This window comes from Polyodon spathula, chromosome 5, assembly GCF_017654505.1.
Source record: "Polyodon spathula isolate WHYD16114869_AA chromosome 5, ASM1765450v1, whole genome shotgun sequence".
Taxonomy (NCBI): Eukaryota; Metazoa; Chordata; class Actinopteri; order Acipenseriformes; family Polyodontidae; genus Polyodon; species Polyodon spathula.
This window is the reverse complement of record NC_054538.1, coordinates 48727624-48871802: the sequence shown is the minus strand read 5'-3', so window position 1 is coordinate 48871802 and position 144179 is coordinate 48727624. Positions and strand designations below refer to the sequence as shown.

Sequence of the window (144179 nt, the reverse complement as noted above, 5' to 3'; positions counted from 1 at the left end):
AAAAATAAATTGGAGCACCACGCATCTCTTGCTGCAACTCCAGTACCTGTGTGTGCTTCCTCATTCTGGCCTGACGTCACCGCAAAGCCATTTCCTGCCACACGTGGTGTCCAGCGTAGGAACACCAGCAGCTCCAGGCCAGAAGAGCTACTTCGAAAAATGTATTGCAGAAGAGGTACTGCAGTTTTTATAGAATACTTGCTGGTTCCACCTCCATGGGAGGACTACGTGTCACTCCCACCTCCAAGCAGAGGGAGAATACCTGCTGGTCCCACTTCCACCGCCATGGGAGGACTGCCTGCCACCTCCACCAGCAGAGGGAGAGTACCTGCTGGTTCCGCCTCCACCACCGTGGGAGGACTATGTGCCACTTCCACCTCCAGCAGCAGAGGGAGTTTCCCCACTGCAACCAGAAGAGGAGGAGCCCCTGCCGCCTTCGCTGCAAGAAGGGGAGGAGCTCCTACTCCTTTGCTGCGAGAAGAGGAGAAGCCCCTGTCGCCTTCGCCAGGAGCAGAGCAGCAGGAGCTGCCTCTGTCTCCACCACCATCACCACCTGGAGAAGAAGAGCAGGAGCTGCCTCTGTCTCCACCACCACCAAGAGCAGAGCAGCAGGAGCTGCCTCTGTCTCCAACCCTGCTTGAGGGAGAGAAGCAGGAGCTGCCTCTCCCTTCATCATTGGAGGGACCAGGGCAGGATGATGCTGGTCCTCAGCAGCCCCTGCATAGGTTGCTGAGGGGAGCATGGGGGAAAATCTCATCAGGTCTCAGCAGCTGTGGAAAAGGGCCAACCCTAGCACCACACCTAGTCCTGGCTCCCCTCCTGCCATCGCCTCCCGAGGGTCCGCTGCTGCTGTCACCTCATGAGGGTCCGCTGCTGCCGTCGCCTTCCGAGGGACCGCTGCTGGCCTGCCTCGCACCGCCCAAGGATGCCTGCCTCGCACCGCCCAAGGATGCCTGCCTCGCACTACCCAAGGATGCCTGCCTCGCACCGTCCAAGGATGCTACATCTTCATCGCCCAAGGATGCCTGGAGCTCCGCATTGCCTGGGGCTGCTTGTGTTTCTCTTGTATCCCCTAGGGTCCCACTTCGCATGGGGGAGCTGAAGGTCCTGCATCTCTTGGGGCTGCCTATGTCTCCTTTGCCTCTCCTAAGGTCGCTGAGGGCTCTGCTTCGCCTGGGGTCGCTGCCAGTTCTGCTTTGCCTGGGGCTGCTGCCTAGCTTGCATCTCCTGGGGCTGTTGCCTGGCTTGAGTCCCTATGAGTCGCTGCCGGTCTTGCTTCGCCCAGGGTCACTGCCAGTCTTGCTTTGCCCGGGGTCGCTGCTAGTCCTGTAGGACTGCAAGAAGCAGCGGGGCCAGTGCCTCAGAAAAGGGGGCTGCCGGCTACAAAGAATGGGGGAGAGGTCAGGAGACCAGCTCCCCCAGCTACAGTTCGGGGAGGAGGACCTCCCACCATGGCCACCCCCATGGATTATTCCAGACCCCTCTTCAGGGACTTTGAAACTGAGGGGGGAGGAGGCCGTTGCGGCCATGTGTGCATTGCACAAGGTGGGGGATATGTAACAGGGCGAGCAACCCTGTTCAATTATTTTTAGAACGGGTCTCCCCCTCCGCCCCTTTGTTATTTTGTGTTTGTTTATTTATTATTTATATATGTAAATGACGACGAAAGCTGTGTGGTTTGTTTATTATGATTTATTTTAGTTGTTTAAAATGACGACGTGGCTGCATGTGTGTGGGTGTGTGTGTTCTGGCAGAGACAAGGTTTGGCAGCTTGTCTCTGCCAATGAACGAAAACACATGCAGAATGCAGCCGGGGGATAATCAGCTAATTGGTAGCTGGTTAACCCCCCAGCTGAGGATATAAACGTGGTAAGCAAGAAAGTGTGGAAGAGGATTGCGAGGAGTATTTGGAGCGAGAGCGAGAGCATCAGCATTTTCTGCGTCAGTGAAGTCTGTGACCAGCCTGACCGGTACCTTTTTGTTTGTGTAGTGTGTGCAAGATTTATTTAGTTTCAACCTTTTCTTTTGTGCTCTGTGAGCAAGTTTATTTTTCTTTAAATATTTTATTTATTTTTGTGTTAAAAATAAAACAGTGCACCACGCGTCTCTTGTCGCCGCTGCAGTACCTGTGTGCTTCCTCATGTAAAATTATAGAAAATATATAACCTAAAATAAATCAATAAATACTAATCAAAATAGTTTTTTACAAAACATAAAAAAGTGGAAAAAAAAATCAAAATGCAGAATAGGAAAAATAATTTGATCTGAAATATACAAAGTTTTTTGGGAACGGTAGAAAAATGAAGATCAAATAAAAAAAGTATAAAGTAATAGATAAACAGAGGAATCACAAAAATAATATTCTTAGAAAAATATGTCAGGTAGATGCAAATGTAAAATAGATTGTGTGAATGATCAAACTTACTAGACTATTTTCTCTCCAACACTAACTAAACCAAACACAACAAGTCTGAGATACAAGGTTTCATGCAAAGCAACTATATAGGAAATAGGAAATATATATATATATATATATATATTAGCCTGTGATCGCTGAGTTTACATCATGGGACAAAAAAATAAATAAATATTTGAACTGCAGTACCTGCCACACACTTGATACGTTACAATAGTGTCATGTGATGACAGCCAGGAGCAGGAAGTATCTTCCTCTGCTGTCATATAAACAAAAGAAGATGTAGTTAAATACAGTAGGCAGATGTTACTGCTAATTTCGTGAAACACAGGTCGATACAATCTATCTTTTTTTAATTGTTTTATTATTAATCCACATTGAAAAGAAATTGAAAGTTACACCGACTGTTTTAAAGTCATTCGGGATGTTTCACAGTAGAAGTCAAAGCTAGCCACCGCATGAGTTCAGATAGGCTACAAATTACATTTAAAAACTGCGTCACATCAAGTATATATTGTCGGTGAAATATAGTGAAATTAAAGCCAACGACTGAATATGTTATGTAATAACTCCTTGTGGCAAAGCATAGCTCTGTCCTGTATAGAGTGGCAGCGATGGGGTTAAATTCCCCTACCTGCCTGGGTTTATTGTGTTCAGGTGGCTGGGGTTGATTGGAGTAATTAACGATCAATCAGCACCCAGCCACCTGACATAAAAGGAGGCCTCAGCTTCCCATGAGGGAGCTGAGGAAGCTGAGGGAGCTGAGGAAGCTGAGGAAGCTAGCGAATCTAGAGAAGCTAGCTAATGGTTGTGCTTGCTGGTTTTTTGGTTTGCTGGTTTGTTTTTATATTTTCTAATCCAGTGAAGGCGTTGCCCAGCCTGGAAACCTTTATTTTTGTAAGTTTTGCTTTGTGTTTTGCTATTTGTGTATAAATACCTTTGTTTTGGTCTTTGTGCCCTTTTATTTTGTGCTTTAATTGTTAATAAATGTACTATTTTTTTTAACTACACTCCACTCGCCAGCCTGTCACACTCCTTAATGAGTGACCCCGTGAAAAAACGGCAATCCAGATTTTTTTATTATTTTTTTACCATGCATTTCAGTTGGACTTACCATGTATGTCCTTAGCACTGGGGAAGCAATTTTTTTGGACATACCAGGTAAGTCAGTAGCACAGAAAAGGTTAATATAGGAGTATTTTATGTATGTATACTAACTAGCTTATGTACATATACTGGTATAAACATTAAACACTGTTTAAACATTAGAGGAGACCACAGTCTAACAGAGAGGAAATAACACCAAAATGAAATAAAGAAAAAAATGGGATGTGTCACTGTTGCAGGTCTGTTGGATGCATGCACTCGTTGAGGCTGGAAGCCACCTCTTCACCTCTCCCTGTGGTGCCCAGTTTACACAATTTCCAAACAAAAATGTGACTAATGGCTAACTAACTATTCTTTAAATTATAGAGCTGAGGTGTACACAAGGTACTCACAAATGGTGATCCCCCTTCAGGCAGACAGCCGTCGAGAAGCAAAAGAAAATATACCGTGCATTGCTGTGGGTTTTTTATTTTATTTATTTATTTATTTATTTATGTATGTATTTAGTTAGTTAGTTTTTGAGTGACCAATTATTTTTATTTATTTTTCCCCAATTTTAATGTCCAATTATGTTTTTGTCTCCTCACCGCAGCGAGTCCCCACACAGTACAGACATTCAGAGGGTGTGTGCGTATCCTCTGATCTCACAAGCCACAATCGCTTTTACGCCGAGCAATCCAGAGCAAAGGTGGACGGGCTACCGATCCCAGAGAACAGAGATCAGCCGTGCTTTTTATCTACTCTGAATGTGCGCATGTCTGGCCAGTAGGGGTTGCTGTTGCGAGGTGAGGAGAAGCAATCCAGTAAAGTTCAACCTCTTTGCAAAGCCTGGACAATAACTGTCGCCATCCAAGCTGAGTGACTCATCCTGCTCTCCCGGTTGCAGCACTTTAACTTGATGAGCCACTCGGGGTCCCCTGTTGTAATTTATCTTATTATTACATGCTCTCCTTAACCCTCAATGGTCCATTTATTCTGCGCTTGTCAGGCACGTCAGGTCCAATTTATTTTACACATGCTTTTGCTACACAAACAGGTTTAAAAGGCACTGAATTGCAAGAGGACACTCAGTATTGCATCTCTAGCCTTGTTCGCTGTATTTTTCACATACCACTTCATAGATGCGCATACTGAAATCCTCTCCTGATCACTTGATTTATCACCAAACTCCTCAATAATGTGATCCAAGTCATTATTTTTTTGCTATAACATCTCAAGAAGGTCTGCAATTGTCCATGATATTCTCTGAGCACTGGATGCGGAAGCAGCTATGTTATGTCTGTTTGCATGGGGCTATTAGATACGCCTTTTTTTTTTTTTGGCTTAATTTGGCTCCTACCGGTCTCACTCGGCCATTGAAAGGTTTTCTCAACTTTTTCTGGAGAAAAAACGACTAGAGACCTGTGCTTTATGTCTTTTTGATAATGTCAGCCAGGGTCCAACATCAGACTGAAAAGGAAAAATTGTAATGTCGGACCTGGTCCAACATAAGACCGCAAAGGGTTAATCTCATGTAGCCGGAGGACACACTGGATTTCCTTTTCTCAGGTTCCTCAGTCTCCCCATATAGGGCTGAAATATTCCTCCCTTTCTTGTGAATCAGACTTCTGCTTCTAATTCAGAAAGGAATTGTCTGCTGGAAACGGTGGGGCCTAGTGACTCTATTTAGCTTTCTAGCTAGCATCACAAGTCCCCAGCATGTTTAGAAGGGTCATGTTGAAGGGTTGAGGGTCTCCTTGGAGGTTATACAGAGAGGTTTGGGACTTCTTTATCCCCAGCATCCTAAAAAGTTCCTTGATTATCTGGCTGTCGAAATCCCTCCCCTGGTCAGAGTGGATATGTGCCGGCAAGCCATAATGCACAAAGTAGTTACCCCATAATACCTGGGTGACAGTAGTGGCCTACTGATCCTTCACTGGGAAGCTTGAGCATAACAAGTGAAATGGTCGGTGACTACCAGAAGACTGGCAAACCACTTGCTGTCTGGCTCCAATAACAAGAATGTTGTTGAAGCTGACACCCTGGTATACTTCAAGAAGCTGCTTGATGAGATTCTGGGATCAATAAGCTACTAACAACCAAACAAGCAAGATGGGCCGAATGGCCTCCTCTCGGTTGTAAACTTTCTTGTGTTCTTAATTACATTGGCCCAGAGATTGGAACATGCTGAAGCAGAAATGCCCTGGTGAAAAATGTCTTCATTTGGATTTATCCTCTGCAAGTCTTTATGTAGTGGTCAACGTCGACTGCAGTTCTCAGCCATTAAAATCTCACTCCATTGTCCAGTCGAGTCCCAGATGACCATGTCTGTAATGCAACTTTTGTAACACCTTTTCTCTGTAGCAGTGTGGAAGGTCAAGCTGCCTTCCACTCTTAGCTGTGGGCTTCTTCACCGTGTGGTATACTACCCCTTCGTCCATCCAGTGTTGGTCCCATTCTCACAGTAGTAGACGTGCTTCAGGGTGGTTGGAAGTTATAGTGCTGGCTGGCCTGCTCTGTTTCTTTGCCTCCCACACCCATTTGATTCTGGGATCTTTCTGCTGAGCTGTCACGTTCCTTTCTATTCTACAACTTGGAAGGTCCATGCCCCATATTAACTTCGCAGGAGTACATAAGAAGATAAGTAAAGATCAGGGATAGCATGAGGAGACGCTCCTAATTGGGCTGCATGTCAGTCACCAAGCCAATGGAGTGCTCGCCCACTCTGACCTGTTGGCAGACCGTCATTCGTCTTCCATGGCCAGTATTGCAAAGTGAAACTATATGTGGCCAACGCTGCCAGCCACCGATATCCTGTTGCATTCAGTATCACTGAGGTGAGCACATAAGTCAGTGGCCCACTTAAACGTGAGGAACTCCTATTGATGGTCTGGATATCTTCACTCAGTCTCTGACAGCTTCCTTCTTGACAAAGCACAGTCCCCTGTCCGTCAAGGCTAGCATCTATGTGGAGGACATAAGCTATCTGCGAAAGCCAGCACAGGAGCACTTATCAGGTAGTTGACAATGGTTCTAAAAGCCTTCTCACACTCTGGGCCCCACTGCTTGCCGAAAGGCTCAGATGCATGGGGGGTAGCAATTAGTCAGATCAGTCAAAGGCTTCACGATGGATGGTAGTACCTGCAAAACCCAAGAAAAGACATCAACGTTTTCATGTAAATGGACCTCTACCAACAGGCCGTTGCCAGAATCTTCTTTGGATCAGTAGCTATGGCCTCTGCAGTACACACAACTCACAGAACTAACACTTATCGACAGTGTCAGGACCTGTCTTCTCTTCACACAATTGGGCAAGTCTTGGGAATAAACTGGCATTGGTCCCTATTATTATTATGGGGACCTGGCTCTGCCTTTTAGCTTCAGGACAGACTAGTGCCAACATCTCCACTGACTCACTTACCCCTGCAAAATCCTCTGAAAACTCAATGTCCATTATTATATACCCCAGTTAGGGGAAACTGGACTCGCTCAATCCCCAAATGGCAAGGCTATGGAGGTGAATAGTACTTAGGTGCTTTCAGTACCAGCTCCCAAAGATTATGGCCATGTGTGATATGCTATCTAGTAAGTCTTTATGTCCCTTGACATTTATCTTCAGGTAGACTGTTGAGGTGGGACCTATTAGCTTTCAGGCTTGCTTTCTGCAATGGAGCTCTCCACCAATGCAGCTGATACCTGTTGCAGCTCTTTCATTTGGCTCCACATCGTCGACTCTCCTTGTTTCTCAGCTGAAAATTTGGGCATCTAGGTTTCAGGCATCTCTTTACTCCTGCTGGTAACACTGTCATTCTGGGTCAACAACAATATCATCCCCTTCTCTAGATTCTTGACCTGATCCCTCAACTCTTCAAGAGTTGTCTGCTGGCCACAGGACTCGGCTGGGCAAAGCGAACTGGGACCTCAATGGTCTTGCTCCCTGCTTCCTGTTCCTCTTCATCCCTAATCTCCCACGACAAAAGTTTTGAAGTAAAATGGCTACGGTTATACTAATACCTAACTGCCGCCAGCAGTCAATTTGAAGGTTACGTTTTAAACAAACTCAATATTAAAATAAAAGGCAAACTATCAGATACAACTCAAAAGTTTTATTCAAGCATGCCATATCAAACATCTGCACGCCGAAACACCATATTTAAATTAACAATTAAACATAAAAGGGTTTATTTTCTAAATTACCACATGTAAAGCACTACTTCAAAAAATGAAAAACTATATGTGGCAGTGTGCCCCGCCCATGTGTGTGTGTTATGTGTTATGTGTTGCATGTGGTGTATTAATGTTGGTGTATAGGTATTGGTGCACAGGATATAAATGGGTCTGTGTAGTTCAAGTGATTTAAAATACATTTCACATGTAGATAAAGTATTTAATAGAATATGAGCACGGGAATTGCACAAATTAGTTCTCGTGCTGGAATTCAAGTGAATAATTAATTAGTAATTGAATCTCAGCACAACAGTATATATAGATGCACGTTTCACTCACTCTGGGTTGTGTGTTTGGTGAGTGGAGAACCGATGTGTAGAGGAGAGATAAAAAGTAAAAGAAAATTACAATTGCTATTTGGTCCTTCCTGCACGATACTTATTTGTTTTTGACTCGCCGTGTTTGTTTGTCCACTGTTTGTTTAGTGTTAGTCCGTTTTGTTTGTCTACTTATTGGCCTAAAGTGTCGTGTGCTGTTTTTTGTTTAAATCTTTAATTTGTTTATTTAATAAATGCTGAGCGCAACCAAGCACTCAGCTTCACACATAAATCCAGTCTGTCTGTGTCCACTGCTTTCTGAACCTGACATCACTACCCACACACCACACAAAGCCATCTGTGACACTATAATAAAATAAACATTTCAAAAGAAACTAGTGTGTAAATATATATTGAGAGGAATGGCAAGTCCTCATACAAGTTAGAAAAACTTGTTTGAAACTACTGTGAGTCTCTATACAGCTCCAGGAGTTTTGCTGTTTTCACCATGTTGCAGCGGCAAAACTAAATAACTTAGAATTACAATCTTCTTCTTCATCTTCCCTTTACTTTTTTAAGAGTGTGTAGCGACTTTTCAAACAGAAAAGCTAAATAACTGGACATCTACCAATGTATTTATGTTTTAAAACAGCACATATCGCACAAACTAATAATAATAAAAATAACCGTTGTTTGAACTTGCAACATGACGTCCTTGAAGAGCATACGGCCTTAGCCCGCTGCTCCACTGGGCTGTTGTTGAAATGTGCTAATTTAATAAGATTACATCCATGCCTGACCAGCTTTCACTGAAAACCTGAAGGTTGTGCTCGATTCTAGAAATGCTCTATTTCCTGTTTGAAAATATCTAGTTTCCTGTTCGGTAGATACCATAGAATCTAATTGTACACAAGAGTGGCATGCAGCTTCCTTGTCTGAATCTCTGATCTCTGGTAAATTGCAGTTCCTCATTTAATTAAAAATAAAGGAATATTTTTTTAGGTAGAAATAAATAATGATTTAAAAATACATTTATAAATATTTTTAAATAAATAAAATGTAAGAAATTAATGTTTTAAATAAATAAATGTAGAAATTAATGTTTATGTAAAAAAAAAAAAAAAAAAAAGTTATACAATGAGACATTAGTGCTTATTCACTTGTAGCATATGTGGAGTAGTTGTTAGAGTACAAAATCCATGGCCGAACATATATTTAAGAAACATAAAACCATGATCAGTGCTGTAAAGGAGTGGACCAGAAACGTCCGCTCAAGGAACTACATCACTCCACTCCCCCGATCCATGTACAACTGGCTCGCTCCGCAACACTCAACTGGGTATTCCTGCACATGAAATTGACAGCTGAGACCTCAGTCAGTGGCGCAAGCAGGGGGGGCGTGGCCATTGGACAGCATGTTCTTTCTGTGTGTGTGTTCTGTGGTTGGTTGCTTATGCTCTGTATTCATCTTTCATCTCTGATTCCATTACAGTACACCATGCCGGTGCAGCGTGCTGCTCTTTCACTTTTCTATACACCTGAGACACACTGTTATGACTGATTTTTTTAATTACAATTTAAATAATTGCATTGTTGGATTTGTAAAATATTCAGAACAAAATCCACCCATTGAGGAATACCGTCGTGCAACTGTCTGTAACACAAACCAACAGAATCAACCCCAACAGCAGCTGGAACAACAAACTCAACAACAGGAAAATTACATGTAATTTATTCACAAACAGCCAGATCTTCAGGAAACACTGAGCAAACTGCCCCCGCCAAAACAAGCCTTGCCAGAAAACTTGGAACTCCACATCCTGGTATGCAGTGCACTAACAAAGTCCAAAACTGTGTATAATGCTTTAGAGAAGTTGAAGGAAATCCATCAACGACTTGAATGCATTTCAATGTCATGCTGACAATGAAGAAGATGAAATCACTGTGGAGGAAACAACCAAAGTCCCTTTGCTACGTAAGGTTTAACTGGATGAAGAGGCTGTCATTTGCCACAATTACACAATACATCCCTGTGGCAGTGTGCCCCGTCCCTGAGTATTTTTGTGTTTTATGTTGTAAGTAGCGTGTAAATGTTGGTCTTTATGTATAAAGTGCATGGATTATAATGTGGGTTATGAGCACAGGTGATATAAAGTGTAATTTGTAGTTAGACACAGGGATGACACAAATCACCTCACATGCAAATTAAAGGGATATTTGTATGGAAGCACGGGAAGGGCACAAATTAGTTCACATGCAGATGTACCGAGATTCCAGTTGAATGATTGATTATCAATCGAGTCTCTGTACAGCTACATAAAAGGGGCACCCTTTCACTCATTCAGGGTTGTGTGTTCGTGAGTGGAGAAAGGGTGAGAGAGATTTATATAAAATAATAATTGCTATTTCGTGCTGGAAGATCCAGCAAGGTATCTGTTTTTCTGTTCGTCCACTTTGTTTGTTTGTCTATTTACTTTGGCCAAAGTGCCGTTTTGTTTGTTTAGTCTGTGTTTTCTGTTTTGCACAAACTTTTTATTTTAAATAAACCGGTGCAAGCAAGGGCCTGAGATCATTTCAGCTCAGCACTGTGTGTGTTACTTTCTGGCCTGATGTCACCACTCAGCCAGCTGTGTCACAGTCCCATACAAAAGAAAGGAAGGAACAGCTACTGATCTTTACCAAATGCTTCACATACAGGATGATGCTCTGGAAGACTAGAGGAAAAAAATAGACCTACTGTGTTTCCCAGACTGGTACACTTATGGAATTCATGGAATGCATGCTGAACGGACGCCCCGTTTGATTCCAACAGTTTGTCAAAGTTCGGCTTCGGTCATGCCATGAGCAATTTAGGCTGAATCAGCAATATATCTTTCACCTGCAGCATCAGGCCAATCTGTGCTAGATTAACAGAGGACCTGGACTGACCTGGGACAATAACTAAAGGAGGTGAATGGACCAGGTTTTGCAAACATGCCCATGCGTGAACTTGTCGCACGAGATCCTGTCAGTACTTCTCAGTTCATGCACAAGTTTCTTGCAATCCTTGCATCACATCCCAAAATGGTCCTCTGGGGAAAGTTACACATTACATTTGGAACAGAGAGTACCAGGGTTGTATGCAGCACTTCCACATGCTTCTTTGGGTGGAAGATGCACCACTTATTGGAGTTTTCCCCAACTCACAAACTGCACAGTACATTAATCAACATGTCATCTGTACCATTCCAAATGACCTGATAGCACTTGTACTCAGAGACCATGTCTTGAAATGGCAGCAACATAAATGCAACAAGTACTGTCTAAGATCCAAGAAAATCAAAAACAAGGTGGTGATAGTTTGTGGTTTTGGATTTCCCAGAAAAGAACTAACTGTGGTGGTAATCCGAGATGTGGCTGAGGTCATTGCTGGCCGGAAAGCACTCAAACCTCATGGCAGACTCTATGAGCTACCATGGAGTAGTGCAGAAGTCAGAACCAATGACTACAATCCAGTCATTTTTGCTAGCTTGGGAAGGCAAGATGTGTTAGTATACTACCCTTTAGCACTGACATGCATATGAACAGTGACTTGAAAAAGTATTTTCCCCCTGTCTGATTTTCTGCATTTTTGCACATTTTTCACATTAAATTTGGTCAGATCTTTTTGTGGGTTGTAGTAGTATATAGAGGGAGTCTGGGAGAAAAAAAAGGCACCAAAGTTTGGTGTTTTTTTCATTTGTTTGGTGTGCAAAGTAATCAAACATGCAATCTTTAGGTGTGAAAAAGTTATTGCCCCCTATAATGGGGTGCCAGCCTGCCTCCTATAATTTGTGTTGATATTATCATTTTTATTGTTTTCATTATGATATTCATTATGTTTCTTGTTTATTTTGGATCAGCAGGGAGGGGGTTCAATTCCTCCATGCCAAATACAAGATGAGTCAAAAATTGAACTTTTTTGGCCAACATGGGTCCCATTATGTCTGGCAAAAACCAAACACTGCATTTCACAGTAAAAACCTCATACCAACGGTCAGGCATGGTGGTGGTAGTGTCATGATTTGGGGATGCTTTGCTTCATCAGGACCTGGACGACTTGCCATCATTGAAGGAACCATGAATTCTGCTCTGTATCAAAGAATTCTACAAGAGAATGTCATAAGAACATAAGAAAATAAGAAAGTTTACAAACGAGAGGAGGCCATTCGGCCCATCTTGCTTGTTTGGTTGTTAGTAGCTTATTGATCCCAAAATCTCATCAAGCAGCTTCTTGAATGATCCCAGGGTGTCAGCTTCAACAACATTACTGGGGAGTTGATTCCAGACCCTCACAATTCTCTGTGTAAAAAAGTGTCTCCTATTTTCTGTTCTGAATGCCCCTTTTTCTAAACTCCATTTGTGACCCCTGGTCCTTGTTTCTTTTTTCAGGCTGAAAAAGTCCCTTGGGTCGACACTGTCAATACCTTTTAGAATTTTGAATGCTTGAATTAGGTCGCCACGTAGTCTTCTTTGTTCAAGACTGAACAGATTCAATTCTTTTAGCCTGTCTGCATATGACATGCCTTTTAAGCCCGGAATAATTCTGGTCGCTCTTCTTTGCACTCTTTCTAGAGCAGCAATATCTTTTTTATAGCGAGGTGACCAGAACTGAACACAATATTCAAGATGAGGTCTTACTAGTGCATTGTACAGTTTTAACATTACTTCCCTTGATTTAAATGTCGGGCCATCCGTCCATGAGCTGAAGCTAAAGCATAACTGGATCATGCAGCAAGACAGTGATCCGAAACAAACAAGCAAGTCTACATCAGAATGGTTGAAGAACAAGAAATTTTAAGTTTTGGAATGGCCTAGTCAAAGTCCAGACCTAAATCCCATTGAGACATTGTGGCAGAACCTGAAACGAGCAGTCTATGTCATTGAGTTGAAGCAGTTCTGCATGAAGGAGTGGGCCAAAATTCCTCCACGGCTCCGTGAGAGACTGATCAATAACTACAGGAAGTGTTTGGTTGCAGTTATTGCTGCTAAAGGTGGCGTATCCAGTTATTGAGTCTACGGGGGCGATTGCTTTATCACGCTGGGACGTTGGGTGTTGCATAACTTTCTTTAATAAATAAATGAAAAAAGTATCAAAATGTTGTCTTATTTGTTCACTCGGGGTCTCTTTTATCTAATATTAGATTTTGGTTGAAGATCTGATAACATTCAGTGTCAGAAATATGCAAAAATGCAGAAAATCAGACAGGGGGCAAATACTTTTTCACGGCACTGAACCTTTCTAACCATTCATAACATAGTAGTTTTGTACCTACAGTACGTAAATATCAATAAATCAATACCTACCAAAATAAACATATTTTTTTCACCACTTATGGATGTACGTTTGAAACTAAAAGAATACAAGGTTTACACTTTCAATACTGTCCAAAAGTCCCCTCTACCATTATTTTACTTTCAAATCTTTTCTCATTTCTCTTATATTACTCTACTTATTACCCTTGTTTTGTCTGTCTGTCTATTTACCATACACATTCTTGAATAACATTCCCTCGCTTTATTCATTATTTGATCAAGTAAAAAAATAAGTGATATCTATAACAAAAACATTGTCAATGTAAAAAAACAAGTTAGAAAAATGTAGCAGCCATTTAAAGTGGTGATATCAAACATAAAAGCCCAAGTTAGGAGAAGAAATTGGAGAAACCTTGCCAAACATCAAGCAAATAGACACAACTGGAAAGGTGCTGGGGCCCAACATTCACACAATTGTTACTTCTAACTTGGCTTCTTTTTTTGATCGCTCCACTTTACATTGAAATGCTGTTTGTACAACTTCATGGGGATTGCGACCATTCCCTTATCAGCTCAAAAGTCAGATCTGCAACAAAAAACATTGACAATACACTACCAAAAAAAATGCTCCAACACCACAGCCCTGGATCTGCAGTGCCTGCCTGTGGCAGTGTGCTCTGCCCATGTATATTTTGTGTTATGTTTTGCGTGTGGTGTGTTAATGTTAGTGTATAAGTATTGGTGCACAGGATATAAATGGGTATGTGTAGCACAAGTGATTTAAAATATATAGTTGTATTTAGACACAGGGATTGCACATCACTTCATCACGTGCATTTAAAGTATTTCATAATATGTGAGCACGGGGTTGCATAAATTAGTTCATGTGCTGGGATTCAAGTGAATAATTAATTAGTAATTGAATTCCAGCACGACCGTTTATATAGATGCTCGTTTCACTCACTCGGGGTTGTGTGTTCGGTGAGTGGAGAACGGGTGTGGAGAAGAGGTAAAAACGATCGCTAAAATAACAATTGCTAAAACGTACTGGCTTATAAACCTTATGATCTCAATTCCCATTATGTAACGTGAATGTGTGTTCAAATTAGCACCAAAGTAGCACAATCCACACAGATGTAACACTTCTTAACTTTTCCTGTGTGTAACAGGGCGAGGAGGCCTGCACGGGTATTTATTTTTAGAACGGGGTTTCCCCTCCACCCTCCTGTGTAGTTTATTTTATGTTTGTATTATTATTATTTATATTATTAGTTAAATGTATAATGACGGCGAGAGCTGTGTTATTGTTTTGACGACGTGGCCTTATGTTTTGTTTTTGTATTTATGTTGCAGCGTGGATGGGAAGCCCATGCACGTTAATTAAAAAACCTTGTGCAGAAGGTGGCCATCTCTTGAATTAAGTTATTCATTTGTTGCTAATCGGGAGAAGGTCAGCTGCATAAAAGACTGCAGCTCTCTGCACTCAGTATGGGTGTACAGAGGAGAGTACTAGAGGGAGGAGCAAGAGAGAAACTTAGGGCAAAAAAAGAAAATAACTTAAAGGTTCCATGAAGGCTACTGACGTAAGGGTTATTTTGTGTTAGAGATTTTTGTTTGCCTTTTTACTGTTATGCTCTGTGAGTGTTTATTTTTGTTAAAACATTTTATTTATTTTTGTTCTTTTTTAAACGGCGCCACAAGCATCTTTTGAACTTCAGTACTGGTGCTATCTTCAAGATGAACTGATATTTTTCTCTGGTGCATTCCTTGTACAAAACTAAGGAATTGATGGCTGCCAGATCCAATACATTGTAAAATACAGCAACTGACCCCCGACAAGAACAAGCTTTCATTTAGTACTGATGTGCTATCTGGTCTACTTGTGTCATTGTAGAAATCCACAGTCTCCAGTTTTTTCTTGTTAAGTAAGTCCTACTGGCAACTGACATATGAAGGGAGCTGAGAATAACTGCATACTTTCTCAGCATGCTCTTTTAAACAGTTAGCGTAACAGTCATTGTGTTTCAAAATTGTACTGGAGTACAGTTGTGGATGCAAGTTTTGCGCAGGTGGTGGAAGCTCTGCTTTGTTCACTGTTCCAACCAGGCTTTTTTATTCTTCAGCTCTTTTGCCAATTATCATTTTGTATCCTATGTGCCTCTGCTACAGTACAGCGTTGAATGTGGTGTTTGCATATCAGTCAACAAATGAAAAGCACTGAGTGCTATCGATGTTATGTTTTGCATACAGCGTGGGACCTGAGGTTTTAGTCAAAACATTTTGTGCAGCCCATCTTCACAAAGTATCAACACCAGGATTTATAATTTTCCAAATAGTGCCATCCATCCCAGTCTTCTGAATGCCTGTTCATGCTGGCAATGCAGCTGGAGTCATTGTCCTTGGTACTGCAGCTGGTAATGCGGTTGGCATAGCTGGCACACCTGCAGCTGGCACTGCAGAGGTAAGCTCAGTGGGGGTAAATAACAACAGACTTGTTTATAAAAATATAGAATATTGTAGGTTACATAAAAAAAAAAAAAACATGTATTGTAAGCCATTCAAAATGACTGCTTTGGTGGTTCTATGGTTCTAGATGGACGGGTTTATATCTTCTTTATTTTCACGATCCTGCCTTTCAAACACTGTCAGGGTAATACATGTATTTAGGAAAAGTCATAAACGGACAACCTCATTACTTTCAAACACGCAGAGTATTTTTAATCTGAAAACCTCAAACTGTAAAATGACTGCCGTGGAGGTTCTAGTGTTATACCTAATTAATTGAGAAAGATTTGTTTTAGAAGAACAAAAATATGAAAAAGAAAAACAAAGTTCTAGAAAGTCGCAGTTGACCAAGACCCAGGAGCAGATTTACCAGGTGGTCTCTCACCTTGGTGGAGCCATGAACAGAGTGCCTGAAAATAAACAAGGTGGGGGAAAAATGCAGCCAGAACTACAGCAGGAGGTTCTTCAGGAGGAGGAAAAATGACTGCAGTCTAGTGCACTGAAAATAAATATGAAGTGACGGAGGAACTCCTCGGACACAACGGCTCTGTGCATTACTCTCCATCCTATGTCTAAGGGGAAGTAAAAGGCTTTCCACTGGAGAAGTTGGAGCAGTGTCCTGGTGTCACTTCCAGGGCTCTCCTTTCCACGGAGTGGAAAGGGGTTAAGGACAAGCCTGAGACCCTGCTCAGGTTGTTCTCGAGGGGAGGCTGAGGAGGGTCCCATGTCTTCGGTTCTCTAAGCAGGACTGAAGAGCAGAGGGGTGGGGTAATGGTAGCTCTCCAGTGATGTAGGCTCACTTGGCTCTCAGGTTTAATTTGAAGCCATTCCAGCTTTGCATATTTCTGGATTATTAGATGCTCCACCGCGTAGTTCATTTTGTTCTGCTCATAGAAGAAGTGTTAGAATTTAATACCATCTGAAATTATTAACATTATTACAATCAATAATAGTGTTATATTTTTTAATATTATTATCGGGTCCCCAGGGTTGAGACAGGGAGGCACTGCCCCATATGGTGTGCTTTGAACTGAAATAGAAATTTAATGCAGGGATCTCTCCCCCACTGTCGCCTTATTTATTTATTTATTTATTTTGTTTTGTGCTCTTGTTGGTAACTGATCTGCCTCGTCTTGGCTCTGCAACAGGTGTTTATGTTGAAATCATGGCATTGGGTTTGTGATGACAGCGATTCAACTCCGGCAAGTACGCAGCAATAATATAAAATGAAGAATGTTTATGCTATTAGTAAAATCGGTAGGGATTTTGTACATTTGGTGTGTATGCTTACGAATACAACTACATGAAAGCCGATCGCCTGGGAGCGGAGCTAAGATGAGATGGACAGGTCATGCTTAGTGAAGCTGCATGCGATATGTGGAATGGCATACCTATGCACTACATTATTATTATTATTATTATTATTATTATTATTATTATTATTATTATTATTATTATTATTATTATCTTTTAGAATTTGCTCCCTTGTAAAATAAACATGAGTCGAGTTTTATACACACTTGACTCAACTCTTGGTCTATGTGTGAAGGTTGACACTAATGAGAACCAGGTCACCTATCCAACTGTGATTACTATTAGGTGTGTATATATGTGTGGGTATGCATATCCCGATTGTTTGTGTTTGTGTGTGTGTGTGTGTGTGTGTGTGTGTGTGTGTATATATATATATATATATATATATATATATATATATATATATATATATATATATATATATATGCTTCTTTCTAGTAAATCTCCCTCCCTACCTGTGAAGGCACTAAGCAACGATAACAGAGTACTTGGAGGGGCTGGCCCTACCATTCTTTCCCAGGACTCAAGGGAAGTTGGCCAGTTAGAAAGGGGGCAGAACTCCAGTGAAGAAGGGAAATGATGTGGCAGTCGCGGATTGGAGGGGCGGCTGCACTCATTTCCAAGGGGTCGTGTGTAACGGCATAAAAGGGGACAAAGAGACACTATCTATTCTTTCGCTTTGGTTTACAAGTTGAACCTGAAAGGACCTGTGATAGAACCAGTGATATAAAGTATCATGAGTATTTGTTTTTCGGTCTGTAATTGTTCTTTTGTTATTGTTTGATGGCTAACACATTCCAGAGCTGTCGCCAAGGGCCAGCTCAAAACTTGTATCAACCACCACAAGCACTACTGCACGCACGCACTCAGGACTGGTGACTGTGTTAGTACATTGTGGGACAGATATTTGTGTTTATTGTTTGGGACTGCAACCCCGTTATTATTTATTCCATGCACTACATATTGTTGTGTATTGCTGGTGATTATTATTTGGTCACCAGACCTGAATTATATTGTATTTCCAACTGAATTACAAGCATCCTCTGTCTGTTTAATTACGCACCGTAATGTACCACTCCTGCACCTGTACGTTGGCGTACTATGCACCAGACAAACAAACTTTGCCATGTATATTGTCCATATATGTATATATATTACATTAATACATTATATTTTCTTATATATATATATATATATATATATATATATATATATATATATATATATATATATATATTCCCTGTTTTTTTTTACTTTCTCATCTACACAGGCTTGAATATGATACTGAACTGATCAAAACTGTGGTATTTTCTAGGATACTGCTGGCACCATCTGCAAAAGAGCATATGGACAGCTGAAAATACATAATCATGGTGCACACAGGAAGGCTTCATCTTCCTTGTACATTGGACCACATTCTACAACAAGGACTACCTATATTGGCAGGATGGACTGCACTTAAATAAAAAGGAACCAATCTACTCAGAGAAAAGAACCTCAAGGAGGTTCAGATTCAGCATTTAAACTAGAACGGAAGGGGGAAGAAATTAACAAAAAAAAAACAGAAGGGAGACTACATCAAAACAAGGGCAACAACTCAGGTGAGATAGCTATTAAATGTATTTATCTAAATGCCAGAAGTCTCAAAAACAAAATGTTAGATCTTAAAGCTACTGCACTAACTAGTAACTATGATGTGATAGGTGTTACAGGAACTTGGTTATCCAAGTGTGATGGGGACGAATATAATTTTAATGGGTATACACTGTATAGGAAAGTCTGGCAGGACAGAAGAGGCAGAGGGGTAGCGCTATACATCAAAAATAGTCTTGAAGACTAGATGTTTAATCTGGAAAAAAAAAATTCAGAATCAATATGGTTCAGAATAATGGACATAAATTTAAAGGGCATAATAATAGGGGCATACTATAGACTGCCAAATTCAGACACCAAGCAAAATAATCTGTTACATAATGACATTAGAAATGCATGTAGCAAAGGAGAATCCATGCTAACAGGGGATTTCAACTTCCCCCAAATAAAATGGGAAAACCTGGTAGGGAGCTCAACAGACGAAATTGAAATGGCGGAAATGATAAATGTCTGCTTCCTAACACAATTTGTCAAGGCACCGACTAGACGGGAGGCACACCTTGATTTAGTCTTTTCAAATAACGAAGACAGAATAACTAAAACAGTCAGAGAACCATTAGCAAACTCAGACCACAACATTTGAAGTGCTTTTTAAAACCCAGAAAGTAATGACTAAAGCTAAGGTTTTCAATTTTAGAAAGGCAAACTATGAGAAACAGATACTAACAGAAGTAGATTGGAGTAAAATAAGAAAACATCCACAGAAAAAGGATGGCTGTTTTTAAAAATGTAGCACTCGGTGCAAAACAATTACATCCCAAAAGTAGACAAATCTAAATCTAAAACAAACTGGCCAAAATGGTTTAACCACTTCAACACCATGAAACGCTAGACTAAGAAACCGCTCATAGAATAGAATGGGAAACTTGATGTATGCACATACTGCATGGTGCTGTAAGTGGGTTTTAATTTGAAATTAAAAAAAACCCAGGCTGGAGAGGTGGAAGCAGCAATGGCTGTACCTGAGGCTGGAGAGGTGGGGACAGCAAGGGGTGGACCTGAGGCTGAAGAGCTGGTGACATTATTTGAACAGTACTGCCGGGGAGCAGTTATTCTTCATGTTGTGTGGCTCTGTCCACTATCTCTAGAAAGATCATGTAAGAATCCAGCAGGTTTTTAGGCAGATGGATGCATTGTGTATCATTACATTGAAACCATTGCTCATCTTTTCGCACCCAGGCAACATAGTGACCATGGTTGATGGTTTTCCCTTTGTGGAACACAATTGCACGAGTTGAAAATATTTTCCTATCAATTACAACTCTGTCATGCTTGAAATTGGCAAGTGCTGTATTAATTTGTCCACCATCACAATTGAACCTAGACAAAACAACAACCAGATACCGTGGCGATTGGTCTATTGTTATAGTGCATTTCTGAAGTCCACCACAAAGTGTGCATGTGTCCTGCATGGCTGTTCCAGAGTACAGTTATGTATACTTCACACTCCAGACAATAGGGAAGTGCAAGAGGATCCATATTTGATGAGCTTCTCTGCTACTGTGTGAAGCCTGGCAAGAAGCACATTTGTATGTCCATGTGATGCTTACTTCAAACAAAGATCTTGTTAGTGCACCATCTACTTGTAGGCAATTAATTAACTGCATGAAGAATTCAGAGGCATCCTGCTGCTGCTAGAGACTGAACATTGGCACTCCTGAGTGGCTGTCCAATGCTGCACGTAGTTCAGTGCAAGAATGCACTTGTCCTGGATATTCATTCACATGGTGTAGTATATCAGAAATAGCCTTTCATACAAGGCGATCAGGTCATAGTTTTAATATGTAAGATAATCTAAGCATAGCAATTCACACCAGTGGAGTTTTGGAAACCTGGGGGGGCATTCACATGTATTGCATTACTAGAAGCAGGGGCATCGCTACTCACCGGCCCACAGGGCTCATTCCCCGAATGTATTTACCAGTGCCCAGAATCTATTTAAGAGGCCTTCGCTGTTAAATTAAAAACGGTGGCCCAGTAATGTATTTATTCTTTTTTTTTTTTTTTTTTTTTTTTTGCTCATGCTAAATAGGTCAAATGCACGGGGGAGTTGCTAACACAACATAACATTCAGTTTAATTATATTTTCATCATTGGACGATGAGAAGTTTGCATCGTAGTGTGACGTATATGCCTAGCAATGCGCAGGCAGCATATTGAAAGTTCCTGGCTCTTCCTCACCATCCATGGTAAATAAATTAAGCCCGCCCCTATCTTTTTTTTTTACCAAACATAGCCAAAATAGAGGGAATCTTGCAGAGTGTTTAAGTTTACTGACAAAATTCGACCCATTTCTTCAAAATTACAAGCACTATCATCCAGTAGCTATATTTCCCCTTTGTCTCAAAATGAGGTTATTCAGTGCTGTTCAGAGGAAATAGCATTTAGCATAGTGATTGATTTAAAAACATCGGGAATGTATGCTATAATGGCAAACGAAGCAAGAGACAAACACAAGGAGCAGTTAGTACTCTGTGTCCCATATGTCAATCCAGAAACTGGGTCTATAAAAGAGAGTTTTCTTGGATTTAGCAATTTAAAATCATATAATGCAGAATCAAGTACCAATCAATACAGCACTGCCTAAAAATGGATTAGATGATCTTCAGTGTGTGGCACAAACATATGATGCAGCATTTGTTATGAGTGGAGCAAGTGGTGGTGTTCAAGTTAAGTTTCAGTAATATCACACAGAAGCAATATATGTCCACTGTTATGCACACAAACTAAACCTTGTGCTATGCCACACTTATAAAGCTGTCAAAGAAGCTACAGTTTTTTTTTAGTACATTGGAAAATGTGTACACCTTCTTTAGTGGTTCACTAATAAATCACAAAAGATTCTGCGTTGTTCAAACTCAACTAGGATTAAAGCAAAGTGAACTGGTACTTTGATACCCATTAGCCTTGCCAGTTACATTCTGTGAATGCAATAACAAACTTTTCAGCTGTTATCCAGTGCCTTTCTGATATTCAGTCTACAAGCCGTCGATCTGTTAACCAAACTGCGCAAATTGTCTATAGTATACTGTCTTTTTGTGTTCCATTTTCTTACTACAACCGAGGGCTTTCATAATCTGCTCCAAAAAAAAAATCTTGATTTGACCAGAGCAGTGATTATAAAGAAGCCATATACAGCACTTTAAAAAGAACATGAGAACAGATGAAAAAACTAAAGAACTGTATTATAAAGCAAGGGTGACATGGTGCACCAACAATGACATTGACATCCAGGAAACAGCTCTGAAAAGGAGGAAACAAAAATTACGGCAGATTTTGTGGTTGAATCTGCGTGTGGTATAGACAAGGATGTCAGTACAATAGATAATTTCAGGACAAAATTATTTTATCCTTGTCAAGACCGGATGCTTGCTGAACTTGACAAATGGTTCTCGAGCATTAAAGCAGAGCTAGTGAAGGGAATTCAGGCCTGCAGCACCCTCTCACGAAACTTTATCTCTGTGGAAGACTTAGCAACTCATGCTAAACACTACAAAATAAAAATAAAACAAGAGGAAATATTTGTTGCTAAAAATTACTTGGCCCTGTCAGTAGCTGCAACTATGAAAGATCATTTAGCGCTTTAAGAAGTCTACACAGCTGGCAGAGAAGCACAATGGGACAAAACAGATTGCAGCACTTTGCAATGCTTTCAATTGAAAAACGTGCTTTGGAATCAGTGCCAGAGGATGCTGTTATTGATCGCTTTGCAAAGTTGCACAACAGAAAGTACTCGCTAACGCTTCCCAAAAAAAGATAAAGGTGGCAGTTTACCAAATATAACATATACAGTAATAAGTAAAGGGAAGCTTTGATATTGTGTCAAATATATTTGAAATGAGGTCTAATAATTAGTGCCCCCAGGTTTCCTCAATTGCGGAAAAAAATCACGGAATTAGCCTCCGCCCGTGGAAGTTTCAATTTTTTTATTTTTAATTATCACAACTTGCATGTTTGTTTTATGGTATAGGAAGGTAGCGCTTTTGTATAGAAACAAGAGATGCTTTCTGATTGGGTCAGAATCTCAGTGCTCAAGCTCACAGCCAATCAGTGTCTGTTTCCAAGCTCTTCATTACAGTGAATGAGAGACGTGACAATGCTTGTAAGAGAGTCTAGGACAACATTTAAAACTGTTCCCATGGCACCATTAACAAGGCCATACTCAACTGCAATGTTCCAGTGCAACATTACTGTGCTATTTTTACATAGTTTTAATGTACTCTCCAGATCTGCCGTTTGTGATGCTTTGTGTTGCATGTAAAATCAATTTCCCAGATGCCTCCTGGAAAAATTTTGTTGTGAGGTTTGTCCCATCCAGTTTGTCTATTGCCGGTAAATAAACTATTTCCTGTCCTTGTTTCATAAGCATTTCTGTGTTGAAAGCCTCACAAGCAGCCATTGTAGACATTAAACACACCAGAGATAATCATTTTGCTGATAGCTGCTCAAACTGTTCAGCAGGCCTCAAAAGGGGCACAGCAATTTGCTATTAGTCTTTCACTCAGCCTTGCTAGAGAAGCTTCCATAACCACACCAATCTGTATCTCATCAAGGGCTTTACCATACTCCTCATCCTTTGCTTGCTGCATGTTGTGTTAGCTCCTTGTATTGAAAGAAACGTCACAAACTGACATTGCCAATACAGCCAGTTTCCCGTTTACTGGTGCTTTTCTCCAAATAGGACATCATCGTCTGTACGAAGCACCTCCTGAAGTCGTATGGTGGATGAATGCAAGCATAAGACTTAATACCATGCTAACCTCGTCCACAACAAGAACCTGCATTTTCTGAAGAACACAACATAATTCTGTGATGGCTTCCCCATTAAGTGTTCTGTAATCTATTTTGTTACCATGCTCAACAGGAAGCATAAGTAGGCAATGCAATGTCACGTCACATACATTATAAGCAGCAAGTCCAGTAGGAGCACAAACTGTACATGATAAGGATGATTGGAACTGTTGAAATCTTAATTTTGAGATTGCATTTCCTGTCCCTGCTTGACCACTCACATACAGCAGTAATGGTTTGTAATCTTTGCATGTGCAGGCTTTTTCTTGATGCTGAATTCCATGACAGACAGTTTCAGCAATCAGTTTGTATACATCTAGCTGATCACTGTTCAGCTGTGCAACAAGTTCGGGTAGCTGCAATATGGTGTTAGCTGCTTGGTGTTATGCCATTGCTAATTCTGCCTCATTGACCATCAATGGATCACCAATGGGACATACAATCTTCTCATTGGATCTCTGGCTTCCCTCTGGGATATCCTTTGTTACTTCAGCAGCAGTATTTTCCTCTTGCTCTATTTCCCTATGCAGCATTGTGACCATGTGAGTTGCTATGCGTAGTGAGAGGGTGATGCAGGTGCTCCAAACAAGGACAGACACAAAGTTCACAGTTCACGGTTTAATCCTCCAACCACTTTCACCGTTCAAAAATAATAAAGCCGGCTCTACCTAAAAATGGGTATCGCCAGCGTCAAAACGAGGGGTTACAGTCCCAAAATAATAATACAAAATCACAGACACAACACAGACAGACACGTCTCCGGACAGTGATCTTAGTGTAGGTGCGGTGCTGGAACAGTGATGTTGGTTAAGTGCAGGTGCAGTGAAGTCCAAGTGAATCGCTGGCCCCAAGGCTGCAGCTCCCAGCTCCGTGCTCGATCACTCTGCCAACAGAAAACACACACGATTGCAAAACAAACACCCAACTTAACTCCGTCTCTCAAAACACAGTCCTCGTTTCCTCCCATCAACCACAACAAAGGGACCAATCACGACGTCACGTCCCCCTAAAGTACCCATAGCCCCGCACACTCCGACAGCTAGTTCATTAACGTCTCCTCCAATTCATGAATGAAACTCACCGTACTAGGGCAATGACTCCTGGTACTGTGAAGTCGTCCCTTTCCTGAATGGCCGGCTTCCGACTGCCCCTGGAATTAACTGCCCAACCATTCAGTAAGGGGCACGTAATTCCTGCTGTGCAGTGCTCTCACAGGTTGAGGGGGAGATTGTTGATCCAGATTCATTCACTCTTTGTCACAAGCATACAGTGGCTCTCAAAAGTATTCACCCCCCTTGGACTTTTCCACATTTTATTATGTTACAACATGGAATCAAAATGGATTTCTTTTTGTCACTCTCCCATAAAGGCCAGTTTTGCGAAGCATCCGGGCTATTATTGCCGTATGCACAGTGTTTCACAGCTCAGCCGTGGAAGACTGTAGCTCCTTTAGAGTTGCCATAGGCCTCTTGATGGCCTCCCTAACTAGTGCCCTTATACATAGTTTTTGAGGATGGCCTGTTCTAAACAGATCCACAATTGTGCCATATTCTCTCCATTTCTTAATAATGGACTTTACTGTGCTCCGGGGGATATTCAATGCCTTGGAAATGTTTTTATATCCTACCGCTGATTGGTGCTTTTGAAGCTTATTCCAGATTTGCTTTGAATGTTCCTTCATCTTCGTGATGTAGATTTTGTTAGGAAATGTTCTAACCAACTGTGGGACCTCCCAGAGACAGGTGTATTTAACCTGAAATCATGTGAAACACCTTAGTTGCACACAGGTGGACTCCATTCAACTAATTATTTGACTTCTAAAGACAATTGGTTGCCCCCGAGCTTATTTAGGTGTGTCATAGCAAAGGGGGTGAATACTTATGCAATCAATTATTTTCTGTTTTATATTTGTAATTAATTTAGAACAATTTGTAGATTTTATTTTTCACGTTGACAGTTTGACAATTTGTAGATTTTATTTTCACTTATTTTTCATTATGGACTTTTTTTGTGTTGATCAGTGGCAAAAACTCCTAATTAAATCCATTTTGATTCCTTGTTGTAACACAATAAAATGTGGAAAAGTCCAAGGGGGTGAATACTTTTGAGAGCCACTGTATCTACATAATCTTTGAATTTGGTGCTTTTTATAGCAGATGAACGGCTATAAAGCGCAACCACCCTGGGGCATGTCTCCGGGGATCTTCATTTCTCCCTGAACCATACCCGGTCTCTGACGTAATGTTGCTGCGATGGAGAATGGCCAGCTTGAACAGGTCATAACTGGCAGCATTGAGGTCGCTCGTAGCCTGGTAGGCTGCCTGAGCCTTTTCGATCAGGCATGGTCTCAGCTGGCTCGATCTGGTGACCTAAACAATAATTCCCCTGGCAATACACAACAATGTGTACTGCATGGGATAAACAATAACAGGATTGCAGTCCCAACTAATAAACATGATATCTGCCCCCAATAATACATACAGTCTCCAGTTTTGGGTGCGTGTAGTAGTGCTTGTGGTGGGTGATACAGGTTATTTAGTGACTGTTGGTGAAGTGCCATTCCGGCTTAGCTGTCTGGCAATGTGCAAAACAAGACAATTACAAGACAAAACAAACATGGTACTTTTATGAATAGGAACAGGGTCTCTCACAGTCCTTCTCAGTTTATTTACACAAACCAAAGCGAAGGAACAGATTACAATTCTCCGTCCCCTTTTATGCTGTCACACAAGCCTCTCCAGTCTGCTGATGTTACATTGTTTCCCTTTGATGGAGTCTCTCCCCCTTCCTAGCTTCCTTCCAAGAACTCTGTTCTCGCTGCTTAGCACCCTCAGAGGTCGGGAGGGTGATTTACAACCAAGAATCTTTGTATTTCTGTCACAGGCATTAAACAGTAACAGTGAGAACAGGCAATACAGCGGCGTGTATTGCACTGTTTTAATCCACGGGTTAGTCCCGAAATAATAGTCCTGATCTTCAACACCCACACGTAACACAAAACACAAACAGAAGTCCACAGTGCTCATGGTGCAGACAGTTTTTCGTGAACAATGGGCAGTGTAGTCCGGATAACTGCTGGCCCTTAGCGACAGCTCCGGATCGTGTTTCAGCCGTCTAATAATAACAAACAGTATATTGTTTAGACACCACAACAAAACAAACAAAACACTCATGAAAACAGTATAGGTTCTCCTTCTGGTTCAGCTTTAACCATAGCAAGGAACATATCACTTCGCTAAGCCCCTTTTTGTACTTTCAATCATGACCCCTTGGTTAACTAGTGCAAGCGCTCCGCCAATCCATGGCTAACACATCTTTTCCCTTCCAGGTCAAGGGTATAGTGTATCGTAGCTCTAGCCCCTTTCTAGATGACCAACTTCTTTCTAACCCTGGGAATTAATTTTCCGGCCATCCAGATGAGGGCACTCTGTTCCCTTTACACAGCACCCTCACAGGTCAGGAGGGAGATTTTTCACCAAGTCTCTGTCACAGAACCACAATGAGTGTTACACTGACAGGAAACCAACATTTTTCAGAGATCAAGATCAGAACTCCAGAATGATGATGATGATGATGGCTTGAAAGAATCCCCAATGTCCTGAGAATCTCAGCTGGCTGACTTCCTCTTTCAAAATACTACTTCTCTCAACTAATCATATAGCACTGACAGTAACAAAACATGTTTGTAAACTGAAGGTTATAGGTTCAAATCCCACACTTACCAGCCTTTTCTTTTATATTTATATAAAGAAAGATTTTTTGCAGGCAAATAAATGATATAGACATCACAATAATTGTGCATATATCCATGTTGACAAAACAAATTAATTGTCATTAAACTTGTCTGTCCTGTAATATACATATGCATAGACAAACATGCCTGGGGTCTGCAGAAAAATACGTTGAAATAAAAAGGAGAAGGACATTTTTACCTTACTTTGGTTACTTATTTCTCTCTGTATGACAGGTTGTGGCAAAGTGGTTTGTAGTGCACAGGTGTAGGGGTGATGCAGTGCTCAAGATAATGACAAACAAAGTACTGGTGAAAAAAAACAAACAAACACTAAACACGGTAATATTTTGCTCATCCTTTAGCGTTCTCTTAACCATAAACAAAGGAACCTGCCACGTCCCCTTCTTGTACCTTTAGTCACGCCCTCTTGGTTAGCGATTGCAGCCGTTTCTCCTCCAATCAGTTGCTACTTCGCTTTCCCCCTGGGGCGATGACTTAATGTACCATAGCTGTGCCCCCTTTCAGGTGACTGACTTCCACCTAACCCTGGAAATAAACTGTCAGGTCATCCAGTCCAGGGCACAGCGCCCTCACAGGTTGGGAGAGAGATTTAACCAAGAATCATTCTGACTCTGTCACACAAGCACCAATGTGTTACAATTTTGTTGAAAGATAACATTGATTGCAATATATATATATATATATATATATATATATATATATATATATATATATATATATATATATATGTATATGTAAATATGGTGACTTTTATGTACTTATAGTGTTCTATATTACAATATACAAAGTATCTTCTTTCTAACTTAAAAAGGAAGGAAATTCTTTGCAAAAGACTCCAGCCCTGTTTAGAGTTACTTTATATAGGAGTCACAGTCTATCGTGTCTGTATTTATATATGAGTGTGAATGAAATACAATGATTCTTGGTTGTAAATCACCCTCCCGACCAAGGTTATAATCATTAACAAAACTGAAACTGAAATGGACAAAAATGTTAAAGAAGGATTCCATTAGAGCAGTGGTCCTCAAAGTAACTTGGGCACGGGCATAAATTGATCTGTTTGCAGGCACACTAACTATTGTATATTAAGAGTTTTAGTGGGGTTATTCTTGGCTCACTGATAAGGCCAAGTCTCAGGTAGTAATTGTGTGTGCTGCGCTTATTCTTTTAAATAATTTATATTAAATATGCAATGCAAATATGTTTAGATATTGCATGTTTACATAGATAACCGTGAATAAACTAAAATAAAAGAGTGTAGCGTCTCGCTTTGTTTCAATTTGACAAATTTGTCAACACTACTCTGTTTTAAAGTTTGCTCATCTCCAGTACAATTATTCAGTGAAAGTGGATTCGTAACTAAATATACTGCGGTGTTCCCCTTGTCTGGTGAAATAAAAAAAATAGAGATAGAAAATTAAATTCTAAAATTCTAAACACTGAAATGTATTATTTTTCTCAGTAACAATCGGCAAAATTCAGTGCTTACCCGGCATGTTAACACCCCGCCTCTGCCTTCGAATGATTGGACAGCTGTCAGATCTTTCACTTTCCCATTGGCTACTCACTCGACCTCAATTTTCATGCTGAATACCGTGAACGGGCTCTGCTTGCTTATGATTGCACAGCTGCGTAAAACGTGGCAGATATTTGACTCTCCTGTTGGTTAAACTTACAGTCGGTACCTACACCTGAAATGGGCAAAGTTGATGCCCCACCCAGCTAAATTATGATTGGGCTACCACAGAGACAATGCAGATATTCAATTGGTTGATCGTATCGCAAAAGACATTCCGAAAAAACTAAACAAACTTGAGTACTTACAAGCACAGTTTCTGTTTAAAAAAAAAATATATATATATATATATATATATATATATATATATATATATATATATATATATATATATATATATATATATATATATATATATATATATATGTATATTAATATTTGTTACACGGTGTAATCTAAGTCTGTAAAACTGAAAGTAATATTAATTAAACTGAAAATGAAATAGGAATTATTATTAAAACGAAAATTTAAATAGAAATTGTTAAGAATATTCATAACTAAACTGAGACTGAAATTGAAAAAAAAAATACAATACAAATAGAAACTTAAATAAAAAGTTGCAACTGAAATAACCTTGCTCCCAACCTGTGATGGCACTAAGCAGCGAGAACAGAGTTCCTTGGACTGGCTCATCTGATAGTTCTTTCCCAGGGTTCAAGGGAAGTCGGCCAGCCAGGAAGGGGGCGAGACTCCTTTGCAATAACACATTGACCCAGAAGGGAAACAACGTGGCGGTTGCACTTGTTTAGCAAGGGGTCATGTGTGACAGAGTAACAGGGGAGATCTGTACTGACTGTCTGGCACATGCATGGTACTGCAGGTAGAGGGCAGCAGTCTCATAGATCCGTCTGAATGGCAGTGACACGGAGAGGTGAGAAAAGGATGTGTGGCTTTCCCTCTCTCTGTGGCTGAGAGGCGGGCCTTGGGGGATTGCTGGCTATAAAGATTACGCTCTGTGTTCCCTCAAACTGCCCCCTCTAGCCAAATACTAGCCAGCGGAAGCGCTGTGGATGAACCAAGCGTGGCTGGAGAAAACCACAACATAACAAGAAAAAGAAAGAAAAGGTTATTTTTTGCGGTGGGGAAAAACTTGGGCAGACCCCAATTATTGTATAGGGTGGTGAGGGAACACATGAGCATAGGACAGAGACCCGGGCCGTGCGGGTAGCGATGGTCGGGGTACATGCTACAGAGTGCAGTACCTTTGTTTTGTAGTTTTATTACTGTGTTTTCACTTTTTCTTTCGCCTTTTGTCCTTTATGATTATTATTTACAGCGCACCTGCGAGTGCACCTGCAGTGGACTGTGTACCTGTATTGGTATAAGTGTGGTCTTGTTTACTGTCGCTGGTTCTTAAGCCATGGACAACAGCGCCCTCTGTGGGCTAAAGTAAGAAATACAAAAATAAACCAATAAAACTGGACACCTGTGCTTTGCTTACAAATACACTTCTGTCTCCTGTGTCATTGAATACCCACACCTTTCCACATGGATGTAGAATTGTAATCTGTTCCTTGTTTTGGTTTGAGCATTTAAATCTGTGAGTGTTCTGTTTTGTTTGTCTAATTGTTTATTTGTAATTATTAAATGGCTAAGACATTCCGACACAAAACCCGGAATAGCACTTCACTTTTGTCACTAATAAACTTGTCTCACCCACTACAAGCACTGCAGCACGCACCCAGGGCTGGTGACCGTGCTTGTACATTGTGGGAAAGATGCTTGTTTATTATTTGGGACTGCAACCCATTTGTTTGTTTCCAGTGCAATACACATTGTTATGTAATGCCTGGAATTATTGTTTGGTCACCAGACCAGGATTATAATTAATAAAATCCCTTTTCCAACTGGATTACAAATCTCTGTCTGTTCATTGCATACTGTATCACTCCTGCACCTGTACACAATCAACCACTTTGCCACAGTTTCTACCGTGTGTGTGTATTATATTTATACAGGAGTCACAGTCTCTAACGTGTGTATTTGTATAGGAGTCATAGTCTCTACCGTGTGTGTATTTGTGTAGGAGTCACAGTCTCTACTGTGTGTGTATTTGTAAGTAGCACATACTCATTCAGTACCTCTGTGTTTAGAAGTGGGTGTGTTTTTGTTATTTTTTATTTCGTGCACTGTGTGGCTTCTCCCTTACATCACTCTGACCTCTATCTTCAAGTGAAACTGACTGTCCAGCTTACAGGTCAGGCAGGATTATAAAAACCTGGTCAATCAACACAAACGAGGATGCACATGCTGAAGCGGAATTGTAAATGGAGTGTGGAGGTCATCGAGTATCATTGTGAAAATTGATGAATTTACAGTATAATCGTAAATCTCAAAAACCTACTCACTTCTAAATCTTTTGTAGTCATTTTTGTATTATTTTCGTATAAATACATGTTAATTTGGATTCATATGTTGTTTTTTTCTGACTTTGTGAACGAAAAGACACACATTTGCCCGTTTTCCCATTGGAAATAGTGATATTTTGAAATATCACTGTCCTGGTCACAAAAGCAAAGTTTGTGGGGAATAATAGCCATTTTCTATACTTTTGAGGCATAAGCAATTAGGAAATAACACTTACTACCCAGGAACAAAAAAAAAAAAAAAAATGTTACACAGTGTAATACATGTCCAAAGAAGGGAAAAGGAAAAAATTGAATGTTTAAAAAAATAAATAAATAAATAATTTCCAGGCTGTCATGTAAACAGACAAAAAACGGAATCTAAACCAAATTTGGACTCTCAAAATCCGATCCTAGTACAAGAAGGAGTCAATATTATCATCCATGTATCTGCTCACAGCTACGTGTGTTCCTCTGGGGTATTTGATAGTGCTGTGGATGAAGTTGAGGAACTTTCTGGATGTGCTATTCTCCCCAATACTCATATTAAAAGCCCTGCACCTAAATTAGGTAAAATGGACATTTAACCAGATGTGCGATTTAACATGGAAACAAATATAATTGCTACTGAAAGCAAGTAATCAATGACAGAGTGGATGGGCTTGGAAAGCTGATCGGGGGGAATACAATGAAAATCGAAGGCATTAAAAAAACAGTGGACGTTGTATATGTTGAAGCTGAGGATATGAAGAGTAAAATCAAGCAAGTGGAATATCGTGTAAACAAAACAGAAACAAGACTAGATGCATGTGAAAGCAAAATATCCAAAGTTGAAAGACACAGAAAACATTGGAACTTCTAAAACTATACTGCGTAACAGAAAAAGAAAATGAAATTTCTTTAAAACAGTGACTTTCCTAATTGCTTACATATCATTACAGCATGTGTGTGTATACAATCAGCACTCACATATCCGACCCTATAAAATTTTGACTTCAGTGACGGTTGCATATCTGATTATTTCATTTTGGTCCATTCCAACCCTTGTCCATTTTTCAGGAAACACAAAAAAGACACAATATCAAAAATACATATGTTTTAAAATAAGCATGCTTCCATTTAGATGTACTGGATTGTTTTTTTTGGTACAGTATTATATTTTCAACAGAAGAAGTATTTTAATTCAGAACAATAGGATTCTGAAATTATCACTTGCCAGACTTTTGCCACCACGTGGATTGTAATACAGTGCATACTTTTAAATCTGATAAGTATTGTAGCAGTATATAAAATTCCCTGTTAATGACCCAACAGCAAAATTAAACCTACTGCACATCGTTGTCCTCTGGCAATAGAAAATCTTTTTGACCCTCAGACCCCCATATATCCCATATATATATATATATATATATATATATATATATATATATATATATATATATATATATATATATATATATATATATATATATTCATCCCTGCACATCACAATGTGTGATGACATGTCTGTGAGCAATCCAATGAGGTGCAGAAGTGGGTATGATGTTTTGAGTGGGGGAGGGGCATCCCTTCAGGAAGCAGAGCTACGTGAGTGCATGGTGTGAGCAGAGGGTAAGATAAATTTCATTTTTTAGCATATTTTTACAGAGATAACTTGACAATAAAAAATATGTACATGTATATGAACCTCTAAAGAAGCATATTTGAACATATTTTGAACATAACATTTTGGACATATTTTGTCTTTTTAGATATTCAAAAATGTAGTTTTCTTTTCGTTGTGTCAGGGCAACATTGTGCAGTTAGGCACCTTTTCAGGGCAATATCATGCTCAATGGAGGACATGTGATTTGGTCTACAATGGTGGACTTGTTCAATGTTGTTGCCAACATATCCATTGATATTCACAGGAAATGGACACAGGGACATTTTATGGCCGAAAGGAGCCTTATAGGACAGTGGGCAGTGACACCGAGGAAGAATGGATCCCAGAATTAGGTATGAAAGGCAGTGAAATACTACTCTGTACCCAACTTATATACAATAATAATTGCTCTTGGAAGAAGTAACTATTTAAAAAAAAAAGAACAATCTATGTCTTCCAGTATAAGAGTCCATTTGAAACAGCATATTGCAATCAAATGTAGGGTGGAAGTAAGAAATAGGAGAGAATAAGAAAAGTGCAGTCAAACAAATGTATTTTCATGTTTTGTGCATTTTAATTCATCATAAAATGTTTTTTTTGAAGGAGCTGAATCTAAAGATGTTGACAGAAATGAAGACCAAACTCAGGGTGATAATACACCAGAGGATGCTCCTTGGCTACCATGATAGAAAGCATGCCATGATTCCAGCTTCCCTGCACATCCTGAATGGCAAGACACCCTTCCACAACCCGATGGAATTCTGTCCCCCCTCCAGTACTTCAAGCAGTTCTTCTCCAAAGATATTCTTCACATCATTGTAGAGCAGTCAGTCACCAGACAGTGTGATGCCAATAAGCCACTTAACCTCACAGCCAAAGAACTAGAGCAGTTCTTGGGTATTGTCCTGTACATATCCTTGTTTGGACTGCCAGCAACTTGCATGTTTTGGTGTTTTTGGTAGCAGACACATTGCCTCTTACAAGATGGAAAGCCATCAAAAGATTCCTTCATTTCAATGACAACAATGCACTACCAGGCAGAGAAGAGGGTAACTCTGTTGAGCTTTACAAGATCCGACCCCTGATCACTCATCTTGTCTCAAAAATGAATGCCATACCCATGTGTGGCAAAGTGGTTGGTAAGGGGAACAGATGTCGCGGTGATGTTGTGCAGGAGTGATGAACAGACAACAGTGATTCAGTGAATAAGTGTGGTTTATTGCTCTTTTCCAGGTCTGACGACAGTCAAGAATAATAAATCCCCGGCAATACACAACAATGTGTAAAGCACGGGGATAATGAAAACAAGGGCACAGTCCCGAACAAAAAACAACGGTACGGTCACCAGTCCTGGGTGATCGAAAACGTGCAGGTGCTCAGTGCAGTGGTGCTCCGGATAGTGCTCTCCTTTCGACAGCTCCGGAGATGTGCGTTAACTGTCTATTGGTGCGACAAAGACAGACAATTACAGACAGACAGAAAATAACACACAACACGTACGACACTCTTCACAATACTCTGAGAGCTCCTCTCTCAGTCCTTCTCTCCTAACGTTAACCCAAACAAAGGAGAAGATCAGCGTTACCCTGGCCCCTATATGTAATCCCGCATGATATCGAGATAAACGGTTGCAGCTGCCTTATTACTTGCAGCTGCCTCTCGTTTACCTTTCAAATCAATACGGTCTTACAACAGAGTCGCGCTTCCCTCCAGGCTGACCCACTTCCCTGACCCGGAAACGAACTGTCAGGCCAGCCCTTCCAGATACTTCTCCTCCCGTTCTTTAGCGCCCTCACAGGTCGGGAGGAAGATTCATCACCAGAACTCATCTTTCCGTCACACCATGTCAGAGAAGTTGAGTGTCAATGAGCAAATGGTCCCATTCATGGGGCGGAGTCACCGAAGCAATACCTGCCCATGAAACTGAGGAAGTAGGGCTACAAGGTGGCTCTGACGGTATCCCACACAACTTTGAAGTATACACAGGGAAAGCGCTGCAGCCCCCCGAGTTGGCAGATGTGGGAGCAAGTGGAAACATGGTCCTCTGCCTGGCCCACCCAAGCACAAGAATTACAAGCTGTACTTTAACAATTGGTTCTGCGGTGTTCCACTACAACTTCAGTTGGCTCATCAAGGGATTCACTGTCTTGGCACCATTTGTTCCAACCGATTACCAGGCAGCAACACGATTTCTCATGCTGAGCTAAGAAGATCTGGCCGTGGGTCATTTCAAGAGAAAATAGTCGGAGATGTCAGTGTTAGAGATGTAAATTTCCATGCAGTGAAGTGGTATGAGAGATGGGACTGAAGCAGATAGATGGTCATCCAAGTCCCCTGTCCTGTTGTGGTGAGAAACTACAATCGGCACATGGGAGTTTACCTGCTTGACTCGCTCATCGCACTCTACCGCACAAAGATCTGATCCAAAAAGTGGTATCACTGCATGGGGTTCCACTTCCTGGATATGACAGTAGTGACTGCCTGGCTGCTCTACGGATGGGATTGTGATGCCAGCGATATGTCAAAAGAAGAACAAATGAGGCTGTACTCCTTCAAATCCTACATTGCACAGAGACTCTGCAAATGTGGAAAAAATCTGGAGCGGAAGAGAGGCCATCCCAGTGGTGGGATTTCCAGTGAATATGAGGAAAAGAGGAGGAGGCAGGGACCCACCGCTTCAATTCCAGTCACAGATGTGCGCCTGGACAGCACATCCCACTGGGCCAACTTGAGTGAAAAAAAAAGGGGAGATGCAGGAGACCAGGATGCAAGGGCACTTCAACAGTCAAGTGCAGGAAACGTGATGTCCACCTCTGCTTTACAGCTACCAGCAACCGCTTCCTGACATTTCACACAGAATGAGAGATTCAAAGAATAGAGGAAGAGATTCATCAAATGGAGAAAAAAGGCAAACACAGTGAACTGATTTTTTTTTTTTTTTTATCTTTGGTAATTGTATTTTTTTTTAATGGCCAAAGTTTGATTGCGATGCTATAATTAAATGACTTAAAATTGTGTTTGCTACACAATACAAATGTTCTGAACAAATTTTCTTATGAAAAGAGTACTTGTTTCTACTATACTTCACTAAATAAATGTTCAGAAAATATCAGATTTTCCTTGGCGTTTTAGTAACCTTATGGCACAGTGTTGGATTGGGGGGGGGCGGGGGTGAAAGTGAAAAGTGTAATGATTATCAGATCGTCCCAATCTTCCAAAAAATAGGATGAAATATTTTTAAATCAGAATATTACCCATGCACAGAACTGCATACAACGTAAAAAGCAATGCAATATAGCAAAATATTAAAAAAAAAAAAAAAACTGATACAGTTTCCAAAATTAAAACAGTACAAGTCAGAATTCAAAATTGCAGAACATAGTGCTCCATAAGGCCTTAATGTCACAGGTGCACACAATGCAGAAAAAAAACTTAAAGATCACAGATTTAAAAACATCACAATATCTAAAACTGTTTATTGATTAACTGTTACATTACCGTAGCTTGTCTCTTCGTTTTGTTTTTGCTGCATTTTCGTCAGGTGAAACTGAAGGAAGCGCTGTGTAACTGCACAGGGGTCTGACTATTAAAAATGAAAAAAAAAAAAACACAAAACACACACACACAAAAACGCAAACAGTAAAATATAAAGCCAAATACAGTAAAATACAACAAAGATATAATTAAAGATAAAGATAAAATATAAAGAAATTGCCACTGTCATGCATATTCATGAGCAGTCAAGACAGGGGTGTGGTTTAGCAGTGCATAGATTTATTGTCTGTATCTATCAATTAATAGCAACTACTTCAGACTGATTTGGCATGCAGAGAGAAAAAAAAACAGGCTGCGACAAATATTCAAATACATTTTAAAATTGAAGGGATGGGCTTTGTATCAGAAAACTGGTGACAGGGTCGTAAATTGCATGTGAGAGGTAAGTGCATTAATTTGTTATATATATATATATATATATATGATTCATGAATTACACTGTATGAGTTATTTGTGGACTGATTGGATAACCCTTCACATGTATTATGTTTTATAGTAAAGATCACTTGTAAAACTTGTATTCTCTACAATTTCACTTTTGCATGTTTGTAAATAATAATAAAAAGATTTCTCTAAAACAATTATCCATTATATTTAGCATTTATATGTGTGTGTGCATTTTCTTCTGGAATGCCCAAGAGGTGTGCAAGATACAAGCTTTATTTGGAGCCAGGGAATGACAGAAAAGATTCCACACTCCACTATCAGAAATGCTGATAAAAGTGCCGAGAATAGTGATTCTGTATGTCACCTGCAACATCAAGAAAGTGCAGCTTGTATCCGCCAGCAGCACAGAAAAATTTTGTCTTGTATCACAGCAGAAGACAGTGTTCCCCACAGCAACAATTTTCATTTTCATGATTTCTAAGGTTTTTAAATTCAGAGACAATAACATGGAATACTAGGATAGTACACCAACAAAAAATGGGCCAAAAAGTTTCTAGACCTACATGTTGGTATAAATATAGAACCTTTTACTGGAGTGTAGCAGGGTAGCATCAGTAATGAGGCTCCAAGGCTTGAAGTTGCAGTTTAGAGTTGTTGTGCACTTTTAATAACAAACACAAATAACAAAATAATAGGCACAAGGGCCAAAACAAAAAATTCTAACAAAACACAACAAAAACTGTCCAGACTGGGAAGCACCTTCACTGAAATTTGTAAAATAAAACAGCACCAGATAGATAGACAGACAGACATAGAGACATACAGATAGATAGATAGATAGATAGATAGATAGATAGATAGATAGAGAAACACTCACCTACTCCCTCTCTCCGACAAAGGATTTCTAATTGCTTTTTATACAATTGGCCACTCCCCAATTAGCAGTAACTGGTGAATGGCCACACCAGTAATTGCTGGCAGAGATACAAATTAACCCCATCCCTGCAAAACCTATATTCCCAACACTCCCACACACTTTACATTTAGAGCATTCGCCATTCGCCCTACCACATGGTGCGATATTGATATCTCTTTTAAAAGTTCTACATACACTGGCATATATAGTAGACAAATCACCCTTTTAAACAGTAATAAAACCTTTTTTTTAATAGTGTGTATGGAAAAAGTTCTTCATGAAGTTTTAACATTCTTATCAAAATGTATTCACATCAGACCGTGTATTTTATAAATATGTAAATGTATATTTTGTAAGTACATTGTTTAAAGAAATATGAACTGCACTGCTCATTTTGTTTAATCTGATTTTCTTTTGTGTCATAGGTTTCTATTTGCATAACATTTGTGAGAAAGGTGGTCTATAAATGTTGTTTTTGATTTTAATGCATTTGCATTAATGCAAATGGCAGCTTCATTTATAAGCAATGTGACTACCTTGCCAGGTGGGGGCAAGCCAGCACCATCATACACAATCAAGACTGTGTCCACAATCCAATGTGACAGACGCTACTTTGAGAGGGGTTGTCCTAGGGTCCGTGTCTCATGACAGACAAAGAGCTGGTCAGACTGACGCAGAGCTCTTGTCCTATCCACGTAACGGCTCAATGCCTGCACTGGGCAGAAGAAATTCAATCTCTCATCCTTTGTTGAAGCAAATGGTGGTGGATGGACTCCAGTTCTTGCAGAAACTGTAAGATGACTGGCACAGGGCAAGATATTGGGTAAAGGCTTCCAGACAGACACCAAGCAGAGAAATACCTCCACCTATAGGTGTACAAAGACCCAGTGCAGCTCTCTAACATACCACAACTGCATCTGATAGCCCTAGGGCTAACCAGCAGCCCTTTTCAGGGGCCAGATCCATAGCCAGAAGAGAGAGCCTCTCGCCTGATTGAGGAGATCCATGCGAAAGGCATTTCCCAGGGCTGGCCATGTACAGCTGGCACAGGGTTGAAAACCAGATTCTCCTGGGCCACTCGGGGGCCACCAGGAGAACTGTGGCTTCCTCTAACCGGACCTTTTCAAGAAAGGTCAAGAGCAGCAGTATAGGCAGGAAAGCATACCACAGGGGGCAATGTGTTGACTCTGCCGAGACGGAGAGACTGACCTGTGGCTTCCCGAACTGTTCCCAAGTGCACTCCACTATCTGAAGGTAGAGTCGCCCTCGGATGTGGACCTTTTCTGGAGAGGAGGTCCGCTGCCCAGTTAAACACATCGGGAATATGCGTCACCCGTAGGGACAGCAAGTTCATCTGAGCTCATGTTAATAGCCTGGAGCCTGGGACCGTAGGCCACACCAGTGGTTGACATATGTCACCACTGTCATGTTGCCTGTCCAGATCAACAACATGTATACCCCTCAGAGGAAGTGATGGAGAGCAAGGGAGACCGTTTGTAACTCCAGCATGTTTATGTGCAGGAATGTCCTTCCCAGACCGCCCCCCCAACCCAAGTTGGAGGCATCTGTCATCACCACTTGGTGGTTTAACACTGCTCCCATTCACACACCTTCGCACAGGTAAGAGGTCATCCTCCAGTGTAGGGATGCCGAGCACGCATGAGATACAGTCAGCCGATGGTGTCTGTTACGTTTAGTGTTGAGGTGGAATGCATTGAGCCACTTGTAGCAGGCGCATGCGAAGCAGACCCAGCTGAATGGCCGATATGGTTGCGGCCATCAGACCCAATAGTTTCTGGCACAATAGAAGAGTGACCTACAATCCCTGTTGGAACAGGGAGAGGCAACTTTGGATAGCTGCAACTCTGTCGTCTGACAGGTATGCACGCATTGTACTGGAGTTCAGCCGGAGCCCCAAGTATGTTGTGCATTGCACCGATGTAAGCCGACTCTTTGCATTGTTGATGGTGAGGCCCAGCCTCGCCACATGCTCTGTCATGACCACCGTGTAGGCCAATGCTCCCTCTAGCGCCTGGGAACAGATCAACCAGTCATCAAGATTATTCTATGATCCCCAGCAGCCACAGGGGGTGGGCAGAATAGCGTCCACACACTTTGAAAACATACGAGGAGCTAGGGAGAGGCCGAATGGCAGCACAGCAAACTCATAAAAAGAGAAAAAGAGAAGTAGAGATACTTCCTGTGCTCTGGATAAGTGGGAACGTGAAAGTACGCATCCCGTAAGTCCACGGTGGTGAACCAATCGCACAGCCGGACGGACTGGAGAATGTGACGGTCATTCAGCACCTGTTGAGGAGCCTCATATATAGGATAGGGCGAAAGCTGGCATCTTTCTTGGGTACCAGAAAGTACCTTGAGTAGTACTCCTCTCCATGGGAGGTGGGGTCTACGAGATGAATGGCTCGCTTGCACAGCAAGGCAGCCACCTCCTTCTGAAGTACAGAGGCCTGGAGAGGGTCTGTCACAAAATTATTCATAATACCTCGAAAGGGAGAATGTCCCAAGCGGAACTGAAGCATGTAACCATTTTGCATGGTGGCGAGCACCCAGGTGTAAGCACGCCAGCACTGCAGCTGTTGTGCCAAATAGGGGGTCTGAGGCCGCCAGCTTTCAGGGGCCCTACTCAGGCTGCTGAGGCTGTGGTGGGGCAGTTTGGGGTGGCTATCTAGGCTACCTTAGGCCATCCAGTGGAGCCATGGAGACTGGAACTGTTCGGTGACAGTCCGCATCTGAGGAGCTCACCAGCGGTTTGACCTGCCCTACGCAGATGCGCGGGGAGGGAGTAAGGCATCCACCTGCCGGGACACCTCGCGTTTCTGGTGGGATCTCTATAAGATCTCCTCCACAGCTGGCCCAAAGGTATGTTCTGGGGATATAGGCACATCAAGCAATCCAGTCTTATCCGCATCATGAACTCTGGCTTGTGACACCCACAGCTGTCTACGAGCCACAATCAAGCTAGCCAGGCTCCAGCCAAAAGCTTTCCCTTGGAGACCAGAGATCTGCAGCAGCGTGCTGGACAGGAGATGTAGCTCCGTAGCCACCGGCTCAGAGAGTGGGACCTCGCACAGCACACTGTCCATATAGGACATGAGCACACTCATCGTGTTTGACAGGTGAGTTGCCTGCGCCTCTGCTGCACACGCCCTCTTGAGATGCGTTTCTGTCACCTTGCACTGAGGGTTCGGGCATGCCGGGTCTCAAGCTAACCCAACCACCGGAGGGACCAGTGACCAGGGCCACGATGGTGGAGTCTACAGGGGGAACCCCGCTAGGCCAAGCTTCCATGATTTCTAGAGAGTTTTAGCACGCTAGGATCTGAGACCGGACGATCCCAGGAGGATCCCAGGAGCTTGGGAAGGCCAGGAACTTGAGGGCAAGGAGCCATCGTCTGTGTCTGGAAAATGAACGAGCGTGGCTCTGCCACTGGTGTCCAGGGGATCTGCAGGAAGGCGGCAGCACGTCCCATAAGTGCCAAAACCAAACTAGACGGCCACCGAGGATGCAGAACTCGCTTTCCTGGCCATCTCCAACCTATTTTTCTTCACCTGGGGCTGAAAATCTGCACAGATGCATGTTGAATGTCTAAGCACTGCACACAGAGGGTATGATTATCCTCCTGCAGGATATTTGCATTGCAGGCCATGCAGGGGTGGAACCCTGACTAGACTAGTTTGCACTATGCTGATTAATAGTGCAATGCCGTGTACTCACCCACTAGCGCAGTAGCGGAGGGTACCGAACACTGTTCGCACCATGCACCGTATGCATTGTGCATACTGAGAACTGTGCACACCGAGTACCATGGCACCGCATGCACTACGTACAGTGCAGCACGTGCACCGAGTACCGTGCAGCATTGTGCACTCTTGTGCTAGCTCCGTAACAGTGACCAAGCACTGTTAGCACAGTAAACACCATGCGCACCGAGTATGGTGCACTGCATGCATTGTGTACTGTACAGCATCGTGTGTTCATGCACTAGCGATGTAGCAGTGGGTACCAAGCAACGTGTGCACCATGTGCACCGTGCGTACTGAGTAGCATGCAGTGCTGTTTCTGTGCACTGACACTGTAGTGCTGGGCACTGTGTGCTGTATGCAATAAGCACTTTGCGCACCGAGATACCGAAGTACCAAGGGCACAGGCAGTTGCTCACACACAACGGACAGATAACAAAGAGCGGCCTATCATGCAAGCGAAGAGGCCACTGAAAGACAGAAAGGCGAAAGGCTCTTTCTTTTCAAAGTGAAGTTTTGCACTGTATAAAACTGTGCTGATTTTGCCAGTGCTTGCTAGTCTATTAACCAGTTTGAAATGATTTCGAAGCAAATAAAAGCATTTTCGCTTTGGCTTTTACAAATACTGCATGGTAGTTCTATGATTGTTCCACTGTAATATGTGTGGACCATAGTTTTAAAACTGAGAGACAGCAAATGCTTATCATAAAAGTTTACTGGTTCTTAAAATTAAGGGCCATATAAGAAAGATAGGCCTTCTTTGCTGTTCTCCAAGTTGCTGCATTTACATTGTAGATACTATAACGAGTTACTGTAAATGAGATGCTGTTTTAGCAGACATATTTAATTAAGTTAACATTTATTTAAATGTTTTTGGAATTCAAAGTATAAATGAAAAACTGTGACTCTTTTTTGTGAACGCGCTGTGAAAAAAATCCCCAACGTGGCAATTTCGCCTAATTTAACACCAGCCAAAATTTCCTGTTCCCTTTCAATTGAATGACAACCATTACCGAATGGGAAGAGCCCTCTCTGACCCGCAATCACTGAGCACATATAAAAAAGCTGCCCTATCAGGGCCCTGATGTGAGGAGGAAGTCCCTCCCACCTCCTGCTGAAGAGGGTCGTCCTCACAGTAGCATATCACCATTTTCTCTCTCACTTCACTGAGACAGGTCACTGATTGCCTTGTGCTTTTGTTGACCGAATTTGGCAGATTTGTTGGTTTTTACCCACAAATTTTGGAAGATACATGGTAAAAATACAATTTCAAGTGTTTGTTGAGAGTGACTGACTCTCAACCCCGGCTACCCCAGCCCAGCATCGACCGCGATTGTTTTCGGCACTGGCTTGGAAAACTCTTCGAGCATCAACCCCGGCTCCGATTGTCTCGGCACCAGTGAGCACATCTTTGGCGCTGACTACAGCTTGGCACCGACCGCACTCTCTATCGGCAACGATCTTTGCGTGATTGACTCAGCACCGACAGCGCTCTCCTCAACACCAACCTCGGCGCTGATTGACTCAGCACCGACTGCTCGGCTCCGACAGCGCTCTCCTCAACACCGACCTCGGTGGCGATTGATTCAGCACCGACTACTCGGCACCAACTGCGCCTCCTTGGCGCAGATGCCGATACATTCAGCTCTGCCCTCACTATTTTTGACAAGCTTGGCACCAATGCCCTGCGCCATGTCAATGCGCTCCACTGGGTCCTCCACTGGGTTCCACCAGTGCGCGGCGTAGCTTCCCAGGCAGGGCGAACCTTCGTCCTGCACCAGTTGCTTGGGGCCAGATCATGAGGCCAAAGCACTGGCAGGTGAGTCGGACTGCTCTCCATGCAGAAAGTTTTCTAAACAAACTAAACGCAGGACAGCAGCCCTCACCGCAACATCTCTCTCCTCAGGCCAGGGGAGAATGAGATCTGTGGTCCAGGGCCCTTCACAAAGGTACTCTAGGACCCCCCCCCCCCACGGTGACCCAGGAAGCTCCCCTGGGGTGAGGGCTAAGCAGACAATGCTGAAGACCCTGCTTAAGTCTCAGGGTAGACTGCCCCCTATCACCGGGAAGCCCCAACTTCCCCAGTCCCGCTCCCCATCTCCAGCACCTAGACCTCCAAGCCCAGATGAGCTGTCCTTTACAGCTTCAAGGTCAGATGTGTGGGGACACGGTCACGGTACTGGTACAGGGATCCACCTTCAGCAGATGGGACAAAGACCTAACCTGCCCATCCACGCCTTGCAGAACAACGAACACCATGCTCAAAAAACCATATGCGTCAGCAGCGCTGTCAGTGTGAGCAGCGAATGTAATGGCAATACTGGTGCTCTACCAGACGCAGCTAGCGGAGAGACTGCAGGAAAGGGCAACAGAAGCGGACGCAGGGGAGCTTCAGGGGTGGCAAAGGGTGATGACTGACATGATTGGGGAGTTGGAGCTGCCACCTTCCCACCTCACAACCGGACTGACCAAAGGACATGACCCATGACAAGGTTGCACCCAGGACTCCTGGGTGCTATTGACACTGAGACATGGATACGCTCTACAATTCCGCTTAGGTCTGCCACCCTTCAAGGGTGTGCTCCTTACCATCGTCGAACCAGCGAGCGCGATACTCTTTCAAAAGGAGATCGCCAATCTTCAACAGAAGAATGTCCTCAGCGGCTTCTACTCCAGGTACTTCCTGGTGTCCAAGAGGGATGGCGGTTTCAGACCTATCCTGGACCTCAAGGTTTCCTCAAACAAAGGAAGTTCAACATGTTGACAGCACAACGTATCCTCCAGTCCGTCCAGCCGGGGACTGGTTAACATCAATCGACTGGCAAGATGCCTACTTCCATTACCCGATCTGTCCCGTGCACAGAAAGTACCTGCGGTTCACCTTTCAAAGTAACACGTACAAATTCTGCATGCTGCCATTTGGCTTCTCACTGGCGCCCCGCACATTCCAAAGTGCATGGATGCAGCACTGGCTCCACTCAGGCTGCGGGGTATTCGGATCTTGAATACTGGCTAGTTTGCGCGTGTTCCAAAACACATGCTGAGGCGCACACAAAACAGGTTATAGATCATGTGTCGAAGTTAAGACTCTCCATACATCAACAGGAGAGCAGTTTCGCACCGTCTCAGTCCACAGTGTTCCTGGGAATCAAACTGAACTCTGTGAGCATGCTTACCTTACTGTCGGAAGACAGGATTCGGCCCAATTCAGAGAGGATGCTCTTCGACAGGTCAAGATATTCCAAAGGTTGTTGGGGCTGATGGCAGACGCCTCGAAAATCCTTACCTTAGGGCTGCTGAGAATACGCCTGCTTCAAGCCTGGGTGAATACATTCAAGGTGCACCTGGTCTGTGATTGGCACCGGCTGGTGCGAGCGTACAGTCTATGCCATAAGACACTGGAGAGACACTGGAGAAAGCATAGGTTTTGCTGGTTGCATCCTGATCACCCCTGGTTTGCTCTCCTCTCCAACATGTTGTTGGGTCAACCATGGCAGCTCCCGCTGCGCAAGGACCTGCTGAGCCAAGCGGAGGGGTTATTATGGCACCTAACCCAGCCCAGCTCCAACTCTGGGTCTGGCTGTTGAACGGAACCATCTATTCAGACGAGGTTTGCCAGATGCAGTAGTAGAGACACTACAGCCTGCTAGGGCACCAAGCACTAGAGCCCAGTATACATATAAATGGAAAGCTTTCCAAAACTGGTGATTTGCCAAAGGTCACGATACAGTGACCTGCCATATTGAGACAATATTAACCTTCTTACAGCACCTGTGTGATGCGGGAAAATCCATTTGAAGTTATACCAGCGGCAATATCAGTGTGCCACGACAAAATTGACTCTGTGTCCCCGAGGAACACTTCCTGGCAGTGCAATTTCTTAAAGGGGCTTGGAGGCTTCGTCCTCCCATGAAAAGCATAGTCCCCAAGTGGGATCTGAAACTGGTATTGCGGGTCCTTATGGGTCCCCCTTTTGAGCCCATGGCATCAGCTGAGCTGCGCCCTGTTTCCTTGAAGGTGACGTTTTTAATAGCCATTAGGTCTGCCAGACAAGTAAGTGAGTTTCATGGGCGGTCCATCGATGACACAAGTGTGGCTTACACTGGAAATGACTCGCAGGTAACATTCAGAACAAATCCATCCTTTTTGACAGTGGTTTTGGAAACCTTCAGACCTCCCCCACATGAGTCAGAGGAGGACTGTAGACAGCACACACTTTGCCCGGTTTGGGCTCTGAGCTGTTACCTGGATAGGACAGAGTCCTGCAGACAGTCCAACCAGCTGTTTGTCTGCTATGGTCAGGCCCTATCGAAGCAATATCTATCGCACTGGGTGGCAGATGCTATACGCTTGGCATATGAACAGACGGACTCCCCCTTGCCGGGGGACATTATGGTCCATTCTACTAGGGGCCAGGCAACTTTGTGGGCTTTCCTTCATGGCGCCTCCTTGGATGAGCTTTGCAGTGCTGCTACATGGACAGGTAGTCAGACATTTGCGTGTTTTTACCTCCTTGATGTCGCAAACCAAGCGAGACCCTCCTTGGGCTCTAGGGTGTTGCAGGCGGCATGCCCTTAGACATCATGTGGACTCTGTGGCTATCGCCGTGAAGCTGTACTGTCAGTAATCTGGAGCCACAACAGCTTTGGTACAGCTTCCCATTCGGTAATGGTTGTCATTCCATTGAAAGGAAACGTTAGGTTATTACCATAACCCTGGTTCCCTGAAAGAGAATGGCAACCATTACCCTTCGAGGTCGTGTCCCCAGCTGACCTCCGATTTTGAAAGAAAATGGCGATATTCTACTGTGAGGAGGTCCCTCTTTAGCAGGAGGTGGGAGGGACTTCCTCCTCACAGCAGGGCCCTGATAGGGCAGCTTTTTTATATATGCTCAGTGATTGACTGTCAGAGAGGGCTCTTTCCATTCGGCAATGGTTATCATTCTCTTTCAGGGAACCAGGGTTATGATAATAACCTAACGTTATACGGTATATATTACATTAAAACAAATCTTTAGGCTTATTTATACCTCCAGGCATGTCAAAGTTAGAAAGATGGCGCTGTGCATCTGACTGGTGCCTTTTAAGCTTGTTTTTTTGTAGTCCGCTGCCATCTGGTAATGTATGTTGTTTTATCAGTTTACAAAAAAAAAAAAAAACACACAGCACTGACATAGAGAGAAGCCGCAGGCATGTAGGATTTTTTTTTTTTTTTTTTTTTTTACCAGTGTGCGCGCGTATGTGTGTTGGGGGCTAAGTGGGGGTGGGGCGTCAAGTACCCCAGACAAAAGTTTGAGAACCACCTCTATTTTTTACATCTAGTTATAAAGTGGACTCAGGAAAGATAAATAAATAAATACATAAAACTCTTAATGCTGTCACCAAGAATTGCTAGTTCCACTCCTCCTGCTTTTCCCATGACCCAGCTGTTTGTAAAAAGACGACATTTCTAGTTTTTTTTTTTTTTTTTTTTTTTTTTTTTTTCTCCATGGCCTTGGGCTATTCCCATAAAAATAAAAATAAAACCGCTCCTTCAGACCAGCAAAGTACGCTTTCGCTAGTTATGAAATAACATTCAGTTACATGGGCGTGCAAAACGTGTTTTACCAATTGTACTATTCTACAGCCGGTGATATGTATCGATACTGTTTATACGTTGTGAGTGTAGTTTGTTAACAATAAAATAATATGTTTATGTAAAAGTCAAAGTCACATTTCTAAGTAGCTCTAGTATTGTGTATCAGAAAAAATAGAGGGAAAAAAAAAACTGTTCGTGTTTTTGGAAAAAAGCCTGAAATCGGTTAAATTCCACAAACATTTAACCAAAAGCAGATGTTGGGACACACTGTCTGAAAGCCCAATAGAAAATTGAGAAAATGAAAGAAACTATGCAATATTACAAATAAATATGAAAGGGAGGTGTCTATACTGCCGTGGCAGATGCTGCACTTTCGGATAACGCTTTATAAAGGAAATAAAGTAAGTGAGCCTTTAGGATATTTCTGTGTGTGTGTGTGTGTGTCATATATATATATATATATATATATATATATATATATATATATATATATATATATATATATATATATATATATATATACTTTTGTTTTGTTGTTTATTTAAAGGCGGTGTTGCAGAAGTGTTCGAATGTCAAAGTTTAGTTTCCTAGGAGCACCTTGTCTCACAGATTGCAGTTTGATATATTTTTATAATAATTTCGTCATTCGTTTGTGCTGTTGCAAATCAGTGGGAGTACTTTTTTGGAAGAATATATCACTGTGAAAGGGCGAGATCGAGGGGAGGAGGATGGAAAGCTTGCGGGAGAGGGAGGGAGGGACAGGGGAGAGGGGAGACTGTAGAGGGGGGAGGGAGGCAAATGGATTTAAATGTGAGCTGCTGACCTGGAAATACCATTAACTGAAGAAAAAGAAAAGCTCAGACAAGCTTTAAAAAGATGTGTTTAAATAAGAAAAAAGGGGAGCATTTTTGATGACTTATGAAGATTTTTTACGACTGTCAAACAATATAAAAATATCATATTCTTACTTCAGAGGGAAGGAGAGAGAAAAAGACTAGATTTTTTCTTTTTAAAGAAACAATTCTTAGTGGGGAAAAGCGCGCATTGGACGTCAATCGCCCCGAAACGAGCTTTTTCTACCAACTGTTTGATTGGTGTGTCACAGGATGGATTTTTAATTGTTGTTTGACGCAGCTTTTATTTTTTAAGAGAGGAGAGACAATCAGATAGTCTGGAGTTGATCTAGGGATTTTTTTTCAGAACTATTAATTAATTGGATATCGCTCTAATTTTTAAAGGGCGTATTTTGCTTTTTCTGTAAGAATGTCAGGCTTTGTCCCACATTTACTTTTCTCCTTTTTTATTCTTTTGGGACCGGTATGGAGTGCATCATACCCCCAGAGGTACAACCTTTATATGGGGCAGCGCCAGACCACACAGCCCCAGCAGCCGAGTGTGTTGAGGGCTTCCAACAGACACAGGTAAGAACAGTCCACATTTGTCGCAGTTACTCTATAGATCCAGCAGCATATTCATAGACAGCATTGTGTTATCAGTCTATCACACTGGACGTTAGCTTTTATTAAAAGACCAGTATAAAAAAAAAAAAAAAAAAAAAAAAAAAAATATATATATATATATATATATATATATATATATATATATATATATATATATATATAATAAATGTAAATCGATCCCTTAAAAAGTACTACAGTACAGTCTGGACTAATACAGGGTCAAGTAACTTTTCGTTTTACTGCTTTAGAACTGCACTTCTGTAAAACATATTTAAAGATACGGTTATTGTGTTCTGTCGTGGTATATCAACTATTAAAATCTTACCAGACTCATAATTTCAGTTTATGTGTATGTGTAATTTTTTTTCTCTTTGATTCCTACCGGTTTTAAGTAGCCAAAGCCAAATTCAAACACAAGCATTGTGAATGTGGAGAGGTGCGGTTGTTAGGTTTGGTAGCATACAAGAAACCCACCATCTTGCTAGAGCCAGGCGGTGGCGGCAGAACGCCTGAGAATTTTTGGTATCTGACCTATGATACTTGGTGTTGGTGTTGGTGGTGTTTGTCGTAGAGTTATGAAAAGGCATACCTAGGTATACTGAACAAAAATATAACCTCAACATGCAACAATTTAAAAGATTTTACTGAGTTACAGTTCACATAAGGAAATCAGTCAATTTAAATAAATTCATTAGGCCTTAATCTATGGATTTCACAGATACCTTCAAAAAAAGGTAGGGGCGTGGATCAGGAAACCAGTCAGTATCTGGTGTGACCACCATTTGCCTCATGCAGTGCAACACATCTCCTTCTCATAGAGTTGATCAGGCTGTTGATTGTGGCCTGTGGAATGTTTCCCACTCCTCTTCAATGACTGTGCGAAGTTGCTGGATATTGGCAGGAACTGGAACACGCTGTCGTACGCGTTGATCCAGAACATCCCAATGAATGGCACGACAATGGGCCTCAGGATCTCGTCACGGTATCTCTGTGCATTCAAATTGCCATCGATAAAATGCAATTGTGTTTGTTGTCCTTAGCTTATGCCTGCCCATACCACAATCCCACCGCCACCATGGGGCACTCTGTTCACAATGTTGACATCAGCAAACTGCTCGCCCACACGGCGCCATACACGCTGTCTGCCATCTGCCCGGTACAGTTGTAACCGGGATTCATCCGTGAAGAGCACACTTCTCCAGTGTGCCAGTGGCCATCGAAGGTGAGCATTTGCCCACTGAAGTCAGTTATGCTGCCGAACTACAGTCATGTCAAGACCCTGCTGAGGATGATGAGCACGCAGGTGAGCTTCACTGATACGGTTTCTGACAGTTTGTGCAGAAATTCAGAGGTCCTGGGCTGGCGTGGCTACACATGGTCTGCGGTTGTGAGGCTGGTTGGACGTACTGCCAAATTCTCTAAAACGACATTGGAGGTGGCTTATGGTAGATTCTCTGGCAACAGCTCTGGTGGACATTCCTGCAGTCAGCATGCCAATTGCACGCTCCCTCAAAACTTGAGACATCGGTGGCATTGTGTTGTGTGACGAAACTGCACATTTTAGAGTAGCCTTTTATTGTCCCCAGCACAAGGTGCACCTGTGTAATGATCATGCTGTTTAATCAACTACTTGATATGCCACACCTGTCAGGTGGATGGATTATCTTAGCAAAGGTGAAATGCTTACTAACAGGGATGTAAACAAATTTGTGCACAAAATTTGAGAGAAATAAGCTTTTTGTGCGTATGGAAAATTTCTGGGATCGTTTATTTCAGCTCATGACGCATGGGACCAACACTTTACATGTTGCGTTTATATTTTTGTTCAGTGTAGATGCCTGTGGGCATAGTACCAGACTGGTGGTCCTTTGGTGAAAAAGTTCACAGTTTGGCCACAAGACTGTATTGATAATTAAAAAACAACTTTTATTACCAATAACAAGAGCAGTGTTTCACAAATGCTCTTCAATGTTGGTACAGTTGTGCAACCCATAATAAAGTAATAACCACTAAAATCGAAAGAAGATTGGTCGCATGGTTTGGTGGCCATATTGATAATTAAAAAACAAGGTTTATGACCAATAACAAGAACAGTGTTTCACAAATGCTCTTCAGTGTTGGTACAGTTGTGCGGCCCATAATAAAGTAATAACCACTAAAATCGAAAGCAGATTGGTCGCATGGTTTGGCGGCCATATTGGAATGAACGTTTAAATTTTATCTTCTAGGACAGGATATGGTCAAAGTTATAATGGAACACGTATAGGAAGTCATATGTGCTCTATGAAAAAATGTCATCACTTGCGACCTTTGACCTCTCCAAAAGGTCCAACTAAAAACTGGCTCCTTGGATCACAGATAGTCATGGTTCATATGGAAAAATGTCATTACACATGACCTTTGACCTCTGCTAAATGTCAAAAATAAACATTTCTGATAAAAAAAGACCTTAAGGAGTGCAGATACGGCAATCATTTATATTGAACACGTATAGGAAGTCATACGTGCTCTATAAAAAATGTAATCACCCATAACCTTTGACCTCTGCTCAGGTTCAAAACCCACAAATTGGCCTATAGCTCCTCAGGGAACGCAGTTAGGTCATTGTTCATATTGAACACGTATAGGAAACCATACATGCTCCATGAAATTGATAGCTCCATTCACTTTCAAATGTTTGTTGTGAGGCATCCCTATATAAAGTAATGGATGGCAACAGATCAATGTTCTTAACTTCACCATTACATTATGCACTATAAAGTAATCACTGAACCAGTAATTTCTTATAACAGTAGCCTTTAATCCATGTCAGCCTTGTTTCATCCATTGCTTTTAAAGTACTGTATCAGCGATTATTTGTGATGATTGAACCATCATTTCTTTGGAAGCCTTTATAGTTGCTAGCAACTGTAGTTTATATTAATTCTTCACTGAGTGGTTTAATAAATACAGTTTGTGTTTTGTTGCAATGATATGTAAAACTGCAAAAAAAGAAAGTCTAGGCCCCAACAATAGTTTTATTGTTTGGTTGTCAAACGCTGTTTTTTCTCTTCTTTTAATGAGGCAAACTTGAAACAATTACAATTCTTGCAAGAGAAACTGAGGCATTGGGCACTAGCTGCAGTTTGATCAAATTTTGTATTTTTTCCTGTTTTTGTTTTAAAGAATGTCATAAGTTCTTTGGTAAGTATGTGTGGCAAAATTCCTTATTGCCAATGGCAATTTCAACTAACTGCCAAGGAGAATAGATAAATAATCCACACATTCTTGGACTGTAGCCTATAGACCCCCTTCATTCATCTATTTGGACATTCTGCAATTATAAATGTGGCCATGTACGTATACATTGTACTCATGTTGCATGAAGATAATTTAGAATGTGAATGAAACGCATTCCATTTACCATATCGATTACTCTGCTAAATGGATGAAACATCCCATAGTTGAATTGTGTATTATAAACTATAATAGTCAGAGTTTGGTTAATTTGGACCCAGTACACATTTTGTTTTTCCTTTCAACTACATTCAAGAACATATCTGGCTATGGTTTCTAACACACAATCCAATTTTACTTTATCACCTTTATTTGATATTCTTTTGGCTATCTAAATTAATTCTAATTATAGTAGATATGTATTAATGTACTGGGATCTCACAAAAAAATCTACACCGAGAATTTCAGTCCTGAGATAGTCGAGCTGCCAGATTTACTTTCAAAGTAAAAAGTCAGCAAAATGAAGGCAAGTTCAGTGCTGGGGTCTTCATGTCAGCACATTCTGCACAGGAAACCACGAGGAAGATTAGAGTCAGCTCATATAATACAGAAACAACAATTTGTTTACAAATGCAGCTTGTTATTTTTCTGAAATAACCTTGGGATGTCAGATACCCTGACAAGCTGCTAGCAGTGTTGGTTGTAGTGGGTTTTGGATTAACGAAAGAGGCCCATTTGCTGTTCCTGATGCAAAGTACTGTTAATTAAAGCCAGCTTTGCTGAAAGACATGCTGTAGCCATAGTTTTTGCATTACTAGCCTAAGTATAATACATTAGTTAGCAAAGGTGACATAGAATTTGCCAATGTTTTTTATTTTTATTTTTTAAATGTTCTTTCATAAGCCAATTCAGGTATTTATGTTAACCTAAACAGGCAACAACCCAAGCTTTAAAATCTTCTTACTAGTAAGGGCAACCTTATCACTGGTTCCATTTTTATTGTGATGCAAATATTTTGGTACTTTACTTCTTGGTATCTATTTACTTCCTTTGCTGAAGGTCGTCAACTACTCATTTAACATTCACAAATATTAAACATGTAACTTATATAAAGACGGTTTGTTTACAGTAAATAAAGGCCTCTAACTCTGAGTTGTTGACTAATTTAACAACAGTTAGACTCATTTTACTCTAAATATACTTATAATTGGACCACTAATACAATATCAGGCAATACTTTAGGAGTACACCTTGCAATAATTTCACCTAATTCACATTTTTCAATTAAGCTGTTCCCCTGCCTAAACTCCAGCTGCAGGGGCTGCAGGGGGTTCAATCCATGAAGTCCAGTCTACTTCGCTCAGCAAAGCTCAGTAATCCTGCCTCGAGGCAGTGGACCGCACTCACATAGCATTCCATCTGTTGGTAGAGGCAGCGCAAGTCATTTTAAAGTAAATTATATTTTATTACAAGTCCTCCAACACGTACTTGTGTTTAAATATATACTAGTGTAAAATGGGATTGTATTCTTGTAGGTCTAGTTAGTTTTCTAATCCAATTTCGGGATGAAACCGAGTTGTATTGCGTGACAGGCAGGCTTTTCCAACTGTATATATTTGTTTTTTAGTTTAGTTTAAAATAAGCATTTTGTATGGTAAGGTGTACTGTGTGCGAAACAGATTTTTGGTGTATTATTTTTGTATTTGAAGGAGAATTGTGTAAGCTGGGGGAATGTAGTAACAAATTAAAACATTTTGCTGCAATTTAACAATGAATTGTATTTTAAGATAATTGTGCGCAAAGCATTGTTTTTTTTTTTGTTTGTTTTTTTTTGCATCATCAGTGCTGATGCTCATGTAAAAATTCTGGTAAAGTACAAAAGTTAACTTAACTTTCTCTGTTGGTTTGCCTTGTAACATAGATTTGGATAGATTTGTAACATAGATTTGGAAGTTGAATAGTAAATCCAAGCAGTCATATAAATACTGCCAGCTATAGCTTGAAACCTAAGTTTGACCTCGGCAAAATTATTGTGTCAACTAAAGTTTTAAACATATGAGAACAATAATCACAGCTTGCTGATGCTCCAGTGCCTGTACTGCCTATACTGTCTCCTGTGTTGGAAAGGGAATGTGTGCTAAGATTAGAGGATCCTTTTTCTCAACCAAAGGTAAAATATCATGAATTGACAAAAATTACATTTCTGGAGGTTATAGTTCTTTTTCAAGCTACTGTATATATTTTTGTAAAAATAAAAAAATTGCACAGTGCCGAATTAAAATGTAATGTCAGGTGGTCAGGTGTTAACCCTTTGCGGTCCATTTATTCAGCACTTGTCAGGCGCGTCAGGTCCAGTTTATTTTCACCTGTTTAAAATGTTTTGTTTTTTTTCCCCAGAGTAAAACAGGTTTAAAAGGCACTGAATCACTAAAGGACACACAATACTGTATCTCCAGCCAAGCCCCACCCCTTGTTCGCTGTATTTTTGACATACCTTTTTATAGACGTGCATACTGATAAATCCTCTCCTTGTACAGGTTTTGTAACAGCGGTTAGCAAACTACACTGCAGACCGAACAACTCATTTGACCACTAGCTTTATTAAACTCCAACCATGGGTAAATCTTCAGACAGTTTCCCTGAAAATTGATCTTTTTTAACTTTCCCTTCACTGACATGGCTATGTGCTGTTGTAATACTAAGCCTCTAGTTTAATTTATGTATTAGTTAGTGTGTGTGTGTGTGTGTGTGTGTGTGTGTGTGTGTGTGTGTGTGTGTGTGTGTGTGTGTGTGTGTGATTTTTTCATTATGAAAGTTTATTTTTTAAAATTTTATTTTTTTATACCATTTGATTTTTTACAACACAAAAGTGATCTATATTTTATTTTTGTAACAATTAGTGTGTGAATCACTTGGAAAACATTGATTTGTGTGTGTTTGAGTTACTATTTCATCAACATAATAAGCTCTGTATTTATTTTTTGTTGTTTTATGAATGAGTGTGGAATTGCCTTGGTGCCCTTGGGTTGGATTTATGTTTTTTCTTTTTGCCTCATAGAACTGCCTTGGAGTTTTTACACGCAACAAAGGCAACATTGCCTTGCCCTTCAGACCTTAACTTCATGCCCTGAGTTAACAAAAGTGCCTCCACGCATCAGCAGTTTAAATACAGTATAGAAATGCTTATCACCCACTCAATGAATGTGTGTTCACTTTATTAAAACACACTTTCACAAAGATAACAAAAAGAAAAAAAAAAAAAAACACCTGCCATGTTGAACCAGGTAAACTGCACAACTTGCTTTTTTTTCAACTGGGGGTCACTGCAGACCAGGGATTATACTTTATACATGCTGCATACACGCATAATCACACAAGATGTGATCAAATTCAGATTCAAAAACAACTTTATTGGCTCTACACGTCATTGCATGTGATACAGTGTTGTATTACATTCAGTCAGTTTGCACCGAAATGGTGCTTATAAGCGGATCTCTTGATTCTTACAAGCAGAATATTTTAGCATGGTTAGTATAGGAATGATTTTGTTCACTATATGCAGTTGATTGTTTTATCAGTATCTTATAAACGGAGTGTTAAGTTGTGTTAGACAAAAAAGTTTTAAATCACTTACATTTACTAAAGTTACTTTCACTTACATTTTTAAGTTCTTCAGCAGACCCGTTTAGACAGAAATGAATAACATTGGATTGCCTACTATAATGGTCTGCAAGCATTATAACTATCTGAAATGTGTTATTGTTATGTCTAAGCGGCAGACCTCCACTGATGCTAAGACTTGTTTTTCAGCCCATGTAAATAGCAGCAAGCTGAAATAGCTTAAATATATACAGTCGTGAAAGTAGCATGATTCATGTTGCTGCAGCAGTACAGTACTTTCATAACAGCGACTGTCAACAACAGATACACCTGAACAAAAATATACAATTTATATATTTATGAAGCTATTCTGTGCCTTTTGCACACTTTTTAAGTACATGATTAATATTAACAAACATAAACAAGTGTTTTCCCCAACGAAATGATCATGACATCATAATTCTGAAGGCTAATGGGGAAGTACTGTACAAAACGTCGAGCAGCGTTTTAAACAAGGCTAAAGATTCTGAAAAAATAAATTTTCAACGACACATTATAAAAAATGCAAACAATATTCATTCAATCTTTTGCACAATAAATTGTTTATGATACTAAAATTGACAACCAGTGTATAAGTAATTACAAATAATTAGCTTATTTAGCTCAACATTTTTAGAATAATTTATGGACATAATGTACCGTAAATGTTTATTATTTAATGAGTGGGAAACAGATTATTAGCAAGTAGACAAGTTTTGATATGAAAGCTGAACTTTTTCACTAAGGTAAAATCAGGCTTATGTGATTTTGAAATGCCACTTGCTATATTTACTACAACCAAGTTAAAAAAAAAAAAAAAGATTATGGTGGGAATTGAGTTTGAACTCGTTCATGGACCCGCGGCAAGATTAACTTATTTATTTAATTATTATTTATTGACTTTATTTTTAATAACAGTCTGATACTCTCTCTTCCTTACCTTTTTTCTAAGAGTTTTTGGTATTAAAAAACCTTCAAATCTCTTGACCACTGTTCCAGCCATTACCCTAATAAAAAAATAAAAAGCTCTGTAAATGTCAATGATATTCTTTGAGCGCTGGATGCAGAAACAGCTATCTCTTTGTTTATGTCAGTGTTATCACTGTAGTTCATGGGGCTATGAGATACGCCCTTTTTTCCGGCTTCATTCGGCTCCCATCGGTCTCACTCAGCCATTGTAAGGTTTTCTCAGCTTTTTCCAGAGAAAAATTACTAGAGACCTGTGCTTTACATATTTTTGATGATGTTAGACTGGAAAGGGAAAACTGGACCACCAAGGGTTAATAATACAAAGCTTTCTGTAGTTTTTTTTAACTGTTTGCCTTTGTAGGTCTGCAGTGTTCTCCCCCAGCATTAACGGACATTCCAGTTGTCACCCTTTCATTACACAAATGGCAGGCATTTTAAAGTTCTACCATTCTTTGGTTTTCTGTTTTTTTTATCAGGAGTAACAACAAATGAAAGCAGTGTAATTTCAAACCACTAAAACAAAAAACTAAGCTGTGGTTATTTCCACCAAAATTTAAAGTTTTCAATTTTCGAATTGTAAATGAATAAAACAGACCATATTTTCATTTTTTCAATTTCAGAAAACATTCTAAAAGTGATCATTGATTAGCGTTACACAGACCCATTGTCTGCTTTTCCATGACAATTGGGCCCCTTGACATACATGTGTCTGCTAAAATGGGTCTATATAAATATCTTCCCCACCCGAGCATGATATGGGGTGTCTTGTTTTACACTACAGGACATTCAGGCTATTGTGAGGTAGGAGACAGTGGGGCTTTACGCATGTGGTATCACATCTGCCCTGATGCCATCTTGAGTTCTCTGGCATCCTACAGCAGGACTGTTCCTGTGGGAAGACATAAAAGAGCAACAACAGCAAGCCTTGGGGCAGGATGAAAGCAATGGCGCCATCTGAGCTGTGAGGGGAAAGGGAGTGTGTCTGAGAAAGACCCTGATTTAGAATATAAGGGAATAGATTAGCTATTACTGAGGAGCCTGGAATTTCCCTTCTAGAACAACAAAAAAAAACACTTGGATACCAGTATTGAGTGAAACATATTACCCTAAGGAAATCGTAGCAGATCTATCAGCAGACCACAGTAATAAAAGTCATGACAACACAGTACATTTAGAAAAAATATTGCAGCCTAGATTAATTAATACCCTGGTGGTGACATGGCACATACCATTGAGAGACCATTAGCATGTCAAAATAAGAAAATGTGACAGTTGTACCAATGATCTTTTGTAGTTGCAATTGGTACATAACTTTGTATTGCCATACTTGAGGAAATAGATTGTAGACAACTAGAATTCAGGGATATCAAAAAGAAAAATGGGTGGTAGCAAACAGTGTGTGGATGAAAAGATTGGAATGCAGAAAGACAAGCAGACAGAGAAACAGACTGACATATACAGTATAACTTGATATTCTGGTATAGATTAGAGAGTGTATTTGTGAACAGGATGAATCATGTAATATAAATATTTAGTTGCTTCCATGGTATCTTGCAGTAAGAGTCACATCAATTTTCCATAATGACTGTGTGAGTGGAGAGGATTTTGTTTTATGAATACAGAGAAAATGATAGGGGCCTTCTGGTATACAAACAATTTTAAATCAGCTAACTCTCATCAAATGCAATCAGTATGTGATATTGCTGAAGCAGGTCAACTTATAGGTTGTGTTGCTCCTGTAACTTGCTGTGTGTAAAAAAAAAAAAAAAAAAAAAAAAAAAAAAAAAATCTTTGTAGCTACTAAATTTTAGTTGGTACACAAAAAACGGTAACTGGTACCAATCATTTTGGAATATACAAGAAATAGACTGCAATGCCAATTACTCTTGATAAACACAAGCAATATTATTAGCAGACCACAGTTTTACCATCTGTGGCAATAAAAAGAATATGGTGCAACTATTGCACAGTGGTACTAAAACACTTGGTACTGAATTACAAGTGTTTATTGCATTATACTATTGTGGTTTCATTGATACTGTTACTGTAAGCCAATAGAAAAGTAACCACTGTTGTCCCATTCTACTAATGGTTAATACCAGTGTGACTGTTCTAGTGTTATTGAATTGGCATTGTTGTGTCACATCTTCTTTCTCTTCTTCTTCTTAGATTATTTGATAAAGGAACAGACAAGCTGCTTTATATAACTGTCCAATGTTTTAGTTGCAGGTTGAATCCTATCATATTCATTGTGCTAGATTAGGATGTGCTGTATCTGAGAATTTAAGAACATCCAATTCATCTTATCAAGGCTTTTTAGGTTAATCATAGCAGGTAGCATGTGATAGTGAAACAAACCCATGATTTACTACATTAAAATATTAATTTGATTCTTTTTCCAGCACCTTTTATGTTGTTGTGGTTCTTTTAAAGAACACTTAAAGCATTTGTAGATGAACTGAGCAATCATATAATGTAGATTTTTACATGCATGTCTTAGGAGAAGGGTAGGGGCTGTGTTAAATACAAGACATGCTTTTATAACAGCGTAAGCCATAATTAAATTTCAGAGCAGAATAAGAGATGGTTTCTAACAGAGTTCCTAGCAGCTTGCAATGCGTTGATTGAAGACTTTTACTTTTTTTTTCTTAGTGACAAGCACTAGCTGTAGAATGACTTATACGATTAGCTTTTTAATAAGTTATGTTATTGTCACGAAGACGGCTGTAGTGGGGACATCAGACCAGAAACAGGAACCAGGAAATAAACAACCAGGAGTTTGGTGGAGCTGAGCGATTGGTTTCGCTCAGCATTTAATAATGAACAGACAGAAAATAAAAGGTTGTAAAGACAAACAAAACACAGGACACGGTACTTTCGCCAAAATAAAGAGACAAACAAAACAGATTACACAGACAAACACGGTGAGCTGATATTTTAACTATTACTATGATTACACCGTGTAACAATTTTTTTTTTTTTTTTTTTGGTTCCTGGTTAGTAAGTGTTATTTCCTAATTGCTTATGCCTCAAAAGTATAGAAAATGGCTATTATTCCCCACAGACTTGGCTTTTGTGACCAGGACAGTGATATTTTGAAATTTACCTATTTTCCAGAATATTCCAGATAGATTCAGTGCTGAGTAAACTTGGAGTAACTTCTAGAACTTTCTAGAAATATAAATAGTAGTATAAATACAGGGGCCTTAAGCCCACCAGTTCAGTTTAGTTCCAGCTGCCTAAGTGGATACATATCTGCATTTTTCTGAGATGGCATCAAGAGGCTGCAAGCATCCGGCAGACACATTTTGCTATGTCTGCGGCCAATTTATCAAGACAAGAGCGAAAAAGTACTCCGTGGAAGCATCTGCTAAGATGTGTGAGGCCTAAAAGGCATATTTTGGCATGTCGGGGATCAAGACAAACTCTGGGCACCTCATTTCACCTGCGAGCACTGCAAAAAAACTCTGGAAGGTAAGATGGACAATTGTTGCTCGGAATTTTATGTTATAAAATTTGTTAAAATTTTTAAATTGTAAAAGTTTTTAATTTTAAAATGTTTTACAATTTTCAATGTTATTGAAAAAATATATCATATATGAAAAATGTTGCGAGAATCTCTTACACATTAGTCATGGGTGAAATAAATGTGTTTTTATAGGATGGTACAGAGGGGAAAAGTTCGCTATCCCAAGAATTTGGCGGGAACCCACTGACCACTCAAGCAACTGCTACTTCTGCATGGTGGACCCTTCCAAACGTCGGACTGGCAAGAATGCACCTGCTATCACGCATCCGGACCTTCCTTCATCCATCGCCCCGGTGCCACACTGCCATGAGCTCCCCGTACCCACTCCTCCGGAGAGAGAGCAGCTGTCTTTAGAAGAGAGCAGCAAGTCAGAGAGCGAGGAAGACGTTGTAGATCCAGTTTCAGAGGTGGAAATGAGGAGAGAAATCCATACAACCCCAACCAAAAAGACCTCAACGACTTGATTACTCACCAAGTCCAATGCCGAGCTTTTGACGTCTAGGCTCAAACAGTGGAACTTGTTGGATGAAAGTGTGCAAGTCGCAGATCAGAGGAAGCATCACCAACCTTTTTCCAGCTTCTTCACCCGTCAAGATGGGCTCTGCTTCTGCCACAATGTGACCAGTCTGTTCGAGGCAATCGGAATCGCCTGTAACCAGAATGAGTGTCGCCTCCTCATTGACAGCTCATCCAGGAGCCTCGAAGCTGTGCTGCTCCATAATGATAACAAGTACCCGTCTCTTCCCCTGGCTCACTCGGTGCACCTCAAAGGGAGGGAGGTCATAGGAGACTTCAAAATGGTGGCATTCCTGATGGGTCTCCAGTGCGGTTTTACCAAGTTTCCCTGCTATCTTTGCCTTTGGGACAGCAGGGACACCAAGGCGCACTACCACAGGCGGGACTGGCCACAGCGGACCGAGTTATCTGTGGGGAGGAACAACGTCAAGTGGGAGCCACTGGTGGACCCCCGGAAGGTGCTGATACCACCACTGCACATCAAATTGGGCCTTATGAAACAATTTGTCAGAGCTCTAGATAAGGAGTCGGCAGCCTTCAAGTACCTTCAAGACTTCGTCCCTAAGCTGTCTGAGGCAAAGGTCAAAGCCGGTGTCTTCGTCGGACCACAGATAAAGAAGATCCTGGAGTGCAATGAATTCCCCAAGAAGCTCACTAGTAAGGAGAAAGCAACTTGGAACAGCTTTGTCGCAGTGGTTCGGGGGCTTCCTGGGCAATCACAAGGCCAACAACTATGTGGAGCTGGTTGAGACTCTGGTGAAGAACTACGGCACAATGGGCTGTAGGATGTCCCTCAAAGTCCATATCCTTGATGCTCATCTTGATAAATTCAAGGAGAACATGGGAGCGTACTCGGAGGAGCAAGGCGAGCGCTTCCACCAGGATATACTGGACTTCGAACGCCGCTACCAAGGACAGTATAACAAGAACATGATGGGAGACTACATTTGGGGGCTGATTCGTGAATGTGATTTACAGTATAATCGTAAATCTCGAAAAACTACTCGATTCTAAATCTTTTGTAGTCATTTTTGTATTACTTTAGTATAAATACATGTTCATTTGGATTCATATGTTGTTTTTTTCTGACTTTATGTGAACGAAAAGACACAAATTCGCCCGTTTTCTCATTGGAAATAGGTAAATTTCAAAATATAACTGTCCTGGTCACAAAAGCAAAGTTTGTGGGGAATAATAGCCATTTTCTATACTTTTGAGGCATAAGCAATTAGGAAATAACATTTACTACCCAGGAACAAAAATTGTGTTACATAGTGTTATTACCTCTGTCTCCAATCCCGTTCTCCACTCTCCACTCTCCAAACACACAAGCCTGAGTGAGTGAAAACAATCTGCTTTTATGCAGCTCTACCGAGACTCGATTGCTAATCAATCATTCAGTTGGAGTCGTAATACAACTGCACGTGAATTAATAAAGTGCAATTTCCCGTGCTCGCATATTATTACATTTTACCTGCACGTGAAGTGCTATGCAATACTGGTGCCGAAATACAAATATACATTTTAAACAACTCGTGATCCACAGACCCATTTATATCCCGTGTACCAATGACTATACACCAACATTAACACACAACACGCAACATGTAACACTGAAATACACACAGGGGCAGGCAACATTACCACAATTATAAAGGACTATTGTGTTTTAATAAACTCAAAAAATAGCAACTCCGCTCTACAGGTCCAAGACTGGACTATAACCTCTATCTAGAAAATAACTAGCTCTGTGTTCCCATAGTCCCCTTTTACGGTTGTGACAGAGTTAGCATTATAAACATATGTTGGGTCTCAGTACCAATTCTGCAGTAGTTGGGAAGATACTAACTACTTAAAATAGTCCCACAATAAGAATTTCTTTACCTGTCCCTGAAAATATATTGTGAATGCTCTTAAGATGAGGATGGATTGCACACATCGAGATAAAGATTTGATCAAGTCCAGGACTGACTAATCCAAGAATCAATCCTAGATTTATTTCTGTTGCGCATATCAAGCTTGGTCGTGGATCCAAGAATCCGAGATTGGATCTAGGATTCACTTAATTTACTCCAAAAAAAAAAAAAAACTAAACTTTGATCAAATGTAATATTTGATATATACAAAAACATTATTGAAAATACAAAGACACACAACCTAACATTGGCACTGAAGGAATCTGGCTGGGCACAGGCTACCACAGAATTCAGTTCCTACAGTGGCGTAAACCGTCTGGAAATAAAGCAAATAAAATTATTGTATAAAAATTTGAAGGCTAAAGCAAAAAAGTAGTATTTGGGCAGTTTTTTGAAAAACCACAAAGCAAGTGATTTCCATAATTTCTAATTGTTCTATTGAAAGATATAGATTAAAGTAAAGATGCAGCTAATAAAACAACAAATGATTGCATAACATTCATAAAATTAAAAATAACATACAACAACTAATTTCATACTATGACAAAAGTATTTGGGCACCCTTCGCAGGATGCTTAGGGTTATTGTCCATTATCCTGCTGGAATACAAACTCCTGTCCAGTAAGCCTTCTAGCACTGGGTTACAAATGAGAGTGCAAAAGTTCTTGATGTTTTGCAGCACTCATTGATCCTTCTACACTGTAAAGGTCGTCAGTGCCTGAGGAAGAAAAACAAGCCCATACCATCACACAACCTCCACCATGTTTAATACTGGTCATGATGAACATTTCTTTCACCCTTTCAGGACCAGGCATTTTTCAGTGGGATGCTACCCCACAACCAGACGTTTTTTGGCTGTAGTTGACCCTTTACCTATAAAAATTCACTAAAATGTATTTACTACAGCAGCATCTTGAAAACGGTGCCCTTTTTTTCAGAACACTCCAGGGAACTTTATAAAGTACTTCAGAAGCCATTTAAACTTTTCACTTTTTTTCATATATATGCAGCGTTCTCCCCAGGAATTCTGTACAGCCGAGCAGCATAATATTATAGCCGGGAGCACTTTTAACGAAAAAATTAACTTGCCTTTTTATGTCATAGATTTTCTTTTTCATGACTGTTTTTTTATGGTAAATGACTGTGCTTATTTAGGCACTCTACAATTTGAATGGGGAAAGATAACGCAGGTTTATTGGAGTTCGCAAAAACAAAAACGGTAATCTTTACACTTCCTTTTTCAAGGTATTTTGTTAATGCACGTCTATTTTTGGTTTTCGCTGTTGTACGTTTTTTGAATGCAACTGTTCATTTTAACCTTTTTTTTTACACAACAGTACTCGCACACGTTTGGTCACCATCATAACTGTTGCATGAAACCAAAGTGTAATAATCCAGCACTGCTGCTCTTAAGCATTTGTACGTTAGCTGACAATGTTCATATCCCATCACAACTTCTTAAAGGTGTACAGCCTCTATATATGAACCCCCAATATCTCTCACAAGCACCTGGGCACATATTGTTACGATATCACAAGAAAATGAATATGCTTTTTTATATATATATTTTTTTTTTTTAGTATTTTTAAAGTTTTAGCCTCTCGAAGTGCTTAACACAGAAAACCCAGCCCTTCAACTATGATTAAATGTTGTGTCAAGACGTAACACAGCTGTCATGTGGTTTCAAGATTTTTTTTTTCACGCAGCAACGGTCTGCTAGAAGCGAAATCAATCCTTATCTTTAAAAGCATAGTAGTATCTGCAAGACAGGCTGATGTTGTTTTTTCAGCCAGGCGTCGACAGCCTATTTGCTGAAAAGGCCTGGGGAGAAATATGATTTTTATATATATATATATATATATATATATATATATATATATATATATATATATATATATATAAAACTCTAGCGGTATTGGTAACAAAGAGTCTCTGATACAGCAATTGCCCTTTTTAATCAGGATGGTACCTGATGCAAGTTTATTTACAGAAACCATCAACCATCACTATAGGGCTTGACCAGTCACTGGAGGACTCCTCTATTACCCCTGTGGCCAACATTTAATCCACCTGTTTTTATGGCCGAGTGGCATTCGATAATGGCGCATACACGCTTTTCACCGGGCTGGGCTATTGTGTTGTGGCAGGCCAAATGTGTCTTACCTGGGATTCCTGAAACTCCTGTCAGTTTTTGTGCACAAAATGTTTATGTGCAGGTGTTAGTGTCTGTGCAACCTTAACCTCGGGGGCTGTGGGGGAGATCTCAGGGTGTGACATGGGCAGCACCTCCCTTTCTCTCCAGTGTTTCAGTAAATTTAGATGACAAATTTGTATCTCTGGGCAGCAGCCTGGCTGTCTGACCTTGTAGTTTACCTCTTTTTTTCCGTGTTTTCCGTGTTTTCCATGTTTCCGAGTTTCTATGATTGGTACGGGAATTAAGGGACTTCTAAAGGCCAGTTGGTGGTCAATTGACACTCTGGGCACTCCCCACAGTGTTTGCTCACAGCAGTGTGTACCCCAGGCCAATAAAATCTCCTCAACAGCTGGTCACTGGTTTTCTTTTCCCACAGGTGTCCCCCTGAAATGTGTCCGTGTGCCAAATTTAACACAGTAACCCAATATTTAGCAGGTACTAGCAGTTGTTCTACCTGGTGTACTCTGAGCTTATCAAGTCGGTATAACAATCTCTGTTTCATTGTCAAAATAAGGATACCCAAGTTTAACTTGTTCATTTTTGATGTTATTACCATTTATCACCTTTACATTTTCTCTTGCATTCTGCAATGTGAGATCTTGTGTTTTTGCTGTTCCAAAATGAATGGAGTAGCCTCCACATCAACTAACTCTAGGGGATCTATTTCTATTCAGTTCAGGTCATCGTGTTCTTGTGCTTCACTAGTACTAGGTTCCTCTTCTGTCACCTCAACTGCTTCATTTTCATTCTCAGTATCAACATCGGTCTCACCTATACACACTGGTGTAGGTGGGGCCGATGACATACCCTCCTTCTTTACCATAGGGAAGGAGGTCACTTCCTTCTTGTCTTTTGTGTTCTTTGGGTGCCAAATTTTCTGATTTGGTCCCAACTTGAAAAAGTTAGGTTAAAGTACCTCCCAAATATTACATCATACGGCAGCTTAGCTACAACCTGCAGATTCATACTGCAACTTTCCTTTTTTCGTCTCTAAGGAGATTAGTGCCGAAGGGTATGAACGGGTGTCGCCATGTACACACGTAATACTTAAAGCTTGGACTTTATCCAATTTTGAGATGGGCACTAATTCAGCTGCCACTAAAGTTAACATACTTACTGAATCAAGCAGCGCTGTTACCTCCTTCCCTTCTACTTTTACCGTGCAAACATAGGGGTGATTCATTTTAGAGTCCCACGTAGCATTGACAACAACAGGGCATGCGTAGTATGATCAGTTTCTTTTTCCCCCACATTACAGTCCATCGTTTCCTCTGTATCGTAACAGTACGCTGCAATATGACCTGGCTTATGGCATTTATAAAAGATTATTGAGAGGAACATTAGTTCTTCATACAAGATAGAAAAACTTGTTTGAAACTACCGTGAGTCTCTATACAGCTCCAAGAGTTTTGCTGTTTTCACCATGTTGGAGCGGCAAAACTAAATCACTTAGAATTACCATCTGTACCAGTACCAAAAGAATGAATCTTTCTTACATTAAATGTGAAAAAAAACATACATACCTCTTATAAACAATGAGATGTAAGTCGTCAAACTAAGGTAAAATTCTTCTTCGTCGTTTTCTTCTGTTTCTCACTTTTTAGTTTAAGAGTGTGTAGCGGCTTTTCAAACGGCACAAAATTTATATTAAACAATTTATTTATGTTTTAAAACAGCACGTATCACACCAAAAACTAAATAATAATTTTAAAAAATTACCGTTATTTGAACTTGCAACATGACAGTCTTGAAGAGCTAGGGTGACCAGACGTTCCGATAAAAGAGCACAGCATCACACGGAGGCGGGTTGGATGTGAAGCATCACGCAGCTGGGATACAACATTGTCATTATTATTAGTATGACTGTGAATTGAAGCTTGCACGAGTATTCGAAGCTCAAATGTAAAAATTAATTTCAGCATGCGCTGCAAGGAGTTCTACAATTATTTCATCTGCAAAAAGGATGTGTTGTGTGCATGGCCAAATCATCGAGTTAGGATTAGGATTATAATTAGGATTTCACTGACATTTCACAGACTTGTTTAAACATTAAATACACCTAGATAATATTTCATAGCACTGTAAAAGCCTAAAAATAGTGGTACTTACTGCCTAACTAAAACATAGTGCTGCCATTTGTTAAAAGGCAAGCATGCACCATCTCCCAACAGTTGCGTTATCTGTCTGGTGTGGATTTGCCCATACATTGAGACTGCATGCTGCATCCACTGAATTGGTTGGAAGTGTAAGGCAAAGCCTTGCCAATTTATACAGATGTGGAAATCAATTAGAAACAGTCCAAAACACGGTTACCGGAAAGTATCTGCCTACTTCAATAAAGTCCATATATACGGCACATTCGTTGTCATGTTATTTGTTCCATCCAGGAATTTATTTTATCAGTACCAAGTCAAAACAAGAAAATTTGCCTGTTTGGGTCTAAAATTTTAACTGCATTTAAAAAGTAAACAGCAGGTTGTTCGAACCGAGGTAGTTGTGCTTGATTGTACCTGTAGTGCTGATTTAACTTGGGTACAACCCTCCCCAGTTTGTTTTCTGAAAGCTGATATTTGTGTTACGTTCTGTTTAGCAGCCTCTGTAGTAGCCTTTTGTTTAATGTGTGATTCTGAAGTTAGAGTGATCAATCGTATTTTCTTTGTCACATTAGAAGATGTGCAATACAATGACCTCCTTCTGCATGTACAGTTTCTTTGGGAAATGTCTTGACACAATCCTCAGCCGAAATATACAATTTTTGGTATTTTAAGTCTATTTTTAAAACTATATTTTAGCAACAGAAATCAAAACAATGCAGCACTGCCTTTGTTCCACCTGCTACGCGCAGTACAGCAGGTCACAGAAAATCCAGTACAGACGCACTGATAGGCTGATTAAAACATTGTTGTCATCTGAACAGTAAACAAGAAAGTTAACCGCTTTGGAGTATTTAAAAAAAAAAAATATGGTATTTGTATATATTTGTTTTTGTGTAAATGCAATGCACACAGGAAGGAGAAGGAATAAAAAAAAAGCCTCTCTACAGAAGAAAGATATGTAGTTTCCATCGCTTGCTTTGTGCAGTAGTTCAGTTACAAGGTTTCTTTCCTCCACGCACCAACTGAAAGTGTCCCAGTTTTTCACACTTGCTATCTGGTCACCCTATGGAGAGCACACAGCCTTAGCCCGCTGCGCCACTGCACTCTTGTTGAAATGTGTTAATTTTGTAAACTTAGAAACATGCCTGACCAGCTTTCGTTGAAAACCTCAAGGTTCTGCTCGATTTTGGAAATGCTCTGTTCCCTGTTTGAAAATATCTAGTTTCCTGTTTGGTAGATACCATAGAATGGAATTGTGCAAAAGAGTGGCATGTAGCTTCCTTGTCTAGATCTCTGATCTCTGATAAATTGTAGTTCCTTGTTTAATTAAAAATAAAGGAATCATTTATTAGGAAGAAATAAGTACATGAATTAAAAAATGCATAGAGGAATAAATATATTTAGAAATAAATGTAGCACTTAATGTTTATATTATAAATGTATAAATAAATTAATAAATAGCAAGCCAGAAAAAAATATGTCATATTAATTGATTTGGCTGATGCTTTTATCCAGAGCAATTGACATTTGTATACCTGTATACAAAAAGAATGTTTCATGTAATAAATAAATAAATAAATAAATAGTTATACAACGAGACATTAGTGCTTCTTCACTTGTAGCATATGTGTAGTAGTGGCTAGAGCGCTGTGCTCTTGACTGGAAGGTTGCGTGCTCCATCCCAGGTGGGGGATACACTTACCTAGATTGGTCCAGTAAAAAAAAAAAAAAACAACTGTATGCAAAAAACATAATGTCACAATGGTAAATTGGCCTGGATAAGGGTGTCTGCTAAGAAATGAAAGAATCATTTTTAGGCCTGGTTGGTATAGGAGGGAGACTTCCTGTCAATACCAGATCCTTTTCTTTGGAGTTTTACTCAGTGGTGTAGTCGAGGGTATATGCAGGTAAACAGTGTTTACCCACTTTGAATTTGGGCAATATATTGTTTACCCACTTCTCATATAAGGGATACAGAGTTTACTCACTTCTACTGTCCTGTGATGTGCAAATCCTGTGTTAAAGACAATATATTTTAACGATGAGTGTCTGTTATGTTCAGAGAATGTGAGTGTCTCACCTGAAAGACGGAGGACAAGGAGGTTAAGTGACTTGCTCGGGATCACATAATGAGTCAGGGGCTGAGCTGGGATTTGAACCAGGTACCTCCTGGTTGTAAGCCTGTTTCTTTAACCATATTTGTTTTTCAGACTAAAACAGGTTTAAAGGGCACTGAATCGCAAAGGCACACTCAGTACTGTATCTCCAGCCAAGCCCCACTACTTGTTCGCTGTTTTTTTCACATACCTCTTTATAGACGTGCATAATGATTAATCCTCTCCTGCTCACTCATTTTGTCACCAAACTCCTCAATAATGTGATCCAAGTCATTATTTTATTACTATAACATCTGAAAAAGCTCTGCAAATGTCTGTGATATTCTTTAAGCGCTGGATGCAGCTACCTCTTTTGTTATGTCCGTGTTATCTCTGTAGTGCATGGGGCTATGAGATACACCCTTTTTTTCAGTTTCATTCGGCTCCTATCAGTATCATTCGGCCATTAAAAGGTTTTCTGTGCTTTTTCAGGAGAAAAAAACAATTAGAGGGCTGTGCTTTATGTTTTAATGATGATGTCGGACAGGGATGATGACGGACTGAAAGGGAAAATTTTAATGTCGGACCTGGTCCAACATAGGACCGGAAAGCGTTAAGAGTGCATAAAATATAAACCGTGTTCACAGTGCTGTATGGTGCATAACCGTAGAACTGTATAAGAACAATAACCATGGACAGATGGACACACACATGACGTTCCTCACATTTTTATATGGCACAAATGCAGCTCCACAATTGGGAATATATATATATATATATATATATATATATATATATATATATATATATATATATATATATATATATATATATATATATATAACAAAAAAGGTCATTTGTGCACTACAATGCTTGATATTAACGAGGTGCTGACCAGTATATGGTAATTACATATAGTGAAAGTGGAGTCTCTACGGCAATGCAAAAGTTCAAATTTCTTTCAGCCAAACTTTCAGTTAGATAGCTTAACAAAAGAGTTTCCTTAGAGACACTCATGATCGCACTCTCATTATTTTGCTTCAAAAGGATAAATTGTATAACTCCTGCTCATTTATTTTCTTCAAAAAAATCTCTTTATTTGTTTAAAACATGACTAGAAAAACAAACAGCGCATTTCAACATTACTGTGTCTTCATCAGGTTCACATTAATTGTGACTTGAAAGTAGGCATTACATTTATACCAATTATATTAATTACTTACATATTATGTCTGTGCCAATTAAATAATTAATTTAATCAATAAACATTGACTAATCATTGCCTGTAAAACAATTTAAATCTAAAACATCAATCAACAATTTAAATATTAACAAATTAATTGCACTTGAACAGTCAAACAACAAGTTATCTCTAATCATTTAAGTAATTACAGATTCTACAAATAGGCAAGCAAACAATTCCTATGTCTATTTTAATTTCATGAAACAATTAAATAACTCTTATAAAAAATGTGTGTAATATTAACAGGCTATTTATGCTAAACTTCGAAGAGATAACTTGTCATTTGTATAGCCCATTAAAATCATGTATAGCCTACAACCATCAATATGAACTGAATAATGCCAATAGCAAAAGGTTACCAAATACATTAATAATTCACATTATCAGAAATCGTACACACCAGATCTTCATAGATGCATTAATCAATTACAAATAAATAACAATTATACCTTAAACACTCCTATACTTAAACATCATCAGCTATATTTACTTAATATTTAACCCAATTCAATTCTTAATTAATAATGACAGAGTATACAGTATCTATTATCGATAAGGACTGAGATCCAGGGTTTCATTTAACCCATGTGGTTCCATTGTTTTCAAAGTGAAAATCCAAAAAGACTCTCTTCTCAAAAGGTGTTTGATTATATTACCTCCTCTTTCAGGGAGTGTTACTTTTTCAGTCGCTATGTATTTTAAGCTTGATGCAGAGCCATGATTCAATTTTTTATAATGTCTTGCTATAGCATAATCCATGTTGTTGTTTCGAATTGCAGCTTTATGTTCACCAATGCGTATTTTCAAATTCCTTTTTGTTTGTCCTTGTAACAAAGTGCCCGCCCCTGTGTATATTATCTGTTATGTGTTGCGTGTGGTGTGTTTAAATGTTGGTGTATAGACATTGGTACACGGGATATAAACGGGTCTGTGTAACACGAGTGTTTAAAAATGTATATGTGTATTTAGGCACGAGGATTGCACAGCACTTCACGTGCAAGTAAAATGTAGTAATATGTGAGCACGGGGAATTGCACTTTATTAATTCACGTGCTGGGATTCAAGTGAATAATTAATTGGTAATTGAATCCCATCACAATAGTATATATAGATGCACGTTGTCACATACTGGGGTTGGGTGTTCGGTGAGCGGAGAACGGGATTGGAGACAGAGGAAATAAGCAGTAGTAGTAGTAATGATAAGAGGAGAAAGTATCCGCTCACCGTGTTTGTCAGTGTCTGTCCGTGCACCGTTTTGTTAAGTTTAGTCTGTTTTTGTTTGTCTATTTATTTTGGCGTAGAGTGCCGTGTCCTGTGTTTTTCGTGTTTGTTAAACCTTTTATTTTGTAATAAACCGGCGCCAACAGGCGTCTTCATCATTTCATTTCATCCGTCCTGTGTTTTGTGTATTTCATTCCTTTTCCTGGTTCTGACGCCGCCCACTTCGGCCGTCTCTGTGACACGTGGTGTCCTGCGTGGGATTTAACAGCGCCTCCAAGCGTCAGACCAGGAGAGGTTTTTTTTTTTGTGTGGGAAAAAAAAAAAAAAAAAAAAAAAGGGGGCGTCTTTGGATTACAAAAAAAAAAAAAAAAAAAAAAGAGAAGCAGGAAAGAGGATAAAGAGGTGAGGGACAGGGAGGAGGAGTGCCGCCTAAGGGCCAGACATCCCCGGCGATGTAACCAGTCCTTGCCGGGGTGCCTCCTCTGCAACCAGGACCATCTCTTTGCCAATTGTCCCTTCCGCTGCCCCTACCAGGAGGGAGAGGAGGAACTGCCACAGAAGAGGAAGGCAGAGGTCCCACCGCTGTCTCCACAGCCGCACCAGTCCCCTGCAAGTGAGGGAGAGCCGCACCAGTCCCCTGCAAGTGAGGGAGAGCCGCACCAGTCCCCTGTATCAAGGGGAGACTACACACCGCTCCCACCTCCACCACCAGGAGACTACACGCCGCTCCTACCTCCATGGGCAGGAGCAGAGCAGCAGGAGCTGCCTCTGCCTCCGCCACCTCCACCGGCAGGCGCAGAGCAGCAGGAGCTGCCTCTGCCTCCGCCACCTCCACCGGCAGGAGCAGAGCAGCAGGAGCTGCCTCTGCCTCCGCCACCTCCACCGGCAGGGGGAGAGCAGCAGGAGCTGCCTCTGCCTCCGCCACCTCCACCGGCAGGGGGAGAGCAGCAGGAGCTGCCTCTGCCTCCGCCACCTCCACCGGCAGGGGGAGAGCAGCAGGAGCTGCCTCTGCCTCCGCCACCTCCACCGGCAGGAGCAGAGCAGCAGGAGCTGCCTCTGCCTCCGCCACCTCCACCGGCAGGAGCAGAGCAGCAGGAGCTGCCTCTGCCTCCGCCACCAGCAGAGGGTGAATGCCTGCTGGGTCCCTGTCCACCAGCAGAGGGTGAATGCCTGCTGGGTCCCTGTCCACCAGCAGAGGGTGAATGCCTGCTGGTATCACTTCCCCCACCAGCAGAGGGTGAATGCCTGCTGGGTCCCTGTCCACCAGCAGAGGGTGAATGCCTGCTGGGTCCCTGTCCACCAGCAGAGGGTGAATGCCTGCTGGTATCACTTCCCCCACCAGCAGAGGGTGAATGCCTGCTGGTATCACTTCCCCCACCAGCAGAGGGTGAATGCCTGCTGGTATCACTTCCCCCACCATCACGAGGAGAGGAGCTGGAGCTTCCTCTGCCTCCACCTCCATCAGGGGGAGAGGAGCAGGAGCTGCCTCTCCCTGCACCACAAGGGCCAGGACTAGATGCTGGCGGTCCTCAGCAGCCCTTGCATAGGCTGCTGAGGGAAGCACGGGGAAGAACCTCCCGGCTGCAGTGGCCGAAAAGAGGGCCAACACCCGCACCCCAGCTTGTCCTGACTGCCAGCCTCGCTTCGCCCAAGGATGCCAGCCTCGCTTCGCCCAAGGATGCCAGCCTCGCTTCGCCCAAGGATGCCAGCCTCGCCCTTCGCCCAAGGATGCCAGCCTCGCTTCGCCCAAGGATGCCTCTGCATCGCCTGGGGTTGCCCGCCGCTCTGCATCGCCTGGGGTTGCCCGCCGCTCTGCATCGCCTGGGGTTGCCCGCCGCTCTGCATCGCCTGGGGTTGCCCGCCGCTCTGCATCGCCTGGGGTTGCCCGCCGCTCCGCATCACAGCCGGAAGTACTGTGGCCGGAACCCCACGAAGGGGAGCTGCCGGCCACGAAGAAGGGGGAGGAGGTCTGGAGACCGCCAACCCCAGCAGCAGTTTCGCTGCCGGAGGAGGGGGAGGAGGTCTGGAGACCGCCAACCCCAGCAGCAGTTTCGCTGCCGGAGGAGGGGGAGGAGGTCTGGAGACCGCCAACCCCAGCAGCAGTTTCGCTGCCGGAGGAGGTCTGGAGACCGCCAACCCCAGCAGCAGTTTCGCTGCCGGAGGAGGGGGAGGAGGTCTGGAGACCGCCAACCCCAGCAGCAGTTTCTCCGCCGGAGATCGTGGGGGAGGTCCGGAGACCTGCTCCCTCTGCAGTTTCTTCCCTGCAGGAAGAACGGTGGTTGAAGCCCCACCAAGGGGAGCTGCCGGCGCCGAAGGAGGGGGAAGGTCAGGAGACCACACCCCAAGCAGCCTTTCCGCTGCTAGGACTACCCTGGCAGGAGAATGCTACCCTGCTGACAGCATTACGACCTGTGGGCCCCTGGAAGCCTCTGGTCCTGGCCAAGGACTTTGGGCGGGACTTTTGGGCTTTTAAGGGGGGAGGTGGCCATTGAGGCCATGTGTGCTTTGCACAGGAGGGGGTATATGTAACAAAGTGCCCGCCCCTGTGTATATTATCTGTTATGTGTTGCGTGTGGTGTGTTTAAATGTTGGTGTATAGACATTGGTACACGACATTGGTCTCTGTGACAGTCCTATATAGGCTAATCCGCACGGACATTTAAGCATATAAATCACATGAGTGGTATTACAATTAATAAATTATTTAATAGTATATATTTTAGCTGTATGTGGATAATTAAAATGTTATTATTATTTGAACAATGTATACATTTACCACATCAGAAATTACCTTATAAAAAGTTTGTTAACCAATTTTCATTAGATGCTGGTGTTTTATACATCGACAAAACTACAAAATCTTTAATATTTCTACCCTGTCTATAACAATATCTCAGAGGGGAACCTGTTAATGATTTGAGCTGAGGATCACATTTCAACACTTCCCAATGTTTCAGTTGATATAGTTAGAAATATAACTGTATTCAGTGGCAAAGGTAAGTTTTACTTCTGTTGGTACAATATTGATCTTAATAGTATCTATGTTAAACCTTCATTACGTTCTACTTTTTCTGCCTGTTGTATGCCATTTGAATTGTATTTCTTTTATAGCATCGAGACAGAAAATGACTTTGCATGTCTTTGACTTGAATCTTATAATCTGATGTATTACTACATATTCTTTTCATGCATATGAATTGGCCATATGGACTGTTGTTATTCATGTGTTTTGCATGATCACTTTCTGCACGCAGAATGGTATTTCTCTCCATAGGCTTACGACAGAATGACGTAGAAAGTTTACCATCGGTATTGTTTGTAATTAACAGATCAAGGAAATGTGTTTCAGTTTTAATGTACTCCATCGTGAACTTTAAAGTTGGATAACTACTATATATGAAACATGAACCCATTGCAGTCGCTTGAATTTGTAAATAGTAAAGAGAAAATAGTTAGATTTTAAAATAAAAGTAGTTAACTCCAACAAAACATCCATAGGTAATTCACTTTGCCTGGTTTCAAAATAGAATGACGGTGCCTCCAGACCTTCTTCATGCAGTATATTAGTGTACAAGCTTTCCACATCAAGAGTTCAGAAATGCTCCCGTAGGAACTACATACAGGGAAAGCAACTTAATCACATTTTTACTGTCCAATAGACAAGATTCTTGAGCAATATCTACAATAAAATGATCTATGAATTGACTTTATGGTTCTGAAATAGAACCATTCCCTGATACTATAGGTCTTCCTGGGGGATGTTGAGAATCTTAATGTATTTTTGGTAACATATAAAAGACTGGTGTTATAGGATATTCAACCTTCAAAAGTTCAAATTGCTTATTTGTGATCAAATTGCTTTCCTTTGCTCTCTCTAGTACTGCATTTCTCTCAATTTTAAGTTCCAATATAGGATCATTAGTCCGAAGTCTATAAAACTGTGTGTTACTTAATTGTCTTAATGACTCAGAAATGTAGTCCTCACAGTTCTGAATGACTATATACCCACCTTAATATGATTTAATTATTATACTGTCATTATCTTTAATTTCCCTAACAGTTTTCTTTCTATTTCCTTTACCTTAGGGTGTTTGGGTACTGGATGGTTCTTTAAAATACATTATGTGTCCTTTTTTATTAAATTACAAGAATCTATAAAGAACAAATGATAAACCCTTATTTAGTGTGTGTGTATATATATATATATATATATATATATATATATATATATATATATATATATATATATATATATATATATATATGAATTACACATCATTATGCAAGTGATTCTATACTTATCTTTAATTAATAACTTGTTTCAATCTATTAATCTATTATGTCTTTATACAACTGTCAATTATGTAGACTGCTGTGACTTCTTAATTTTTTGATTGTCAACATCTGCTACTTTGTCTTTAAAAACAAAACAAAACAAAAAAAACAGTGAGATAATCACCGAGAAATGTGGGACTACTTCCGAAACGTCGCTTTGCAGCTGAAATATAATATATATATATATATATATATATATTATATATATAGATATATATATATATAGATATACTTCAGTAGAGTTTAGATGCAAAACGTAATCTAGCTATTTGCACCAAAACTGACCTAAAAGCAGGATCATTCATCTCACAGTGCCTACTATCTGATGTTCAGTGTCCTTTGTCTGCAAAACACCATGTTAAATACAACTCAAATGATCGTTTCTTCCCATAACTCGCTATACGCCTGGCTTCTAATTTAGCATGTCAGACATTTCCACTGAGCCAATCGGTGTGCAGTATCACAATCGTGTGACCCTATTATGGCAGTGCCCAGGAGGTATAGTAGCGCATTTAATCTTGTAAATTGTGATTTTTGAAATGATGAATAATTTAAAAAAAAAATATTGAAAGCTGAAATTACTTTTTTAAAAGCACACTTTTCTTATCCCAATACAGTATTGTTGAGCGATAATCATTTTGTTTGAAAACCAGGCTTTAATCACTGATAACAGGTGCACAGGCGGCGATTCCATGAGCGGCGCAGGGCTCAAGCACCAATGAGGGAAAATAAGGTCCTGCACAGTGCAAATAAATCACACGTTGATTCACAAGCAGAACTATTATTGCACCATTTAAAAATATAAAATCCATTTATTCAAAGACTCCCAGCTTTTTTGAAAAGATCTGCGCGTCGGAGAAGTAATTGGGGCAAACTTGTCAAGCATGAAGCAAATAGGCACAACTGAAAAGGTGCTGGGGCCCAACATTCACACAATTGTTGCTTCTAACTTGGCTTCTTTTTTTGATCGCTCCACTGTTTTCTGTAAATCTTACTTCATTATATTCTATATGCATTTTTTAACTTTGTGGTGTAGTTTGTGTAGATTTGTGTAGATTCTACATGTAAAGTCTAATTTGAAAGCGTCATGGAGTACACTCAGCTGCCAACAAAATGTGTCAACTTTGCAGGGGTGTGAAAACTTCTGCAAAACCTGTGTGTGTGTGTGTGTGTGTGTGTGTGTGTGTGTGTGTGTGTGTGTGTGTGTGTGTGTGTGTGTGTGTGTGTGTGTGTGTGTGTGTATTTATATATATATATAGTTCTTCTGATGTTTTGTTTCTATTTTTGTCTCTGTGGGCTTCTGTAAACTGTCTCTGTCCTTTGGACATTAAATGTCCCTCTCAGTGACATCACACGAAAAAAAATCAGGAAGTGAACGTCAGCCCCTCCCCCATCCAGTGATATGTGTTTGAAGCCTGTACTGCAAAGTATGGTGGCCCTGTAAGTCATCAAAACCAAGTGCTTTTTCTTATCGTGTTTACATGATCGCCGTCCTAGAAGCCCACTTCAGTATGATCATGTTAACACGACCCCTCTCTTCCTCCAAACACATTTCTTGGTTTCTTGGTGAATACATTTTACTTTGTATTTGTCTGACCATAAAATTTGGTTGAAGAAATCAAGTATTAAATGGAAAATGGCAATCACTTTCTTTTGTGTGTTGTTTTTAACAAAGGTTTGCATCTTGGTTTTCGCCTGTGGACATTCATCTTGTTATCATTGGATTGTTTCCTTGTGAATTTCTTAACCATTTTCTCTGGATTTGTGACAAAAAGCCAAGAAAACCTCTCAATGGCCTAGTGAGACCTATAGGAGCCGAATGAAGCCGAAAAAAAGTATGTATCTGATAGACCCATGACCCAGAGAGATAACACGGACATAAAAAAAAGGAGATAGCTGCTTCTGCATCCAGCACTCAAAGAATCTCACGGACATTTGCAGAGCTTTTTGAGGTATTATAATAATAAAATAATGACTTGGATCGCCTTATTGAGGAGTCTGGTGATAAAACAAGTGATCAGGAGATGTGAAAAATACAGCGAACAAGGGGTGGGGCTTGGCTGGACATGCAGTACTGAGTGTACTTTTGCAATTCTGTGCCAACCCCGAAATAGGTGAAGATATGCTGAAAGAGTGCACCAGCCTTGGCACACAGGAGCTCAGCAATGAGCAAATCGTGTCCAGGTATCGCCTCAACTCATCTATGCCACATGCTGCATGATGACCTGGCCAGAACAAACCTGCGCAGTCATGCCATGTCTGAGCAATTGGTAGTGTCTGTCTGTATGTGTATCCTGGCTACCGGGACCTTCCAGAAGGTAGCCGGTGGAGATCAACCAGTCAGCCGTGTCCCGCCACCTCGACCAGTTCATAACCGCGTTGCTGCGACATGCTGAGGAACAGATTAAACTCCCCAGTACCAGAGCAAACAGTGAGGAGATAATGCAGCGTTTTTATGAGGTCACGCACCTTCTACGCGTGGTAGGTGCAATTGCCTGCACCCATATTGCTCTCCGGACTCCTGTTCCAGTTGTCCTGTTCTATCAGGATTCCAGTTGTATTCGGAATATTGGGAAATTTGAATAGCTATTCCATGCCATGTAAACAGGGTATTCAGAATGAATCCGTCCGTATTCTGGATACCAGTATTCTGAAAATGTGATTCCCACTCAGATTTTTTCTAGACAGACGAGTATTCAGACCCCTGACCAATTCTCTCATATTACCGAATTACAAATGGTACATTGAAATTTTGTTCTGTTTGATATTTTATTTTTAAACACTGAAACACAGAATCAGTTATTGTAAGGTGACATTGGTTTTATGTTGGGAAATAGTTTTAAGAAAAATAAAAAACTAAAATATTTTGCTTGCATAACTATTCAACCCCTGTGCTGTGGAAGCTCCCAGTTTGCACAGATGAAAGAAATTGCCCTAACGAGGACACAATTGGCCTCCATCTGTGAACCATTAAAATTGTTGAAGGATCATTGGTAAGGCTGTGAATCTGAAGGAAAATGAAGAACAAAGAGCATTCTACAGAAGTTAGAGATAAAGTAATACAAATGCATAGATTAGGGAAAGGGTACAAAATAATATCCAAGTGTTTGGATATCCCAGTGAGCACAGTTGGATCAATAATCAGGAAGTGGAAGCTGCATCACACAACCCAGGCACTGCCAAGAAAAGGCCGTCCCTCAAAACTCAGCTCTCAAACAAGTAGGAGACTTGTGAGAGAAGCCACAGAGAGGCCAACAATCACTTTGAAGGAGCTACAGAGTTCAGTGGCTGGGAGTGGAGTAATGGTGCACCAGTCAACCTTATCAAGAGCTCTGCATAACAATGGCCTGTATGGGAGGGTGGCAAGAAAGAAGCCGTTACTCAAAAAGTACCATCTGAAAGCACGTCTGGAGTTTGCCAGAAAGCATGAGAGTGACCCAGCTGCGATGTGGGAAAAGGTTTTGTGGTCAGATGAGACCAAGATCTTTTTGGCCAAAACTCAAAGCACTTTGTGTGGCACAAACCTAACACTGCCCATGCCTCAAGACAGACCATCCCTACAGTGAAGCATGGTGTTGGCAGCATCAAGCTGTGGGGATGCTTCTCATCAGCAGGGACTGGGCATCTTCTTACAATTGAAGGAAGAATGGATGGAGCAAAATACAGGAAAATACTGCAAGAGAATCTGCTTCAGTCCGCTAAAAAACTGAAGCTAAATTCACCTTTCAGCAGGACAATGATCCCAAGCACAAAGCAACATTGGAGTGGCTCAAGAACAGAAAGGTGAATGTCCTACAGTGGCCCAGTCAAAGTCCTGATCTCAATCCCATTGAGAATCTGTGGCACTATTTGAAAATTGCAGTCCACAAGCGTCGTCCAACCAACCTGAACAACCTGGAGCAAATCTGCCAAGAAGAATGGGCCAAAATCACTCCGACACTATGTGCAAAGCTGGTACATACTTACCCCAAAAGACTTAAAGCTGTTATTGCAGTGAAAGGTGGCTCTACCAAATATTAATATGTGGGGGTTGAATACTTATGCAAGCAAGATATTTCAGTTTTTTATTTTTCTTAAAAATATTTCCCAACATAAAACCAATGTCACCTTACAATAATTGATTTTGAGTTTAAGTGTTTTAAAATAAAATATCGAACAAAACGAAATTTCAATGTACCATTTTAATTCAGTAATATGAGAGAATTGGTCAAGGGTTTGAATACTTTTGCAAGCCACTATATGTGTGTGTGTGTGTGTGTGTGTGTGTGTGTGTGTATATATATATATATATATGTTAGCTTGCATAGTTCAGGGGGCGTGCAGCAGGGGGCGTCCAATTTCCTGTCAGTTAGTACCTATTTTCTGTTTAAGCCCTGATCACTTGCACCTTTGCTGTCTAGCGTTTCATTTTTGTAGCAAACGCTCAGGCGCCGTCTTTTCTTGCTTCACCGCTAATCTACACTTCGTTGCCGCTCACTGGAGGTCAGTTCTATGTGCAGCGCTCCCAAGATATTATCAATATTTTCCTACTCGCTCTGTTGCTTCTTCTCGTCGTTCAGCTTCTCCATTCAGCTGCAGGAGCTCCAGCGTTAGTCTTTCCTGCTCTTTCCAGCCTCTAGCCCGCAACAGCACCGTCCAAACCGCAGCTTCATTTCTCAACTCGTCTGTGTCTTTATTAGACAGACTGGCTCTCCACTAAAACCTCTAAAGCTCCTTCAACAAGACATTGACATTCCCGTCGTCAGCGTTTGCCTTGCCATAATTCCTCTTTTTAATCCACCACAAAGATCTGTCCGCTGAACATTCCTTTACTCTTTCCTTGCAATCAGGCACCCCTCCTCGCTCCCAGAGCCAGCACAAATTACCGTTCCTTCAGAAGATCCTGCCCTGGATTTCTATTAGCTACGTTCAACGTTTTAAAGACGTCTATCCAGTCAATTTCATACTCCATTTCAACGTGTGGCGGCTTGTGCTTTCGACTGGTCACAACAAGCTCCAACAACACTGCTGTTCTGCAACTTTTCCACCGGCGCCTCTCAGTCTGTGGCTACCACGGCAATGCCCTCATTGCGTGACTGCGGGGAGTGGTAAGTCGCCATGATTACCAGGCAGGTACTGCGAGCTCCGTGCCTCAGTACTGGAATCTTCTGGCTTGCTGCTGCTGCGCTTTCACAATCTGCGAGGGCTCGTTCAACTCGCCAAATTGTGACATCTAAATATTGCGTTAACGTATTTATATACATGACTAACTGTCCTAAAACATGTAATGAAGATATTCAAATTTAAAGGAATACGCAATTGTTGTTCTACACCGATAAGGATTTTAATCACAATAACCAAATATTTTCTACCCAGCTTCACTCAAGCCAGTGGTTAATTCTAATCATAACCGCTAGATGGCAGATTAACACCACAAATTTTACAGTCTCAAAGCTGGTTTGCTATCACTGTGAAGCTCGCACATTCCAGCTTTCCTATACATTCCTGCAGTTTGTTGTCACTCCGAGGGATTCGCAGGAGTCCCTCTCCTCCTCAACCTTTTGTAGCAACTGATGTTGTCCAATTTCAACTCTTCCCCTCTTCAAGGACCTGGTCAAGAAGCAACCTTCAGCTGTTTTTGAGATGCTCAGTATTTACCATCATAGTAACATCCTGCTTCCCTGCATCACGCATCCATTCCTGTGACTTATTCCTGTTCCCAGATTCATGTTTCCTCATCTGGCGCTGCTCCTCTAATCCGACCAGCTTCATCAAAGTCATCATTTCATCAACGCGAGCCGCTAGTCAGTCATGGAGCCATGTCCTATGATTTATCAACGTTCCAGTCAATGTCCTCCTATCCCCAATAGACAATAAACTGCTTCCGACCAATCAATAGGTTTTGCAGACGCCTCGGAGCAACACATTCTTCATCCTCTCTGGTTCTGCAGCGGTCTCAGATCTCTGCAATCTTCATCTCTCCCCAAAAGCAGTCCCATCTCTGGCTCCATCTAAATCTGCCTTAACACTGAAAGACCAATATCTACTGCATACAGCAGATCCCTACTCTCTGCAGGAGACCACTATTAAGAGAATAACTGGCGTTGCAAAACCCAAATTTCTGAATGTGAGTTTACCTTTTCCATTTCAAGCAGACATGATAGTAGCAAACCGCTGATCGATCCTGTATTAACACACATAGAAAGGCGGCATCTCATCTCTGCCCTCATTTCTAGAATATGGGGTGCTTCCCCAGTAGCCGATTCATATGTTCGTTCAGTCCAGCTGCCACCTCAGCCCTCAGTTCCAGCTCTCCTTCTGCCTCTACTTTCGGTATCCAAGTTCAGTCAGTTGGTCCCATTTGCTTCCACAACCCCCATCCAGAATCCTCAGCTTCTCCAGATGCTATTTGACTTAATCCTACTCTCAGTAACCTCCTTCAATCTGCTCAGCATTACATGTCTGCAGCCCTCCACCTTGTTCAAGAGCTCCTATTCTACAGCCTGCTCAGTGTCTTCAGCCCTCTGCACCCAGATTCGAATAATCACAGCCTTTCAATCAAAACCTGGTTCTCATCATCCATGCTAGGGATTCTCTCCATCTTCCTCCAGCCTCTCCATTCTAGCATTCTGCCTGACCCTCTGGGATTCTTAAGAGCTTTCCCCCTGCCTCACCTTCCTGTCTGTCAACATACATTCTCCAGTTGCTAATTTCCACTCTTCTGAAAAGCCGCTTCTCCCCCTACAATAATTTACCCATGGAGATCAGTTGCATATTGGCCGCCTTCTATGCTTACTCCATCACTTGGTAATGCATCGGTAAATAGAAACATGTGATGCAAATGTATTCTAGGTGGACATTCAATATGCACGCAACTCTTAATTCGTCTGAATTTACCAATATCTGCACGATAATTGTGATGCACTAGTTCCAATAACTGCGCACCGCTGGCTCAAGTAGTGATGGAGTAACAGTGCACTCTGGAGTTGAGTACAGTGGTACAAACGTACAATAGTACAGAACCCCCCCCCCCCCCCCCCCCCCCCCCATCGACACACACCGGGTGGGCGGATCAGTTATATGTGTTATCACAGTATTGATATGATAGATAGCGGTAGTGTGTTTACATATACAGTTATATTTCTTCACTGCTCCACAGGCATATCGGCATCCAACGTGTGCCATCAAAGTATGGAAATGTAGATCTTTGCTGTGTGTTGCCACACATCTGTAAATTAATTGTATAAATACGTCATACACCCATCTTGTGGCCCGTTGCTTTATTTGGCTATTCCATAGGTTGCCGTGCAATACGGGTGAGGGGTGGGCAGCTGCACTTCGGAGAGCTAAACACCGACAGGGCACTCTTGCTGTGAAAGGCATGCTAATGTTTTCCTAAAGTCAGACTAGTGATACGATCAACCAATCAAAGACCTGTACGTTGTCTGCAGCAGTCCAATCATAAGTTAGCTGAGGTGGGACAAACAGCTAATTGTACAGAGACTGCTCATTTACTGAGAAATCATAGTACAATTAACATTTTAGGAGCGCATTTAGAATGAATTATTATTCTTACAAAAAAATGACATAACGAAAAAAATCCATTCCGGCAACACTCAAAACCTTACAAACTAGACTTAATCATGATGTTCAAATGGGTGAGTAGAATGAATAACATAACACATTTCTGTGTATTGTGTATATAAAAATGCTTGATTGATGTTTACTTTGCAGGTGAATGAACTCGTTACATTTACAAATCAGAGAGTGTGCTACCACGGTAGACTTTGTCATGGCACGACATAAAAAAAAAAAATCATTCAGAAAAAAAGACAGTATTCTAAGCCTTTATTTTTAAATTTTACTTCAAAAACATACAGCTATGTTGGATCAGCTGGCCTTTAAAGAAACCTATATAGTATTTCCTTGTGATACAATACTGTCCGTGTTCAATAAAACAGTGCCGTTATCAGTACATTAATTTGAAAACTCGCGCCTAGCTATGGAGCCAATTGTGTATTTGAATGGTCCCTATGTGTGTGTGCACGATGTATTGTGTGGTCTCGTCTGCTGTCATATCGGTACATACTGTGGCAATGACCATGATAGCAGCTTGTCGGGGTAATGCCATTACCAATGGTGACTGTCCATCATTGTGCATTCTCGCTTGGCTGTTGTGTGCAGTTGCTATATTGGTAGTGAATGCACAGATGGTTTTGCGAGGCATAAACAGATTTGCAAATTGCTCAAAAAACTGCTATATTCCAATGTCTCGCAACTGCTTTGTGCCGTTTTGGAATATCTCTCATTTTGTGCCAAAGCACTATTTTTTTGCGAGGCACAAATTTAGTGGGGGGATTGTGCGAAGGACTGCTAAGGGATAACGCACAGGCCATTACAGCGACAGCATGTAACAGCGCTACGACATCACCGTGACGGACATTACAGCGCCGACCGTTACTATTTTGGCCCCAAAAGTGCTTGGTGTGTTTTTTTTGTCTGCTGCCGCAACAATATGTAGAAACGTTCATTAGCTGGTTTGGCACCTAAAAATGTAACCTTAATAATAACCTTAACGGGGATACGCGTACCCGTAGGATCTGGGTTTATATCATTTTTGGCGGTGCCCACCAGGGGTCAAAGTCCCGCCTCCGATACTTATGCAGGACGGCTCAGAAATGCACAAATAAAAATTAAATTATTTTTTTAACAGTATTATACAGTATCTCTAAACCAGTGTGCATAAATATTACATTTTTGTTCACAGCTCAAAGCGAACTGCAAATACAATTAAAAAAAAAAAAAAAAACACAATGAATATATCACATCCGTACTTACGCATGTGTGATTTTGATTAAGTAGACAGGATTTTGGTTATGAGAAGCAGGCGTCTGGCGATTGATCCGCTCCATAATAATAATTGAATACTAATTATTATTAATATTATTTAGTGATTTAGCAGACGCTTTTATCTAAAGTGACTTACAGAGCACTTTTAGAAGGGGGGTGCACCTCCTGGCAGTAAAGCCCCTTTGTCTAATCACTGGACCATCAAGCCTGCTGATCAGAGAAATGCAATCTTTCTGCATTTTTTTTTTAGAAGTACAGTATAATTGCTATGGTAAATATAATTATAATTGTAATACTCATACTTTGTTTTTGTTTTATTTATTAGGCCCGTCTGCATTTTAGTAACAGCAATAGCGTCTGGTTGAATTTGTTTTTGGTGTTTGATTAAATGGATACATTATTTACTTGCAAAACAAAGGAAGAAAACACAAGAGTCTACAGAAAATGCAAAGCGTATGAAAGATATACCAAATCCCTTTGGATAATTTTTATTTTTGCTTTAATAAAAACGTTTATCATTGTTAGTAGTTATTATAGTTTTATCTTGAGGTAAACATTTTAAATGGCACATAATTATGCAGAGATGGGAAATAAACGTTAACGTAACAAACTTTTACATTGCACACAATTTTGTATTATTGTACTACTTTGCCAAATAGAAAGTGAATATGACTGTTTCCAAAGATATTATTCAATACTTGTCTTTTATTTCTGTGCATCCAAAGTAATTAAAACTTTCCAGAATTAAGCCTACTGTTTGTTATTCTGTCCCAAACCAGCAGTTTGTCACCCCAACTGCTGTGACATAAATTATTTATTAAATAAACAGGGAGGAAAAGAAATGTGTTAATCTGATTTTTGTCCATTTTATTGCAGCTTTTGTGCCATTCAGTAGAGCGAACATTTTAAAGGGGTACTTGAGCTGAAACCTCAGGACAGAAGGGGTACAGTTTAAAAAAAAAAAAGGTTGAAAACCCCAGCTGTAAGTTGCTGAAGAATAGATTTATACCGTGTGTACGTATACAGTGGTCGTCCAGAGTTTATAAACCCTAATTTATGGAAGTATAACATCCTAAAATTAATGTTGAATACATATAGTACATTTTTATAAACACCCCTGTTTATTTATGGTAAATATATGTAGATGTTACATTCCTAAAATCCCCGTATTCTTCTGTATGTAAAAAAAGTTCCATAACAAAAAACTGTCAGTAAAGCTTGTTATAGTTACGTACTGCTTTGTTTGTGTTGTGCTCCTGTAGCCCTGAATGAATATCTTTTCAAAGAAACAAGAAATCACTATTTAATGTGTGCAACAGAAGAATACATTGCGATACCTTTGACAAGCAACTGTGGATATCAGCCAATTGCAATATATGCTGAGCCATTGAGGGTGAAAGACTCACTCAAATAAAGATATGAATACACAATAAAAAAAAAAAATAAATAATAATAATAATAAATAATAATAATAATAATAATAATAATAATAAATAAAAACAAGCTTCTGCTCGGAACTCAGATACAGGGGAATGGGGAAGAGCTGCAAGTCTCACGCTGTCACTGGAAGAATTGGATCAAGCTTGTGCCTTTTGACAATTAAAAAATATGAGCAGATGTAAATATCTCTGTGATGTGATTTGTAAGGGTTTTTTAATAGACCATTTTATTTCTTTAGTACAACAGACCCTGATTAGCAGTAGTACTAAAATAATAATAATAATAATAATAATAATAATAATAATAATAATAATAATAATAATAACACCATGTAACAATTTTTTTTTTTTTGTTCCTGGGTAGTAAGTGTTATTTCCTAATTGCTTATGCCTCAAAAGTATAGAAAATGGCTATTATTCCCCACAAACTTTGCTTTTGTGACCAGGACAGTGATATTTCAAAATATCACTATTTCCAATGGGAAAACGGGCAAATGTGTGTCTTTTCGTTCACATAAAGTCAGAAAAAAACAACATATGAATCCAAATTAACATGTATTTATACTAAAGTAATACAAAAGATGACTACAAAAGATTTAGAAGTGAGTAGTTTTCCAAGATTTACAATTATACTGTATTTACAAACACCTCTTCCAACAGAGAAGGTAGGCCTCCTCACTGTGCACGAACATGACATTGGAATTAGGGTACGAGTATTAATGTGAGACTTAGCCTCTAGAGAAGTAACTTTTTATTTCTGACTTGAGGTGTGTGTGTGTGTGTGTGTGTGTATTATGTATATATATATATATATATATATATATATATATATATATATATTAGGGCTGTGTCAAACGATTAAAATAAGTAATCACGATTAATCGCATGTTTTTCTGTGGTTAATCACGATTAATTGCAATTTTTGAATGTGCTCAAATGTTGGCCCTAAATAAACAATTTTCCATTTAAAAAACAATGCATTATGTTAAAGGCATACTGTGTTTTATTGTAAGGGAACGAAACACAAAAAAAAAACAATCCTCAGAGTTGGGGAACATTGTCAGAGCAGAAGAAAGCAAGTTTTCTTCCAGGACAACCTTGTACTTGGCTTGATTCATGCACCCTTCACAAAGACAAATCTGCCCGATTCCAGCCTTGCTGAAGCACCCCCAGATGAGTCCAGTTTTCAGCTTTGCCCAACACCTGGTCATGTAATGGTTAGAAGGAGATCTGGAGAGGCCTACAAGCCACCGTGTCTCGTACCCACTGCGAAATGTGGTGGAGGATCGGTGATGATCTGGGGTTGCTTCAGCAAGGCTGGAATCGGGCAGCTTTGGCATGAATCAAGCCAAGTACAAGGTTGTCCTGGAAGAAAACTTGCTTCCTTCTGCTCTGACAATGTTCCCCAACTCTGAGGATTGGTTTTTCCAGCAGGACGATGCTCCATGCCACACAGCCAGGTCAATCAAGGTGTGGATGGAGGACCACCAGATCAAGACCCTGTCATGGCCAGCCCAATCTCCAGACCTGAACCCCATTGAAAACCTCTGGAATGTGATCAAGAGGAAGATGGATGGTCACAAGCCATCAAACAAAGCCGAGTTGCTTGAATTTTTGCGCCAGGAGTGGCATAAAGTCACTGATCATCAATGTGAAAGACTGGTGGAGAGCATGCCAAGACGCATGAAAGCTGTGCTTGAAAATCAGGGTTATTCCACCAGATATTGATTTCTGAACTCTTCCTAAGTTAAAACATTAGTATTGTGTTGTTTAAAAATGAATCTGAACTTATTTTCTTTGGATTATTCGAGGTCTGACAACACTGCATCTTTTTTGTTATTTTGACCAGTTGTCATTTTCTGCAAATAAATGCTCTAAATGACAATATTTTTATTTGGAATTTGGGAGAAATGTTGTCAGTAGTTTATAGAATAAAACAAAAATGTTCATTTTAACCAAACACACATTTATAAATAGTAAAACCAGAGAAACTAATAATTTTGCAGTGGTCTCTTAATTTTTTTCAGCGCTATATAAGCAATAAGGCACGACAGGGTGTGGGATATACTCTAATATCCAACCATCCCGGGTGCTTTAACTGCCCGGGGCGTGTGGATATTAGAGTATAGCCCACTCCCTGAAGTGCCTTATTGCACTTATAAAATGGATCAACCAACATTACAAATAAAACAAATTTAAAAGCAAGTTTTAATTAACAAAAAAGTAATTTTTATTAAATTTCCTTCCACCTCTGCCTGACCTTAGAAAAAATAGTCCCTTAAAACATAGAAAAATAAAACCGAATATGCATTCATTAAAAATAATTTCAGATGTTGAATTGAACATTGCCATTGAAAGTGAAGTTTTGATTCGTTACACTTCTTGTAATTCTTGGTTTATTCATTACATTTTAAAGTAAAATATTACTGCCCATTTTCATCATGACACAGAACAAATGAGTCTGCCTTTAAATCACGCAGCACAAATAAGACAGCCTTTAAATCACGCAGACCCTTCCTCACAAGACCTGCAATAGTATCAGGTGAGAGTTTGATTTATTTATGTATTTTTTTATCATTCTTTTTTTTATCCGGGGTAGTAACAGGAGGTATCCATACCAGATTTGTGCTTCAGCTTCACATTGATGAGAAAGACGTTATTTGCATGGAATACTCGGTTACTTATCAAACTGACTGCAATTTACAGTTTGGTAACGCGGAGAACTACTCGACCAGTGTTAAGAAACAATTTTAAACAATGCAGGGCACAACAGAAAACATGATACCATCGTACCTGGACGCATTTAAAAGGTATGGCAGGAACTGTCGAGAGGAATTTCTAAATGTTCAGCATCAGATCACACAGCTGCGCAGGGGGTGGGTCCAGTGGCAGCAGGCAGGCAGACTGAAGAATGGACAGCAGGAACAACAGCAACAAAACATCTTTTAACCCCAAAGTCTCTTTTAAGAGGGACCCAAATCTTTTGTGAAAAGCTGAAGAAACTATTTATTTTCAAAACGGGATAGGGAAACGCCGTAATTCGGGAGAACAGGGCGATCAGAATGGCGAGTTTTGAATTTATTTGAATACTTACTTTTGCTTTTTTTCACTACTTTAATTAATCATTGGTGTCCGATTCAGATTTATTCAATATCTCACGTACACTTCGGTTTCCCAAAAGTTCAGCATTTACAGTGCCTATAGAAAGTCTACACCCCCTTTCAAAATTTTCACCTTTTGTTGCATTATAGCCTGAAATTAAAATGCATTACATTTTTTTTCATTTATCTACACATCCTACCCCAACTTCCAAGCAAAAACAATATTCTAATAATTTGTAGAAAACTAATTAAAAATAAAAACTGAAATAGCTTGGTTGGATAAGTGTCCAGCCCCCTTTGTAATAGCAGTCCTAAATTAGCTCAGGTTTAACCAATCACCTTCAAAATCACACACCAAGTTAAGTGGCCACCGATGTTAAATTGTAGTGATTCACATGATTTCGGAATAAATTCAGCAGTTCCTGTAGGTTCCCTCTGCTTGGTAGTGCATTTTAAAGCAAAGACTCAACCATGAGCACCAAGGTGCTTTCAAAAGAACTCCGGGACAAAGTTGTTGAAAGGCACAGATCAGGGGGTGGGTATAAAAAAATATCAAAGGCCTTGACTATCCCTTGGAGCATGGTCAAGACGATTATTAAGAAGTGGAAGGTGTGTGGCACCACCAAGACTCTGCCTAGATCAGGCTGTCCATCCAAACTGGATGACCGAGCAAGGAGGAGACTGAACACGGAGGCTACCAAGAGGCCAATGGCAACTTTGCAAGAGCTACAGACTTTTATGATCAAAACTGGTCAAAGTGTGCACGTGACAACAATATCCCAAGAATTCCACAAATCTGGCCTGTGTTTTACTCAAGAAAGCCCATCTTGAATCCCATTTGAAGTATGCAAAAAAACACTCAGGAGATTCTGTAGCCTTGTGGCAAAAAGTTTTGTGGTCTGACTAAACTAAAATGGAACATTTTGGCCTAAATGCAAAGCATTATGTTTGGCGCAAAGCCAACACAGTGCATCACCCAAAGAACACCATCCCTACTGTGAAGCATGGTGGTGGCAGCATCAGGTTTTGGGGATGTTTCTCATCAGCAGGGACTAGGGCAGTTGTCAGGATAGAAGGGAAAATGAATGGAGCAAAGTGCAGAAAAGTCCTTGAGGAAAACCTGCTGCCCTCTGACTGTGCACACAGTTCACACATCGACATGAAACTGGGACAGAAGTTCACCTTTCAGCATGACAACGACCCAAAGCACACAGCCAAAGCTACACTGGAGTGGCTAAGGAACAAAAAGGTAAATGTCCTTGAGTGGCCCAGTCAGAGCCCCGATCTAAATCCAATCAAATATTTGTGACATTACTTGAAGATTGCTGTCCAGCAATGCTCCCCAAGGAACTTGACAGAGGTTGAACAGTTTTGTGAAGTAGAATGGTCAAATATTGCTAAATCTAGGTGTGCAATGTTGGTAGAGACCTATCCCAACAGATTCACAGCTTTAATTGCTGCCAAAGGTGCTTCCAAAAAGTATTAAGAGACTTATCTAATTGTGATCTTTCAATAAAAACTTTTTCCCCATAACAGTGTGGCATATGAAGTGTAGATAAGTGGAAAACTCCTCATTTAAATGCATGAAACTCTGAGGCACAGACACAACAAAATGTGAAAAAAGTTCAAGGGGGTGTAGACTTTCTATAGGCAGTGTATATAAATCTTGTTGGTCATGTTCATTTTACTTTCATAGTGAATAGATGTGTGATTACCTAGTTAAAGTTTCTGTAATGAATTGAAATAATGAACCAACAAGAATCGAATCAACTAAAAGTAATAAGAGCTACTATCTATCTAGATTTAATTTTCCAACAGGTTGTTATGTTATAATTCTGACAAACTATACTTGTGAAAAAGACATCGCACGACATGAACCTCACTGTGGAGGTATCTCTGGTTCCTGACTGTGTCCTATGAAGTGGAAGTTTTTTTTTTTCCCACTTTGTACTTCACCTCGGACCATGAAAAAAGGATACCGAACATTCCGCGTACTGTACTTTTGACTTTTAGATCTTTGTAAGGCTCTGACATTCTAATGTTTATCGATGCTTGAAAGAGAAGCTAAGATTTAACAAATAGCTGCTTTTGATAACATTGAATACATTAATTTTTTTGGTGGAATTACAGACAAGCACATGTCTCTCTGATACAGAGCAATAACCAACGTGTACAGGAGACTAGTGTTTACATAATTTAACTGCACTTGTACCAAATTTCTGAAGAAAATTAAGGATGGAGACCTCTAAAAATGGAAATTTCTTTTTATGAACTCTGAATGAATCGCACAACTAAAATACATGAGCCTTGTTAAAAGCACCTACCACAGCAGGAAAACATGATCTAGCAAAAAACAATTGCTGTATACGATGAATATTTTATTCTGTTGGAAAAGTTATGTATTAGCACCTTGATCTAGCAAAAAACAATTGCTGTTACGATAATAGTTCTGTTGGAAAAGTTATGTCTTGTAATAGTTTCAGTGATCCTGTGAATTACTCTTCACACAGTTTACACATCGACACAAAACAAGTCAACTTTTTTAAACGACCCTGTGGCATAAAAGCTCATTATTAGTAGCACAAATGAGAGGTGGAAGAGTCTTTTATCTCTATATCTGACGATGTCTGGTTTTAATTTCTCCACCAGCCTGATTATGCTTTATTTTCTCATATGGAATCTGTAGAAAACTTTAATCAATAAATTCAACAAATGGATTGTACAAATGTGAACAATACAACATCTAAACACTCTTACATCCCGAATTTTTACATCATTTATAAATATGAAGAAACGAGTGGATATAAGCAGATACTATTTCATGAACTAAATTAATCAGGTATGTTTTTTTTTTTCTTATTACTGATAATAGTGGAATGAATAATTAATATTTTATTTAAAAAAAATATGTTGAGAAAATAATCAAGAGTAGTGTCCATGTATTGCTTGTAAAGACCCTGATAAATGTGTATGATGTTATTGCAGTCACTCAGGTGAAACAATGTCTTGTAATTTGACCTAACATCAATAGTTTTCACAAAACTTTCAGGAAGTACTGTAAGGTCCCTCGGTTCATAGAATAACATGTTTTTATACATGTATCTCTAAGCAGAATACACATGTACTATCTAGTGTACTATTTAATGTATTATGCGCTTTCCTCTGTATTCATTATAGTATGTATTATGCTACTATAATGTATTGTGTACTTTCCACTGCATAGCATGTATTATGCATTTCTCTTCTTGATGTATTATGGATTTTCTTGTATTTATTGCATCTTGTAAATCACTTTGTGATGGTATTCCACTATGAAAGGCTCTATATAAAATAAAGATTGTTTGATTGATTTGCAGCCCAACTACATAAAAAATGCTTGTAGAAACACGCTTCTATTGCATGGAGGTTTTACTTAACGTATTTACAAATCTAGTTATGATGGGGCTGTATGGGAACAGTGAAAAAAAAACTATAGTCTTCTGTAATCAGAATTTGTGGTGAACCCTGCTCTGACTTTGTGTGTCCAAGTTCCTGGTAAGTGACGCTTTTGTGAACTTCGCAGTCTTATGGGAATTGCAGTTCGGCATGGTGATGGCGTAGCGCTGTTATGGTCAGCGCTATAAGGTCCTTCGCGGTGATGTCGGTGTGGTTTTGGACTCGCTGTTATGTCATGTAACCGCTTTGGCAAGTCCCTACATAAAAAACATGTTTTATCCAAAAATGACCTTGCCTGTGACCTTTGACCTCTGCTTAAGATCAAATGTAAAACTAGCTTATAAGTCCTTTCAGAGTGCAGATAGAGTAATGGTTACTATGGAACACAGATAGGAACACATATATCTTCAAAGACTAGTAGAGGCCAGGGGGGTTCTATGTCACAGGGGAAACATGATCATAGGTCACATGGTGTGGCACTTGGCCCCCGGTCATTGCTGCTTGGAGCTATTATTATTATTATTATTATTATTATTATTATTATTATTGTATAACTGACTTTTCAGAAATATTTATATGAAATCACGGACCATCAGTTTATAACATGTTTAAATGCACAATAATGAAAACTGCATTCATCTACATGTAATTTTAGGCAACTCAAAAGAGAACAGAAATCGTTAGACATACTTTACATATTGTTAAAGGGTACATAAGGACCTTTTCATTTTATTGTGCTACATATTCCCATGTGTTGCTACAACTGTTTACGAAAGGTGTGTGTATTTTAATGCTTTTCTTTTTACATTTTGACCACTTTTTTTTAACATGGCTTCCCATGTACCCGCATGGACCGCTCAGAACTACATTTCCAAAAGTTTTAAAAAATTATCAAAATGTAAAAAAATTAAAAAATGAAACAATACACACACCTTATGTAAACAGTTGTAGCAACACATGGGAACATGTAACACAATAAAATGAAAAGGTACTTATGTACCCTTTAATGCTGTGCTCATTTTTCAACAGCATAGACCTTTAGTACAATCTATAACTTAACCATTTAGCTGTCACTCGCTGAAATTGATTTTACAGGAACAAAAAATGTACAGATTCCAGTTACTGACACGTCGAAGAACAAAAGTTTGGTGTACACATCAGAGTCAGAATTTGAGCTGCTGGTTCCTGGCATGTCTGGAGAAACTGTGGCATTAGTTTGGTAACATAGAGCTGAAACTCCTCCACACTGTGATCAAAACCTGTTATTGCAGAGTAATCAGCTTTGTGGTGGCTCAGCTGTGGCACTTTATTTGGCTCAAACAACTGGCATGCTTTAAGGAGGTCCATGTGTCAGATACCTTTCAAGCTTTTCTGAAGCAAGTATGAAGCGTTCATTAAACAGGCTAAGAATATATATATATATATATATATATATATATATATATATATATATATATATATATATATATATATATTTTTTTTTTTTTTTTTTTTTTCTGCAAACATATTTTCAAAGGTAAGGAAATATTGTGAGTAGCATTCCTGATTAAGTTGAATATGGGTAGGAAGAAGACTTGCAAATCCTCTAAGATGTTAAAAGCTTGAGTTGCACGGGGCTTTCGGCTGAAAGTACTGGTTTAGACTCAGGGTTTTTAACACCTGTCACTCATGAATTTCAGTTGCAGTTGATTCAGGTCATGTGTGTGTCATCATCCTACCTCATGTGAAATGCATTAGTGACAGAATCCTGGGGACATGAACTGAGTTCCATTTCTTTAGTAAGGAATTCATACAGAAATTCAAAGTACCGATTTATGGTTCTGCACTGCAACAGACCAGGAATCCATTCCATCTGGTACCTGCCGGATCTGATGGCATGGGCCACAGGGCTGCCATTATTCTGTACCTTAATCACAGCCAGTGTTATGTGACTTCCTAGAATTTGTTTCTTGATCCCTGATCCAATCAAGTCCATGATATGAGCCAGGCAGGTGATTGCATTTGGGAATACATTGGACAGGACGCTTTTTAAGGCTTTGATCATGTACCGTGCATTTTCACATCTTTGAAGTTAATTCCATAATCCTGCAATACCCTTAAAACAACCTGTGGTATTCTTGGTCTTCTCCAAAAAGATGCAATCTGCAAGAAAAGCAGACAGTCTGCCCTGCTCATTTGTTTCAAGTGGTGTAAACAAAATGGTTAGCATAAATCTGCCTCCATCATCACTCATCTCATCAAATATAATTACAATCTTTTTCCCAGAAAACTTTTCCTTAAGTTTTTCTTTTTCACTTTCATAGGTGTCTGGCAGGTAGGTGTCTTGAAGTTGATAGCTGCTAGGGATGGCCCCTCCATTTTGTACATGCTTCTAAAGAAACTTTCTGGGTTGTCTGTCTTGGAAAGTGGAATGTTGGAACCTGTCGTTGACAAATCTAAAAACAAACAAAAAATGAAAAACTACATTTTATAAAAGTAAAAAATATAAACTTAACCAAACTCAATATGTACATATGAGAAAAAATAGCTGGGAATAAAACAGATTTTTTTTTTACATGTGCAGCAAGTAAGCCTAGTATTAACAAATAATATTTAATTTAGACTATCTTATAGTACTCTAAACTTAAGGTGTCACTGGAAATAATATCACTTGCTATGCAAGCCAGACTCTGCTAGTTCTTGCCAAGCTCATTTGTTGAATGGGAGGGCACCGATTGAATCTCTGCTGCCGTTAAGTGACTGTGTTTTTGTTTTTTTAAACAAGTGGGAAAAACAAAAAAAATAAATAATTGAACCCCTCATAAAATTAGTGAATAAAAAATATGCATATTTTAAACGTGACAATTGAACAGGTAAAAATTTACAGCAATGTTTGACAACTAAATTCATCATATCCCATCGTTTTGCTTTTAAATCAACTGCACTTTTCTTTATCTGAAGTTGAAAATTAATTAACCCTTTACAGTCCATTTATTCAGCGCTTGTCAGGCACATCAGGTACAACATTGGACAGGACAGGGAAAATTATAATGTCGGACCTGGTCCGACATAGCAGTGGCAAGGGTTAATATGCATCTCCAATTACAGCGTACACACATATTGCCATAAGATGGTAAAGTTAAAAAAAAACTTACCTTGATACGTTCTATCTCCGATATTATATTGGTGTGTAGGCTCGGCGTTATTATAGTCTCCATCTCTTTGAAATTCAAGTGCAATCTTCCTTGTACTTCCGTTTATGTTTTTCTGAAACCAGATGATCATTTAGTGTCGATTTCCGAGTGTGATCCAAAACACAATTACATGCCTTGCAAAATAATTTGCCATCATCTTCATACATTGTTTTTGCATACTCTTTAGCCTATTGTCTTGCACTTATATATTTTGCTAGTTTGGATTGAAGGGAATCGTTTTTTCTCAATATTTTTCCATCTTATCAATGAAAATCTACGGCAGACGATTCCGCAGAAAGTTCTGTGTCTGCAGAATCGTGGGATTCCTCAGGGAGTGGCAGTTTCTGTCATTTGGGTGTGTTGTTGGGTCTGGTGGCCCTCAAGGCTGTTTAGGACCATACATGCTGCCCTTTCATTCATTTCAGATGCTCACCACTGCCCCAGTCTATACCAAATATGTCATATACTTTGTATTAATTGCTATTTAACGAAATACGTTAAACGTTTATATACAAATAACATAGAAATACTGTACATAATTAATGTTCATTGCAAAAAAGCTACGTTAATGCAGCGTTAGGGTTGAACTCATTGCCATAACCCTAACTCGCCATTCCAACCCCCACACAAGCAAGCAGCCAAAGGACCTAGACAACATAAGCAACTACAAACTGCCGTCATCAGAAATAGAACATGCAACTTTTTCCAGATGACACAAGAGACATCCATCATAATGCTCACCAGTGCTGTAGCAATGCATATACACAGTAGATATACACTTCAGTTAGGCCCAGGATGCTAGACTGTTATCTTTTTTATTATAACTCAGGAGCCATTTAATATTTTTTCACCAAACCTTCTAGGACCCTGCCTCAACACAGACCACATGTACATTACTTGGTTTGGTGCAGAAATTCTATACCGTGTAGCCCAGGGGTGGATAATAATGGTCCTGGAGGGTCCGGTGTCCATCCTGGTTTTTGTTCCAACTGTACCCTAAATTAATTAATTGGATCAAATAAGCTTCTAATAAGCACTTAATTGGTCCAATTAAGTAATTTAGGTTACAGTTGGAAGAAAAACCAGGAGGGACACCAGCCCTCCAGGACCAGGGTTGCTCACCCCTGGTGTAGCCTGTAGATGAGAGCAAAACTTGCAAAAAAACAACCCATATTAGTATAGGGGGAAAAGGCACCTTTTACAAAAAACCAGGTATCCCGCTCTCATTAACCGCATGACGTGGTGTCATGAAACTGTGCACGCTTTCACAACATTGCAAGTCAATGGAACAAGCATATTTGTGGGCAATTCCGACAAACCTTGCTAAAGTTATTAAAGGTTTAACATAAACAAACTATTGGAAATTTATATATTTTGTTATTGGTAACATGTAAGTTTTCTTAAAAGGAAAAAAGGAACTAGAATGGTGTTTACATAGCAAATCATGTCAAAGTGTGCTTGCTCATCGGGGGTGCAGAGTAGGGGTCACAAATTCCAAGTACAGAATCTGGCACTTATCATTATATCTTTGTAATTCCTGTGACTGGAGGTGAGAAGTGTGCTCTGCGGTTGCAAATACATTACATTTTGTTGTGGAAGATGCCTTTTTTGCATTAGCCACCATGGTTGTTTTGACCTCCAGTATGGCCGCACCGTGCTGTGGTGACGTCACATGAAAACTCAGTTGTTGTGTTGGTAGCTGCATAACGACCTTTGTCTAGCCATGTTTTAATGTAATCTTCAGGTTTTAATAATACCAGTGACGGGCCGACTAATCTGCTGAACAGGAGCGACAAGCACTAGATTTCTGCATTTAATAGTAATTGTCTTACTCAAAGATGTAGAATCCTGAATATATATCTTTACAGAGCACTTTTGGCATTCAATTCATGGAAACATATATATATATATATATATATATATATATATATTATATATATATATATATATATATATATATATATATATATATATATATAGGCAACACTTGTAAGGGCTTAATTTAAAATTAATTATTATTTTTGATATAAGGATATAAGGACATATCTGAACTAATCTGTTGGATTCTATTTTGAGCACACAGTATCTAGTATCTAGTGCAGCATGTGAACTATTGACTGGAGCAGCTGTTGAATCACACTACATGAAGGAGAGGGGGAAGTGAGCTGAGGGTCAGTGGACTTTAACTGAACCCGATACAAAGAATTTTCTATAGGATCACGAATAGTGCGGTGCATCCGATCAGAATTTATGGAGGAAACGAAGGGCTGGAGGCAGCAGAAAGGAAGTCATAAAGAAGATCATGGGGCCATTCCATGCAAGGTGAGATAACCCATGGTCCCAAAACAGTGGAAGACAGTTGTGGGGAAATGTATAGTCCTTTGTGTAAAAGTCCTATAAGAACTAACAATTTGCAGCAAGAACTTTGAATTGGTTTGGAACTGATTTCTGAAACTGGTTCCCGAATCTAACATTGCCCCTAAGAGAAGATAATGTTAAGCCTTATACTTCTTGACTGCAGTAAGATTCTGAGCCCTGCAATAAACGAATGTCAACGAAAGCTCTGTGTTCAGGACTCCTGCTAATAGGAAAAAGAGATGTCTGCGAGTCAGTTTATCTACACATCAAAAAGAACCATTCCCGGCTCAGACACAAGCTTCTGTTCCTAGTTTGTAATCACAGTATAACGAGACTGTGTCTGCCTTTGAGGCGAACCATTCAAGAAGAAAACACATTGGATGTGTGTGAAAACCCTACTTGGGTTTTGAAGTTAAAGGAGCCCAACTTGGGTTTGAAAATTTGCAGAAATGAAGCAAAGGCATAACTACAATGGAACACTGGCTCTGCAGACTTTTGGGGTCTTCTTCAAGGAACCGCTGAGTATAATTCCCTTACCTTTCCCTTGTGGAACTAGTGTTAATGGTAATTACAACACATAGCAATTGATAAAATAGTTAATTTACATTGCGCTTTTAATGCACGTATGAAAAACTTCAGTTTGAACCTTGTTAAAAAGTAACTAAGCTGCTTACCTGATGTTGTCATATGAAGTGCTTATTTGAAAGCATACTTGTGTAATTGTTAATAAACAATTGTAGTCCAGCCTTGGCTGTGATATATTATTAGAAGAATTAAAATTGAACAAGTTTTGTTTTGCATTTGAATAGATGCTTGTGTTTAACTAGAGCTATTTAGCCTGTGAGCACTAGACGCAGGGCCACTGTCTGTGTAGTGAGCTGAGGGAACTGTCAGCCGGGTGACGTCATCACCGGCTAGCAGAGCCGCACAGCCTGTACTGAGATTGAGACAGAGGAGTGACTGTACTGTGTTAGAATGCAATGCCGAACCTATACTGAATGCTAGGAAAGCAATAGGATTCTACTTGTACTGTAGTTTTAATTGTATTATTGAGAAACGACATATATATAGAAGCATTTACATCCAATGAATGAGTGTTTCCTGGCGCTGCATTGATATATGTGTGAATCGTTATCTCATGATGACTTTCTAAGTTTTTCCTTTCTGTAACATTAGTATTATTATCTAATAAACTGCTACGACATTTTAACCTACCTTGTTGTGGTTGAAGGTGTTTTGTATGTTCATTGTAATTCCTCAGTCTTATACACGTCATTAAATAAGATTAATATGATGAGGTCTTAATTAACGTGAATGAATATTCAGATTATTTAAAAGATAATTAATAGACTGTGTTTAGTCAGTGATCTAATACGGTAATGGTCATATAGTATTCATTCAATTTGATTAACGCACATTAATTTGAACTATATTAATTATTCAAATTAATTAATTATTTAAAGTAATCACATGCTATTAAAAAAATGTTAGGGGTAGTGTGTGATATGAGTATTTAATGCCCACCCAAGGGGTGTGATGCTACCTAGAGGGCAAAGCCCAAGGTGTTTATCCAAGCATCCCATCCCAAGGGTGGGCATTACATTCTCATTTATCACACACTACCCCAAGCAATATTCTTTTTATAATCTCTGGTGTTTTCTTTCAATTATGATTTATTGATCATGTATTGACCCCCTCATTAAAATAGCTAAAGACAATAAAGCACAGGGAGTATTGCAATCAGTTACAGATGTGCAAACCACTGATATCCTTTGCATGTCAAAATATGAATACGATTAGCTGCTTGTGTGCTGCTGATTGCTTTTTAATGAATACGATTAGCTGCTTGTGTGCTGCTGATCGCTTTTTAATGAATACGATTAGCTGCTTGTGTGCTGCTGATCTCTTTTTAATGAATACAATTAGCTGCTTATGTGCTGCTGATCACTTTTTAATGGTGTTCCCTGAATCCCAACAGTAAACATTCCTTTTTCCCCTCACAGGAACTACTGTGCATATGTAGTAACTCGAACAGTGAGCTGCATGGTTGAGGACGGTGTAGAGACCTATGTGAAACCAGACTACCAGCCGTGCTCCTGGGGGTCGATTCAGTGCTCTCGCATAGTAACGTAAGTATCTCCTGTTCTTTAAAAGCTATACAGAAGTGAATGCTGATTACACCTAATTTAGCCAATTCCTTACCAATGGGTACTTGTAGGAAATCTGAAGCCCTGTGTATTTTTTTTTCACACACCACAAATTCTAAGTTCCAATAATTTATCTGAAAACTTTATTTCAGGATTATTGAGTATTTCTGTGTATTACATAATGTAAACATCATCAATCTCTCTTTTCTACTTTATCCTTCTTACTTTCAACTTATACTGCTAAATTAATTCATACAGTATTAGGATTTCAACTTTATATAACTATTGTTTGAAGCACACTGTAATGTATCAGTGATTTAAATTGAATCAGTAATATATATATATATATATATATATATATATATATATATATTATATATAGTATATATATATATATTAATCTAATGTCTTTATAATATAAATATATTTAATTATATCATGTTTATATAGTTATATTTTACAAGGAAAACCCATTTTATTTTAAACTTTTTATGAGGATCTTTTCATGACTAAAGCTTCAGTCACCATTTAAGATTATTCTCCAAGTAACAAGTGTCTGATAGAAAATATGATACAGCACTTTCTCACACTGATCAAGCGCTACATTTCCCTATCTTTCTCTTACCAGGTATCGAACATATATGAAACCTAGGTACAAAGTAGCTTACAAGATAGTTACTGAGATGGAGTGGAAGTGTTGTTATGGTTACTCAGGAGATGACTGCAGCGAAGGACCCACAGGAGGCCAGTCACAAGGGACCCATATCTCCACAGTTATGCCCCGGCCCAAACCAGTACGTCCAGGACAGACTGGCGGCAACTCTGGGAATGTACAGATGGGAGGAGAAGGTAATGTATAAAACTAGGGATCGAATCAAACAAATACCCACTTTTGCATTTCAAGCTGTGCCCAGGTGGAGGTGTATTATCAGATAGAAGGGAGTATTTATGTTCAATGTGCATTTGATATTATAGTAAACTATGTAGATAAGTTATGTATATATGCAATAAGGCACAACAGGCTGTCCGTATACTTCGAATATACGGACGCCTTGAGGCGAGTGCCTCCAAACCCCGAGAAGTCTGTATATTCAACATATACGGGTGCACTGAAAGACCTTATTGCATTTATAATCCATGTCAAACAGTGGATTTGAAGAAAAAAAAGCATTAATCATGTTTATGGCAATTTTTTTTTCATTAAATATCCTTACACCAATAAAGTATTCACATTTATAACTTAACTATACGTTAAATTAAGCTGAGTAATTTATTTTTATTGGAACATGCAAAAGAAAATACATCTGTATTTTTGATATTGTGGGCATTGCCAGTGAAAACATACACCAGGGGGCGCAGTTGATATGGCACTGAGTGCAGACACAGTGAGCAGAACAGACGGTAAAAAATAAATACAGTGATGTCTCGGATTTCATACATTTTTCACTGTATAAGTCTGAGAGGGGTGGATAATGTGCAGGAGTGTCTTTTTGTGTTTTTCTGTAGTGTCTACCAACCGCAATTCATTTTTTCTAATTTTTTTTGATATCTTCCAGTTAATTTCATTGTTTAACATCCAAATAAGTATGTCTGCTTACTACTTTGTGATTTTTTTGCAGGTAATTGGTCACTCAGTACATACATCTGTAACTAAACGCAAGGTTGCTACTGTCCGATACTTTAAACTGTGTGTGGCAGCGCAGTGATTTAGAATATGTGACAAGGCTCCAACTGTCTGTATCCATCCAATATACGGACAGCTGGAACCTTGCGCGACCAATCACATTACTTGTTTCACTTTCCATTGCCGGCCCTGGATTATATATATATATATTATAATGGAACTATATCACCGTTAAAGGTGAGAGCAGCTGGCAGAGCTTTGTTTAAACTCAATTTTGAGTGGTATGTTTTCTCAGGCGTTTCAAAACGGATCCGGGTGGCATTTAATATGCTCTGTTTCCATGTGACTGACAGTTTTTTGTCCAATATTCGTGAAAATCTGTGTGGTAGTTTTTAGTTTTTAGAGTCACGAAAAAAATAGTTTTAACAAATTAGTTTTGTCAAATTTGCGCTTAAATAACTCATAAACGGCTGCGTGTTTAAAAGCCATATCCGGCAGGCAGATAGTACGCATTGGCTAGGAGTGCCTTGTTTTGGAACTGAAAAAATTGCTAAGTATTTAGCGAGTTTATTTTATTTTTCTTTGCGCATGCACGTTTTTTTTGCTAACTCGCAAGTTACGCATTCTCAGTTGGGCTCCACCACCAAGAGTAAGTTAGTGAGTATTTTATTCTCTGTGAGTATTTTAACTTGAATTCCTTAGGTCACTTATGTCTTGTGGTTCTTGTGGATCCTAACTTTATCCATATTTTTTTTTTACAGCTTATTTTAATTTTTTTTTAAATGCTTCCAACCTTAACTCAGTCTGTGAAGCTAAACCCCAGATGCAGTACCATGCGCTATCTCCAGTGAGGACTCCAGAAGTTGATGTAGCAATGAATGCAATTGTCCTTAAATATTTATTCAAGATATTAGTCAGTATATATTTAGTTTATGTGAATTATATCCAAACATTTGCATAATGCCACACTGCCAATGTCCAAAATCATTCTTCTGGAGCATTTCTTCTGAGCCAAAAAACTTGACATCCACGTATACTGTCAGATGTTTAACAACGAAAGCGCACATGATGCATAATTTACTATACGTCTTAAGGTTCCACTGTAATAACACTCATGGTTCCAATTCAGCCTGTAAATCCCCGCAACTTGTGGCAGTGGAATGGTATGTTTTTCTTTCAGTTTGTAGATTTTTGCTCGCCATTGTAACTATGTCTGTTTGGGTGTTTTTGTTATTTCTGTATACCTCAAGGTATATGATAACACAAACACCCAAACAGACACAATTACAATGGCAAGCAAAAATCTACCAACTGAAAGAAAAACATACCATTCCACTGCCATATTAAAGTTGTGTCATTAACAGTTTAAATTCAAATTTTCCTCAACAACACTGTGTGACTGTATACTGGGAATAATGCCAGATAATATTTCAACATCAGATCGGATCACATCAGAAACTGATAGGGATGGAATTTGTGGGCAAATTCAACTTTCCCACTCGACGTGTACATGATTGTGCATGTGTTGTATCAGCAAATGCAAATGAAAGCCAACTACAAAGGATGAAAAAATGCAATATTTATATTTTAGGTTGGATCATCCTCAAACACCTATTTCTAAAGGAAATACATTGCTAGTTTATTTGATATATGTCCATTCTGCAAACATTCTGAGTCAGCTGGAGCTATATCTAGGACTTTGGGGACATATATTGAAATAACTGTGGGTACATCCCTTCATTAATTGGAAATGAGAACAACTCCGTCTTGGTTTTCTTTTCCCCACAACCACTTACACAGCACGGATGTTTTTTTTATTTATTTTTTGTTGAAAGCAACATTAATCATAATAATGCATCAAAATACAATATGCGAAGGAAACATGTACAATGTGAAAGATGTTTACTGCACAAAAAAAGCAGGTATTAGTTCCTTCCTTATGGAAAATTAGATGGACCACAGATTGGTGTGTTTCCACTCAGAGGTAATTGAGAGGAACGGTAGTTCCTCCTACAAGTTAGAAAAACTTGTTTGAAACTACCATGAGTGTACAGCTCCTCAAGTTTTGCTGTTTTCACCATGTTGCAGCGGCAAAACTAAGTCACTTACAATTACCATCTGTACCAGAACCAAAAGTCTGAAACTTTCTTGCATCAAATGTGAAAAAAAACAAAAACATAAATACCTCTTTTACACAATGAGATACAAGTCATCGGGTACATTTTAAACAGCTTCAATATGAAAATGAAACACAAACTATCAGATACAACTCAAAAGATTTATTTATGGACGTCAAATCCAACATTTGCATAGCAGAAACACCGTATTTACACTGAACAAAAATATAAACGCAACATTCAACAATTTCAAAGATTTTACTGAGTTACAGTGAATTGAAATAAATTCATTAGGCTAATCTATGGATTTCACATGACTGGGAATACAGATATGCATCTGTTGGTCACAGTTGGTTTGGGGACCCTTGGGTCTAGCTTTGTGAAAACTCATGTAGAATTTGATCCCTTTATTTAATCAGTTTCAACTTTTTAGCCAGTGTAGTAGACATGTTGAGGAAGCACTGGAAAAAAATCTGGCTCTTTTCATGTGCTACAAGGTGAAAAAATGATGATAGAATATAAAAAAATGTTTTTTATGTTTTTTTTTTTTTTTTTTTTTTTTCTGGATATCTCCTTCCAGTGTGGTACTGAGTAAGACTTATATCTGAGTCCTAATGGCCAGGGGGTTACCTTGAATTCAAGCCCTGAACCATGCCTCTGCTGTCTATACTTTGGAAGATAATGTGATTTATTTAAGGCCATAGCCCTCCAGGTGAAAACTGCCTGTGGGAGGCTGGGGGTTTAACAGGTTAAATCTTTTAGCTGAGTTTGAACTTTGCTTTAGCAAATTAGTAGAGAATTATTTAAGTCTTTATGTCCACCCTCTGGATTACTGTTCGTTGTCTCATCAAGCCATTCTTGTTTTACCCTGGGATTTAAAAAGATTATTCGTCCGAGCTACCTCTCCATTGGGAAATCGTTAGTTGGACAGACATTTCCAAACCAGGGTGATTTTGCTGCTGTATCATTTCCTGAACGCTGGGTGAGATCTAACTAATTTACTCTTTTTCTGCGGCTGGATTACTTTTTTTGAAAATCAACTTTATATATTTTCTTTTTGTGTTTTTTTTTTCCTTAATCAATTGGATTGGTTATATACCCTTGTGAAATGGTCAAATAGCTTGTTTTTGTTGTTATTTCTTTGGGGTCCAACTAGTGTCTCAGGACAGAAGCCCAAGTTTATTGGTTTATTTTCTTTATTATGCACTGTGCACAGACAGTGTAGGCTAGGAGACATTTTTTGGACATTTTGGTTTCTGTTTTTTATTAGGCTTCCAGGCGGATTTTCTTCCGCCTCCAAAAAGTTACAAATGCCTATAACTTTTAAACGGCTGCACCAAAGCTCACGAAATTTGGCACGAATGTAGAGGACTGTGGGACATTGGGTCAATATTGCGGCCTTTGTTCACATGGTGTGGCAGCCATTTTGATTTACTAAACATTTTGGACAAGTTTTTGAAATCCGAGTAAATACAGTATAATTGTAAATCTCGAAAAACTACCGACTTCTACATCTTTTGTAGTCATTTTTGTATTACTTTAGTATAAATACATGTTAATTTGGATTTATATGTTGTTTTTGTCTGACTTTTTGTGAACGAAGAGACACACATTTGAAATATCACTGTCCTGGTCACAAAAGCAAAGTTTATGGGGAATAATAGCCATTTTCTATACTTTTGAGACAAGCAATTAGGAAATAACGCTTACTACTCAGGAACAAAAAAAAAAACTTTGTTACACGGTGTAATAAATCATATCGGTAATAAAAAAAATATATAGTGTACTCACTTTATTTTTTTAAGAGTGTAAAATTGAATTTTTTTTATATTATTGCCATTTTCATAATATTACTAAACAGAAATTTGACAGCTGGGATATTTAAAATATTCAGCTGAAAGTTCCACAGCGCGCGCGCAATGCACTCTATTACAACTAATCACAAGTAGTAATCACAATTAATACTAAATCAACATTTATAAAATACTAACTGTTATCCTACAAAAAAAAACACACACACTATAAAATGAGGCTTTCCAATTAACATGTTCATATGATATCTTGTTCTGCTGTAAATACCAGTTTTATTGTTATGCAGTATTTCTATTCTTACTTTGTGATTTGTTTTTATTGTCTCAATGCATATTTCAATGCATTACTATCTTACCTTTTAATATATGGCTCATTGCAGGTGGGAATATAATTGATCAGGTAATTAAAATTATTTTGATTGACCTCTAGAGTTGAGTTTGTTACAGTATACTTTCTCAAAGACAGTTAATGCTGAACAAAAACAAAAGAACATTGGCAAAAAACTCTTAGTGGTTTAATTTGTTTTTTTTTTTTAAACTGTACTTCTTTACAGGAAGACCTGGCTCTGACAAGGTGAAACACTTGGAAAGCAAGGTCCAGAGTCTGACCAAAGAACTCCATGACCTCCAGTCCACCCTGCGAGGGATGAACGAAAAGTTTCATGAGGAGATTCGCAAGACCCTATTGACAGCGCTCAATGGCAAGCAGCCAGCTGATGCTGCACACCCAGAGATGAAGGAAACCCTCAGTGACATTCAGAGAACAATACAGCATCTTGACAACCGTATCCAGGTGCATGATAGAGAGCTGAACTACCTGAACAACAAATCTCAGACAACTGGTGAAGGGGGGGAAAACTTAATTGAATATTCAGACACTAAAATGAACCAAAAACTCACAGACCTGAAGGGCGAAGTCATGAAAGACTTGGAAAAAAGACTCCAACAGTCTTGCTCGGCCTGCCAATCGCAAGTGGTGGTCTTGAGGAAGCAGCAGGAGGAAGACAGAGACAGGATCCGGGGGCTAGAGAAACTCATTAACTCTGTGGATCAGCGGAACAAGCAGGTGATGGACATTGTGCAGAAACACGTGTCAAGTTCATCTAACCAGCCTTTAAGGGACTGCTGTGCCCAAGTGGACCAGATCGAACATAAAGTCAGTGATGTTGACAGGAAACTGCATTCTGTCTCTGAGGCTTATGATGTTTTGAACGGGCGGCTTGACAATGAGTTTGAGAAGGACGACATTTTGAATAGAAAAGAGAAAACAAATGCCCTTCTAGAAGATTTAGAAAGCCGCCTAAACATGACAGAGAGGAACATAGAAGAGCATTGTCTCTTTGTCCAAACCGAGCTAAAGGGTTATATCCATAAGGAGATAAATGACTTGAGGAATGAGTTTAATGATAGGTTTGATGAAAATGGAGCCAAAATATCTAACATAGTTCAAAATTTGGACAGCTTAAAGGACATAATTGTTGACCATGGCAAAGGCCTTGATAAAGTCTTCATCCTCACGTCTGACATGGAGAATCAATTGACTTCAGCAGTTAACAGTTGTGCTGAAATCTGTGTCAACAGTGGTCCTCCACATCCAGAAGATGATGACTCTAAAATGTCAGATGTAGTGAAACATTTGGAGTGGAAGGTCATTGTAAATGAAGGAGAGATTAAAAACTTTGGAAACAAGATAAAGAACCTCTCAATCTCTGGAGATTTACTGAGGAACACAGTGGTAGATATTGGCCATGATGTACAGAAACTGAAGACCTTGACGGGGCCCAATGGTGAACATATCAATAGGATTGTTACTAACATAGAGAACCTTGAGAAAGAATTAGATTACAATACCTTAACAAGTCTTACCATTTGCAGCTCTGTGGAAAACCAACTAGTTTCTCTGCGGAATGAGACAGAAGACTACTTGGATAAACTGGCTGTGGATCTGAATAACATACGTACCAGAGTGGATTCTGAGGACACAACTTGTGCCCAAATATGCTCAAACCTACAGGAAGAAGTCGGGAAACTAAAGGAAGAAGTAGAAAAATGCAGCGGACAATGTAAGGTAGTCTTGAAGACGCCAGATGGAGGCCAGGCAGGAGGGGATGATCTAAACCAGCAGAAACCTTTAGATGGACACAGTGTTATCGGCGGGACTTCCAGCGTCAACTTGAAGTCTATTCAAAGAGAGCTTTCAGAGGTCATTCTGACGTTCAACTCCATTAATGACACACTCAAAGGCCTTGAACATACAGTGCAGAAGCACACTAGTGTTATCCATGACCTGGGCACCACTAAGGACAAAATCATCTCTGAGATCAACAAAATCCAGCAGGAGGTGAACGAGCACATTGAGGACAGCAAAGGCAGGTTCGACCATGTCAGTAAGGAGATCCATCGGTTTGGTAACAACTTCATGGTAGAAATGGGTGAGTGTAAACAGTCATCTGACGGCCTGGAAAAGAGGATTTCCAAGATGGAGAACCTTTGCGGAAAGCTTGACACAGTGTCAGGCAGCTTGGAAAAAATTAAGGATGGCCTGAACAAACATGTGTCCAGCCTCTGGAACTGTGTCCATGGGTTAAATAGCACAGTCATTACCCACAGTGGCTACTTGGACACTATTCAGAATACACAGCTGGATGGAATTAATCAACAACTAAACTTATTGAACTCCTCCATGCTCACCTTATTCAAGGAGTTCCAGGACTTTACCCTTCAGGACTTTATGGGTATGTATAGTCATATCAATCCAATCCATTCATAATATCCTAATGACTTTGCTGCAGTCCATTAACTACACAGCACTTTCCCCCTCAAAGGAAAAACTGCATTGTTCCTGACATTTAGTAAAATGTTTACACTTACAATTTTAGCATAAAGTTATTACTTATTTGCAGTTTCAGGAATATGGAGACACAGTTTGAATACCAGAATATATACAATACATTTAATTAATCATAAGAACATAAGAACATAAGAAAGTTTACAAACGAGAGGAGGCCATTCGGCCCATCTTGCTCGTTTGGTTGTTAGTAGCTTATTGATCCTAGCTTCTTCAAGGATCCCAGGGTGTCAGCTTCAACAACATTACTGGGGAGTTGATTCCAGACCCTCACAATTCTCTGTGTAAAAAAGTGCCTCCTATTTTCTGTTCTGAATGCCCCTTTGTCTAAACTCCATTTGTGACCTGGTCCTTGTTTCCTTTCTCAGGCTGAAAAAGTCCCTTGGGTCGACACTGTCAATACCTTTTAGAATTTTGAATGTGAATTAGGTCGCCACGTAGTCTTCTTTGTTCAAGACTGAACAGATTCAATTCTTTTAGCCTGTCTGCATATGACATGCCTTTTAAGCCCGGAATAATTCTGGTCGCTCTTCTTTGCACTCTTTCTAGAGCAGCAATATCTTTTTTATAGCGAGGTGACCAGAACTGCACACAATGTTCAAGATGAGGTCTTACTAGTGCATTGTACAGTTTTAACATTACTTCCCTTGATTTAAATTCAACACTTTTCACAATGTATCCGAGCATCTTGTTAGCCTTTTTTATAGCTTCCCCACATTGTCTAGATGAAGACATTTCTGAGTGAACAAAAACTCCTAGGTCTTTTTCATAGAGTCCTTCTCCAATTTCAGTATCTCCCATATGATATTTATAATGTACATTTTTATTTCCTGCGTGCAGCACCTTACAATTTTCTCTACTAAATATCATTTGCCATGTGTCTGCCCAGTTCTGAATCTTGTTTAGATCATTTTGAATGACCTTTGCTGCTGCAACGGTGTTTGCCACTCCTCCTACTTTTGTGTCGTCTGCAAATTTAACAAGTTTGCTTACTATACCAGAATATAAATCATTAATGTAGATTAGGAATAGCAGAGGACCTAATACTGATCCCTGTGGTACTCCACTGGTTACCACACTCCATTCTGAGGTTTTTCCTCTAATCAGTACTTTCTGTTTTCTACATGTTAACCACTCCCTAATCCATGTACATGCGTTTCCTTGAATCCCAACTGCGTTCAGTTTGAGAATTAATCTTTTGTGCGGGACTTTGTCAAAAGCTTTCTGGAAATCTAAATAAACCATGTCATATGCTTTGCAATTATCCATTATCGATGTTGCATCCTCAAAAAAATCAAGCAAGTTAGTTAGACACGCTCTCCCTTTCCTAAAACCATGTTGACTGTCTCCCAGGACCCTGTTACCATATAGGTAATTTTCCATTTTGGATCTTATTATAGTTTCCATAAGTTTGCATATAATAGAAGTCAGGCTTACTGGTCTGTAGTTACCTGGTTCAGTTTTGTTTCCCTTTTTGTGGATCGGTATTACGTTTGCAATTTTCCAGTCTGTCGGTACCACCCCTGTGTCAAGAGACTGCTGCATGATCTTGGTTAGCGGTTTGTAAATTACTTCTTTCATTTCTTTGAGTACTACTGGGAGGATCTCATCCGGCCCAGGGGATTTGTTTATTTTAAGAGCTCCTAGTCCCTTTAACACTTCTGCCTCAGTTATGCTAAAGTTATTTAAAACTGGATAGGAACTGGATGACATGTGGGGCATGTTTTCAGTATCTTCCTTTGTAAAAACTTGTGAAAAGTAATCATTTAATATATTTGCTATTTTTTTTTCTTCATCTACGATTTTGCCATTTGTATCTCTTAAACATTTAATCTCCTCTTTGAATGTTCGCTTGCTGTTGTAATATTGGAAAAACATTTTGGAATTGGTTTTAGCTCCCTTAGCAATGTTCATTTCTATTTCTCTCTTGGCCTTTCTAACTTCCTTTTTGACTTGCGTTTGCAGTTCCGTGTACTCTTTCTGCGTACTTTCTTTTTGGTCCTTTTTTAATGCTCTGTAAAGTGCCTTTTTTCGCTGAATATTTTTTTGAATTGATCTATTAAACCATTTTGGCAATTTAGTTTTACATTTAGATTTGTCTACTTTAGGGATATAATTGTTTTGCGCCTCTAGTACTACATTTTTGAAGAACAACCATCCTTCTTCTGTGGGTGTTTTCTCTATTTTACTCCAATCTACTTCTGTTAGTCTCTGTTTCATACCTTCATAGTTTGCTTTTCTAAAATTGTAAACCTTAGCTTTAGTCATTACTTTTGGGGATTTAAAAAACACTTCCAATGAGACCATGTTGTGGTCTGAGTTTGCCAGTGGTTCTCTGACCTCTGTTTTAGTTATTCTATCTTCGTTATTTGAAAAGACTAAATCAAGGCATGCCTCCCCTCTAGTCGGTGCCTTGACAAATTGTGTTAGGAAGCAGTCATTTGTCATTTCCACCATTTCTATTTCATCCTTCGTGCTACCCACCGGGTTTTCCCATTTTATTTGGGGGAAATTGAAATCCCCCATTAGTATGGCTTCTCCTTTGCTACATGCATTTCTAATGTCATTGTATAACAAATTATTGTGCTCACCGTCTGAATCTGGCGGTCTATAGCATGCTCCTATTATTATGCCCTTTGAATTTTTGTCCGTTATTCTGACCCATATTGATTCGGTTTTATTTTCTTTGTCCAGGTTTAACACCTGGGCTTCAAGACTGTTTCTTATGTATAGCGCTACCCCTCCTCCTCTTCTGTCCTGCCTGTCTTTCCTATACAGTGTATACCCACAAATATTATATTCGTCCCCATCACTCTCAGACAACCACGTTTCTGTAACACCTATCACATCATAGTTACCTGTTAGTGCAGTAGCTTCAAGTTCTAGAATTTTGTTTCTGATACTTCTAGCATTTAGATAAATACATTTAATGGTTGTCTTACCTGAGTTGTTGTTCTTGTTTTGATGCGGTCTCCCTTCTGTTTTTTTGTTGATTTCTCCCCTGTATACCCCCGTAATCGTATACTGGATAGACTCCATCTGGACAGATAACAATCCAAGTCGTTCTGCAAACATCGGGTGGTATGGATAGGTGATCTGTGACCTGGTTATCTGTACATACAGCTAAAGAACATTCTATTTTTTATTGACATTGTTGTATCATGGTGTAGGACTTCCAGGTCCATTAGGCCCCCAGGGAGAGAGAGGTTTCCAAGGACCCCCTGGACCACAAGGGCCCCCAGGCAGGGATGGAGCCACAGGCAGACCAGGAGAACAAGGACCAATGGGACCCCCGGGTAATCTAAATATGCGGTCTATTTTAGGACATCCTCAGACATCACTCATTCACCCCTCCTCAAGTCAATGCCTGATGCCTGATGACTGACTCAAGGAGGACTGATGCCTAATGCCTGATAACTGACCATTGACACAAGCAGGGCTGTTTCCTGACACAGGAAGGAGTGATGTCTGAGAATGTCCTAAAATAGACACTGTATAAATAACATATTTACATTTCTTTATGGCAGTTTAAGTAGATTTAAATCAAAGGAGAGTGCACTTAGTACACTTCAGATTGCCTCACAAAGGGACATTGTGATACAGAAGATTAGTTATTAGAGTTAAGTTTAATTGAATCAGTATCTTCAGCATCACATTACAACTGATCAGATCTAAAATGTATACATCATGAATTATTAAAAAAGTATGCTTTCCTCAGCAAGTCAATGTGTGTGTGTGTGTGTGTGTGTGTGTGTGTGTATATGTATGTATATATATATATATATATATATATATATATATATATATATATATATATATATATATATATATATATATATATACATACACACACACACACAGACACACACACACAGTCAACATGGCAATGATTAACAATGATTTACCTGAATTTTTGAATTAATAATGAGAAAGCACTGTGTGGTGTCTTTGGTACTACAGATTGGTACTCCTATATTGGTAAATGGTATAATAATGACATCAGATGGCTACTATGTTTTCAAGATGAAATATTACATGGATTGATAGCTATATTGTGTGCTAGTTAAAATAACTCAATTGTTGTATTCTTTCAGGTATCAGAGGCGAACAAGGTATGTTTTGTCCAGCGATCATTATTATTTCCTAGTCTTTCTGAAGCATGTATTCAGGTAAAGATCCTACTATATTTTTTCCACCATGTGAATTTACAAGATATGGGTCTGTTAACTTTAGTAGAATGGAGCAATTCTAATAATGTGTAAGGTCTAAGTTAAGCCATAAAATCGCCATCACCATTATAATTTACATAGCTCATTTTTTAAAACAAAAGAAACATGTAGCACACATTTCAGTTACTCTCAAATTTAGTCAGAGCATCACAGATTTGTCATACCTGCATTCCATCACCAGCTATCCAAAACAGTGCTTGTACGTGATTCACAAAATATGCAAAATCTGTCAGTCAAATCCTTGGTTCTGAATTAGTCTCCTGCCATATATTGGGTGGTCTCTTTGTAAGCCGGTATACATGAATTGAATGCTAAGATGGATGTTCCCCTACAACAATATTACTGTACCTGTATTTTTCATGGTTCTTTTTCTCCATTTATTTGATGTCCCCAGGTCTTCCTGGTTTAGATGCATCGGTTCCAAGGCTTTCATTTTCAGCAGCTCTGACATACCCACAGGTGGATGCTGGAACAATCATTTTCGATAAGGTCTTAGTGAACGACGGTCACTTCTATGATCCTTCTACTGGTAAGGGAAAATAGTAAACTGACAAGGTTTCAAGGGTGAAGCTAAAGTCTCTGTGGCTTACTGTGGCAAAGTGGTGAGTACGTGCAGGTGAGTGCAGTGCAGAGTGGATTAATCACACAGACAATGATTTACAGGTGCAAGGGTTGTTTAGGGCAAAAACCCAAACTAATTACATTTTTAGCCTGATCTGGCAAGGGGTCAGAAGTTACAGATTCCAGAATATGGTTGATTTTGGACCCCCAATGCTTAATCACGGATGTCAAATCTCAAGGTTTACCTGTGAAACTCACTGTTTTTACAGTTTTGAGAGCGTCACAGCCGTGCAATAGATTGTCACGTTTGTGCATATGTTTGTGAGGTTGCGAAACCCTTTATACATGATACAGTGGTAAATCCAATACAACTGTCCAAGCATCTTCTTTTTTTTTTTTTTTTTTTTGGGTGGGTGGGGGGGGGGGGGGGGGGGTCACCATGAAGAGGTGTACATTACCATTCTATATTCCTGTAGCTGCTACGCAAACTCCCCTTCCTCCAAAGATAGAATTGCCTTGTTGTCTAAAACTGGTGGTACACAACATGTCATTACTTGGAGATAGTCGAAGGAGGGGCTGTCAGACTGTCACTGTCGTTCATGCAGAAATTACCACAGAAATAAAAGAAAAATGGACATCAATGAGAGTTTAATTATTAAAATTTAAAACAATACAATGTTCTTTATGATGCCAGTGTCAGTGGTTATAAAGACAATAAAAATAAAGACACCATATGGTAAGAAATATCAGAACAATTGGAAACTGATGGTATGTCTATCTTTTTATTTCACCTTAGTTTTAGTCAAAGCGGCAGCATCCAGTCTATTCTTGGAACCAATAGTCTCTGCTTCAAAAACTCTGTCCAGCAGCCTGTTCCAATGGTTCACCACCCTTTCAGTGAAAAAGCTCCTTCTCCCCTCGGTTCTGAATATGCCCCTCAGCTTCCACCTGTGGACCCTGGTTCTGTTCTCTGTGACATGAAAAATAATTCTCAGCAGTTACTTTGTTAAACCCTTTGACAATGTTAAATACCTCTATTAAAGTCACCTCTGGCTCTCCTTTCTAGGCAAAACAGATTCAGCTCTTTCTTATGATATGGGGACCAGAACTGGACACAATATTCTAGGTGTGGTTGTACCAGTGCATTGTATTGTACATTACTATATACTTCTTTATATATATATATATATATATATATATATATATATATATATATATATATATATATATATATATATATTATAATGTCAGAAAGATACAAAGAAAAACTGTACAAACACAGGAAAGAAGATACATATCCATAGCATTTATGTTAATTGGCATATATCCAGTATGTAGCACCTTAAGACTTAAATAAACAGTATTAAAAAAAAAAAGTTGTATAGAAATAAATACATAAGTGTAGGCACTGAGAGACTGAGTATACTTAAGTGTTCACCTTAGCTGTCCTATTATAATATGTAAGTGGCTGTAACCTCTACAATATTCCTATAATATATTAGGGTCCACATGTCTCAAATGAAGTCCCTCCATGTAATCTATATAAAGTTGCCATATTTTATAAAATATGTTTGTCTTGTTTCTTATTACATAAGTAATTTTTACAAAGGTAGACAGCCATTCATTTCAGAAAACCACAGTGAAACCAGGAGAGGGAAGTCTAGCTTCCACTTCAGAGTTATACATTTTCTAGCTATAGCCAGTGTCAGATCAATACATTTTAACAATACATTTTATAAATGTATCAGTTGTAAAAAGAAAAAAAAAAAAAAAAAGTTTGTTAGATAGTTTACATTTTTCTCTTAATTGTTCAAAGGACATAAGCATGCCATACTGATAGCACTGTTCTAAGCAGGTAATCATTTCTCATGCCAAGATTTTAACATTTTGTTTTTAAAAATCGCTGGTAATAAGTTGTTATCCCATATAGGTGTCTTAGGTGACAAAAACCCTTCTATATTAAAAAACTTGCGTAAATTGTGCTGTATTATGTTAATTATTAATGGGTTATTTGTTTTTTCCTTAATAGTTTTTGGGTCCCATTTATGTATTATATCAGTCCCTACATCTTTGTTTAACTCAAAATTTCTCAAACTGAAGCCAAGAAGATAATGAATCAGCCTGGAACAACAATGATATAAATCTATTTTGAGCTGCCCAATAATACATTTTAAAGTTGGGAAGGCATAAGCCACCAAAACCGTATGCAAGGGTTAACTTGTCCAAACTCACTCTAGGAGATTTACGGTGCCAGATGAATTGCCTTATTGATTTATTAAGTATTGTAAAGCAGTTAAGGGGGAGAGAAACCGATAATGACTGGAACAGGTATAGGAATCGAGGCAGCACATTCATTTTTATGACATTGATTCGACACAACAACGTAACGGGTAAGTCCGTCCATCTACTTAGGTCCTCATCCACCTTTTGCATAAAGTTAGTGTTATTTAGCTGATATAAATGCTTTAAATCACTGTCTACATGAATTCCCAGATACTTAAATCCTGTCGAGGACCAAACAAAAGGATTATTCCTTTTAGTCATTGTAATCAAACTGTGAGAAAGGGAGAATTTCACTTATCATAATTAACTTTGTATCCAGAAAATGTACTGTAGGAATCAAGACGTTTTAGCAGGTCTGAGAGTGATTCTTTGGGATGTGTTAAAAATAAAAGAATGTCATCAGCATATAATGAAATTTGATGATAAGTATGCCCCACCTCAAAGCCTCTAATCCCTGGATTTGATCTAATAGCTTCTGCTAGTGGTTCTATTACCAAGGCAAAAAGTAAAGGAGAAAGAGGGCAACCCTGTCTAGTTCCTCTCTATAGGGGGAAAGGGGCAGAAGTCATACCGTTAGTGCAAATTCTGGCTTGCGGCAGTCTGTATAAAGAATGAATCCAATTTACAAAAGTAGGGCAGAAATTAAAAAAATAAATATGGCCATTCAGCCCTCTCAAATGCCTTTTCAGCATCCAGAGAGAATGAAATACTGGGTTGTTTTCTTGAGTTAGCAAGGTGCACTATATTAACCCTTGAGTAGTGAGTTTTAGAATGTTTTGATGGGCCCACTGGAGTGAGTTTTTTTTTTTTTTAATTTTTCATATTTACACTCCTCACAGACACATTTGTTAGTAGGCCTTAGGAGTACATTACACAATGAAAATATGTAAACAACTATTTCTTACAGTAAATAAACAAAACAAATATTAATCATTTTTTTGTCATAGCGAACAGTTTTGACAAAAATAACAGGTAATCAATAAACAACAATCAGGATCAACAACACGTCCCCCAAAAAAAAACGAGAGAGAGAAAGGTATACATCATATCCGAGTAAACACATGATGAGGGTGAAGGCAGTGAGGAGAACGTAGGTCAGTGATCCTTGTCACATTGTCTGAGCTTGGACCACTCGATGTTGAAGGTAAGTAATAGTCTCCACTGATATTTTCACTAATCACCTGATTCAGTAGAAGAATTTAAATCGGAATTCAACATAATTTCTAGTACTTTATAGTATTTCTCGCGGTTTTCCAGACATTGTTGACATATGACTGGGATTGTTGTGTGTAATTCCGTAAATATCTGGCAGATGGCGCAAGAGACCACTACAAGGTGTTATCAGCAGTTTTGTAGACTCAGTAATCCAAGTTCAAAGTTCAAAATTTGCATAACGTACCGGTACGCTCATACTCCCTGGGACCATTAATTCAATGACATACCGGTACATTTCTACTACTCAAAGGGTTAAACAGCCTTCTAAGGTTATTTACAGAGGATTGATTAGTTATAAAGCCAGTCTGGTCTATATGTAGATATTGTCCTAATCTATTGGCAAGTAATTTTGCAACAATTTTGTAGTCTGTATTTAGAAGGGATATTGGCTTATAAGATCCGCATTTCAGGTTTTTTTTATTTTATTTTTTTAAGGATTACTGTGATTAAAGCCATAGAAAATTAGTTGGGTAAACTTGTAGTTTGAGTTGCTAGATTAAGGACTTCTACCAACAGGGGTAGTAATAAAGATTTGAATTGCTTATAAAATTCAGGAGGGAATTCATCCTCTCCTGGAGATTTATTGGACTGTAAAGAGTTAATGGCTGTAGTAATTTTTACTTCTGTAAATTGTGTTACCAAAGCATCAGCCTGAGATCGTTTGGGCATTTTTATGGAGGTAAAAAAAAATAATCTTTGTATAATCATCATGAAACCAAGATACGTATAGTTCAGTAAAATAGTTTTTAAACATGCCATTTATTTCTTTAGGATTGTCTTTTTATCTAGGTTTTCGATAGTATTAATTGTACGTCTGCTTTCCTCCACTTTAAGTTGCCACGACAAAACTTTGTGTGCTTTCTCACGTAATTCATAATACCTCTGCCTGGTCCTGAGAATGGCTTTTTCAGCCTTGAAGGTATAAATATAATTCTATTTCAGCTTTTTATTTTCCAAAAGTCTATACACCTCTTTAGACCCTGTAGCCTGATAATCCTTTCACTGCTAATATTTCTCGTTCTATATCTTCAAGTTTATTTTTTTTAATCCAGTTGTGTAAGAAATAATGTGGCCCCTCAGGTAGGCTTTAAGTGTGTCCCATAGGATACAACTATTTGGGAAGAAAGCGTGATTAGTTTCTGTGAAATATTTAATCTGTTTTTTAATAAATGTACAAAAATCAGCCTGTTTTACAAGTGATGGTGATAAAGTTAAAGGAGAGTGGTTTGAGATGGTTCTAGAAAGGTATTGTGTATTCATTACTCTGAATTAATTGTGCTGAAATGAAAAAGTAATCTATGTGAGTATGAGTGTCATGAGGGCTGAAGTAGAAAGAACAGTCTCTGTCCTGGGGACGAACATGTCTCCAAATCTCCTTTAAATTAGATCTTTTAAAAAGGACAGTGTCACTTTGGCAGATTGTGTCATAGGAGAAGCAGAAGTGGATGATCCATCTAGAATTGGGTCTAAGCAAAAATTTGAATCTCCCCCTACCATTAGCAAGCCCCGGACAACATCGGTCTGCTGCATTGGCCACTGGCTAGAAATGTGTAGTTTCAAATAACGTAGCAAACTCCATCCTCAAGATGTCACTGCAGTTCAAATAAAAATAAATTATGACCCGAGTCCTGTAGCTGTCGCAATCCATTTAAGCCGCTGATTAATGAGGAGATCTGTTCCCCGACTAAGCAGGGGGTAAATTGTTGAGAAAGCTCGAAACTGCTTGTGGTGTTCCAAATAGTCTCCTTTGTCCCTTGAAGTCCACTCTCAGTTTCGCAGGGTGAAGTAAAACATATCAAAGTTTTTTTTCACCTCATCAAACTCCTTCCGACGTCTCGCCAAGTCAGTACTCATGTTGGGAAAAAACATCACAGCATTGTTTTTATATAGCGCTTTCCCCTTCTCTCTTGCTAAGCGTAGCATCTTTTCCCTGTCTTGATATTTCAGGAGTTTTCATGATGACAATTCTGGGGTTTTCATCTGGAGCTGGTTTAGGTATCAGGGCACGATGAACGTGGTCAGTAATCAGTGACTCCCCGAAATGTTCACTGCCCAGTACTGCCAGTATTATTTCAGTAAAGAAAGTGATTGGATCTTTGCCCTCGGATCCTTCTGGCAAGCCCACAATAATACAGTATTACAGTGTCTGCTTCGATTTTCCAAGTTGTCTGTTTTATTTCTTAGCATTTTGTTTTGTTTGATTAAAGTGTGTACCTTTTTTCCAAACTGTGCCACGCTGTCCTCAGCTGTACTGATATGACTGTCGGCCTCTGTTAGTCTCAATCCAAAGTTATCTAAGCAGTTTTTTATGCCCTCTATGGCTGAGTGCAGCTGTGTTGTTTTTGAGTTTAATGGCTCTGAGAGAGATTTATTGCCTTCCTTGATTTCTTTTAGAATATGCGATAAACTCTCTTCTTTCGGCTGCTCAGCAGTATTGTTTTCTGGAGTAGGCACCAGAGTTCGAGTCCTCATTAATATGTAATTGCTTTGTTTATAATTTGGTGTTGGACACAAAAAGAAGGTAAAAAGCCGGGATGGTAGCAGAGAGCTCCTTACAAACGTGTCCGTTCAACACTGCAGCATCACGTGACTGTCATTAATATAACTTCTCTTGATTTGAATTCAGCTGTCTTGGCTATATAACCTAACAGTCTATTTGCCTTTTTATAGCTTCTTCTCACTGTCTAGTTAGCTTAAGAGATTCAGCCACTACTACTCCAAGTTCTTTACGTACATAGCCTCCTGTTTTTCATTACTATTCATGCTGTACTTGCCTCTAATGTTTTTGCTCCCAATGTGCAAGACTTTGCATTTATTAACAAATTTGCCAAGCTTGAATCTTGTCTAAATCTCTTTATATTATTGAAGTTGCCGATTGGAAGTTGGCTACCATTCCCAGTTGCAAAGTTTACTGATTATGTCTTGGTCCAAGTCATTTATATAGGTTAAGAATAGCAAGGGTCCCAATACTAATCCCTGTAGTACCCCACTTGTTCCGTTACTCCAGTTTGATGCCTTGGCTCTAATTATTACTCTCTGCTTCCTGTCTTGCAACCAGTTATAAGTCTATGCTGCTACTTTACCATTTATTCCTACGGATTTAATCTTTAGATACAGCCTTTCATGCTATACTTTGTCAAATGCTTTTGTCATACGCACTACCCTTGTCCACTTTAGTAGTCACCTCCTGAAAGAAATCAAGTGAATTCGTTAAACAGATCTACCCTTCCTAAAGCCTTGGCTGTCAACTATAATGTTGTTACTATATAAATATTTCTCTATTCTGATCCTTATTATAGTTTCCATGATTGTACATATGGTCCATGTTAAATTTATAGGTCTGTAGTTCCCAGGGTCAAATGTATCTCCTTTTTTAAATATAGGAGCACAATTGCTACTTCTCCAGTCCAGTGGAATGGCTCATTTATAGATTTTTTGAATATATAACATATTAGTTTAAAAAGCTGTTCTCTAGTTTCCCTGAGAACTCCTGGACAGCTTCCGTCGGGCCCTCAGGATTTGTTTATTTTAAGTGCTGCTAGCTCCCTTAGTACGTCATTCTCTTTTATAACAAACTCTGGTAATGATGTTTGTGTGCATTCTGTTAACCTTGGTATACTGTATAAATCCTCCTTTGTAATTACATGTACAAGGTATTGATTAAGTACATTTGCGATTTGGTTGTCTTTAGTCACTAAATTACCACTGATGTCATGTAAGCTACTGACTTCCTCTTTCAGTTTAATTTTAGCATTAACATATTGAAAAACCCCTTTAGATTAAGTTTAAAATCTGCCTCAAATTGTCTCTCCAATTCCCTTTTCACTCTCCTAGTCTGCTTTTTAAAGTCTCTACAGGGCTCTCTGTATTCTATTTGTGAGGCTGTTCCCTTTAATTTAATAGAAATATATAATTTTATTTTTAATACCCAGCTTAATAGATCGATTTACCCATTATGATTTCTTTCTTAAGTTTGCCTTTTCTCATTTTTGGGTTTAATATGTCCTGCATTTCTAATATTATATCCCTACATTTAATCCAGTTGTTTTCAACATTATTATCTATTAGTATTCTGTCCCAGTCTATGTTTATAAGCCCCTGTTGCATTCCTTTGTAATCTGCTCTCCTGAAATTGTAAACCATTGATTTATGTACTGCCCTTGATTTATTTGCCACAAACTTTATCATTTTATGGTCACTTATTCCTAGTGGTTCTATTACCTGTAAGTTTGTGTATCTTTGCTTCATTGTTTGTTAATACCAAATTTAGTCATGAATTGTTTCTAGTCGGGGCATTCATCATTTGTGATAAGAAACAGTCTTACACTAACTATCATTTCCTTGTCTGAACTGTTGTCTGAGGTCACGTGGTCCCAGTTTATGTTTGGGAAGTTGAAGACTCCCATAATTAGGGTGCCCCCTTCCATCCTTATTTTTTTTATGCTTGTTGTGACAGGGATTGCTGAGTGGTGACGTCAGGCCAGAAGCAGGAACTGCAACACACAGACAGTACTTGGGTGCAAAGTGCACTACGGCACTATTTTTATTTACAAAATGAAATTTGAACAAAAAAACACTTCTCGCAGAGCAAAATAAAAAGGTTTAACAAAAAATAAATTACGAACACAATAACAACAAAACCCAGCTAAGGCTGGTTAGTCGCCTTCACTGATCCTATTGTTTTGCTTTTTAGTTTGTTTTCTCCTCTCTCACTCAGTCTTGTTCTTTTCTCCAAAACATCCACCTGGAGCCAGGAAAACTGCAGAGTTTTATAGTTGTGACAGGTTTATCTTTCCTAACTAACCTATATCCTTCCATGTTAAACTTGTCTCTATCGTTTGGAGTTAACCAGGATTCTGTTATCCCTAAAATGTCTAGTTGTCTATGGCTTCTAGTTCTATAAATCTAATTCTAATGTTTCTTGCATTTAAATGTAGGCATTTCAGTTTGTGAACATTGGCTGCAATTTGGTTGCACTTTGTTGTTTGCTGTGTAGTTTGTAGTGTAGCTCCCCCTGACTCTGTCCTACCTGCTCAGGCTCAGCTTTTAATCCTTTGCCCTAGCTTTATACATTTATTTTGCAGAGCCTCCTGACTGTTTACCTATGTCGTTTGCTCCTGCGTGAACAACGACAACTGGATCCTCCCTGGCCCCAGGTCAAAAGCCTGTCCACCCGTGTTGTGATATCGTAACTCAGGATCACGGCTGCACACCTGACTGTTTATATTCCTAATGATCAAATCCCCTATGACTGTTGCTGCCCTTTTTGAATTTCCCCTGGGGGGCTGCGGTACCTTGGTGCCCTGGCTCTGCACCACACCTTCCACTGTGTTTGCAGTGTCCAGTAAGGCCGTCTCTCTGAAGAGAGCAAAACTGTTTGAAACACTCAGCTCTACAGTGGATGTTTTGGCAGAGGGTGCACTCCTTTTCCTTCTATTCCTTCCCACTGTAACTCAGCCCTCCATGGTACTGACTTCCCCCTCCCCTTTCAGTACACACCTCTCTAAAAGACTGCTCTATAAAATCTTCCACTTCTGTCATGCTTTGCAGTCCATCCAGCCTTGCCTCAAGACCTGCCACCCTAGCCTCAAGGACAGAGACCAGCTGGCATCATTCACAGGTGTATTCCCCTGGATAGGATTATCCAGAGAACTCCACATTCTGCAAACCTGGCACTGCATGTTGGCCTTTATATTAAACTTGGGTTTGTTTCCAAAGGAGAGCTTTACTGTTGTCATTTATTTACATTACTAGTTATAGTAAAAATGTGACAGTAGTTTAATATTACCCTATAGTATTAACTTAGAACTTGTTTTAATACTTTGTGTTAGCTTAGGGCTACTGTTTAGACTATTGTTTTGTGTTAACATTCGCTTGGTAGACAGTAATTGTTGCAGTTAGAATGGATGCAGTAGAATGGATGCAGCACACAAGCCAATCGTTGGGTAATTAAATAAGTAAACAGTAATTATATGAAAATAGGCTTAGCTTTTAGCTTTTGGTGGCGGTAGCTTTGTTCCTCCTTCTCCTCCCCCTCTCTCGTTCTGGTTTCACTTCCGCTTGCTCTCGCTCTGTTGCACCATTCACTGTCGTTGCCAAAATGCATTGGGCTTGCTGGGTGAAAAAAATTGACATGTATATACTTTATTATATATATTGTACAGAAAAGGAGATTAGATGTAACAAAAATATAGCAGATATTGTAAGTTTTATTTAGTGATTTTTCTAATACTATATTGGCACTTATAATGCAAGCTGGCCAGCCACAAAACTGCAACACATCATAGTGGCAATAATAGCCTGTTTTAGCTATGATTTGCAGAAGTTGGTGTCTGTTCTGACACAATTGTGCTACTTTGCACACTTTTGGGTTCATTTCAGCAACTTTTTATGAACTAATACACTGACACACTTATTTTTACAAAATAAAGAAAAACAAAATAAACACCTAGCTCCTTCGGCACCCTTATTAAACAGTCAGGATCACCCTAACAAACCGGACAGCTAAGCTGTTTACTGGCAGACAAACACAGTTAAAACACACAGTTAAAACACATAGTACTTACAATTGTCACTGCTCAGAAACAGAGTACACAGCCTCCTGCTTCCTTCTACTCGGCAGTTCCTAAATTAACTAACTATCTGTGAGGCTTTTATGCCACACAGAAGCAGGTACAGGCAGCTGGCTTTAATTTGAAATTAACCTTACCAACTGCCAAAACGATAAAACAATTAACTCAACTTAAATAATTACTCAACATTAACTTGGAGCCAGGTTTGTTAGCTGACTCCACCTGCAACTGTGCTACACTACAACCAAGGTGCTTTGCGGTGATAGGAAATTGGGTTTGAATATTACCTCACAATTTGCAGCATAAATCAGATGAAACTTTGAACAGCATAACATATCTCAAATTAATTTGTTACTTTCATGTTCAATGTTAATAAATGTACCTCCTTTTTTCAATGCAGGAATCTTTAAGGCTCCTTATGATGGGCGATACTTCTTCAGTGCCATCTTGACAGGCCACAAGAATGAGAAGATTGAAGCCGTGCTCTCCAAATCCAACTATGGGATTGCACGTGTGGACTCCGCCGGATACCAGCCTGAAGGGCTGGAGAACAAACCTGTGGCTGAAACCAAGCCCATCCCAGGCTCCCTAGCTGTCTTCAACATCATCCTCCCGCTGAAGACTGGAGATACGGTCTGCATTGACCTGGTCATGGGCAAACTGGCACACTCTGATGAACCGCTCACAATTTTCAACGGGGCACTTGTATATGAAGATGATGTGTAATACAATTTAATGTGACAGAGACGACAACTGCTATTTCTTTTTCATCAATTCTTTAATTAAGAGGATAATAAAGGGCTAACGGTGGAATATATTGTTGTTCCTCAACACAAAAACACATGGAATGGCTGCCACTGAGATTCATTGTTATCCCACATGACATAAAAACCTGCTAGCTGATTCTGGAGGACAATATAAATGAGTTAAAAATGGTCTTCGTCACAAGCAATATATTAGCACTGCCTGAATGCGAGAATAGTAGGCATTAGCCACTGGTTTTAAAAGATGTTTAATCCAAGAGTACTCAAATATATAATGTTAAAATGAAATTACTATTGTTAGAATGAATAGTCTTTACTTTGTAAGTTGTACTGTAAACATGGATTATAAGAGGTCTTGCACTTGACAACAAAAATACCTCTAACTTTGACATCATTCAATGATATTTTAACCATAACAAAAGATGATCTAAAATGTGTAAATCACATTTAAAACAAAAAACATTGCAGCCACAGAAAGAAATGGCTTATCTTCTTATTTTACTTTGTCAATAGGGAGTTTTTAATCTATAGAATAATTTTTCTTACTGTTTTTTGTTTTATTTACACAACTGTGGTAAGAATACCAGAGGAGTTACCCGTCTTCAGATGCCTTCAGTTAAATGTATTCTAACAACAACAACAACAACTCTGTAGATAACATTATTCATAAAGATTCTCACAATTAAGAAAATATGATACTTCAGAATTAAATATGTTTTATCATGCAAGACAAAATTTCCATTTATAATGCTAATGGTTTGGCTACCGTTAAAATTGCCTTTGGGAAATGAAAAAAGAAAACACTGTAAACAATCCAAGAGGTGTAGTAAACAGCCACTAACATTTCATACTGAATTAACCACCTTTAATGGCTTTTGACATAACCAGATTATGTCAACCAGACTTTATAAACTGCCCATACAATGGTAATGACTGTATGGTGTTTTTTGTGTAAACTAGCTTTTGTTTGTTAGAGCAGTTTCTTGGGAAAGGTTTGAACATGAATTTAAATATTTGTTAAAACCAGCTTGTTTGTAGTAGTTACAATTGCCGTTGTTGTCAAGGATTACGCAGTATTTTGTTCACAGATATCCGTGTGTTAAATAAATATTAGACCTTATAACCCTTAAGGGTGGGGAACATAAGTTATGATGGGTTCTACATAAGTGAGATAATATATCTAACTGGAAACAATAAACATTTTTTTTATTTTTATACCACATTGATGAAAATAAAAAAAAATTGTATGAAATTATGAATAGTGAGCTTAGTGTATATATAAATTATTATTATAATATATTAGATATTATATAATTATCGTAACTACTTTATATATATTTTTAATATATATATATATATATATATATATATATATATATATATATATATATATACACACATACACACACACACACACACACACACAGAGTATTTAACTTTAACTTTACTGTCACTCAGTAGTATTTGTTGCAGTGCCAGCTTTGCTCCTTAAAGTGTATCCTGCCATGATGTGGCGATACACTTGTATATATCTATATTGCACCAAAACATGTGTTTTATTCCACTGTTTATTTGGCAACACCTTTATTAAATAAAGATATTGAAATTTTATACGTTTCCACAAGATGTTTGTTTTCTGACAGCAAACCTAGGTGTAATTTTTTCTTTAGTAACAAAACAGTGTTTACAGTTTGGAAATAAAATTCCATGTGCAGCAGCTAAAATTATCATGAACAAGTAGATCATCGTAACCTTCATCCATATGTACATAAGTGTGACATCAAAATCTGCTCAATACAGTAATCTGTTGCATATCTGACTGCACTGAGACCAGAGTAAGAGCGGATATGTAAAAAGGCGGATGAATAAATATTGTTTTAAATCCCATTATACACATCTGTAACAATTACTATATTCACACAATTATTGTTTTGAGAATCAGCTTTTATTAGGAGCTCCCCCAAATCCCTTGTTTAGAAAGATACAGGATATTAATGCTTGTGACAGAGTAGCCATCCACTGGGTGGGTGTGTGCATTCGCTGCTGAGTGACAGACAGGAGATCGAGACAGAGGCTGAAGTTGATACACCACGCAGGCGAACAGGATTTATTTACAGATCACACACTGAACAGCTCACGTGAAACTATCAGCAACAGTAGCGCACGGGGCACTACAATGCAGTGTACGAAAACTTTGATAGGATCTGCAATCTCTGAACTAATCTTCTTGGTTCTATTATAAACTAACGTTGCTGAAGAGGTTGATCATGGCGGATAAACGGTTAGGATGAATATGTGACAGGTGGATATGCAAGGGATTACTGTATCCCCAAATCCTCAAGCTTCATCACAACTGACTAAGCGATTCTCCGGATCTAAGCATAGACCCCTTCAGTGTATGCTCTTCACCGGAAATAATAGACATTAGAAAACGATTCAGTACCATCAGCCAATCAGCCTCCAGCTCTAGCACGCTTCTATAAGAAGGTAGATGCCTGCTGGAACGTCAGAGCACCAACTGTGAATAAAACTTAAAAGCAATAAGTGTTAGTGCAGTGACGCAAGTGAAAATACTAAACAAGTTGGTCAAATGTATTTTATTTCCTACAAAAGCCAGTCAATCAAGCCAGTCAATCAAGACGAAAGCAGCAAGTCCTGTACCAGCTACTGCTGAGCCAGCTAATCACAGCCTGTCAGCCTGACAGTGTTGGAAAGTAGCTTGATTTTCTATATTTTAATAATAAGCTACTGTGTATAATCTGTATTTGTACTATTGGAATATCTATATAACATTTAACTTGTAGTACTAGTAGTGGAAGACTCTTCTTAAGGTGTGGTCCTGTGTGCTGGAAAAATGTGTTTACATTTGGGGGAAGGGAATTCGAAGTCTGTGTAGCTTATAAAGAAACCAGCAAATACAAGGGATACAGGCTGTAAGTACGTCAGTCTATGACAGGGTAGGGTCATGGCCCAAGCTGTTGCTGGCAGGAAAAAGACCCCTGAGACAGAACACTGCAGTTTAAGCACAGGGGCACATGTTTATTAACAAATGAGAAACAGGAACAAAATAAACACAGCTCGAGGCCAAAATAAAATGTTCACAGATCACTTGTAGGGTGCATTAATGGTCACTACAAATATACAACAATGCAAAATCATAGCACAAACACACAAAACTCCCACAAACTCCTCCAACAAAAAGGCTTTCTGGATCCTTTAATACATGTGGCCACTACCCAACTAGCACAAATTACCCAACTGAGGAATGGCCACAACTGTGATTGCTGGCAGTGTCCTTCATAAACAAAACCAAAATATAAAAAAAGAAAAAAAGCTCTAATAGTTATGACAGTTGGAAAAGTACACACAATAACTTCTCACTCCAGATGTGTTAATATTCCAGCTATTCTAATTAGCTTTTCCAATTCACATATAATTCTATAACAACATGAAAACAACCATGGTTGTTCTGGTTTTAGCCCTCACCTGTCCTGCACAATAGGGACCTCGCATGTTGTCTGAAGTAAACCTGTAACAGCTCTGAACTTATTTCAGGCGCCCGGTAGGTGTGACCCTACCAAAAGAAGGAAATGAGAGTATAGGAGAAATTAATCTAAACAGAAGACATACAAATTTTATGATTTCAGGTACTGAAGCTAAAATAATAAATAAATAAATAAATAAATAAATAATAAAGCTCCTGAGCTGCACCCTGTGCTGGATAACTATTGATTACTATACAGGTCCATTGTTTAGCATAAGATTTAAAAAAAAAAATGTATTGTAACGGTACGGTAGTGCTGAACGTGCTGAAAAAATACACAAGTGAGTCAACGGGGCTGACGGACCACACTGTGCTAGTGTATGAACTATCCTTAACAGTGCAGAAAATATAAACCGTGTTCACAGCGCTGTATTGTGCATAACCGTAGCACTGTATAAGAACAATAACCGCAGACAGACACACATTCGGATGACGTTTCTCACATTTTTATATTGCACAAAACGCAATTATATAGATGCATATATATATATATATATATATATATATATATATATATATATATATATATATATATATATATGAAGATTTTAGAGAAGCAAAACGCGATATACGCCATTTGCACCAAAACTGAGCTAAAACTGAGCCGATGTTCAATGTCATTTGTCCTGAAAACACTATATACACCATGTTAAATATAACTCAAATGATCGTTTCTTTCCGTAACGCGTTATACGCCTGGCTTCTAATTTAGCAAAATCCGACATATCCACTGAGCCAATCGGCGTCAGTTTCACAGTCGTGTGACCCTATTGGCAGCGCAGCGCCCAGGAGGTATAGTAGCGTATTTAATCTTGTAAATTGTGATTTTAAGATTAAATGATGATCTAACAGGGTGTAGCAACGGTGAATACCCACTCACAAATAATGCTTAAATAATGCCTGGCACTCCATCGGAACTGTGAAACCTCCCGTCATCTCCCTTGCAATGCCCAACTTAATGTTGCTTTATGTTTGTGTTCTCCCAATACGCTGGATGCGAAGATATCGTTTGAATTTACTGAAACGCGTTGCATCTTTAGAAGTAAGTGTAAAGTCATTTTACAAAAATGTGGAGATTTATACTTTGTTACGACCCTGACTAAAGATGTCATTAGCAAAAGGGGCCCGTTGTACTAACAAGGTCAAACAATAGGTCACGTTTTACTAAACATTTTAAAACTAATAAACAAATAATTACCATAATGAACACTATCGTAGTGTGTTGCTTAAAACATAATAACACAATATTCATAATAAAGTTGAGTTCTTATCTATAAACAGTAACATGTTTAAAGCTTGGGACTCCCTGTCTCTAGATTGGTGTTGTTTACATTATCGTCAGCATATTTAAGTGACTAAAAGCTGAAATTACTTTTTTAGAAACACACTTTTCATATACAAAATACAGTATTGGTGAACGATAACACTATGTAACATAATTTTTGTTCCTGGGTAGTAAGTGTTATTTCCTAATTGCTTATGCCGCAAAAGTATAGAAAATGGCTGTTATTCCCCACAAACTTTGCTTTTGTGACCAGGACAGTGATATTTCAAAATATCACTATTTCCAATGGGAAAATGGGCAAATGTGTGTCTTTTTTGTTACTTTCATGTATTTATACTAAAGTAATACAAAGATGACTACAAAAGATTTAGAAGTGAGTAGTTTTTTGAGATTTACAATTATACTGTATTTACTTTCAAATCTTTCTCATTTCTCTTATATTACTCCACTTATAGAACAGCACAGCAGAACAACGCAGTTAAACGAGGCAGTCTTCCCAGCGACAGCGAGTGGAAGCGACAGCGAGTGGGAGAAGTACAGGCGTGGAAAAGTACAGAGCAGTTTCGAAGCAGTTTGAAAGCAGGTTGACAGCTGCAGAAGAAACTAAAAAAAAAAAAAAAAAAAAAAAAACCTCAAAATGGTCTTCAAGCCAGTAATCTGTGACACCTGCTTGATGTGGGAAATCCGAGAAAACCCAGCGGAGCTAAACCAAGTGTGCGTAAAGTGCCGCACGATCCAGGATTTGCATAAACTAGTAGGAATGCTAGAAATGGAGCTGGAAGAAATGAGACAGCAACAGGATCTTGAGGAACTGGCACACCCACAATTCATGGAAGTTTGCATCACCCCTAACAGACTGAAAGCCACCAGGGAGATAGAAGGTCAGAACAGCTGGGTTCAGGTAGGCAGAAGCAGGGAAAAAAAGAAACTTCGTCAAACACAACCACCAGAAATCAAAACAACCAACAAATTTGAGTCACTTCAAAATTTTGACGAGCAGAACCAACAACAAGAGAATGAAAGGAACAACATCCAGGACCCTATTGACAGTGGTGACCAAAAAGCAAAAAGAAGGGAGGTCATGATTGTTGGGGACTCCATATTGAGAAACACAGCAAGTTCAATTCGCAGTTTGGACCCCCTTACTACAACAGTGTGCTGCCTTCCGGGAGCCTCGGTCAAGCACATCACTGAAAACGTGGACAGGCTCCTAGAACGAACAGGAGACGACCCGGTAGTAGTCGTCCACATCGGTACAAACAACATTGGAAGAGACAGACCAAAATCCCTGCAAAACAAATTCAGAGAGCTAGGAAGGAAATTAAAAGAGAAAACCAAAACTGTGGTATTTTCTGGTATACTACCCGCACCTTGCAAAGGACCATATGGACAGCTGGAAATAATTAATCAAAACGCATGGCTGAAGACGTGGTGCACACGGGAAGGCTTCACCTATCTTGATCATTGGACCACATTCTACAATGAGGGCTATCTGTATAGACGGGATGGACTGCATTTAAATAACAAGGGAACTAGTCTACTCGGAGAAAAGATCCTCGAGCAGGTTCAGAAGCATTTAAACTAGAAAGGAAGGGGGGAGAAATCAACAAAAAAACAGAAGGGAGACCGCATCAAAACAAGAACAACAACTCAGGTAAGACAACCATTAAATGTATTTATCTAAATGCTAGAAGTATCAGAAACAAAATTCTAGAACTTGAAGCTACTGCACTAACAGGTAACTATGATGTGATAGGTGTTACAGAAACGTGGTTATCTGAGAGTGATGGGGACGAATATAATATTTGTGGGTATACACTGTATAGGAAAGACAGGCAGGACAGAAGAGGAGGAGGGGTAGCGCTATACATAAGAAACAGTCTTGAAGCCCAGGTGTTAAACCTGGACAAAGAAAATAAAACCGAATCAATATGGGTCAGAATAACAGACAAAAATTCAAAAGGCATAATAATAGGAGCATGCTATAGACCGCCAGATTCAGACGGTGAGCACAATAATCTGTTATACAATGACATTAGAAATGTGTGTAGCAAAGGAGAAGCCATACTAATGGGGGATTTCAACTTCCCCCAAATAAAATGGGAAAACCCGGTGGGTAGCGCGAAGGATGAAATAGAAATGGTGGAAATGACAAATGACTGCTTCCTAACACAATTTGTCAAGGCACCCACTAGAGGGGAGGCATGCCTTGATTTAGTCTTTTCAAATAACGAAGATAGAATAACTAAAACAGAGGTCAGAGAACCACTGGCAAACTCAGACCATAACATGGTCTCATTTGAAGTGTTTTTTAAATCCCCAAAAGTAAAGACTAAAGCTAAGGTTTACAATTTTAGAAAAGCAAACTATGAAGGCATGAAACAGAGACTAACAGAAGTAGATTGGAGTAAAATAGAGAAAACACCCACAGAAGAAGGATGGTTGTTCTTCAAAAATGTAGTACTAGAGGCGCAAAACAATTATATCCCTAAAGTAGACAAATCTAAATGTAAAACTAAATTGCCAAAATGGTTTAATAGATCAATTAAAAAAAATATTCAGCGAAAAAAGGCACTTTACAGAGCATTAAAAAAGGACCAAAAAGAAAGTACGCAGAAAGAGTACACAGAACTGCAAACGCAAGTCAAAAAGGAAGTTAGAAAGGCCAAGAGAGAAATAGAAATGAACATTGCTAAGGGAGCTAAAACCAATTCCAAAATGTTTTTCCAATATTACAACAGCAAGAGAACATTCAAAGAGGAGATTAAATGTTTAAGAGATACAAATGGCAAAATCGTAGATGAAGAAAAAAAAATAGCAAATATATTAAATGATTACTTTTCACAAGTTTTTACAAAGGAAGATACTGACAACATGCCCCACATGTCATCCAGTTCCTATCCAGTTTTAAATAACTTTAGCATAACTGAGGCAGAAGTGTTAAAGGGACTAGGAGCTCTTAAAATAAACAAATCCCCTGGGCCGGATGAGATCCTCCCAGTAGTACTCAAAGAAATGAAAGAAGTAATTTACAAACCGCTAACCAAGATCATGCAGCAGTCTCTTGACACAGGGGTGGTACCGACAGACTGGAAAATTGCAAACGTAATACCGATCCACAAAAAGGGAAACAAAACTGAACCAGGTAACTACAGACCAGTAAGCCTGACTTCTATTATATGCAAACTTATGGAAACTATAATAAGATCCAAAATGGAAAATTACCTATATGGTAACAGGGTACTGGGAGACAGTCAACATGGTTTTAGGAAAGGGAGATCGTGCCTAACTAACTTGCTTGATTTTTTTGAGGATGCAACATCGATAATGGATAATTGCAAAGCATATGACATGGTTTATTTAGATTTCCAGAAAGCTTTTGACAAAGTCCCGCACAAAAGATTAATTCTCAAACTGAACGCAGTTGGGATTCAAGGAAACACATGTACATGGATTAGGGAGTGGTTAACATGTAGAAAACAGAAAGTACTGATTAGAGGAAAAACCTCAGAATGGAGTGTGGTAACCAGCGGTGTACCACAGGGATCAGTATTAGGTCCTCTGCTATTCCTAATCTACATTAATGATTTAGATTCTGGTATAGTAAGCAAACTTGTTAAATTTGCAGACGACACAAAAGTAGGAGGAGTGGCAAACACTGTTGCAGCAGCAAAAGGTCATTCAAAATGATCTAGACAAGATTCAGAACTGGGCAGACACATGGCAAATGACATTTAATAGAGAAAAGTGTAAGGTACTGCACGCAGGAAATAAAAATGTACATTATAAATATCATATGGGAGATATTGAAATTGGAGAAGGAATCTATGAAAAAGACCTAGGAGTTTTTGTTGACTCAGAAATGTCTTCATCTAGACAATGTGGGGAAGCTATAAAAAAGGCTAACAAGATGCTCGGATACATTGTGAAAAGTGTTGAATTTAAATCAAGGGAAGTAATGTTAAAACTGTACAATGCACTAGTAAGACCTCATCTTGAATATTGTGTGCAGTTCTGGTCACCTCGCTATAAAAAGATATTGCTGCTCTAGAAAGAGTGCAAAGAAGAGCGACCAGAATTATTCCGGGCTTAAAAGGCATGTCATATGCAGACAGGCTAAAAGAATTGAATCTGTTCAGTCTTGAACAAAGAAGACTACGTGGCGACCTAATTCAAGCATTCAAAATTCTAAAAGGTATTGACAGTGTCGACCCAAGGGACTTTTTCAGCCTGAAAAAAGAAACAAGGACCAGGGGTCACAAATGGAATTTAGAAAAAGGGGCATTCAGAACAGAAAATAGGAGACACTTTTTTACACAGAGAATTGTGGGAGTCTGGAATCAACTCCCCAGTAATGTTGTTGAAGCTGACACCCTGGGATCCTTCAAGAAGCTGCTTGATGAGATTTTGGGATCAATAAGCTACTAACAACCAAACGAGCAAGATGGGCCGAATGGCCTCCTCTCGTTTGTAAACTTTCTTATGTTCTTATGTTCTTATTACTGTCTTGTCTGTCTGTCTATTTACTATACACATTCTCAATAGCTTTCCTTTGCTTTATTCATAATTTGATGAAGTAAAAAAGAAGTGATATCTATAACAAAAACATTGTCAATGTAAAAAAACGTTAGAAAAACGCTACAGCCATTTAAAGTGGTGATATCAAACACAAAAGCCTAAGTTAGGAGAAGCAATTGGGGCAACCTTGTCAAGCATCAAGCTAATAGGCACAATTGGAAAGGTGCTGGGGCCCAACATTCACACAGTTGTTGCTTCTAACTTGGCTTCTTTTTTCATTGCTCCACATTACATTGACATTTTCTTTGTACAACTTCAAGGGCATTGTGACCATTCCCTTATCAGCTCAAAAGTCACATCTGCAACAAAAAACATTGACAATGCACAACCAAAAAAACAGCTCCAACACCCCAGCCCTGGATCTGCAGTGCCTGCCCCATCAACTGTCTCTTCCCATACACTCACCTTGCATTCTCATTATCCCTTCCACTCATTGCCATTATTGGTCTTGTTCATCATCTTCATTGTTGGGAATATACTGCTTCATGCTTTTGCATGTATTCTTGTATGTATGGGCTAAATGTTTGTCCATCTATGCCTTGATCTACTCGTGCCTTACCTGCATGTTGTCCGTGTGTCTTCCCAAAGAATAGTTGTCTGTGCCTGTGATGACGCCTCTCCCATTCCCTGTCTGTCTTTCTCTCTGTAGTACTGCTTGTAAGGATAACCTGTGTTGAGCACTTTCCTTGGCACATATGTGTCTCAGCATCTTTATTCTGGTTAAACCCAGGGTAATGAACTAAGAGAATGAGCATTCCAATGTAAAGTGCAGCAATCAAAAAAATAAGCCAAGTTAGAAGCAACAATTGTGTGAATATTTGGCCCCAGCACCTTTCCAATTGTGCCTATTTGCTTGATGTTTGACTATTGCTTCTCCTAATTTGGGCTTTTGTGTTTGATATCACCACTTTAAATGGCTGTTTTGTTTTTCTAACGTTTTTTTACATTGACAATTTCATTAATTTTGACATTTTCTTATGGATACAATTAACACAAGCTGCTCCATTGATGTAGTTAAAAAATGCATATAGAATATAAATACGTAAGATTTACAGAGAAAAACAGATTAATCCCAGTTGCTTAACTATTTAACCCCTTTGCAACAGCAGCCCTAAATCAGCTGAGGTGCAAATGATTTGTTTGGAAGGTCACAAAATGAGTGAAATGGTTTCAGCCTGTGTGTACTCAAAGTGGTTTAACTTATAGATAATTTCCCTCAGGCATATAAAGACTTTCAAGCTGCAACTCACATAGTGATCCAACAAAGCAACCATGAAGACCAAGGAGCTTTCGAATCAAGTCAGGGATAAAGTGGTAGAGAGGCACAGAGCAGGAGAAGGAGCTGATTATCCCTCTCAACACAGTGAAGTGGAAGATTCTAAATTCCAAGCATTACATCTGGTGCAAGCCCAACACTGCACATCATCCAATCAGCACCGTCCCAACTGTCAAGCATGGTGGTGGAAGCATCATGTTATGGGGATGCTTCTCTTCAGCAGGGACTAGGAAGCTTGTCAGGATAGAGGGGAGAATGGATGGCGTAAAGTACAGGCGAATCCTTGAGGAAAACCTGTTTGAGTCAGCCAACTCTGAAATTGGGTAGGAAATTCACATTTCAGCAGGACAATGACCTGAGGCACAAAGCCAAAGCCACACTGGAGTGGTTGAACAAGAAGAAAATTAATGTTCTTGAGTGGCCCAGTCAGTCCTGACTTGAATCCAATTGAAAATTTATGGCGAGACTTGAAGATTGCAGTCCATCGACGATCCCTGACAAACTTATCAGAACTGGAGCAATTTTCCTGTGAAGAATGGGCAAAAATCCCACTGTGCAAAGCTAGAAGAGACCTATCCAAAACCACTCATAGCAGTAATTGCTGCAAAAGGTGCTTCTACCAAGTACGGTCTTAAGGGGCTGAATACTTACGCAACTAGTAAATTTAATTTTGTACATTTTCTTTGTAAGTTTGCTGACATGTAACCTCCTTCTCAAATAAGTGTTCAGTTAAACCAACACAGCTTTGAATAAAAAAAGTTTGAAAAACTGTGCATACGTTATTTGTAATTTAACAAAATGTGACATTATTGGTAGGGGGTGAATACTTGTGCAAACCACTGTATGTATGTATGTGTTTAATATATAACTTGTTCACATTATATATATATATATATATATATATATATATATATATATATATATATATATATATAATATACATACATACACACATTTTATGTGAACAAGCTGGCCGTTATTTGGGTTCCTGCCCATTTAAAAATGTGACCCAGAAATAAAACTGATTTTAGTGCTTTCGCACACTTTTATTCAAATTACAAATCAAACAAACAAAAACAAACGAACACCTAGCTCTCATTGAGCACTAACTTATACGTATGCAGGTCCTTGACTAACACGCAGGGCAGCTAAGCTGTTTACCTAGCAGAAACAAACCAAACGTAGGTTTACCTTTGTATTTGCCAACCGTTACAAACAAGCTCTTCTTCACCCTACAGCCACACACCTCTGAACAAACTGGCTGCACTCTTTAAATACCCTGCACCTGGTTATAATTTACAATTACCTCCAGGTCCAGGGGATAATTAACAATTAACAAATGCAATTAAATTAACCAAAAGCAATTAAATTAAACAAAATGTGTATTTTCAGATTACTGTACTGTGCAAGTTATTTGCTATGCAGATGTACACTCTCCAGTAATAATAAGTGACTGTCTGTAGTAGGCCCAATTAAAAAAGAATAATCCAATCAATTATATATTTTTACACTAATATTGCAAATCAGTTTTTACAGCAGTTATTTGATGATTTTGCAAACTACTGTTCCCTTCAACTTTGTTTGATTATTATTCCACATCATTGCACAGACTCCACATAGGTAAACAGAAAATTCAAATACACTGTATATTAATGAGAAGGCTATGTACAAGTGTATAATATATTTAAAATGTGATCATACTTAGAAATGTTTGCTTTAATAATAGAGCATGTTACAAATCCTAGACGGTTTGCAAACCTAAAACTTACACAGAGAAGCCTACAATGGAAAAAATGATCTTTCCATTTGCATATGTATACAGATATTTAAACTTGGCGTTCCAGTAAAATTAATAGAAATATGTTTAGACAGAGAAATGGGCTCATAGAAAAAGAAAATAGACTTGAGTTGCTAGCAACTATAAAGGCTTCCAAGCAGTTATTGTGAAATTTAAGCACATTGGTTATTATAGATCAAACGTTATCATCACAAATCATTTTGGACACAGCTGACTGTCAATTTTGGCAAAAATATTGGAAGCGTTGGTTAGCAGCAAATTAAAATGTTATTTGGATGCAAACAGTATTCTAACTAGCTTTTATAGCGAAATGCATTTAAGGAATCAGCTTCATTCAATTGCTGGCATCAGATCCCTGAGGCCTGCACAACTCAGAAGTTTGAATTTATATGCAGCTTTGTGTGTTACAGACAGTGCAAACACTTGGACAAAACATCACTGTGTCTGAGGAAGATATTTTTGTGAACTGATACTGTATATTGCTAATGGTTTTGAAGGAAATGGCCAACGACACATAATACACGTTTTAATTGCAGCGTTCGGTCATCCAGAGCTTCCTGCACCGGCGGATGTCTTTGACGTCACACACAGCTTTTAGAGAAACGCCTTCTCCAAACTTTGCAACTTAGCACACATTTACAACATGCTATATTTACATTTGTGTGATTTATCAACAGTCAGTTTAATGTAATTGATTAATATTAACTGTATTGTAAAATTATATATCACTTATCACAGATTTAGTACATTACGTTTGTTTAAATAATTGATTGATTTAATATAGTGTTGACAAGGCTGTTCACGGCTTCATTGTATAATGATAAAATGTCGTTCGCCTTCGCTACAAGCAGGCAGCAGTAGTTGTAGTGGTTATTTGCATTATGATTAGCAGGTGACTCGTGATCTTTCCATCGTCCCTTTGGTTCACAGTAATGTTATGAAAAAATGGCAAATATAAAAAAATCAATGTTACACTTTTAAAAAAATAAAGTGGGGCACAGTATATATATATATATATATATATATATATATATATATATATATATATATATATATATTACCATTATATGATTTACTGTTAGATGTATTATTAGTATTAAACAGTATTGTGGCAGGGTAAGGCAATATCATTTTAATCAGGAATTACCAGTTTTCATGGTCTAGATGGCCCTCTTGTGGTGAACTTTAGAATGCAGTCTTTCTGCTATGTGAAAGTAAATCTCCGTTTTTGTACACATCCTGTGAACGCTGTCAATGTGCTATATGAAACAAAATAAAAAATCTAAGTGTTTGCAATCAGCGACAACAGGAGCTATTCTGGTTTTAATGACAAGTGGTAAAAATGAAACTAATGGATGGTGACATTTATGAACTTTATGAACATAATGAAAACTGAACAGACAGCACGATTAGCAACAACACGTTGCCTACCAGATGTCAAATTATATTATTTTCACTAATACATTTTAAGAGGTAGTGCTAATTACAGTAAGTTAGTATCTACTGACATCTACACAACAAATACCCACTGAAATATGCATTAAAAAAAGGTACATACACTGCGTGTATTAATACTATTTTGCCTTAGTTGCTGTTTACTGCGCCGCTGGGATACTGAATCGACGCCTGAACAGGGTGTAACCACGCATGGAATTCAGAGAAAACCATGTGGAGTATTGAGGTAAACGTTTTGAAAGTGGAAAAAAAATAGGGCGGGACGGGGGGGGGAATCAGATTGCCTTTAAGACTAGCCTCTAATCTAGCGTGACATAGCTACTATTTTTCTAAATTCAATTGCTAGAAATGCCAAGAGCACAATACTGTTTATACTGCATGATTATTGATTTGCATCGAGATCTAGTGGTGTTGTGTTAAACTGTATTACAACTGCAGTTTTGATAGCTAGGCTGACTGAGAAATGTGTCCAGGTTTGATATGTGGAAAAGGTGGCAACTCTACTTACATACACTGTGTGTATGTGTGTGTGTGTGTCAGTATGTGTACCGTTCTGTACATCCCTTCATGTCCACGAGGTTATGTCACGGAGCAAGGAATTCTAAAGAGTTCTGTCTAGACTTGATCATTACCTAAAATAATTAGTTAAATGAAAGATTGCCCCCCTCACCCCCACAGTCATGCGTCTTTTAAGTGGGTTACACGCGTGGGTGGTTGCATCATATTCTGGATTTGTGATTGTTGTTTTACCACAGTTCAGTCATAAAAATAATTTTAATACGATTTTTAAACTAACTGTAGAGAGTGACTTGTACAGCGCATGTATTATACATTTTTATTGTTTTGATTGTCTTTGGTTTAAATGGTGCCCTTTTTCGACTGGCTTCGGTTCAGTAAAGTGAGATTTGTGTGCGTTTCACATACACAAATCTCACTTTACAGTACCTTTCTGTACAACCCGAGATCACAGTATTTTTTTTCTAAATAATTTTATTATGATTTTTAAACAAACTGTACTGGTGTGACTTGTAAAGCTCATATATTATGCATGTTATTGTTTTGATTGTCTTCTGGTTTAAAAAGCAGGGTGCTTTTTTTTTTTTCTTGGTATGGCTGCTGTACAGCTGCAACAGGGCTTAAATGTTTTCTTGGTTTGCAGTATGTGTCTTTGTATACTGTACTGTGTGTATGTGTAAACTAATATCAGCCTTTCCAGTGTAATTACCGTGTTTTAAGCTGACTGTTAGAGAAACTATTCTATCTAAGACACCAGCGAAAAATGGCTGCTTCAAGAAATATTTTTACTAGACTGCTGTTTTCCATAGCAACAGCTGTCCCCAGTGGTAGGAATGTGTCATTTCAGGGTGAAAAAATGAGCAAAACTGGCATGACACCCATAATGATTGGTTCATGGCGGCCATGTTTGTTCATGTAGGAACTTTTCCTGAATAACTTTTTTAGAGGACACTGCTAAGATAACGTATACCCAAGATTCATGTCAATCAGTCCAAAGGGTTCATGAGGAGTTGTAGTTTAAGCGTTTTACGCAAAATCCAACATGGCCGCCACACCATGTGACCGATCTATTTATCCTTAAGTAGAATCAATCATGGAAAAAATTTCACAGCTGTACTATTTGTCGTTCATAAGAAGACGACTTTTGAATATTGTCTAAAATTCAGTAAATCCAAAATGGCTGCCACACCATGTGACCAGGCCGCCATATTGACGACGGTACAACATCCCATAATCCCCAACATTCAGGCCAAATTTCGTGAGGTTTGGTGCAGCAGTTTAAAAGTTATAGGCAGTTTTATAGTCAGTTGCGGATGCAGATGATGTCTCCCAGCGTGGCCGCCATGATTTTCGCAGTAGCAACTTCCCTTGAACAAGCGTAACAGATGACCATACTGAGATGTTTTATTCCAATTTTTGTTTCAATCGGATAAGTGGTTTCAGAGAAGATGTTTGAATTTTGATGATTTTATATTTTTATGGTAATTCTATGACATTGATACTGTGGTTTGGAAATCACACTGATTAACCCGCTTCATATTAACAGTTAATCATGGCCTATCCCTCAACATGTATAGCAATTTTCAGAACTCTGTATTAAGTACTTTTCAATACACAGGCATTTTAACAAATTTCTCAAACTCCAATATGGCTGCTGAACTACGCGACTTACGCAAATTTGCCGAATACCACCGACTATTGCCCATAGGCATCTACCAGTGTACCGAATTTCATGAGTTTTTGAGCAACTTTTGGAATAATAATAATAAGAACAACAACAACAACAACAATAGGCTTCCCCAGCCTTCAGCTTGGAAGCCAAATAAAAGCATATTCGAACACAAGCACAATAATAGTAATACATTTTACCATGAATTTTAAAAGAAAATAAACAAAAAGGTCAAGTCTTCTCAACCAAAATACATTTTCACTTCTTAATGTCCATAATGAAATATCCATATAATAATAATAACAACTAGAAGTTGCAAGCAACTTGATGGCTTCCAAGGCATTCTTTTTCCTATCTGTGTTCCATAGTAACCAGGACTCTAGCTGCACTCTCTGAGCAGTTATAAGCCACTTCTGTATTTGACCTCAAGGACAGGTCAAAGGTCATTCTCAAATACATTTTCTGATAGAGCAGATATGGGTTCCTATATGTGTTCCATAGTAACCATGACCTTACCTGCACTGTCTAAGAAGTCATAAGCTACTTTTTCATTTGATCTTTAGGAGAGATCAGAGGTCATGGGCAAGGACATTTTTTTGATAGAGAATAAAAGGGTTTATTATGTGTTTAATAATAATTATGACCGTATCTGCACACTATTCTGTGAAGATTCATGAGACTACAACATTCTACCTTAGATAAATACTACAATATATGCGAATATGTGCAAACTCACCACAGCTAAAATTTGACTGGCTTGCGCAGCCATGTTTTCTTTATGTAGCGACTTCCTTTACAAAAAACTTGATACACAACCTTGTCAGGCTATGTATGCAAAGTTTCGCTTCAGTTGGCATAACAGTTTCAGAGAAGACGGTGTTAGAATATTTTTGACAAATCCAATATGGCCACGAACCATGCAACCAATCAACTTCTCTTGAACAAATTTAAATATAGGGCATAAAGGTAGTATGTGTACCAAGTTTCATATCTGTACCATAAGAGGTTTCAGAACAGAAGATTTTTTTTTAATTGTCAAAAATTCATGAAAAAACCTATATGGCTGCAAAACCACATGACCTATCAACTTCATTTTTTCGTTCACATTAATCCTCATAGGCCATAGATAAACACTAAGATATGTAAATTGACCATGGCTGAAATTTGATTGGCTCATGGCGGGCATGTTTTTTATGTAGCAACTTTCTTTAAACAAATTTGATAGACAACCTTGCCAAGTCTATGGATGGAAAGTTTCGCTTCAATTGGCATAATGGTTTCAGTGAAGAAGTAATAAGCATATTTTTGACAAATCCAATATGTCCACCGAATCATGTGACCAATCGACTTCTCTTGAACAACCGTAAATCTAGACCACGAGATGTAAAGCACAGGTCTCTAGTCGTTTTTCTCTGGAAAAAGCTGAGAAAACCTTTCAATGGCAGAGTGAGACCGATAGGAGCCGAATGAATGCATTAGAGAGATAACACGGGCATAACAAAGGAGACAGCTGTTTCTGCATCCAGCGCTCAAAGAATATCACAGACATCTGCAGAGCTTTTTTTGTGATGTTATTGTAATAAATTAATGACTTGGATTGCATTATTGAGGAGTTTGGTGACAAAACGAGTGATCAGGAGAGGATTTATCTGTATGCACGTCTATAAAGAGGTATGTGAAAAATACAGTGAACAAGGGGTTTGGCTTAGCTGGAGTACTGAATGTCCTTTTGCGATTCAATGCCTTCTAAACCTGTTTTACACTGTTTTTTTTTTTTTTTAACAACACATGTAAAATAAACAGCGCGTGTGAAAATAAATTGAACCTGACGCACCTGACAAGCGCTGGATAAATGGACTGCAATGGGTTAAAAGACAACCACGCTAGGCAAGTTTTTACCAATTTTGGCCTGGAAGCCTAATAATCCCACCAGTAACAATAGGTTTCCCAGCCTATGGCCTGGAAGCCTAATAATAACTAGAACTGCCAGGCAGTTTTACAGCTTCCAAGCTCAGTACCAATTGGAAATGTTGGCAAGCTATAGCATTGCAGCACAAGTTTTATGGAGCAGTTTCAGTTCAAAATACTGCATTAGTTCATTAACTCATGATGCATCATAACTTTTTTTATAAATTTTAGATTTACCCTTAAGGAGAGGTCAAAGATCACGATCAAGGTAAATTTTCAACAGAGCATATATGGGTTCCTAAATGTGTTGTATAATAACCATAAGCCTATGTGCACTGTAAGCAGTTATAAGCAAGTTTTATATTTGACTGAAGATTTTGAAAGGTTTTTAAGGAAATGCATCAGGTGGCCATATTTGTTTACGCACAAACACCATTTTTGAAAGAGTCAATTGTATTTACACAGGGATGATGCTTGTCAACTTTTGAGTTACTCAAATAAACAATTTTTCAATTGAAGTGGTTTTAAATTTAAGAAGAAAATGTACAGTTGGTCTGGTGGCCATCTTGTTTTACAAAAGAACACCATTTTGCTGTATTTGAATCCCACTGTCCTCAGGATGATGCCTACCGAGTTAGGAGTTAGTTGGTTAAACGGTTTGCAAACAAAAGCAATTTGAAGTTTGGGCGCATTTTGGCGAATTTGGTCCAGCCAGTTTGATAGTAAAATTTATCTCAGCAACTTCTGCTTCGCAAACTTGAAGCGGTTTTGATTGCTGATGATATATGCAAAGTTTCAGATCAATCGGTTCACCGGTTCCCAAAAAAAAATATTTTAAAAGGTTTTTCCAAAAAATGCATCAGGCCACCATCTTGGTTGATGCAGGAGTGCAATTGTGTTTGCATCTGAACTGTAATCTACATGAGATGATACCTGTCAAGTTTCATGTTGATTGGTTACACTGCATGTGAACAGGAGCAGTTTAAAGTTTTGGGAAGAAAAAAAAATAACAACTAGTGTTGCCAGCAATTTTACAGTTTTCAGTACCAATTCCAAACACTTTAGCAAATAGTGCAGAATGCATACAGGGGTTACTATATATGTTCCATAGTAACCATGACCCTATATGCACTCTTAGGAGTTATAAGCCAGTTTTACATTTGTCAAAGGTCATGGTCAAGGAAAGTTTTTATAGCGCATACATGAGTTGCTGTATGTGTTCCATAGTAACCATTACCCTATCCGCACTGTGGAAGGAGTTATAACTTGGTTTTGCATTTGACCTTAGGGAGACGTCAAAGGTCACAGTCAAGGTAATTTTTTAATAGAATATATGGGTTAACTTTTTGTGTTCCATAGTAACTGACACTTTATAAACTTTCAAAGGAGTTCTAAACAAGTTCTGCATTTGAGCTTTAATAAGGTAATAAGTGCAAATATGTGTAATTTGACCATAGCTGAAATTTGATTGGCTCACAGCGGCCATGTTTTTTTTGTTGGTTTTCTAATTGCCATAACAGGTTTCAGAGAGAACGTTTGAATATATTTGTCAAATCCAATATGGCCACCAAACCATATGACCAATCGATTGTCAGAAAAAAAACAACGTTTGAATCCAAATGAACATGTATTTATACTAAAGTAATATAAAAATGACTACAAAAGATTTAGAAGTGAGTAGTTTTTCGAGATTTACGATTATACTGTAAATCTCTTTCACGAATCAGCCCCCAAGTGTAGTCTCCCATCATGTCCCATTATGCACTCGCCTTGCACCTCCGAGTACGCTCCCATGTTCTCCTTGAATTTATCAAGATGAGCATCAAGGATATGGACTTTGAGGGACATCCTACAGCCCATTGTGCCGTAGTTCTTCACCAGAGTCTCAACCAGCTCCACGTAGTTTTCGGCCTTGTGATTGCCCAAGAAGCCCCGAACCACTGCGACAAAGCTGTTCCAAGCTGCTTTCTCCTTACTAGTGAGCTTCTTGGGGAATTCATTGCACTCCAGGATCTTCTTTATCTGTGGTCTGACGAAGACACCGGCTTTGACCTTTGTGTCAGACAGCTTAGGGAAGAAGTCTTGAAGGTACTTGAAAGCTGCCGACTCCTTATCTAGAGCTCTGACAAATTGTTTCATAAGGCTCAATTTGCTGTGCAGTGGTGGTATCAGCAC

The 144179-nt window shown here is 39.3% G+C and overlaps 1 protein-coding gene across 1 annotated transcript; it reads left to right on the top strand.

The window, feature by feature from the left end:
• Nucleotides 1-47830: 47830 nt before the first annotated feature.
• LOC121316010 (EMILIN-1-like) lies at nucleotides 47831-124622 on the top strand. Its single transcript, XM_041250687.1, has 8 exons — nucleotides 47831-48460; nucleotides 99808-99933; nucleotides 100580-100800; nucleotides 106058-108238; nucleotides 111522-111647; nucleotides 112446-112463; nucleotides 112975-113109; nucleotides 123612-124622. The coding sequence occupies exons 1-8, from the start codon at nucleotides 48303-48305 to the stop codon at nucleotides 123935-123937; spliced, it is 3291 nt and encodes a 1096-aa protein (XP_041106621.1). The 5' UTR covers nucleotides 47831-48302; the 3' UTR covers nucleotides 123938-124622.
• The last annotated feature ends 19557 nt before the right edge of the window (nucleotides 124623-144179 follow it).

Coding starts and splice junctions, on each gene's coding strand:
- LOC121316010 (XM_041250687.1), top strand. CDS start 48,303: ATGTCAGGCTTTGTCCCACATTTACTTTTCTCCTTTTTTATTCTTTTG. Junction 108,239..111,521: donor TACCCTTCAGGACTTTATGG/GTATGTATAGTC, acceptor ATCATGGTGTAG/GACTTCCAGGTCCATTAGGC. Junction 113,110..123,611: donor CTTCTATGATCCTTCTACTG/GTAAGGGAAAAT, acceptor TTTTCAATGCAG/GAATCTTTAAGGCTCCTTAT.